Source organism: Erythrolamprus reginae, chromosome 1 (assembly GCF_031021105.1).
Source record: "Erythrolamprus reginae isolate rEryReg1 chromosome 1, rEryReg1.hap1, whole genome shotgun sequence".
Taxonomy (NCBI): Eukaryota; Metazoa; Chordata; class Lepidosauria; order Squamata; family Dipsadidae; genus Erythrolamprus; species Erythrolamprus reginae.
This window is the reverse complement of record NC_091950.1, coordinates 394,356,698-394,499,519: the sequence shown is the minus strand read 5'-3', so window position 1 is coordinate 394,499,519 and position 142,822 is coordinate 394,356,698. Positions and strand designations below refer to the sequence as shown.

The 142,822-nt window shown below is 42.5% G+C and overlaps 6 protein-coding genes across 10 annotated transcripts; 3 read left to right on the top strand and 3 right to left on the bottom strand.

The window, feature by feature from the left end:
• Nucleotides 1-1,660: 1,660 nt before the first annotated feature.
• On the bottom strand, nt 1,661-14,159 carry LOC139157822 (E3 ubiquitin-protein ligase RNF19A-like). The gene is given in 9 exon segments (XM_070734994.1): nt 1,661-2,026; nt 2,383-2,560; nt 4,400-4,537; nt 4,720-4,744; nt 4,746-4,835; nt 5,548-5,710; nt 7,343-7,490; nt 9,363-9,571; nt 13,571-14,159. Coding segments are annotated over 9 exon segments (1,566 nt in total). The 5' UTR covers nt 14,023-14,159; the 3' UTR covers nt 1,661-1,863.
• A 20,532-nt stretch (nt 14,160-34,691) lies between these two features.
• Nucleotides 34,692-39,012, top strand: ZNF513 (zinc finger protein 513). 4 transcript variants are annotated; one of them, XM_070734988.1, is made up of 4 exons: nt 34,692-35,022; nt 35,430-35,579; nt 36,123-36,772; nt 37,926-39,012. In XM_070734988.1, exons 1-4 carry the CDS (start codon nt 34,772-34,774, stop codon nt 38,576-38,578), a joined length of 1,704 nt encoding a protein of 567 aa, XP_070591089.1. In that variant the 5' UTR covers nt 34,692-34,771; the 3' UTR covers nt 38,579-39,012. The 4 variants fall into 4 exon arrangements, with proteins under 4 accessions (XP_070591089.1, XP_070591090.1, XP_070591092.1 ...); XM_070734989.1 differs by having other exon boundaries at nt 34,698-35,022; nt 36,191-36,772; XM_070734991.1 differs by lacking the exon at nt 34,692-35,022 and adding an exon at nt 35,030-35,114 and having other exon boundaries at nt 36,191-36,772.
• A 677-nt stretch (nt 39,013-39,689) lies between these two features.
• On the bottom strand, nt 39,690-50,052 carry SNX17 (sorting nexin 17). The gene is made up of 15 exons (XM_070734992.1): nt 49,735-50,052; nt 47,041-47,115; nt 45,545-45,662; nt 44,358-44,422; nt 44,112-44,222; nt 43,006-43,096; nt 42,766-42,853; nt 41,812-41,881; nt 41,628-41,720; nt 41,283-41,486; nt 40,965-41,087; nt 40,546-40,623; nt 40,367-40,441; nt 40,240-40,281; nt 39,690-40,145 (listed from the first exon to the last, which is right to left on the bottom strand). The coding sequence occupies exons 1-15, from the start codon at nt 49,798-49,800 to the stop codon at nt 40,026-40,028; spliced, it is 1,419 nt and encodes a 472-aa protein (XP_070591093.1). The 5' UTR covers nt 49,801-50,052; the 3' UTR covers nt 39,690-40,025.
• A 4,860-nt stretch (nt 50,053-54,912) lies between these two features.
• Nucleotides 54,913-73,190, top strand: EIF2B4 (eukaryotic translation initiation factor 2B subunit delta). Its single transcript, XM_070734987.1, has 12 exons — nt 54,913-55,305; nt 55,434-55,569; nt 59,119-59,322; nt 59,412-59,494; nt 62,304-62,395; nt 64,180-64,294; nt 65,588-65,664; nt 65,927-66,029; nt 67,890-68,017; nt 70,394-70,571; nt 72,121-72,301; nt 72,951-73,190. The coding sequence occupies exons 1-12, from the start codon at nt 55,264-55,266 to the stop codon at nt 73,148-73,150; spliced, it is 1,539 nt and encodes a 512-aa protein (XP_070591088.1). The 5' UTR covers nt 54,913-55,263; the 3' UTR covers nt 73,151-73,190.
• A 2,642-nt stretch (nt 73,191-75,832) lies between these two features.
• Nucleotides 75,833-106,702, top strand: GTF3C2 (general transcription factor IIIC subunit 2). Of its 2 annotated transcripts, none has more exons than XM_070734986.1 (19): nt 75,833-75,958; nt 79,036-79,439; nt 81,534-81,912; nt 83,043-83,319; nt 83,522-83,616; nt 85,567-85,644; nt 86,214-86,312; nt 88,038-88,265; nt 90,361-90,469; nt 91,514-91,631; nt 93,989-94,020; nt 94,626-94,755; nt 94,853-94,997; nt 95,242-95,403; nt 96,074-96,161; nt 96,265-96,393; nt 103,792-103,938; nt 104,364-104,468; nt 105,314-106,702. In XM_070734986.1, exons 2-19 carry the CDS (start codon nt 79,094-79,096, stop codon nt 105,527-105,529), a joined length of 2,883 nt encoding a protein of 960 aa, XP_070591087.1. In that variant the 5' UTR covers nt 75,833-75,958; nt 79,036-79,093; the 3' UTR covers nt 105,530-106,702. The 2 variants fall into 2 exon arrangements, with proteins under 2 accessions (XP_070591087.1, XP_070591086.1); XM_070734985.1 differs by having other exon boundaries at nt 75,853-75,958; nt 81,531-81,912.
• A 383-nt stretch (nt 106,703-107,085) lies between these two features.
• On the bottom strand, nt 107,086-129,165 carry SLC30A3 (solute carrier family 30 member 3). Its single transcript, XM_070742072.1, has 8 exons — nt 129,068-129,165; nt 122,584-122,789; nt 121,612-121,758; nt 117,908-118,061; nt 116,019-116,223; nt 113,972-114,077; nt 110,856-110,990; nt 107,086-109,427 (listed from the first exon to the last, which is right to left on the bottom strand). Exons 1-8 carry the CDS (start codon nt 129,163-129,165, stop codon nt 109,282-109,284), a joined length of 1,197 nt encoding a protein of 398 aa, XP_070598173.1. The 3' UTR covers nt 107,086-109,281.
• Nucleotides 129,166-142,822: the final 13,657 nt, after the last annotated feature.

The window sequence follows — 142,822 nt, the reverse complement described above, 5'->3', positions numbered from 1 at the left end:
AAAAGTAGGATTCTTTTCTCTGAAAATAGGGAACCTAAATTTAGCCACGTGGTTTTTAAGACTTGAGTGCAACCCTGTAGGCCAGTGATTTTCAACCATTTTTTACATTTACGAAACCCTGGGGCACATTGAGCGGGGGTGGGGGGCGGGTGGTAAAAAAAAGTTTGGACAAAAAAAATTATCTCTTCCTCCCTTTCACTCTATTTCTCTCTCCCTCTTTCTCTCTCTTCCTTCCTCTTTTTCTCTCTCCATCCCTCTTTCTTTCTCTTCCTTCCTTCCTCTTTTTTGCTTTCTCCCTCCCTACCTCCCTCTATGTCTTTCTCTCCTTCCCTCCCTCTTTCTCTCTCTCTTGCTTTCTTTCTCGCTTGCTCTCTCTTGCTTTCTCTCTCTTGTTCTCTTTCTCTATCTCTCGCTCTTTCTCTCTTTTGCTTTCTTTCTCTCTCTTTTGCTTTCTTTCTCTCTGAGCTTCACGGCACACCTGACCATGTCTCACGGCACACTGGTTGAAAAACACTGCTGTAGGCCATGAAATATAGCACTCTTATTTTACAGTCATAAATTTCAATTTGAACTGGAAAAAAGTGGGAATCGGAAGCCTTTGAGAGACAAACCTTTGGCTTCCATTACCACCCTTATAAACTCCCCAAACGTGAAAACCAGTTGGGCACCGTTATTTTAGTGTCCCGCAAATGAGCCAAAATTGTTGATGTCACTGTAATACCTCTTCCAGCAGGTAGCGATGTGGTTCACCAGCCCACTGCAAGCTGTTTGTCCTTTTTTCCAAGGTGCTTTTTTTTTTGTAATGGCCTTTTCCCCCCATTTTGTTGCATCTATTGTTCCTACACCGCAGATTTGTCTGAGACTAACCCATAGTTGATTTCAAACCTTTTTTGCCTCATTCCTATGGAATACAGGATCATAATACTACCAGACATGAAGTTTCCTCCTTCGGTTTCAATATTGAGGTGAAAATTTAAGTAATCTTTAACTATTTGCTACTTTAAGTGCAACTGTTCATTAGATTTCTGAGGAATTCCTTAAGTGGTCACTCAGATAAAACTAGCATGTTTCAAGGTTTCAGGAATTTCATAGGAGCTTATTCTATAATAATGGCTTTAATAGCAAGTCTCGTGTGGGATTTGTTTTATAAACCAATCTACAAAGTAGTCCAGAATCTCTCATACATTCTAACTTGCCTGCATGTGCACCCCTTTTTCTCCAAACCATACACCCTTTCTTTGATTCTCTGAAACTGGCATTAGGCTTTCATCTGAAGATTTTCCAGTTTCCCCAAATCTTGAGAAGATTAACATATGTAGCTATCTTATCACAACTGAAACTCTGCCCTATTTAGATCAGTGCTTTCACCTCCACAAGTATTCCGCTCAAAATGGTTACTTAAAATCGTTTAATCAGAGGTAGGAAATCTACGATTCAAGAGATCTAATCCATAGGGCCAATTATGAGTGATGCCTGCAGTTGTAATTCAACATCTGGAGAGGCTTCCCAAGCCTCCTTTAATGTGAATTTGGCCTCGCAGTTGTTCTCTCAGTGCTTGTTCAGCAGTTTAGCCCCATCTGACAAGACTTCTTCCCACCAGCTAAGTAGATAACGCATGGAGGTCCATCCCTACGTATTAAAAAGGGAGGATCCATTAGACTCCTCTGACAGCTGCTATTTATTATCTTGAAGCACCAAAGGTCTTAATCAAGTGGAAGGCAGAACGGGGGCTAAAAGATGCCAAGTGTTTGGGTAACCGAAGTGAGCAGTGATGAATCTTGCTTAGGCGGTAGACAGACTTGGCTTTCAAGCTAGGAGAGCTTGGATCTTAAGTCCGCGGTTGCTTCTGTGTGTTAAGTTGCTTTACTCTGTCATCACTCCTGCCAAGCTGCAGCCATCACTTGTATAGGCGAGCGAATCTGCTGAAAAGCTGTGGCCTGATGCAGCACTGCAGAGGCTGTGCTCACCCGCAGCCTGTGGCTGAGTTTCAATCTCCACTTCCACTTCCACCATATTCAGGCCACCCCTGCAGGGGAGAAGAACAGCGCTACATGTAAACCGGGTGGAATATGGGTAGAGAGTTATAATTCACAATATTGCACTATAAGGCAAACTGGGAAGGAGAAGAGTGTGTGTTTCTTCCCGCTGTGCTACTGTATTGTTTCTTAACTGAAAACAGAACGAGGAGGTCTACCATGACTGACAAACTGGTGGTGGCAGTGACATGGAACCACTCCCAAACTAGACTTGCAACAACCCAATAAAGCAGTGCTTGTTCAATAGGTCTTTCCTTCCCTGCTGTTCCGTTCCATCCAGGGATTACTTATAGGGAGTAACTTTGCTTGGGGTGCTCTCCAACCCTTCCAAGTCCACCAGACTGACCTGTGAGAAGTTTCTTGACCTTCGCCCAGCATGCTGCCTGCCAAGGCTACAGTGCTGGCAGATTCGCTTTTCCGATCTTTTTGGCATGGCTCTTCATGTTGGCTGTTACGTGGACGGGGGATGGAAGCCGCAGCCCCCTTCTCAGGCACCATAGGCAGCACGGCCAGCAGTTCGTTCACTGGTATGAAGAAAGAAAGGGTCAACATGGCAGCGTCCCCTTTCTTGGCATCAAGAAGTATCTTCACATATCTAGGTAGCTTCTGCAAGGCTTCCTTAATGGAAATATTGATCTCACGAAACCTAGTAGAATAAAACTGTCTGCAAGTGTAGAGATTGAGCAACATTTTCAAATGGTACTAAAAAAAGGGGGGGGGGATTTATTGTCAAACAGATCTTTAAAAGCTCATAAATTCCAAATATTAAATGTCAGTTTTAGAAAGCTGCTCTCTTGTGGTATGTCCCATCTTGTTATTTACTCATGCTTTTTAGCAACTGGAGACAAATACGAGTATGAGATGCCCGTATCTGTAGCTTATTATGCAAAGGGAGAAATGAAAAAGTTAGGGAAATTCCTGAGACATTCCTTGATTATTTAAAATAATTAAAAAGAGAATCACTTCTGAGTTTTCGGGGGCAATTTGAAAAAAAAGGCATTTTAATAACACTTGCTGGGTAACCAAATGGATCAGAGCTGTCAAGACTGGAAAACAGGCCAGAGATGGAATTCAATGGGAATTATAACATGACATTTCTGAAAATAGTACTGAATACTACCAGCTATATAAAAAACATAGGTAAATAACATACAAGAATTAAGAGCTGGGTGGCTTTCATTCGTTGAGAACTAAATTTTATAGGAACAGATCATCTGAAGCCCAGATAGGAAGATGAAACATAACTCATCAAACTGACATGACCATGTTCTTCGTTCCATAAACAAAACCAAGCGAGATATTCCATTTACCGGAATTGCTGCAAAACTAGGATATGGTTCCAACGTAATACTATTGGAACCTGTATGTAATCGCAAGGTTCGGAAACAATCGACTGCTGTATCTGCCATTGCAGGCTCTCTTCAAAGCGAGACATCAACTTTCTAATGGCAAAATTAGTGTACGTTTATTTATTTATTTACTCGATTTTTATGCCACCCTTCTCCTTAGACTCAGGGCAGCTTACAACATGTTAGCAATAGCACTTTGTTTTTAACAGAGCCAGCATATTGCCCCCACAATCCAGGTCCTCATTTTACCCACCACGGAAGGATGGAAGGCTGAGTCAACCTTGAGCTGGTGACGAGATTTGAACCACTGACCTATAGATCTACAGTCAACTTCAGTGGCCTGCAGTACAGCATTCTACCTGCTGCGCTACCCCGGCTCATTATTTGGAAGTTATTTTATGGAAGGAGGCTTAAAGGGCAAAGCAAGAATATATTAAATGGGAGCCGCTTGTGACGCGCCCCTCCCCTGGACTAAAGTACTTTGCCTTTCTGGCTTTGGCACAAGTCAAAATAACTTTTTAAAATTAATATTTTTATTGATTTTTATGATATAAAATACACACGACGCAAAAAAGCACACAGTAAATTGTGCTCCTGCCACCCAACAACATACATTCAATCCCTCCACCAAATGAGGGTGTACTAATTTATAATTTTTTACAACCAAGAACATCAACGTGTTTGCAAAGCGTAGAGTGATTCCAATTTGTTCTTTATGGCTTGGTCTCGAGTTCTACTAGCCATAAAACCTGTGACCCTGTCCCATCTTCCCATCAGTATTTCCACTTTATTTTCATCGATTGTATTCATTTTAATTTCCATAATTTCAAACTGAATGTGTTCCACCACCTACCGATATCAATTTTGTAACGTCCACTTGGTTGCATCCTTCCAACCTAAAACTATTACTGCTTGGGTGCTTTCTATACCTGCTTCTTTAATTTCTTTAAACTCGCCCATATTCCTCCTCGTTATGAGTAATGCCATTTCCACAACTCACAATAACTCACGTACGTTTGGCGAGGTTCTCCAGTTCCACTGTGCTGAGCTCCCCAGCTTTCTTTCGGGAGTTTCCACACCCCCAGCGATTCCGGCACAGGGAGAGTACCACGACTCCATACACGTAGGTGAGCATCAGGGGCACGCCCACCCCTGCAGGCAAAGAGCCTGTTATAAGAACCACCCTCTGTTCAAGGGACCATTCATGCAGCCATGCAATTCACGAAGGGCAGAAGATTTTCCCTCTCGTTAGGAAAGCCAAAAAAAACCCCCCAAAACCCTTGTGGATCCACACACACCCCTCCCATCTCGGTGGTCCTCCTGGTGACTCTTACCAACAGTGACAGCTGTGATGACGGGGGGACACAAAGAGAGAGAGAAGGATGCTGCTGGCGACAGAAAGACACTGCTGGCAGCCTGACAGTTTGCTCTTGCGCCCATGGCTCAAAACCTGGAGGAAAAGGGAAGAAAGAATAAGAGATCCCCCAGGAAAAAAAACTAGTTTCCAATTTGGCCCTAGATGCATTTGCCATGAGCCTATAACAGTGATGGCGAACCTATGGCATAGGTGCCACAGGTGGCACGCGGAGCCATATCTGCTGGCATGCAAGCTAGTGTCCTAGCTCAGCTCCAACATGCATGTGTGTGCTGGTCAGCTGATTTTTGGCTCACACAGAGGCTCTGGGAGGGCGTTTTTTGGCTTCTAGAGAGCCTTGAGGTGGGGTGGAGGAAGGTGTTTTTTCACACACACACCAGCTCCAGGGAAGCCTTTGGAGCCTGGGAAGGGCAAAAACACAAGCCTACTGGGCCCACCAGAAGTTGGGAAACAGGCCATTTCTGGTCTCCAGGGGACGGGGGAAGCTGTTTTTTGACCTCTCCAGACATTGAATAATGGGTGTGGGGCACTCGCGCATGCGCGATAGCGTGGGGCCATGATCTTTTGGCACCCAAGGAAAAAGAGGTTCACCATCACTGGCCTACAAGGACATCCTGTGTACATTTTAAGGGGGCCTCTTTGATTAGGAAATGACACGGCCTCCATGCAAGCCTCCTTACTTTAAATTGTTTTAATCATTGGATTTGTACTGTTTTGTTGTTGTGAGCCGCTCCGAGTCTACGGAGAGGGGCAGCATACAAATCTAATGAATAATAAAAATAATTACCTTCTTCCCTGCATAAATGGGTATGCCCAGGGTGATGACCGGCACTGCAATGCCAGCAACAATTGAGATCACCATTGGGGCACCCAACACCATGCCCAGCTGCCATAGGAGTTTCCGGGTTCGAGACCAGGGCTTCTTCCCCCAAAAGGTACAGCCGGAAGGACTGAGGAGAAAGCAGGAATCGGTTAGGAAAATGGGGACGTGCAAAATTATAAACTTCAGATATTCTTTAACTTTTCCCCTTAGTTAACACAGGGCTTGCTACCATGCATTTGCAGCGTTAAAAATCAGGAAGTTGGATTGGGCAGTTTCAGAAAACCAAAGTCCCTTTCCCAGAATTAAAGTCTCACTCTGAAATCCATTATTGTTGCTCCCTAGCCTCTACTGGACTTGATGTAGCCCAATCTCTTTGCATTCAAAATGTACAAGATGTGGATCTTGCTCATTTAGAGAGACGTATAAAGCTATCATTTCAAAGGTTCAAGGCTTTCTGAAGTTCTTAGTTCATAAAATACTCCTAACCTGCTGCCAATAGTTTCTTTTTAATTTATTTGTTCTCAGAATTCTATTAAAGTTGTTATCCATTTGACTGTTTTTGATGTACTCAACTTGGTTGCAAATGTCTATGTCACTATGCGACTTTCTATGGTAGAATAGTGATAGGTAAGTTTAATGTATGGCATATTTATGAACATTATATTAATTTTATTAAAATTGTAAGATGGAAGATTAAAAATTAAGCTATTTAGAAGAAATAAAAGAGAACTAAGGCAAAAGTGCAGGAGATAATAGATATAAAGAAATTACTTCCAATTTTCTTTTACAGCAATTAGAGATAAATTAACCTCTTACTCTATGGATATAATATTTTTATTTTTAAAATGGTATGTCTGTATAAATAAGTGGTGTCCTGGATTCTGAGTCAATCATAAAACATTCTTTACCTTCAATGGCTCATCTTATCCAAGCCTATGTATCTTTACAATTTAATTTATTGAGGCTTACTCCCCCATAAGTAGATAAAAGATTGCAACCTCATCATCTAATCCAAAGGTCTTCAAATTTGGCAACTTTGGCAACTTATGAACTTCAACTCCCAGAATTCTCCAGCCAGCTATAGCCACAAGTCTTAAAGCCAACTATGTCCAGAAGTCTTAAAGTTGCCAAGTTTAATTAATCTTGATTAAACCACTAATCTAATCCATACTATTCAAAGCAGAGTTACAAGGATGGTGAGTGGCCTGGGAACCACGTCCTATGAGGAACGGTTAAAGGATCTAGGGATGTTTAGTCTGCAAAGGAGAAGACTGAGAGGATACTTGATAGCTGTCTACAAATATCTGAAGGGCTGACACAGAGCAAAGGGGTCAGCATTGTTCTCATTAGCACACGGAAGGACTAGAAACAATGGAATGAAATTGCAAGGGAGTAGATTTAGATGAGATATCAGAAAATACTTTCTGACGGTAAGGATGATAAACCAGTGGAGCAATTTGCCACAGGAGGTGGTGACCTCGCCTTCACTGGAGGTCTTCAAACAGAGACTGGACAGTCATCTTTCTGGGATGGTTTGATGAATCCTGCATTGAGCAGGGGGTTGGACCCGGTGACCCTGGAGGTCCCTTCCAACTCCATCATTCTATGATTCTATGAAAGTGCTTCTTTGAGCTCTCATAGTTCATTTCCATCTCCACCAAGCCTCTGATCTGCAGCACCATTCCCTGAAAATCCCGATGGATAGAATTGAAGCCTGGAGTGGCCAGGCCCCCTCCTTTTCCCTCTTGGCTTGCAGCACCTGAGGAAATGCACATCTGTTATTTCTTGCATGCAGAGCCAGCAGAACAGGCAGCCACAGACAGTGCAGTTCATTCGGTTACAGCTCCCATCGTTGATCTTCATGATGAAGGCACCGCAGCGGGGACAGACCTTGATGGTGTCGGGCTCTGCGGGAAGCAGAAAGAAGAAGACGGGGCTTAAATGAATGCAGTTGGTTAGGCCCCAACGGACGTACAGTGGTACCTCTACTTAAGAACACGTCTACTTAAGGAGGATTTACTTTTTTGGTTTGTCTAGGGCAGTGTTTCCCAACCTTGGCAACTTGAAGATATCTGGACTTCAACTCCCAGAATTCCCCAGCCAGCAATTGCTGGCTGGGGAATTCTGGGAGTTGAAGTCCAGATCTCTTCAAGTTGCCAAGGTTGGGAAACACTGGTCGAGGGGAGCATGAAACTCAAATTCCAGAATGACCTGAATGAATATTTTTTATTAAGCTGGTTTGATTCAATCCATCATGGAAGTGAATCCAGCTGCTTGATTTGGAAGAAATGGCACGTGTAGCTAGCTTCATACAAACCAGAAGTTAACTAAAAAAACTCTGATACATTGAAAGTGTACAGTATTTGTGTTTGAGAAATGCCTTGAATGTTCTGTTACTTACCGGGGGGGGGGGGGGGGGGGTTCAGTTACTGAGCATAGCCCAGCTTTCTCCTTGTTGCACTTTCCTGTAGGACGGTGAACACTCAAATAAATCTCTTGATTGTTTATGTATCTTAGGAGATCATTTCTATAAATCAGTGTTTCCCAACCTTGGCAACTTGAAGCTATTTGGACTTCAACTCCCAGAATTCCCCAGCCAGCGAATGCTGGCTGGGGAATTCTGGGAGTTGAAGTCCAGATAGCTTCAAGTCGCCAAGGCTGGGAAACACTGCTATAAACGTAACAAGAATTTGCCCCCAGAAGAACAGATGATCTCAGCGCTGCCAGATATCAAGGTGCTGATAACTTGTACCAAGTCAAGACCTGGAAAGGACTATTTATTATTTAGATTTGTATGCAGTGGTGCCTCTACCTACAAACGCCTCTACTTATGAACTTTTCTAGATAAGAACCGGGTGTTCAAGATTTTTTTGCCTCTTCTCAAGAACCATTTTCTACTTAAGAACCCGAGCCTGGAAAAAATTCCCAGGAAATTTGAGAGCGGCACGAAGGCTCGGCCAGTTTCCTGCCATTCCCCCTGGATTTCTTTCTCTGGCACAGTGTATGGGAGGCGTGTACCCCTCCTCGCTGCCTAAGAGTCCCTCTTTTTTTTTTACGCCTTAAAGCTTTGGATTTTTTTTATTCCCCCACTTCACCTTCTTCCTTCTGCAGTGACTGTCCTCCTCCTCTTCTTCCTCTTCCTCCTCCCACCCAAATTCCGAGCTGTTATTTCTTTCCTAATGGGTTTACAGTGTTCCCTCGATTTTCGCGGGTTCAAACTTGCGGAAAGTCTATACCATGGTTTTTCAACAATATTAATTTAAAAATACTTTGCAGTTTTTTCCCCTATACCACAGTTTTTCCCGCCCGATGATGTCATATGCCATCGCCAAATTTTCATCCGCCTTTAATAAATATTTTTTTTAATAAACTTTAATAAATAAACATGGTGAGTAATAATCTAAATGGTTGTTAAGGGAATGAGAAATTGTAATTTAGGGGTTTAAAGTGTTAAGGGAAGGCTTGTGATACTGTTCATAGCCAAAAATAGTGTATTTACTTCCGCATCTCTACTTCGCAGAAATTCGACTTTCGCGGATGGGTTCGGAACGCATCTCCCGCGAAAATTGAGGGAACACTGTATGCATTATTTGCTTTTACATTGATTCCTATGGGAAAAATTGCTTCTTCTTACAAACTTTTCTACTTAAGAACCTGGTCATGGAACGAATTAAGTTCTTAAGTGGAGGTACCACTGTACTTAGGGGCTGAGACAGGAGGGTCCTGAGAAGAATCCCAGTGGTGAGAGGAGGCCCAGAGGTACCATTCCCTCAACTCACTGTGAGCTGCCTCCTCTTTCCAGATCAATTGCGTGGAGAGCTCCACAGCTCCCAAGGGGCTCTGCTGCTTCCACTCCCGCCAGGCCTGCTCACAGGAGGAATTGGGGTGCCAGGGCTGCCGGCAATGGTAGCAAAATTCTGTCTTGCATTCCTGACGACCACAAACGAGCCGGGGGCATTCTGCACAGCCATATGCGATTACAGCATAACTGGAAGAAATTTAAAGGAGAAAAAAAAGCAGGAACATCAACTCAAGAACTCAATCGCGGTCACAGAATTCCTTCTTCTAATTCAAGCTTTGTTTTTATTTCTATTTACATCTGATTTTACATTCAGTAGCTGTAGGCAACATACCGCATGTTCCTCCTTCAATTTTCCCCATAACCACCATCTTTGTGAGCTAGGTTGGGCTGAAAAAGGAAACTGGTCCAAATTTCCAAGGCTAAAGTTGAACTAGAATCAGGGTTTCCTTTAGTGCCAGTTCAATACCTTAACCATTACACCATACTGATTCTTTAAGCTTTTGACATTTGACCTTTTGTTATTGATATTATTTTATTATTTATTTTATTTTATTTTTTTCCAAGCAATTCTTGCGAGTTTAAGGATTAAAACTAAAACAGTACAAATCTAAACAAATAGAAAATGGCAGCTGAAAATAAAAATCTCAAGAGTAATAGCGAACCTGCTGAGTTTTGCTAACTTCCTGACCTCTAGTGCCAGGGCAAAGAGCCAGGTTTTAAATACTTTCCAAAAGGCTAGCAGGTGGGGGCCAATTAGATCTTTTGGTAAAGGTGTCCCATGGTTGAAGAGGGGTTATTTCCTGGGTCTCACAAGGTGGCGTTTTAAAATTCAGAAGTCCTGTAACATGTTCCTCCTGCCAGATTTTAAGCTAGTCCTGACAATAATAATTGGGACCAGAATTTCTGTTGCTAATTGAGAGACATAAAACATGTCATGTGACTACACCACTTAGGAACAGTTCGGGCAATCCTTGTTGCCTTTGGTAAGCAATGACCCTGAAGGATATTAAGGGAGGACCTCACATACCTGACTTTGCTAGTGGGAAATTGGCAGGGAATGTCTCGAATCATAAAGTTATTGTGGGACGTTACGACCGTTAATTACGGATTGGTCACCAAATGCTTGAATTTTGTGATTGCACTGCTATCCCTCTACTGCTGTATCAGCCCTCCCAGGTACCAGATGAGCTAATTCTATTTTATTATACAGTATATTGCTACATTAACAGAATCTTTTAAGTGTAAAGGTACAAATATCCCAGCATCATTTTTAGCCATTGGATCAACTAGGATATGTCCTTCCTAAATGTCATCCTTCCTTCCTCTCACTGTTAAAACCACTCTGTCTTGTCTGTTTCCTAGGCACTCCTGCCACATACGGTACCATTGCAAGCTAAGTATGAGTACCAGATTGGTGATGAGAACCAGTTGGTCAGCACCATTGTAAGTTCAAACAGATGCTGAGTGACTGGTAGATATGCAAGGATCACCTATAGAGTAGTAACAAAAACTGGGAAAAATGGTCCTTCAATTATCTTGGCCACTACTACAAAATGCTTTGTAAGTAGAACCAGCATTTTGAATTGCGCCTTGAAGTTTATTAGGAGCTAGCGCAATTCACTTTCCCATTCAATCCACTTCCTAAACTTCTTTTAGAATTAAAGTGTTTTATAACGGCAACCACAGTCCTAAGACCATGTCTGTATAACATTTCTATTCTCCATAGCACCACATCTATCAGTTGAGAGACAGATGAATGTTACATTGCTGGGAATCCCCAGACAGAAATTATCTGCAATGTGAGCATGTTCTGTAAATATTTTCTGTGACTTCGATGGGATTTCCCTTTGTAGTGGTTCACTCAGCTTCAGCATTCCCAATTTTTGATCAAGCTTTTGTATCCTATCACCTTAAGGGAAGGGGCTGACAAAGCAGATCCATCAAGACAGCCTTACGACTTGTTCTCCCCAATACCTAAATAAGCAAAGTTGCAAAGATATTTTTTTAATCTTTAAAACACTGCAGAGGGGCAACAGAACAGTTCCGTTAAATGCCTAACCAGCTACCTGCATCAAATCAAATGCCATCAGTGCCTAACAGTGCAGTATGTTCACTTGCAACTGTGTCTTTATAAAGAATGAACACAACCTGGTAAGATGTGAAGGAGAACAGTGAAGCCAGGAGAATGGCAGGAAGAACAAAAAATATTATTATTATTATTATTATTATTATTATTTTATTATTATTATTTTATTTATTATTTTATTTTTATTTTTATTATTATTATTATTATTATTATTATTATTATTATTATTATTATTATTTAGATTTGTATGCCGCCCCTCTCCATAGACTCTCATGGGTACTGTCATTTATTTGTATTCCTCAAATTCAAGTTCCCATTAAAGTGTTCACTTAAATCTACCGTGTGAATGAAATCACTTTATTTAAAACTGGACCCCCAAACCAATTTATTAAAATGTCTTCCAAGGCAAGAAGTCAAGTCACCGCGCTCTACCGCCAATGTTTTGAGACCGTCTGCAGGTCAAGTGATGCCCTCTCTCAATGAGCTCTAGATCTCTGCATCAGTCCCACCACCATCCAGGATGACAAACAGATCCAGATCTGTCTGCAGCTGGAAATGGAGAGTTGGTGCAGAAACTGAACAAATTAACTAATTGAGAAAAGGGATGCTGTGGAGATCAATGATGGTTGCAAAAACTCAACCATGAGGCTGTATATTAACTCCACTGTGTCTTTTCTCCAGCAAACCATTTACTCTTTCCTGCAGGCTCAATTTCAGTTGAATGCAAAACCTCTTTTCCCTCTCTGGCTGTATGTACTCAACGTATTTTAAAAGCACCATGGGTGGATTTACCAGGGAGTTGCCGGTATAAAGTTGACAATAGCCAGAAGCAAATACCGTTAAGCCAACACACCAGGAACCTGGGCCTTCACACAACCCAGTAACTTTGATCAATTTAAAAGGTGGTTAAGTAGTTTGGGTTTTATGTTGGTTTTTGGCAACTTAGCCTGATGTAACGATGCCAGTTCATGCTTTATACCCCAGGATGATCGGGCATGCTTTTTGAACGCAGCCTCTGAAAAGTACTTAAAAAGAGAGCATCACAGTCCCTTAACCCAGTTCGGTATAAAGCATTTCTCTAGTTACAGGCAGTGATGGGCTGCCAAACTTTTTACTGCCACATGCAGGCATGGCTTATTTTGTGGATGTGGCTTGATGGTCATGTGACCGGGTAGGAGTGGCTTGACAATCAAGTGACCAGATGGGAGTGGCTTGACAATCATGTGACCAAGAGGTGGATTAAAGGTCATGTGACTGTTTGGGAGCGGGCCTACCAGCGAGTGGGCTGCTTCCCGGATGGGGTGGGGGGGCGGATGAAGTGGGGTAGCACCCAATTGTACTAAAAGAGGTTGAAAGAAAATGCACAAGCCACGCCCACAGTGTAGTAGTAAAACGTTTGGTAGCCCTTCACTGGCTACCAACTAAGATAAGTTTTCAAATAGATGCTTGGACTCTTTTTCAGTTGATTAAGTCACATTATTCAAAGAGCCACAAAAAGGACAAATGATAGGCGGCATTATTCGTTGAGCACAGTAACATTTTAAGGGTTTTGCACTGAACCCACAAGGTCCAGCATGATAACGGATTAGGCAAGTAGCTCAATTTTAATTGCTATAAAAGTTGCGTTCTAGATAATGATTAAAATTGATAACATACTATTTAATTATTTCAAAAGTAATTAAGGATCCTACTAAAGTAGTAGAGAAGGAAGAGTCTTCGGAAAGGGGCGGCATACAAATCTAATAAATAATAATAATAATAATAATAATAATAATAATAATAATAATAATAATAATAGGACAATAAAAATATTAAGTATCCAATAATGCATAAACTTATTACAGTACCTCCACTGTGCCCACAACCCCGCCATGCGGTCAACAGCCCATTACTGGTTACAAGGGGTCCTTCAACTTGGCAACATTTAAGACTTGTGGACTTCAACTCCCAGAATTCTCCAGCCATCTCTGCTGGCTGGAGAATTCTGGGAGTTGAAGTCCACAAGTCTTAAAAGTTGCCAAGTTGGAAGACCTCTGTTAGCAGATCAGATTTGTGCCCCTGCTCAATGTTTCCCCTCCTGCCCAGCCTGTACACCCCACCTGCAATCCGGGGCCGGGCACCAGCGAGTGCTCGGGTCGGCAACCAAGAGGCGCCTGAGTAGATACTCTTCGTATTTGTCGCGCAGGCCAGGCTCGGGCAGCAGCTGGTGGATCTCGGCCGGTTGCAAGAGAGCCGGGCAGTGCGGGCAGGCCAGCTGGACGCGGCTCTCGCTGATCTCGATGCGCAAATACTGCTGCAGGCAAGCAAGGCAGGAGAGGTGGGCGCAGGAGGAAAGCGCCGGGAAGGCCGCCGCGGGCTGGGTCAGGAGGCAGAGCGGGCACTCCACCAGGGCCTCCCGGTCCTCCTCCTCCTCTGGAAGTCTCAAGGCCACTCGGGTCTCCTCGGCTCGGTCCAACGGGGGCCCCTCCGGTTCAGACATCCTCCGGGGTTTCCGTCCACCGAAGAGGCGCAGGAGGCCGAGAGAGGCAGGGCCCACCCTGGGTCGCTTCATCTGGGCCCGGGGACGCTCCGAGACGAGCGCGGGCCGAGAGGCGCTCAGCCCATCGCGCGGCTCAACCCGCAGCAAGGCCGGAGGAGAAGGCCTCCTCCTCCATCCCCGGGTGCACAGAGTCTCCGATCCGGCCGCGGACGCTTCTTAGCTGCGCTCAGCCATCGGGCTGCCCGCTTCGTGATCCACGACGCCGCCAAATCCCCAAAAGGGAGCGCCGCTTTGGCAGCCGCGCGGGAACGAAGTGGGGGGCTTGGAGGCCTCGGCAGGGCTATTCCGGAGCCGAATATCCCCGAGGATAACTAAGCTAAGCCACTCGGCTAGTTTGTCCTTGGAACGGCCCGGCGGAAAGGCGGGGTCTGCGGCCTGATTCGCTCGCGCCCCCGCGGGTGTCGCCACCTCTGGACTCTCGCTTTGGCGCAACTCGCCCCCCCCTCCGCTCGGCAGCCTGGGAAGTGTAGTCCTCCTAGGATGAGGGAGCGAAACAAAGGGAGAGTCTTCCGATTCCCGCTCGTTTTTGAAACTTATTTTTTTCTCTTTGGGCCCTTTTGGGCGAAAAATGAATCGTCAGACGGGGAAGAAAGCAGAACCAGCACAGATAGATAGAAGACAGACAGACAAACAAATTATACATATACAGTACTGTATACACATGCACGTACACATTTATCTATCTATCTATCTATCTATCTATCTATCTATCTATTGTTGTAATCATAGGTTTTTAGACATCTATCTATCTATCTATCTATCCATCCACCCATCCTTTCATCTATCTATCTTCCAGCAGACGGAGTTGGTAAATCTACAGTAATTGAATTTAAACATGCCTTAGATAAACATATATCCATCCTAAATAGAGGAAATAGTATAAGGGCAGACTAGATGGACCATGAGGTGTTTTTCTGCTGTCAATCTTCTATGTTTTTATTATCTATCCACTTTGTATGCTGCCCAAGTCCCTAAGGACTCTGGACGGCTCACAGCCAAAAAATTTTTTTTATTATTTTATTTTATTTATCTTGTCAAGTATGCATTGGTACTATACAAAAATATACTGCTCAAAAAAATAAAGGGAAGACTCAAAGAACACATCCTAGATCTGAATGAATGAAATATTCTCATTGAATACTTTGTTCTGTGCAAAGTTGAATGTGCACAACAGTCTACAGAGAGGGGCGGCATACAAATCTAATAAATAAATAAATAAATAAATGTGAAATTGATTGTCAATCAGTGTTGCTTCCCAAGTGGACAGTTTGATTTCACAGAAATTTGATTTATGGTACTTGGAGTTATATTTTATTTTTTTGAGCAGTGCATAACAATGTTTATATACATGATACTAATAAGAGAGAAACATTAGGACAGGGGACGATAGGCACAGTGGTGCACGCCCCGTGGATATATAAAACATACAAATAAAGATAAAAATCTCTAAAAGCAATTTAAAACAATTTAAAACCAACAGTTAAAAACCATGTGTTCCATTTATGGCCTGATCACAATGGTACACCAAATCAACAGCCCCAGGCTTGCCAGAAAAGCCAGGTTTTTATGGCTTTCCAGAAGGCCATTAGCGTGGGGGTAATCCGGATTTTAGGAGGTAGCTGGTTCCAGAGAGTCAGAGCCACCACAGAGAAGGCTCTTCCTAGTGGACCTGCCAGCTGACACTGTTTAGCTGACGGTACCAGAGAAGACCAACTCTGTGGGCCCTTATCGGTCGCTGGGAGTTATGTGGTAGAAGGTGGTGTCAAAGATAGTCTGGCCCAAAGGCATGTAGGGCTTTAAAGGTAATGACCAACATCAAAGTTGCACAGAGACTCAAGATTCAGAAGGCCCTTGGTGGACTTGAACTGTGGGCCCTATTCCAATTAAATGCAACCCCTGGGGTGAGAAAAGTAACGTGCTACACCCACTGTTCCCTCTAAGACAGAGGTTCTCAACCTGGGGGTCGGGACCTCTTTAGGGGTCAAATGACCATTTCTCAGGGGCCGCCTAAGACCATGAGAAAAGACAAATTTCCCATGGTGTTAGGAACTAAAACTTCTATTCTGGCACCTTGGAACATATTTTTATAATCCGACCAATCAGGCGTTTACAATACGGATGTCTCTCTGACCTTCCTGCCAGTCAGCTTAAAGCTCTGTTGAGAAAATTGGCACCAGACTTATGGTTGGGGGTCACCACAACATGAGCAACTGTATTAACGCGGCATTAGAAAGTTTGAGAACTACTGCTTTAAGCTGTGCGGCCACGCAGCATTTTCCAATTGCCACACAGTCATGATGAGGAACATGCCTCCCTGCCTCCCTGCCCAGCAAGGAAGGCCAGGAACAGGAGGGGCGCCAAGGACTGCTGCTGCCCCACAAGCGCCCCCAGAGAGAGGACAGAAAGATGCCGGTGCTCCCAGCCCCAGAGTGCTCGAATTTCGGATTAGGGAGAGGACAGAAGGAGCAAAAGGCCCAATCGGAATTCTCCTTTCTTCTACGTCAGCAGTCTCCGGGCAGAGTCTCCCTTGATTAACCGGATGGAGGAGAGTTCATCGCAAAGAGGGGGGAGGGGAAATACAGTATACGGGGGTGTTTCATTCCAGCTCCGGAGGGGAATGTGGACTTCCTTTTGTCTTTTTATTTCCTTCATTCAGTACATACAGCTGCTTTTCTCAAATGATTCATATCTGGTGCCCGTGGAAAGAGACTGAAGAGAAAGGGGAAAGAAAAACCGGTTCCACAATGGTGGAAAAGCTTGAGATCTCTGGATAGTCCAGAAATTTTACCTCACAACGAGGCTCCTTCAATGGGAAAATGGGGTCTCATCTCTGGCTGGAGAAACAGCAGAATTGCAAAACTAAGAAAGGGAGATTGTGGGAAAGGAAGATAAACCTGAACTATGAGGAGAAAAAAATAATAATTTAGGGACCAAGGGGGAAATTTGCCTCACAAGGCACCACTGGGAAGCTGAAGCAAAGCTGGCTAGAGAATTATGTGAGTTGAAGTCCACAAGTCTTAAAGTTGCCAAGTTTGGGGACCCTCTGCTTTACCGCAAAAGTTTATTCTTGAACTTCAACATGAATTTGATCAAGCGAACATATCTCATTTTTTAAAAGAGTAGTATGCAAGTTACACCAAGCACCTAGTGCATGAATAAGCAAAACCATGGAAAGAATACTTGAAACCTTAACCCAGATCTCTTCAAACATGGCAACTTTAAAACTCATGGACTTCAACTCCCAGAATTCTCCAGCCAGCAAAGCTGTTTGAAGAATTCTGGGAGCTGAAGTCCACAAGTCTTAAAAGTTGCCAAGTTTGGGGACCTCTGACTTAAGCAAAGCATACATTTTTATCATGTTTGCATTCTTATGATTGAACAGTAAGAAGTGGAATACTGTACTAACCCCTAGTGACTTGATAGTTCTTAAGGTGTGGTTAATATTAAACGTATGTAGAAATAAACTTTTGCATCTCCTTCTACAGTAAAAATTCTTAATTTGTGGTGGACATAATTTTACAACATTTTATACAGTCTATTTAATGGGCCCTAGGGAAAGGAAAGTATAACATTCTTCATTTTTCTCTGTGATCTTTGGAATGTTCCCATGCAGAATGTACAAGCCTATTAATTCTCTATGAAACTGATAATTCATTAACATACATCAGCTGAAATCACATTCCCTCTCTGTGCTAGCTCCTAATGGGTACCTCCATCATTTGTCAGATCCTAAAACAGTTGTACGGAGATCATTACATTTACATGAATTGTGAAACTAATATTCTGAATTTTTCCCACATACTTCAAATGAAGTTATTGTACCGATTGACTATAATAGTATTTGTTCAATCCAGAAGCAGGCCATTCCTGGACATTATTATAGGTGATACTGATATATAATACTTTTAATTAAGCAGGTACACTGAATAAATATATCTTTGTGTTTCAAATAACACTGATTTCATTGTTGCCTTGGGTGAAAAAAAGCAGGTGCTCAGGTATGAAAATGTGCCACACAGACACTATACTTTTCTGCACATACTCAAAAAAAATTAGAGGGAACATTGCCTACACCTTGACAAGAAAAACCAATCGCACAGGTATTGAATAAGTGGTATCTGGCTCAACAGGAGCATTTGCGAGAGGGATCAGAGATTTTTCAGTTATGAAATAAAAAATATTGTGCTACTTTTTACACACTGAGAGCATATCCGCCAAAGACAAATTCCTTGTGTGTCCAATCACGCTTGGCCAATAAATAATTCTATTCTATTCTGCATGATTATAGCTAATATAATCTCCCATAACATGTTGAAATTATTGTTTCTCAATCTTGGCAATTTTAACATATGTGGACTTCAGCTCTGGCTGTTGAGGTCCTCATATCTTAAAAGTTGCCAGGGTGAGTTGAGAAAGGCTGTGCTAAAATCTCAGACAGGATGAACAAACCATTGTTGTCTTCATAAATCATCCATTGTTCAAACAAACCAAACAGATTGTGGTTTAAAAGAATAACAAAATTCCCACTGTGTGCTAAAATTATAGTTAAGTTCTTACTACTTGCTAAACATATTGTTTTCTATGGGCAAGAAATATTGCTTTGGAGGTGTTGTGGTTGGCTCTGGCCCAGCTCCTGCCCCAGGGAATGTGGAGGTGGATGCAGGGGAAACTTCAACATGTCAAAAGGCCTGTGTTATTGCCTACAGAGGCAGTTCAGAGTTTAGTTTCCTCGGACGAAGAAGAAGGTGGGAGTGACTTGGAACAGGGGGGCTTGGCACACAGCCCAGGCAGTCAATCTCCATTATCTTCCATTGATTCGGATGAAGACGTCTTGGACCCATGCAAGCGCAGATTTATGCGTAGAAGAGACCAAGTAAGGACATATTACTGGAGATAAGAGAGGCCACCTGTGTTTGGGTGGGCTCCAGTAATTAGGGCTGCTGCTATAAATAGCAGCGTGTGGGTTTGGCCGTTGTGGAAGAGTATCTGATCACAGTTCTTCAGAAATCGTGCCTTGACTTTGTTTGTTGATTTTTCACGTCTTTGAAACCAACGCAGAGCAAAGTGTGGGGGTATTTTACTTCGTGGAAGAAGAAGGGGTGTGAAGTTTCTTCACAGCTGCTAGCTAAGTACTTAAAGACTGATTAAGGGAAATTGTACAGACCACCCGGTTGTTTTGGGATGAGTGCTCTTTGCAATACAAAAAGAGTGCTCAGTTTATTTTGAATTTTGTGATAAAGAACTTTGTTTTGAATTTTCAAACGTGTGTGTGTCTGAAATTTGTATCCTTGAATTTTCGGGAGGCTCCTACCAGAGAGCCTGGCAGAACAGGAGGATATACAGCAGGCAACATGCTATATATCCTCCTTCAGAAGTTTTAATCTTTAAGACCTATGAGTTCTCTTAGTGTGGTACATGGCATATGTCTATATATATGTAGTCTAGCATAGTACTATAATAATAATAATAATAATAATAATAATTATTATTATTATTATTATTATTTATTAGATTTGTATGCCGCCCCTTTCCAAGGACTCGAGGCGGCTCACAACAACAATAACAATACAGTAGAAATCTAATTTTTAGAAAAGACTAAGTTAAAAAACCCACTATCATTAAAAACAATCAATGCTACACAATCACACCACACTCAGGTCCTGTTAGTCAGAAGGGTGGGCATTAATCCCCCCATGCCTGGTGATATAAATGGGTCTTCAACATCTTGCGGAAGGCGAGGAGGGTGGGGGCAATTCGAATCTCCAGGAGGAGTTAATTCTAGAGGGCTGGGGCTGCCAAAGAGAAGGCTCTTCCCTAGGTCTCGCCAGATGACATTGTTTAATCAATGGGACCGGGAGAAGGCCAACTCTGTGGGGCGTAATCGGCCGCTGGGATTCATGCAGCAGAAGGTAGACCCATAGGTATTCTGGTCCGATGCCATATAGGGCTTTATAGGTCATTACTAACACTTTGAATTGTGTCCGGAAACTAATTGGCAACCAGTGCAGGCCGCGGAGTGTTGACGAAACGTGGGCATATCTAGGAAGGCCCATGATTGCTCGCGTGGCCCCATTTTGCACGATCTGAAGTTTCCGAAGACTCTTCAGAGGTAGCCCCATGTAGAGAGCGTTGCAGTAGTCGAACCTCAAAGTGATGAGGGCATGAGCAACTGGCGCACTAGGCAAACCTGGGCAAATGCCCTCCTCGCCACAGCCAAGAGATGATGTTCTAATGTTAGCTGTGGATCGAGGAGGACGCCCATGTTGTGGACCCTCTCTGAGGGGGTCAATAATTCCCCCCCCCCAGGGTAATGGACAGACAGATGAAACTGTCCTTGGGAGGAAAAACCCACAGCCACTCCGTCTTGTCAGGTACTTATCAGGCATTAAGTTGCCTCTCCCTTGAATAGACCAAATATTGGATTCGAATTTTCAGTAACTATCTTCAGAATGCAAATATATTGACTGCATTGTCATCATCATTATGATTACAGAACCCATACATTGTTAATAATAGAATTTAACTAGCTAACCAGGGGTGGGCTGCTGCCCAGATTGGGGAGAACGCAGTGGGGTAGTGAAAATGGAGCTCCACCCTAGAGCACCCAATTTGCACTTAAAGATGTTGAAAGAAAATGCAGGGCATCCTGCATAAGCCAAGCCCACAGTGTGGTAGTAAAAATTTTGGTAGCCCTTCACTGTAACTAACTACAGCTTGCCTAGTTTGCACAACATGCTTAAATGGGCTTTGGCAATTTAGGGTTTAGTATATTATAGAAACATAGCCATTATTTAAATATGTTGTGGATCATTTAAAAAAAAAGGGGTTTATTATTATTATTTATTGGATTTGTATGCCGCCCCTCTCCGTAGACTCTCTGTATTTACTTGGGATTAGCAAATTACTATAACACTTAAACAACTGTTTTTGTTAAAGCAGGCTTAGCATTTAATGTGTTGAACAAACACAACTGTTGAAGGGATTTGCTACTCTCAAGACAGACTAGTATTGTGTCTCTTTATTTCAATTTAACTGTAGACAAACACAAAGCAATTTAAGAAGTAATAAACCCAACAGAAATGTGAAGACTCTTCCTGTATCATGCATGCAAATATAATGACTGGACAAATATTATAAGTGCTGATTACATTGAGATCTGGATTCTCAGAGAGGTCAAGGGAATTGATCCTGAAACACTAAAATATCAAAAACCCTGGAGGAGAATTTAAGGCATAAAAATCAATCAAACAAACAGACAAACAAACAAACAAATTCATCATAGCAGCATCTCTTCCTGGAGGGAGAATTCCTCTTAAATGAGAAGAAAGACATTCAAAAGAAGGAAAAAACATTCCTCCAAATGTGGTCTCTTCCATGGATACTAGGCACATTTTTGCTTCCAATAGGTCTAGATTTCCAGGACTCTGGATAATGCTATCATTGTTGAAAACTGTTGGTTTTCTGACAAATATTAAAACAACATGGTAAATTAATTGTTTAATACTCCTAACAGGCTGAGGAATTCTGGGAGTTGAAGTCCACCCATTTTAAAATTACTGAGGTGGAGAAATACTGGTCTAGTACAAAGGTTAAAGATACTCCCTTTTAGCAGATAGTCATGGAATGAAGTCAATGGTCATAGTGCATATTAATACCTTTGCAGAGGAAAATATAGACATGAAATTCTGGAATTTAAGTTGCCAGTTAATATGCTGAAAGCCAGAAGCTTGAAAATTTATCTTTATTTGTGCAAACCCAAGAGACTTCCATGTGTGTTAATGAGCCTAGTGCATGAATAAATGTGTTACTCCAGTGCGAAAGATGTTCAATATTATCAACATTGATTATAAATAAGCTACAACCTGCTTTTCTATTCCTAATATGCCAGGTTCATTGATAAGCCATTTAGAGGAATCTTACAGGAAGATATGTGGAAAGGCCCTGTGTGAAGATCTAGACTTGGGTGTTAGACTTCAGCCTTGTGTTTAAAATTATTGTACAGCAATAAAATTATGCAGCAATTCCCAGCCTTTTGCTACATCATAATAAAAACCTTTGGAGAATATCAGCTAGGATTGGCATTTACATACAGTTTAGCCTATGTCAGGGGTAGGCAAAGTTGGCTCTTCTATGACTTGTGGACTTCAACTCCCAGCATTCCTGAGCTAGCATGATTGGCTCAGGAATGCTGGGAGTTGAAGTCCACAAGTCATAGAAGAGCCAACTTTGCCTATTCCTGGCCTATGTCATTCCTTCTGTATAGAGCACTAGTGAGACCACATTTGGAATACTGTGTTCAGTTCTGGAGACCTCACCTACAAAAAGATATTGATAAAATTGAACAAGTCCAAAGACGGGCTACAAAAATGGTGGAAGGTCTTAAGCATAAAACTTATCAGGAAAGACTTAATGAATTCAATCTGTATAGTCTGGAGGACAGAAGGGAAAGGGGGGACATGATAGAAACATTTAAATATGTTAAAGAGTTAAATAAGGTTCAGGAGGGATGTGTTTTTAATAGGAAAGTGGACACAAGAACAAGGGGGCACAATCTGAGGTTAGTTAGGCGAAAGATCAGAAGCAACATGAGAAAATATTATTTTACTGAAAAAGTAATAGATGCTTAGAACAAACGTGATTGGTAAATCTACAATAACTAAATTTATACATGCCTGGGATAAACATATATCCATCCTAAGATAAAATACAGGAAATAATTTAAGAGCAGACTAAATGGACCATACGGGTCTTTTTCTGCCGTCAGACTTCTATGTTTCTATGTTTCATCTGGCATCCTGAAAATTTATTCAATGTAAACAATACATAAATATTATGTATTTTTTAAATATGTATTTATGTACTTTTAAAATATAATAAATTTCAGGATGCCAGATGTAAGAATGACATAGAGATAGATAGATAGATAGATAGATAGATAGATAGATAGATAGAGATATAAGATAGAAAGATAGATAGAGATATAAGATAGATAGATAGATAGATAGATAGATAGATAGATAGATAGATAGATAGATAGATAGAGTACAACAGTGGGCGATGAGCCGGAACGCTAAATTATGCTCGCTGACGCGGCTTGTAAATGCTTGTGGGGCCAGCGCGATTTTGCTTCTGCACCTGTGCAGGTAGCAAAATCATATATGGAGCCGCAGGTGCGCCCGTGTTTCAGCAAGGTTTTTTTGCTTCCGTGCATGCCAAAACATGGGCACACTTGTGGCTCCGGGCGCTATTTTGCTACCTGCACAGGTGCAGAAGCAAAATTGCGCTGGCCCCGTAAGCATTTACGAGCCGCGGCAGCGAGCGCAATTTAGCGTTCCGGCTTGTAGACCACCGATGGATGGATGGATGGATGGATAGATAGATAGATAGATAGATAGATAGATAGATAGATAGATAGATGATAGATAGATAGATAGATAATGATAGATAGATAGATGATAGATAGATAGATAGATAGATAGATAGATAGATAGATAGATAGATAGATAGATAGATGATTTAGAGATTGCTACATCTTTTCCCTTGAGAGTTTACAATAATTTAGTTGAGAAGAAATCTATAATTTTGTGGGAATTTGTAGACTCCTGAATTCCTGTTGGGGCCTGCCAAGCAGCTGGTGCAGCAAGAACCTTTGGAAAGCTGTGGTGCCCCTTGGCAGGGCTGAAAAAGGAGTATCCCCTCCTGTGCCTGAATGCCAGAGCACACGGGGCTGCCGAAATGCAGTAAGGTTTACTTTGGTGGAGGTCTACTTGAGAGTAGAGCTATAGGCTAATTGGCCATGCCTTGAGTCTTAACCCCCGCTGAGGCTAATTGCTGGAAACAATGCCATTTCTGAATATTGCATTTTGACTCCTGCATCCTAGTTCCAGAAGTCTTGCATCAGGAATCTTGAAATTTGCCTGAATAGTTCCTGAATATTTAACCCTCTGTGTTTTCCACTCTGTATTGTGATTTAAATCTGAACTTCCATGGTTCCCAAGAAACTTTGAGAAAGCCTCTCTGTTCATAGTCTGCTCAGTGAATCTAATTTGTTTGCTTTATTTGGCTTGGATATTCTCAAGGACTAATTTCTAGCAATTTTGCCAACTCTTGAAGATTCAGTAAGATAACCGGACTTCCTTGTTACTCCTTGTCTTAGTTCTCTTTGAACTATTTGTACATTAAAGTGTTCTTTTGTGTTTTGAGCTCCTACGGGGTCTATTAGGAGTCTCCACATTTAATTTCTAAAAACAAACCATCATTGTAAGTTTGTGTGTGTTGCATAATACCTCCGGGACCGTTTTCTGCTGCACGAATCCTAGCGACGAGCTAGGTCCCACAGAGTTGGCCTTCTCCGGGTCCCGTCGACTAAACAATGTCGTTTGGCGGGACCCAGGGGAAGAGCCTTCTCTGTGGCAGCCCCGACCCTCTGGAACCAACTCCCCCCGGATATCAGAGTTGCCCCCACCCTCCTTGCCTTTCGTAAGCTCCTTAAAACCCACCTCTGTCATCAGGCATGGGGGAATTGAGATACAGTATTCCCTTCCGCCTAGGCTTATAAAATTTATGCATGGTATGTCTGTATGCATGATTGGTTTCTTAAATTGGGGTTTTTACATTACTTTTAATATTAGATTTGTTCATATTGTCTTTTTACTGTTGTTAGCCGCCCCGAGTCTACGGAGAGAGACGGCATACAAATCTAATTAATAAATAAATAATAAATAAATAAATTAATAAATCATTATTTTGGGCTCCAGCACTGGGCCACAACAGTTCCAGAAACGTCCATTGGGAATTTAAAATATGAAAACTTATGGCGTTAAAGCCTGTCACCTCTAATAGGCAAAAACAGATCTCACATTTCATTACAGTCCCTGTCTGTATCCAGAGAAAGCTTATTAAAATCAGCAGCTACAGCTGCCTTTTCTCAATTATTGCTACAACTGTTTCTGTTTTGTTTTGATTTGATTTTGCTCTTCTCTCCTGGGCATCTGGCAGCTGTGAATGTCTGACATTTAGACTTTTTATGTTTTCCTGTTATTACCCCTTAGAAATGTTTCATTATCTTTTATACACTGGTAAGAGTTGCTGGAAGTCAGGTGACATATAAATCACCACCACCACCACTACACCATCATCTTCTATCTAGACATTAGTGGTTATTTAGCTTGCTTTTTCCACTAAAGGTTTGTGTAGGAGAAATTCAGTGGAAACACAAGCAGGAAAATATTGGGGGTGTTTCAATTCAAGGCAAGGACAAAACCTGTGGGAGTCACAGTACTTAATTATCTTCACTAAAGGACATTGTAGGACATCAATCGTGTTAGTTTGTCATGGCCACACAAAAAAAAAATCAGCAATAACCTGTTGACACCCTTCCTAATGTAATTAAAAGCTCTAAGCATTGTTAATTAATAAGCATAATGGAGAATTTTATGGGAATAATCGTCAGAACAGATGCAGGCTGACTGTATTATGATCTATTTATTCTTTTGAGGTAGCTCAGACAAGAAGAACAGCAATGCATACTAGTTATCTCTTTATTGTAAGGTTTCCTTAAAAGAAATCTTGCACATCTGAAAGTATTCTTTCCCTTCTTCCCTTGTACTCTTTGGAAAATTAGGGATGGTTCCTTCTGAAACACTTCTCACACCCCTTCTACTTCTGTGGACTAAAATAGCTTTTGCATGATTAATGTCTGCAGTTCTTCTTCCTGTTTCCAGAGGTCATTCCCACATACCATTACAGCAGGGGTCCCCAAACTTTTTACACAGGGGGCCAGTTCACTGTCCCTCGGACTGTTGGAGGGCCGGATTATTTAAAAAACCTATTAACAAATCCCTATGCACACTGCACATACCTTATTTTAAAGTAAAAAACAAAATGGGAACGTACTATTTACAGGGGAAGGGAGAAGTCTGAAATTCATATATGTTTATGTTTTGTTTTTAATTTTCTTTTGTTAACATCTGATTGGCTATACAAGGTTTTCTTGGCTTATAGAAAAATGTATAAAGAAAGAAGGAAGCACTTTGGCATAACGGTTAATAAGTTAGAAATATAATTGGTGTTGTACTTTTTTGAGGAGGGAATTTAATTAAAAGAAAATGAATGTAACTGGATGACAAAATTAGAAAAAAAACTTTTGCAACTTTTTTGATGATTGATATTAGTTACTAACAAAATACCGCATTTTATTCATGGAAAATTAGATGTGCTCCTGTCACTCACCCGTGGGCCGGATAAATGGCCTCAGCGGGCCGCATGTGGCCCGCGGGCCATAGTTTGGGGATCGTTGCCATTACAGGATCAAAAAGGCCATGCAACAATTTTGTATCAATCGCAGAGGGCAGGGAGCAATAAGAAGAGCAGGAAATATCCAGTCGGGAACAAACATCCCAAATTGGGTTGATAGGATAGGTATGTATGTTTGGTTTGATTGGATTGTTGTGGGCTTATAATAGGGTTTTATTGTTTTTATTATTTTAATGTGTTTAGTATTAATATTGACTTCTTCTGTTATCATATTATATTGTGTTTTTATACTGTTGTAAGCCTCCTTGAGTCCCATGGGATTGGGCGGCATAGAAGTCAAATTAATAATAATCCCCTGAGAAAATTATTATTATTATTATTATTATTATTATTATTATTATTATTATTATTATTATTTTAGATGGCGGCTCACAATAGCAATAAAAACAATATAACAGTGGAACAAATCTAATATTAAAAACATTAAAAAATTGTAATCAAGGAACAGTCATATATTCTCTTGATGTCAGCCCTCCAAGAAAACTCAAACTTGAAAAAGGAAGACATGGGGCTACCCTTTGAAGAGTGTTCGGAAACTTCAACTTGTCCAAAATGCAGCCACGCGAGCAGTTTTGGGCCTTCCAAGAAATGCCCACATCTCACCATCACTCCGCGGACTGCATTGGCTACCGATCAGTTTCCGGGCACAATTCAAAGTGTTGGTTATGACCTAGAAAGCCCTACTTGGCACAGGACCAGACTATCTCCGAGACCGCCTTCTGCCGCACGAATCCCAGCCACCGGTGAGGTCCCACAGAGTTGGCCTCCTTAGGGTCCCGTCGACCAAACAATGTCGGCTGGCAGAACCTAGAGGAAGAGCCTTCTCTGTGGGAGTCCCGGTCCTCTGAAATCAACTCCCCCCCCAGAGATTCGCAGTGCCCCCACCTTCCTTGCCTTCCGAAAGAGCTTAAAAACTCATCTTTGCTGCTAGGCTTGGGACTTTTAGATCTCCCCCCTGACCACTGAATGCCTTAAGTATGATTGGTGAATGTTTGGTTGATAAGTTTTTCTTTTAATTGTTTTTAAATTGTAGTATTAATTGGATTTACATTATTGTTTTGTTTTTATATATGCTGTGAGCCGCCCCAAGTCCACGGAAAGGGGCGGCATAAAAATCTAACAAATAAACAAATAAACAAATAAACAAATAAACAAATAAACAAATAAACAAATAAACAAATAAACAAATAAACAAATAAACAAATAAACAAATAAACAAATAAACAAATAAACAAATAAACAAATAAACAAATAAACAAATAAACAAATAAACAAATAAACAAATAAACAAATAAACAAATAAACAAATAAACAAATAAACAAATAAACAAATAAACAAATAAACAAATAAACAAATAAACAAATAAACAAATAAACAAATAAACAAATAAACAAATAAACAAATAAACAAATAAACAAATAAACAAATAAACAAATAAACAAATAAACAAATAAACAAATAAACAAATAAACAAATAAACAAATAAACAAATAAACAAATAAACAAATAAACAAATAAACAAATAAACAAATAAACAAATAAACAAATAAACAAATAAACAAATAAATGCAAGCTAACACAGTACTGTTATTATCATAAGGTCATACAGGTAGTCCTTCACCTATGTCCAGGGTTGAAATGCTCCCGGGTTGCTCGTGCTTGTCAGTCGTTGGAGAGCCAGTCGCGAAGGGAGTATAAGGCTCTGCCCGGATACAGCCATTTTATCCTCTGCGCATGCACGAAGCTTCTGTGCATGTGCAGAGGGTAAAAGAACCCAACTGGAGGTGTGTGGGCAGAACTTCGCGCTCCCTTTATGATCAGCTATCTGACGACTGACAATCACAAGCAAACCAGGAGCATTTCACTCCTGCCTATAACCAACAATTCTGTGGTTAAGCAAGGCAATTGTTAAATGAATTTTGACCTATTTTACTATCATTCTTGCAACATTTTTAAAGTGAATCACTGGTTGTTAACACGCTGATGAAGTGAATCTGGTTTTCCTATTGACTTTGCTTGTCAGAAGGTCGCAAAAGGTGATCACATGACCCCAGAAGACTGTAACAGTCATAAACACGAGTCACTTGACAAGCATCTGAATTTTGATCACGTGGTACTGGGGAGGTTGCAATGGTCATAGGTGTGCAAAATGGTCATAAGCCACTTTTTTCAGTGCCGTCGTAACTTCAAATGGTCATCCAATAAACTGTTGTAAGTTGAGGACTACCTGTAATAAAAGCAACTTGAAAGTATTCCTCCCCACATCATGAGATGGTCATGTCTGAGATGCTTTCTCAAATTACATTTCTGGCCTGGCCTCAGATTTATTTTCTCTGACCATGTCTTGGTTATAAGTCTTCTTCTAGTTCCACAGTTATTTCATTTGCCCATTACATAAGATTATTTATCTTATGGAATGGGCAGGTGAAAGTATTTAGGATGGGAATTGAAGGATGGAAGTATTTATAAATGGGTATTTTCAAATTGATAATTACTTTTAATTCTGAGCCTCATGATAAAAATTTACAGAGGAATAAATTACTCACATAAGTTTTAACTGTAAACAACATACTTTGAGAAAATAACCATTAAATTTTTTTTAAAAGCTGTCTTTGCAGGATCTGAGTAGTTGAAAATCTGCCCTGGCTTTATGCATTGGGGATAATACTCATTAATATGACATCAAATAATGTTGACTCTTAACAGATAGACCTTCTCCACTTGGCCTTCAATGTCTTCCTACGATTTACTCCTTACTGCTACAATTGCATCCATCCAGTTTGCTATAAGTCGTTATCTTCTCTTTCCTTCTGCCTTTTGCACCATAATGGATTTTTTAAGGGAGCCAGGTCTTCACATATTATTATTATTATTATTATTATTATTATTATTATTATTATTAATTAGATTGTATGCTGCCCTTTTCTGAAGACTCGCGGCTCACAACATGCTAGTGACTGCATACTGGTATTAATATACATAATTGATTAATTAAGAGTCCTTTCTACAGGCTGTTGAATAACACTTATGTTCTAAGATATAAATGCTTTTTGTTTGCACTGCAATAAAATGATTTCAGTATAAAATAGTATGTATAACAACATTCATGAGTTTTGTAGCAGAAACTAATTGTACTGTTTTTAATTAAGAGACTTTGCAATATCATTCTTCATAGTATTTACACAATGGAGCAAAGCTTTGTTTAGGCCAATTCTCCTGGATCTATGACAATTGCAGAGGTTTTCTTCCCCTATATTGCTTTTGGTGCTCTACCTTGAAAGGATATGTGCCCATATGCTCATAGATTGGGGCTTCCCAAATTGTAGTACAGTACCTTTCTTTAGAAGTGCACTGTATTATTTTATGTCTAAAGGTAAATGCCCCACAATAGAACAGCATGTGCCTTTTTAATTGCTTTACAATTGTGCCTTTTTAATTGCTACGCATTTCAAATTAGTGAAGGAGAACTGAAATTAATTCTTGCCAAAACAAAAGATTGGAAGCCTGGACTCAGCAGGAAAAAAGCATTTGTATTTTTTGCAAACCCTTTCATAAAATCTCCATTTATTCTGTCAGATCTAAAATAACCTGTGGGAGTCTATAATTGTTCAGCTTTTCCATAGTTGCCTGGCAATAATCTGTCAACACTGTTGCTTGGAGATATCCAATCCACGTAGTTTTTAAAATAAATGAACTATAAATCATATGATGTAGTATAATAATTTGCAATGTAGTAATTGATAGCCTGCAATTCTTGCATACAAGAACTATTCAATCTTATATAGCTTATGTTAGCCATTATACATGGGTGTTGTTTAATGTTTGTATGGCAGGTAATTATTTTCATAATCCCTCTGGGTAAGGGTATGTAATTGCCATGACTTGGCAATAGGTAAATATATTTATTTATTTATATTTACAGCAGCACGAAGCTTACAACTTCAGCCTGATGATGGTGAACGTGATTTCACCAAAATGTCGTATAGACATTCAAAATATTACACGGGGCAAAACCCGAACTCAGAACAATCTATATACAGTATATATATATTTGTTTTCGTAGATGTATGTAGATTGTTCTGAGTTCGGGTTTTGCCCCGTGTAATATTTTGAATGTCTATGCGACTATATTTACAGCAGCACGAAGCTTACAACTTCAGCCTGATGAATGTCTATGCGACTATATTTACAGCAGCACGAAGCTTACAACTTCAGCCTGATGATGGTGAATGTGATTTCACCGAAACGTCGCATAGACACTCAAAACATTACACGGGGCAAAACCCGAACTCAGAACAATCTACATACATATACCCGTGAAAATCTACGAAAACAAACAAATATATATATATATATACTCATTTTAATGCTTTATTTATCACTTTCCCCACCCCCAACAATTCTATCAGCACCTATGCATGAGAAAAATGATACACTTCTAACAGTCATCAATATACAGGTGAAACTCAAAAAATTAGAATATCCTGCAAAAGTTCATTTATTTCAGTACTGCAACTTAAAAGGTGAAACGTAATATATGAGAGAAATTCATTGCATTCAAGGCAAGATAGTTCAAGCTGCGATTTGTCATAAATGGAATGATTATGATGTAAAGCTCATGAAAATCCCAAATCCACCATCTCAAAAAATTAGAATATTACATGCGATCAATAAAACAAGGATTGTACATAGAACAATATCGGACCTCTGAAAAGTATAAGCATGCATACTGTATGTACAGTGTTCCCTTGATTTTCACGGGTTCAAACTTTGCGGAAAGTCTATACCACATTTTTTCAAAAATATTAATTAAAAAATACTTTGCGTGTTTTTTCCCTATACCACAATTTTTCCCACCCGATGACGTCATATGTCATCGCCAAACTTTGTCTGCCTTTAATAAATATATTTTTTAATAAACTGTAATAAATAAACATGGTGAATGGTTACTAAGGGAATGGAAAATTGCAATTTAGGGGTTTAAACTGTTAAGGGAAGGCTTGTGATACTGTTCATAGCCAAAAATAGTGTATTTACTTCCGCATCTCTACTTCGCGGAAATTCAACTTTCACGGGCGGTCTTGGAACACATCCCCCCACGAAAAGCAAGGGAACACTGTATTCAGAACTTGGTTTGGGTCCCTTTTGCAGCGATTACTGTCTCAATGCGGCATGGCATGGAAGCTATCTGCTTGTGGCACTGCTGAGGTGTTATGGAAGACCAGGATGCTTCAATAGAGGACTTCAGCTCTTCTGCATTGCTCAGTCTCATGCTTTCAACTTTCTTTTTGCAATGCCCCATAGATTCTCTATGTGGTCCAGGTCAGTCAAGTGTGCTGGCCAATCAAGCACAGTAATCCCAGTAATTGAACCAGGTTTTGGTACTTTTGACAGTGTGGGCAGCTGCCAAGTCCTGCTGGAAAATGAAGTCAGCATCCCCATAAAGCTCATCTGCATAAGGAAGCATGAAGTGCTCCAAAATCTCCTGGTGGACTTAATGAAGCACAGTGGACCAATACCAGCAAATGACATGGCTCCCCAAATCAACAGACTGTGGAAATCTCACACTGGACTTCAAGCATCTCGCAGTGTGTGCTTCTCCATTCTCCCTCCATACTCTGGATTCTTGATTTCCAATTAGATGCAGATGTTTCCATAGTCTGGGTTGATTTGGGGAGCCATGATGGGTGTACGATTTGTATGCTGCCCCGAGTCTACAGAGAGGGGCAGCATACAAATCAAATCAATCAATCAATCAATCAATCAATCAATCAATCAATCAATAAAAGACAAGGTTTATATATCTATCTCATTGCAGAGTCTATCAAGAGTCTCAATCATCCAGGTCATGGTTGTCTCAAAGATGCTTTCCAAAAAGCAATTGCACTTTCTTGATTTTTTTTCCTCTTGAAAACATTTTGTGTCTCATTCAAGAAACTTCAGAACTGAATAATGAGAAGTGAAACTATTTAATAAAAACAGCAACAAGAAAATTCAGTTGCCTTTTGGAAAGCACCTTTGAGGTAGTTGCTGAGAGATAACGTTAACTTTATGGTGCATAATCAATTGTATATTCCTTAAATTGCAAAGAACTGGAAAGTGACTAATGTACCGTTATATTTTAAAATCAGTCTGGAGAGGAAAAGTCTTATTTTATAAAAACTCATTAGCTTGACATCTCATCTGGATAAACATCCGTTTCATAAAAACTAAATACACACACACACCTATGTTTGGTCTGCCTGCCTTCCTATGTCTGTCTGTCTGTCTGTCTGTCTGTCTATCTATCCATCTAATTAACACAGTAGCTTCTATTAAATTAACATGAACCTAGATTGTTGGGGGCAATATGCTGATTCTTTAAACTGCTTAAAGAGGGCTGTAAAGCACCGTGAAGCGATATATAAGTCTAAGTGCTATGGCTATTGCTATCTGAAAGTAGAATCTTCAAGCAGAACGTTACTTGTCCTAAACAGAAGGGCTGTTATGTTCTATGTGCTCTATAAAGCACTATGTTCTGTGAATATGTGGTTAAGAATAGATAAACATGCATAGGCATATGTATGAAGCATAACTCTACTAAATTTTCCACTGTCTTATATAGGACATTCTCAGCTCTGCTTTTGGGAAGATGATTGCAACTTAATACAATTGAACTTAATTGCTATTCTTTCTCTGTGTAGCTCATAGCTAGATGGGAATTTTGAAGATATTTTATCCTTAGCACTTTTTCTCTAGCTTTTTTGTTGATAGAGTATGGATAGGAATGTCAAGAGATATTGGAATACTGGATATTTTAAAGAAGAGATTTGTTTCCAGATGGGAACTGCTTCTGAATTTCATGCTTGATTTGGAAAGGAATGTAATTTTGACTGTTTTATAGATTAGATTGATAGATTTTTATAGGAATGACTTGTCCATATTATTGTAGAAAAACGAAAAGCTGTGATTTGATGCCGATGTTTTATTTTACTGCAACAGAATCAGAAAGTCAATACTTCTTTTTATTTTCCTTTCCTCACTTCTCTTCCCTCTTTCCTTCCCTCTTCATTGTTTTATTTAATTTTGTATTTTTAAATTTATAATAATAACCTAATAAAAATGTTTGAAAAAAGAAGAAATGTTTTCCTTCTTCAGCAGGAGATTGGACTAGAAAACCCCCAAGGTTCCTTTCAACTGTTATTTTGTTATTCTGAATAGAAAAACTAAAAAAACACACACACAGATGACCATGAGAGCACAAGAAAGAGATTGAAAACTAATTCTGTGCTGCCATTTATTATTGATCATCCAGATTTTCGCAGTCCAGTTCTCAGTCTTAATATCGGGGCTTTTCTAAAGGCAAAAATTGCAATGTGCAATAAACTCCATGAATTTCAAAGGGATGAGGTTCAAGAGAAGGGGAATGGCTAGCCCTTTTGTCCTCGTTTTTGTTTTTAGATTTTTACTCCACTTTTTAAATACAGTACATGCAATTCAAGGCAGCACATATACCAATACTCCTCTTCCTCTTTTCCCAATACTCTGCCTGACGCTGAAAGACAGTGACTGGCTCAAAGTCACCCAGCTGGTTTTTCATGCCCTAATGCAGGACTAGAACTCACCATATCCTGGTTTCTAGACCAGCCATGACACCAAACTGGTTTTCCATAATTGGCTCCACCTTGGCCAAAAAGTAGCAGTGGCAAGAGTGTTGCAAAACAAAGCTATTTGCTCTTTCACAGCTTACTGTTTATGTTCAACATAAATATAAATATAATGCTTGCTTTACATTTTGAAAAGTTGCCAGTGCCAGCTCAAGCAACTAAGGTTTCATTCAAACAATTAGGGTATTTTTGTTTAATTTAGAGGCATTCCTCAGGCTACATTAAAAATACAGTTCCATATCTTCCTTTTAAAAAGCAGTAGCTTCGCAAAACAATACTTTTCTGGAAAAATGTTAATTATATTCATTTTTTTTAAAAAAAATTAAACAATTTGGCAGGCTCCTCCTTTACAGATTTGCTGAAATTCTTGTTCAAAAGGTGGGGGGTTAGTAGGAAGATACCACTATTTTATTGATTTGATTTATTTATTGATTGATTGATTGGCTTTGTCCATTACACAATAAGGGTTTTTTGGGGTATACACATAGTAAAATACATAATGAACGTTATAGAGGATATACATAGTAAAACATATCTAACAAACAATAGAAGATATAGGAATAAATATATCAATGAAAGAATAGAAGATCTAGGAATAGAAGAAAGGTGTAGATAAATTTTAAAACAAACGCCCAACGAAGCTGCAGTTCTTTGTAGAACCAATTCCTCACATCTCGGAAGATAAGGTTCATACAAGGATGGATCTAATTAGAGCTAATGGGGGGGAAGGGTCGGCCTTCTCGCGGGCCTTTATCGCCCTTTGTAGCTGGGGGCGGGGGGAAAGACTCCACATCCCGTCATGCAACACGGGGAGGGGACCGGAGCCGGAAGCGTTGGCTATTCTGCCGTCCGCCCCGCGGATGGGCGGGAGCGCCGGAGGAGCGGCGGCTGTCGGGGCGTCGCGAAGGAAGAAGCGGCTTCCCCGGGGGCGAGCCAGGCCGAGCGGCCAGGAAACGGGGGAAGGTATCCAGGGCTGGATCCGCTCCCGACCCCCCGTGCTGCGGGGCAAGATGCCCCGCCGGAAGCAGCGCCACCCGCAGCCCGTCAAAGGTCAGCGCCGGGTTGCCGGGCTCACCCCGGGGACGCTTGTGCCGCATCTCCGTCCGCCTGGGTCGTGTCCGGGCAGCGGGGGGGCTTCGGCTGTACGTCTCTCCCCGTTCCGAGGCTCCGGCCTGGCGGGGAGGGAGGGTTTGTCTCCGGCCGACGGGCTCCCCGAGCGCTGGGCTAAACTGACCGCCGTGCTGGGCGAGGGGAGGAGTCCCGCCCGCCTCCTTCGAGACTTTCCTGCTCCGACGGGTTGAATTAGGGGGATTGCTTTGCCCTCCCCTTCGGAAGAAAGGCGGGGCGCCGCCGTTGGGTGGGGGTGTCGGGGCGGCGCCGGAGCCTTAACCGGGGGCGGGGGGGAAGAAGGACCCCCCGTTTCTCATTCGACCGCCTCCCGCTCTTGTCTGTTGCAGTGGACGTTCCCGGGGCTCCGGCCGAGCCGTCGAGAGAGGCAAGCCCGGCGCCGCAAGCCAGCTTCCTCTTAAAGCAGGAGCTGTCCCTGTCCCTGGAGGACGAAGAGGACAGCAGCGCTCCGATTCTGGCCTTCGAAAAGGACTCCGAAGGTGGGTTCTGGTCCTGGCTTGGGAAAATCAGAACAAGGGGTAGAAGGCGGGTTCGGGAGGGACGGGGACAGAGGAGAGTTGGGGTTAGGGGAAAAAAAGGGGCCCCTTCGAGTTGCCAGGAATTGGATCTTCTTAGTCAGCCGGTTGATAGTATGCAAAGCCTCTCCACCAAGTTCTTTTCACTTTGCAGGACTTTGGGGGGCAAGGGTAGGCCAAATGGGCTCTTCTATGACATGCGGACTTCAACTCCCAGAATGCCTGAGCTGGCATGATCGGCTCAGGAATTCTGGGAGTTGAAGTCCTCCAGTCAGAGAAGAGCCAACTTTGCCTAAGCCTGGTTCGGGGTGTCATCTTTTCTGAGTGGGGAAGTTGGATGTTGTTTTAGTAGCAGGCAGAGAGAAGCATCTCCCCCAGGAGAGGGACCTGTTAGCTGGTCAGAAAGGCTTGTAAAGGATGGCGAGGATTTGAGTTAGGAGGTAAAAAAAAAAAGGGTCCTGGAGTTTAGCCTCCCCTACACATGGTAACCCCCTATTGTACCAGCAGGCGAGGGAGAGGACAAAGTGAGGATTCCCACAGCTGCCCACCTGATGTCCCCTCCTTGTGTGCTGCAGACTCCCTCGGGGGGACACCTGGACTGCCAGCTTACACGCTGAGTGACGAGGATCTCCCGTCTCTGTGCCAGGCCCGGGACGAAGATGGAGAGAATGAAGGGCCGGGCCGGGCTTGCCAGCATTGTGGCCTGCCTAGTCCCAGTTCTACTCCCTGCTGCCCCTCTGAGGTAGGGGACGAGGAAGGCTCCCTTAAGGGGCGTGTAGTCTTTTCCTGCCAACTGTGCCCCTTTGCCTCACACTACTCCAGCCACCTCAAGCGGCACATGAAGACTCACAATGGCGAGAAACCTTACCGCTGTCCGCATTGCCCGTACGCCTCGGCTCAGCTGGTTAACCTGACACGCCACTTACGAACCCACACTGGTGAGAAGCCCTACCACTGCCCCACCTGCCCCTTCGCTTGCAGCAGCCTTGGCAACCTCAAGAGACACCAGCGGGTCCATGGCCAGGAACGTCCAGTGCGCTGTAGCTCCTGCAGCTGCCACTATGTCCAGGGGAATTCCCTCCAGCACCACAGCGCGGGGATCCAGGGGGAGTCGGAGGCAGAAATGGAGGGACCGCCCATTGCAGATCAGGAGACAGGTACATGGTTGGAAACGGCAAGGTAGAATTCACGGCCTTGCAAAGGGAGGGAATATACATCACTTGCAAGTGGGGGAGGGTGGGAAGAGGGAGAAACTTTACCAATCTTGATACACTGATAGTTCTCAGCAGTTTTTGGAGTCTAGCAACTTTGAGGATTTGTAGCCTGATAAGAGAATCTTTTGTATCTGCCATATTGGCACGCATTGATTAGCCTAAACCGGAGCGTGGAATTTGTGAGCCTTACTTTCTAGGGCAGTGATGGCAAAACTTTTTTTCTCAGGTGCCGAAAAGAGCATGCGCGCACGCTATCACGCATGCACAAGTGCCCACACTCATAATTCAATGGCTGGGGTTGGTGAAAACAGCTTTCCCCCCGCCCTCTGGACACCCTCTGAAGGCCGGAAATGGCTTGTTTCCCAACTTCTGGTGGGCCCAGTATGCCCGGGTTTCACCCTCCCCAGGCTCCAAGGTTTCCCTGGAGCCGAAGGAGGGTAAAAACGTCCTTCCCCATCCCCCTGGAGGCTCTCTGGAAGCAAAAAATGCCCTCCCAGAGCCTCTGTGTGAGCCAAAAATCAGCTGGCTGGTGCACACATGTGCATTGGAGCTGAGCTAGGGCAACAGCTCGCGTGCCAGCAGATATGGCTCCGCATGCCACCTGTGGCAGCCGTGCCATAGGTTCACCTTCATTCATTTTTGAGATTTTTATGCCGTCCCTCTCCGAGGACTCAGGGCGGCTCACAACATGTAATAAAACAATACATAACATTTTGGGTCCAATTAATTAAATATATCACTGGTCCAGGGATTTGGTTGCGGAGCGGGGCGGCATACAAATCTAAATAATAATAATAATAATAATAATAATTTCAATTGTAACAGCAGTAATTCTACATTGGGCTTGTAGTGCATCAAGAGTGAAGGGCAGAGAATTATGCAAATTGGTCTGTGCTCTATATCAGTGTTTCCCAACCTTGGCAACTTGAAGATATTTTGACTTCAACTCCCAGAATTCCCCAGCCAGCGAATGCCATCTTCAACTTGCCAAGGTTGGGAAACACTGCTCTATATGAGAGTGAAGTAAGTAAGTTACGTACAGTTCCAGTAATGTCCATTTAGAGCATTTCTGCTTATTGCTGTTTTTCTTCCACAGAGCCACCACCGTTGCTGCCTAGCTCCCCATTCCTGCAGGCGGAAGACTCTAATACGGTTCTTCCCGAGCTGCTCTTCCCGTTCACGTGCAGGGCATGTGGACTGGTGCTACAAGCCGACGAAGGCTTGGGGGAGCCGGTGTGCGGGCGTTGCAGCCTGGCAGTGCTGGGGGCCGAACCAGCCTCGCCCAAAGGCTTCTCCTGCCAGCTGTGCCCTTTCATCACCACCTACCCGAACCACCTGGCCCGCCACATGAAGACCCACAGCGGAGAGAAGCCCTTTGCCTGCGCCCTCTGCCCATACGCCTCGGCCCATCTGGACAACCTCAAGCGGCACCAGCGGGTGCACACCGGCGAGAAGCCCTACAAGTGCCCCCTATGCCCATATGCCTGCGGCAACCTTGCCAACCTCAAGCGCCACGGACGCATCCATTCGGGGGACAAGCCTTTCCGCTGCCGCCTCTGCCCCTATTCGTGCAACCAGAGCATGAACCTCAAGCGTCACATGCTGCGGCACACAGGGGAAAAACCCTTCCAGTGCCGCATCTGCCCCTACACGACCGGCCACTGGGACAATTACAAGCGTCACCAGAAGGTGCACGGGCAGGGCCTGGCGGAGGAAGGAGGGCCTGGCCCCGACAGCAGCCTGACCTAACGATGCTGAAAGACTCTCCTTGAGCTTCCGACTCTCATTATAGTTGCCTGCTGTCAAGCCTGTGTAAAAGATTTGACTGGGATGTGCAGGAGGAGGAGTTGTATGTACTTGCAGGAGCAGCGGTACCACCTTTGCTTTTGAAGAAAGTATTAATTCCTTGGCTGAAAAGCACCTGGAAGGGGTGGGGGGTGTCCTTGACCCTAATCCAGTGCTTCTGTCCATAGGAAGAAAAAAGGCATCTGCTCTGTAGACCATTCTCCGAAAGTGTTGCTCTGTGGGACAGCTGAAACCCGCAGAGAGGAACTCCTTTGTCCTCTTTTTGTCTTTTTTTTGTGCCTCCCCTCCTCTCTAGTCCTTTAATTGTGGTTGCTGCTTGAATCTGTGTAATTTATATGGTGTATTAATGCATTAAACTGTTTTCTTATCTGGCTTTATTTTGGCTGGCAAGAGCAGCTGGAGACTAACTCGCAAACCTGATCACAGTGCAGTTGTGCTACCGCTGAACTGGCCCTGTGTGAGCATGTTTAGGGCAGGCATATACAGTGGTACCTCTACCTACGAACGCCTCTACTTCCGAACTTTTCTAAATAAGAACCGGGTGTTCAAGATTTTTTTGCCTCTTCTAAAGAGCCATTTTCCACTTACAAACCCGAGCCTCCAAAACTAACCGGAAAAGGCAGGGAGAAGCCTCCGTGGGGCCTCTCTAGGAATCTCCTGGGAGGAAACAGGGCCAGAAAAGGCGGGGAGAAGCCTCCGTGGGGCCTCTCTAGGAATCTCCTGGGAGGAAACAGGGCCTCCATCCTCCCTGTGGTTTCCCCAATCGCACGCATTATTTGATTTTCCATTGATTCCTATGGGGAAAATGGCTTCTTCTTACAAACTTTTCTACTTAAGAACCTGGTCACGGAACGAATTAAGTTCGTAAGTAGAGGTACCACTCTTCTGTGTGCCTCCTTTTCGTTATCTTATTTTCAGCAGGAGAGGAAAACAGATAATACGGCTTCAATAATGTGGCCTCCACTGTGTCCATAACCGTCACCTTATCGTTTTCGCTTGAGTAAAAGCAGCTCTAGTGCCAAGATGCAGTAGAGTGAAGAAGGGCTCACAGGACTTATTTCCAATCATGATTTATTTAATCATTGTCACAAACATTTGTTAATGTTCAAATGTAAACAGCAGGTAGATAAACAAGAGTACAAGTCTAGCGGTTATAGTTAAAGAGTCTACTGTGAGCATCAGAGTTGTGTCTGCTCTCTGTGCAAATGTCCACTCTACCCTAGTTTGGCATGTTATGAAGCTGAAGCTTACTGGTCAGCTCTGCAAACTGCCTCTGCAGACAGAGTCTCTGGCAAAGGACACACAGCCAGCTGGTGGCTGAGGCACATCAAGATCGACCCGCAAGCAGGTCATACATTCCACAAAGATCTTTTTTGGCAAAGCAGGGCATTTAAAGGTCCTCGTCGCCAATGCCCTCAAAGGCATAGTTTCCATGGAAATCATTCGCCCCGATGTCATTCGAAGAGCTGGAATGGCTGATGGCCCGTAAGCTGACGGAGCCCAATTTGCTCTGGATAAGGGAGAGAAGAGGTACAAATCAGCAAGATCCATGCCAGGGTAGATCATACTTTTTCCCCATAAGGATCAGAGGAATAATTACTCACCGAGACTTTCGTAATAGGGTCCCTACTTCCATCAGGGGAGTCCTGGTGAAACGCACAGGTATGTTAAAGGAGAAAAAAACCCAATTGAAGGGAGAAGGAAGAAGCGGAGACGACAGGATGTACCTACCAAAAGAGGGGGTGATTTCACCGCTTGCTGACTGTCTGAACGCTGTAAGGCTCCAATGGTTCTTCTGCGGAACATCTATGAAAAGAGTATCGAGTCGCTTGGAGGCGCCCGTCCTCACATGCTGCTTTGGTATATGACCTAGCCCTCTCCACCAAAGGGATAAGAAGCCCAAGTCTCACCTTGCGTATGCTTCCTCCAGATTTCTTCACCATCAGCTCATCCACCATGGACTGCAAGCAGATGCTCAACATTATAGCCTAAGTTGATATGAGAGAGAAATGTTCTTACTTCTCTGCAGTATTATCCCAAACTGATGGAGCCTTGATTTTGTAAACTTAGGATAGGGAAAAAAACAAAAACAAATTTGATACTGGAGTTATGATTGGGAAGCAAATAAGAATAAAATTGAGCTTGTTTCCATTTGTGATATTCAAAGCGCGTTATTTGTTAAGGAGAAATAGATCAGATCAGTACAGGAATCTTCATTGAGTGGAGTAATGGATCAGACACTGCAGTTTACTAGTTTCAAAGTTCAAAACGTAAGAATTCATCCAGGATATAATTTTGTCTCTTGCACAAACACACGCATACATTCTACCTGTGGACTGGTGATGGTGACCCACTGCAGTCGGTCCTTGCTCATCAGGTACTCAAAGGCTAGTTCCAATTTCACCTCTGACTTGCCAGAACTTGTGCCTGATGTTCCATTGTGCACAGGGACCTGAAAATAGAGAAGTCTAATGATTATGAATGAAGCAGCGGGAGGGGGGATATTGAGGCTGGGAAAGCTCTTGGTTTGCCTGAAATTGTCAAAGGTTTCTTCTCCAGCCTCTTAAGAAATGTCTAGACAGAAGGGAGACCCAGAGAAGGTTCCCTCGAAGCAGAACAGGCCATCCTCAAACACGTGTTTGCTCACCGAGGAAGTCACTCGCCAACAACGCATCCGTGTCACTTTGAAACTCCCTTCCTTGATCTGGTCGTTGGGCAGCTTGACCTGGAAATTCAGTTCGCTATTGCCTGCTCCGACAATGACATGACAGCCTTTCTCGGGGAAATCCGTTATACAAGGGTCAAATTTGAGATAGCCATAATACTTGAGGGTTTGTGCCAAGCGGATGAACTAGAACAAAAGAGAACATTTCACAGGGAAAGCTTGTGGTTTTTGGAGGTATAAATTTCATTCCAGCCAGCTGGGAATGAAACAAGGTAACGTAGATCGACTCACACTGCATTAGGTAAAAGGAAAAAAATGGAAACCTACCTCTTTTTTAGAGACTTTTTCCTGTAAAGATTTAAGCTGACGGTGCTGTTCCTTATTGGCAAGGATCCAGCCCCGTTCAATATCTGCAACGGTCTGTGAGAAAACAAACAGGAGGAGAAGGAAATGCTGCTTGCTTCTTCCCACCTCCCATCTTCCTCCCTGTCACTCAACCTTCGTGCCTAACCTGTGCATATAGCAGATTTAGTCCCACCCGCTGCTCCATGACATCATCATCAAAGGCAGAATCCCAGTAGCTGGGGTGGAAGAAGAGGAAAGAGATTTATTTATTTATTTATTTATTTATTTATTAGATTTGTATGCTGCCCCTCTCCATAGACTCGGGGCGGCTAACAACGGTAGTAAACAGGATATAACAAATCTAATGTTTAAAATAATTAAAAACCCTTATTTAAAACCAAACATACACACAAACATACCATGCATAAATTGTATAGGCCTAGGGGGAAAAGGGTAGTTCAGTTCCCCCAAGCCTGACGACAGAGGTGGGTTTTAAGGAGCTTATGAAAGCCAAGGAGGGTGGGGGCAACTCTGATCTCCTGGGGGAGCTGGTTCCAGAGGGTCGGGGCCGCCGCAGAGAAGGCTCTTATTTGTATTTGTATTTATTAGATTTGTATGCCGCCCCTCTCCGAAGACTCGGGGCGGCTAACAACAATAAAAAAGACAATGTGAACAAATCTAATATTAAAAATAATGTAAAAACCCCAATTTAAAGAACCAATCATACATACAAGCATACCATGTATAAATTCTATAAGCCTAGGAGGAAGGGAAAATTTCAATTCCCCCATGCCTGACGACAGAGGTGGGTTTTAAGGAGCTTACGAAAGGCGAGGAGGGTGGGGGTAATTCTGATCTTCGGGGGAGGGGGGAGCTGGTTCCAGAGGGCCGGGGCCACCACAGAGAAGGCTCTTCCCCTGGGTCCCGCCAGATGACATTGTTTAGTTGACAGGACCCGGAGAAGACCGACTCTGCGGGACCTAACCAGTCACTGGGATCGTGTGGCAGAGGCAAACCATTAATGGGTATTCAACTCAACTGTTATTTATTTATTTATTGGATTTATATGCCGCCCCTCTCCGAAAGCTCTGTGGCTGGGATTGATTATATTGACTCTTACCTCTTGCGTAGCAGAATCTTGTATTCAGGGTTGCGGAGGCTGGTGACTGATACATAAGGAAGCTCAAACTCCTGCAATTTCCGGATGACTGTAAAAGATGACAGTTCAGAGCCAACCATGCAGCACACCTCACACCTATCCTTAGGCACACAAACAGAAACACAAGCCCGCCCGCCTTTCCTGGCAGGCGGACTGGTTTTTCTCTGTCATTATAGCAAGTGCAGCAAGAGGTTAACTCACAGGAAAATGCTCCATCCTTGGCTTCACGCACAAGGAAGAGGTGGAAGTAGCCAATCAAATCCTCCGGCAAGTCCAACTTCAAGGCCACAGCCTACAAACAATGGAAAGATAAGCTAGATGCTGAACTCTTTCCTCTTATAACCGTAAACTTCAGGGAAAGGCTACATTAAATATAGCCACTACAGGGGGTTTCTTGGTACAGGCCGTTAGTTCTTGGAATAAAGTACAGTGGTACCTCTACTTAAGAACTTATCTAGATAAGAACCGGGTGTTCAAGATTTTTTTGCCTCTACTTAAGAACCATTTTCTACTTAACCTGAGCCAGGAAAAAATTTCCCAGGGAATTTGAGAGCGGCACGCAGGCCCAGCCAGTTTCCTGCCATTCCCCCTTTAATCCCGTCCATCTGGGCTGCCAGAGGAGCCTTTTGGTGATGCTTAACGAGGCTTTGGCCGTCCAGAGCGAACGAAGCATTTTCCTTTCTTTAGGTGCTTGGACAAGGAATAAACCTCTGTCAGCGCCCAGAGAAAAGAAACGCTCTCTTCCCTCTGGGCAGCTGAGGAGTCACCACAGCGAAGGAAAGGCGCCGGCTACAAAGCGAGCGAGCAAGAGGAGAGGGAAGCCCTTCAGCATGGGGAGGAAGAGGAAGCAGGTAGCAGCAACAGCAGCAGCCAGTGTAAGGGAGGTAGCCTCGTGCCGGGTATATTGGAGGCCTGTGCTCCTCCTCGCCGCCTCAGAGTCCCTCCCTTTTTTTTAAACCGTAAAGTTTTGGATTTTTTTTTATACCCCTCCCCTCACCTTCTTCCTTCGGCAGCGACTGTCCTCCTCCTCCTCCCACCCAAATTCCAAGCTTTTATTTCTTTCCTAATGGGTTTGCATGCATTATTTGCTTTTACATTGATTCCTATGGGAAAAATTGCTTCTACTTAAGAACGTTTCTACTTAAGAACCTGGTCACGGAACGAATTAAGTTCGTAAGTAGAGGTACCAGTGTAATCTGTCAGACTGAGTCTTGCTGTAAGAAAAGGAGAGACAGTACTATGGGCATATAATCTCTCCCCCATTCCTTTCTCAACACGAGCCATTCTTATTTCTAGGAAAGCCTTACCTCCAGAACATCTTCGGTTTGGTCTGAGGTAAGAATTGTGACTTTCACCTTCTGCCCATTGGATAAGAGCACATCTAGCTGTACCTCTTCGGTTGGGATCTGCTGGGTTTCCTGGAAATACACAGGGCTCCAATCATTTTCTCCATCTGGCATACAGAGTCCGCGGAGAGGGGCGGCATAGAAGTTCCATTAATAAAATAAATAAAATAAATATACTTTGCACTCTGCGTCTACCCATCTCCTTACCTGCTGGGCTTTTCGCAGAAAGCTATTGAAGATCTCACTGCCTCCCAGCAAGGGGTCCTGCCGTACTATGGATTAATAACAGAAATAATATCAGCTTTTAAAAAAATACTTATGGTTTTAATATTTTACTGTAAATAGATTTCATCCTTTGGTTGGTGTTGTGGTTAGCTCTGGCCCAGCTCCTGCCCCAAGGACTGTGGATGTGGGGGAGACATCCACATGCTGCAGGCCTGTTTTGCCCCCGGTGGAATCTGCTGATGAAGGCTCCTCTGACCAAGAAGACATGAGTGACAGGGAGGAGGAGAGTGTGGCAGACAGCTCAGAAGGAGATCAATTATCTAGCTCCTCTTTGGATTCAGAACAAGAGTTAACGATACAGCCACGCATGCATAGAGCGATGCATAGGCAACAACAACTGAGACATTATTATCAAAGAAAATGAGGCCACCTGTGGTTGGGTGGAGATGTGGTAATTAGTGAGGCTGCTATAAAGAGCAGCCTGTGGGTTTGACCATTGTGGAGGATTATCTGAGTTTGTGTTTCGTGCCTGCTTTGCTGACTTTGACCTTTTGTGTGCTGATTTCCCCCCTCCCCCCCCCCGCTTTGAAACTAAACCAGAGCAAAGTGTGTTTCACTTTGTGAAAGAAGGACTGTGATTTGCCTCACAGCTGCAAGCTAAGTATCGCAGAACTGATAAGGGACTTGTACAAATTACCAGTTTGTTTGGAGACGAGTGCTCTTTGCTATACCAAAAGAGGGCTTAGTTTAAGTGAATTTTCATTATAAAGAACATTGTTTTGAATTTTCAAACGTGTGTGTGTGTCTGAAATTTGTACCTGTGAATTTTTGGGAGGAGTCTATCAGAGTGCCCGACAGAACGGTTATGAGCAAAGGTGGCTATATAAATATTTTAAATAAATAAATAAACAGAAGGTACCATCAGCTTTTTTGCTTTCAGTCAAAGCTCACTCCCTGTGCATAGAGCAGTGTTTCCCAACCTTGGCATCTTGAAGAGATCTGGACTTCAACTCCCAGAATTCCCCAGCCAGCATTCGCTGGCTGGGGAATTCTGGGAGTTGAAGTCCAGATCTCTTCAAGTTGCCAAGGTTGGGAAACACTGGCATAGAGAACACCTGCTTATAAATGCATGCATACTATTTTTCCTTGATTTGCCCAACAAAACCGACCTGCTTGCATATATTTTTCTAATTGTTCTCGCCGCTGCTCCACTTCCCCTGGGGTGAGGGTGAAAATCTTTTTGGGAGGAAAGGCTGGTACCACATTAGTTCCATATTCCTTCCTTAGCTGCAGAAAGAAAAGCAGAGTTCATATCCAGGCAGCAAAATCCCATTTTGCTACTACCAGAATTGTGGTAATGAGATATATACACCCTTTGTTTTTATTCCTAGTGTATTTCTGCAAGTATAGTTTTGCCGTATTTCAAATCAACATGTGACTGTACCATTGGCTATAATAGGAATCGACCGACTGGACTATCACTCAAGTCTGATGTTGTGGGTTGAGAGAGAATACAGTGGTGAAATCCAATTTTTGAATTACTGGTTCTGTGGACATTTATTTATTTATTTATTTATTATTTAGATTTGTATGCCACCCCTCTCCGCAGGCTCGGGGCGGCTCACAACAAAGTGAAACAATTTACAACAAATCTAAATTACAGTTTAAAAATATTTTAAAAACCCCATTTTCTAAACAAACATACAGACAGACATACCATTCATAAATTGTACATCCCCGGGGGAGATGTCTCAGTTCCCCCATGCCTGACAATAAAGGTGGGTCTTAAGGAGCTTACGAAAGGCAAGGAGAGTAGGGGCAGTTCTAATCTCCGGGGGGAGTTGGTTCCAGAGGGTCGGGGCCGCCACAGAGAAGGCTCTTTCCCTGGGGCCCGCCAACCGACATTGTTTAGTTGACGGGACCCGGAGAAGGCCCACTCTGTGGGACCTAATCGGTCGCTGGGATTTGTGCGGCAGCAGACGGTCTCGGAGATATTCTGGTCCAGTGCCATGAAGGGCTTTAAAGGACATGGCTTGGTGGCATGGCAGGGGAAGGATACTGTAAAATCTCCACTCCTACCCCACTCCAGGGGAAGGGTAGTGCAAAATCCCCATTCCCTCCCCACTCCTGGGAGAAGAGTATTGCAATATCTCCATTCTCACCCCATTCTGGGGTCAGCCAGAAGTGGTATTTGCCATTTCTCTGAACTACTAAAAATTTCCGCTATAAGTTCTCCGATCTACTCAAAATTTCCATTACCGGTTCTCCAGGTCCTGTCAAAATCTGCTGGATTTCATCCGATTGGCAGGCTTCCTAGTTTAGTATAGCTTTACTTCCTGTTTTTCTGTTGATATTGTTTTTTTATTCTGACACTAGGCCTATAATGGAGGTTTGACTGAGAACCTGCTGGATTTTACCCCTGGAGAGAATGACCCAAGGTCACCCCACCCAACTAACTTTCATGCCTAAAATGGGACTATAACTAACAATATCGTGGTTTATAGCCTGGTCCTTGACCACTTGTCCAAACTGCATTTCTTGGTTACATACATTAACTGAATTAATAAAACACTACTCTAGTAGAAAGGCTTTTAGGGAAATATTGCTAGCTTTCCACAAAGGAGCAATTCTGGCAATTTCTTACATATATGCCTCCATACCTCACCTGTTCATGCAAACCAAGCAGTTGGCTGTATCGCACCTGGCAGTGCAGAACACCATTGACATGAATGCTGTAGGCCTGTTGGGGATGGAAGGAAAAGGCGTTATTACATAATCTGTTTATGAGAAAGCCCTTAAGCGATCCCATTCTCAGTGTTATAATAGGGAAACGGACTATCTGGTGCGAATTGTATAGCACTAATTCCATAAACGCATGAAAATTCAAAGAAGGAACAAGGAACTAAGAATTCATTAATCCCTTTCTGGTCCTTAAGAATCAATTATAAGGCATGAACACAATTCATTATTTCTACAATGGGAGGTGACTGCCTAAAATACAAAAAGGTTGCAGGTACTGAAACAAAGCTCTCTTAGGTTATACACCACTCACTGCAAAAAATCTGGATGAAGCAGAAGTTATAAATCCTAGGATCATCTAGGCCTGTAATAAATAGATGCCTTTAAATAACATTTAAACTAAATTTCGTAACCATGATTCGATGACACAGCCCTATAAGTGTACTATAAACTGCAAGCCTAAGTTCAAGAGATGGGTAAGATAAGGTAATGTATGAGCCCATTTATTGAGCTCCATAGCTTTGCGCTTTATTCAAAGTAGCCTTTCTGTATTGAACAGAAACAAAATTTAGTTTAATTTAATTGACTTTTAAGCCACCCAACTCCTTGAGGACAAATTGCACCTACAATGAAGGGATATCTGGGTTTGTTCCCGGACTTAGTACCCAAGAGTAGTTATAGAATCCATAATTCCTGGTTACGCAATAAATCTTTCCCGTGCCAAAAGACTGTCAGCACAAAGTATCTTCTTAAAAAACAAGATTTAGAATTATTTCTCGGACACACCCAAAGCCTTTTTTTTTAACAGAAGCAAAAGAGGAATTGTTTCAAAACACCCAAAGTCTTTTTAACCAGAAACACCCCCCACCCACCCAAAAAAATAATAATTCGAAAGAAAGTGCTCTTCAATGCCAAAATGCCTCTACTGTAGTTCTCCCTCATTTTTCACCCGGGTATGGCCTCTGCATTCCCTGTAAGTTTCAGAGATTTCTGGCGACGTTTCGACGAGGTCCCACTCGTCATCTTCAGGCTGGTGCTTTCGGCTTTGTGCTAGGGTGAACTCACCCTATGTATGGTTGAATTGGTTGAATGTGTATGACTGTATAAGGGATTTTTAATACTTTTTTAGTAATTTGTATCATTATTTTGTAATAATTTAGATTTCTTTACATACTGTATTGTTGTATTTATAATGTTGAACTCACCCTAACACAAAGCCAAAAGCACCAGCCTGAAGATGAGGGGTGAGATTTCGAAACATTGCCAGGAATCTCTAAAAACATACACGAGAAGAAACCCGAATATACCAAGATCTTCATGCCTGTACCCGTGAAAATCTACGAACATATATATTCCCGTGAAAGACAGACAGACAGACAGAGAGAGATATAAGAACATCCATGCTGAATTGGGGCAAAGCCCATCGAGTCCAGTATTCTGTATCACACAGTGACCCACCAACTGTCCATGGGGACCTTGAGCAGAAAGAGAAGGTAAAACCCTCCCTTTCCCTTGACCCCCACAAATGGTACTCAAGGGAATCCTGCCTGTCTCAACCAACATAAAGGCAGCACATGGACATCCGTTTCAATAACCACTGATACACTTGGCATCCATGAATCTGTCTAATCCTGCCTTGAAGCTATCCAGGTTGACAGCTGTCACAACCTCTTCTGCAAGTGAATTCCATAAACCAATGAGCCTCTGGGTGAAGAAATATTTCCCTTCATTTGTCCTCGCTTTCTTACCTATGAGCTTTAGGGAGTGCCCCCTCATCCTAGTATTGTGGGATAGAGAATTTTTTTTTCTCTATCCACCTTTTCTATCCCATGCATGATTTTATGCACGTCGAACAAGTCACCCCTTAAATGCTGTCTTTCAAGGTTGAAGAGACCAAGGCGTTGCAACCTGGTTTCATAAGGGAGGTGCTCCATTTCCTTGATCATACTGGTTGCCCTTTTTTGCACCTTTTCCAGTTCCATTATATCCTTCTTGAGATGCGGCGACCAGATATATAGATATAGATATACATATACATATATGATTTCATATACTGTACTGTATATATATGTATACTTGTCTCCCTTAATTTTAAAAATTCAGCAAAAACATGTCATTCATATATATTCTTTCCAACTCAAATTCAAATCATATAAATATTTTCAATATATATGTGTGTGTGTGTGTGTGTGATTTGAATTTGAGTTGGAAAGAGAAGAGACAAGAGATCTGGGTCCTAGCTACCTCACAGCTGGCAGCTACAACTTCTTGGGGGGCCATCCCAACTCCTGCTACATCTGGATTTCAAGACTCATCACAGAGGGAGACCGAGCAGAGGTTTTTTGCAGAAGGGAAACGAAACCACTCACTCCAACCGGGCGCTCTTCCCACCCACCCACCCCCGTCCGCCCACTCCGGCTTCTCCCGAAGAGCCCCGAAGGCGGCGCCTGCACAGTCCCTGCAGAGCAGAAGCCCCAAAAGCACCAGAGCAAGTGGCCCCCGGTGTAAAAAAAAAAATCGCACTCCGATGCCCTTTGCAGATGTTAATCCCAAGGGGGGGGGAGAGAGGGAGGGAGCCCGGGGAAGTCTGCGCCCCGCCTCCAAGGGGCTTGACACTCGCCACGTAGGCCGCAGCGTTGCCGCCATCCCCCGCGCGGGTCTCGGTCTCGGGAATAGAGAAGTGCATGGCCGCTTCCAGCTCCGTCTGCGGCCGCTGCTGTCGTCGCCGCCGCTACCTTCGGCTCGGGCCGGAACTGGATTCCGACGTCGCCGCCATCTTGCAGGCGGAGAGAGAGAGAGAAGAGAGGGAGGCACCACTGTGGGCGGAACGGAAGGAGGCGGAACGGAGAAAACTCGTGTCTCTCTCGCCCACCCTTTTTTTTGGCCACCGGTCATCCCCCCCGACCCTTTCCGTGGATGGTCTGAGCCGGGAAAGACCAAGTGCTTGGCCAGAGAGGGAATATTTGAAAGCGAAAATGGCTCAGTCTTTGCTCTGGCTCGCTTTTACCCACCCTCCCAAAAAAATTTGAAATAAGGGAGCTGAGCCGCCCCGCTTATGCCACCCCCTCCCCGAAGGCAGATCGTGGCATGTAGAAGCTAAGCGATAGAGGACAATATTGGTCGACTAAGAAGCCTCTGAGCCTGCTTTACCCTGCAACCGGACAGCTGCCCCTTTCTATCTCTCTTTCCCCCCTCTCTATCTATCTATCTATCTATCTATCTATCTATCTATCTATCTATCTATCTATCTATCTATCTATCCATCCATCCATCCATCCATCCATCCATCCATCCATCCATCCATCTATCTTATCTATCTACTGTATACATACATACAGATATATATATATACTGTATACAATAACTATATGTGTGTATCAGTGTGTGTATCTATCTATATCTATATCTATCTATCTATCTATCTATCTATCTATCTATCTATCTATCTATACAGCATGTATGTATCTATATTTACTTCTATTTATATGTATCTATATCTATCTATCTATCTATCTATCTATCTATATTTTACTTAATTTATTTGTTTATTTCTTTATTTGAACAAGTACATGTATAAGATTGTACTGTAGTTTGTATAAGCATAACGTAAGTAGTAAGTAATGATAAAAGAAGAAAATAGGACAGGGATGGGAGGCACAATGGTGCACTTATGCACACACCCTTTGCAAACCTCTTAGAAAAGGGGAGAGGTTGACTGTTGACAATCTGAGGTTAAAGATTTTGGGGATTGGGAAAGAAACCACACAGTCAGCTAGTGCATTCCAGACACTGATCACTCTATTGTTGAAGTCGTATTTTCTGCAATCTAGATTGGAGCAGTTTACCTTAAGTTTGAATCTATTATGTGCTTGTGTGTTGTTGCGGTTGAAGGTGAAGTAGTCACTAACAGGAAGGACATTTTGGTATATGATTTTATGAACTGTTAGATCAGATAGAATAGAATAGAATAGAATTCTTTATTGGCCAAGTGTGATTGGACACACAAGAAATTTGTCTTGGTGCATATGCTCTCAATGTACATAAAAGAAAATATAGATTTGTCAAGAATCATGTGGTACAACACTTAATGATTGTCATAGGGGTCAAATCAGCAATGAAGATCAGAGCCAGCTTAGTTGTAAATTGTTTAATCCCAGTATTTCAAGTCTGGTGGAGTAAGGTATTTTGTTGCAAGAGGAGGAGTGAAGGAATCTTCTTGTAAAATATTTCTGGACTCTCTCTATTTATGTCTGATACGCAATGCGGGTTCCATACAGATGAACTGTATTCTAGAATTGGTCCTACAAATGTTTTGTAAGCTCTGGTTAGCAGTTCAATGTTTTCTCTCCCTCACCTAGATGCAGTGACACCATCCTTCTAGCATGGGGGGGTTAGCAGCGGAAAGAACAAAGCCTCTCTTTAGGGACGGACGGACTGAAGAGAGCGACTGGCTGCAAAAGCTCTGGCCAAACAATGGTCTTCTGGCTTTATTTGCAGCCCGCATCTGGTTTCTCTATTTTTTGTGATGCCTGTATGTGAGGGTAGCCATTACTGCTTTGCGAGCCACAGTAAGCAAGATTGCAGTGGCCGATAGATCCTGCAATGCACTACCGGACTCTGGTTTCTTCCCCAAACCTCCAAAACTTTAACCTTAAGACTGTATTCAGTCGACCTCATCCCATTCCTAAGAGATCTGTAAGGGGCATGCAATAAGCGCACCATTGTGCCTATCATCCCTGGCTTGCTGTCCTAGTGTCCAAATTTACCTGTACCTACTTTGCTATTGTTTATGTTTATACCAATACCTGCTATCTTGTACATGTTTTTGACAAATAAATAAAAATAAAATAAAATCAGCTCACTCCTGAAAGCCCAGGGGGATCAGTTCAAGTAGATGGTACCGCACACCGAAGACTCTTCATGGCATCAGTACAGAGCTCCTTCAGCAAATACCGATTTGTTTGCTTTATGAACTCATGTAATATGTCATCTACCAACACAGTGTCTTCTCTTGTATTTCAATTTGCACTTCAGAAGGTGCAAGCTTTTCAGCCCTGTTGACTCACACTGCTTTTAATTTATAAAAATGGCATTTGAAGACCAGCAATCTTGTAGCACATTAAGAATACAAATAAAACTCATGGATTACAGTTAAGGGGCATGCGTAAGTGCACCCAGCATGCCTACCGTCCCTGTCCTAATGTTTCCCTCTTACTAGTACCCATATACTATAGTACCCTCTGGAACCAATTCTCCCCAGAGATCAGAATTGCCCCCACCCTCCTCGCCTTTCGTAAGCTCCTTAAAACCCACCTCTGTTGTCAGGCATGGGGGAATTGAGATATTCCTTTCTCCCTAGGCCTATACAATTTATGCATGGTATGTTTGTGTGTATGTTTGGTTTTTAAATAAGTGTCTTTTAATTATTTTAAATATTAGATTTGCTATATGTTATTCATTATTGTTGTTAGCCGCCCCGAGTCTACGGAGAGGGGCGGCATACAAATCTAATAAATAAATAAATAAATAAATAAATAAAATAAATATAATGTATATAATTTCCTCAACACTGTCAGACTTTTTACTAAATCTGCACTACTGTTCTACTAGTTTTTCTCAACATTCCTATTATCCTTTTCCTCCCACTTAGAACTGTATGGCTGTAACTTGTTGCTTGTATCCTAAGATTTTTATTAATATTGATTGTTTCCTCATTGCTTATTTGACCCCTATGACAATCATTAAGTTGTACCACATGATTCTTGACAAATGTATCTTTTTCTTTTATGTCCGCTGAGAGCATATGCACCAAGACAAATTCCTTGTGTGTCCAATCACACTTGGCCAATAAAAATTCTATTCTATTCTATAAGCAGCGTTATATCTATGTATATTACCAATACATATTTGAATGAATGAATGAATAAATGAATATTTTTTTACTTACTTAGTTATTTGTTTATTCAAATTTATTTAATTCGACTTCTATGCCGCCCAATCCTGAAGGACTCAGAGTGGCTTACAACAATATAAAATTACAAATACAATAAAAAGAAGTCAAATATATAGTCTAAAATCATAAAACCCTATTTATTTATTTATTTATTATTTATTACTTAGATTTGTATGCCGCCCCTCTCCGAAGACTCGGGGCGGCTAAATTAAATTAAAACCTATAGTTAAACTATACAATCAGCATACATAGAAACATAGAAGAAACATAGAAGGTTGATGGCAGAAAAAGACCTCATGGTCCATCTAGTCTGCCCTTATACTACAATATACAGTATACAGTGATCCCTCGATTAGTGCGGGGGTTACGTTCCAAGACCTCCCGCACTAATCGATTTTCCGCGGTATAGTGGTGCGGAAGTAAAAACACCATCTGCGCATGCGCGCCCTTTTTCCATGGCCGCGCATGCGCAGATGGTGGAGCCGGGGAGCGACGAAAGTGCGGAGGCTGGCAATGGTTGTTTTTAATGTCTGCCACCCACCCAGCGCCTCCGGCCTCCTCGCCGCTACCCCCCGTCCGCCCGATTCGCCCCTCACCGGCTTTCTTGGGCCATCTTCCAACAAGTCTTAAAACAGTTCCAACAGTTCCAAAGCTTTTTTTTGCGATTGCAAAGCTGATTGGCCGAGATTTCGGCCAATCAGCAATGGCCGACGTCAGTTTGGTGATGACGTATGACGTCATCGGGCGGGGAAAACCGTGGTGTAGGGAAAAAAACGCGGACTATTTTTAAATGTATTATTTTTTGAAAAACCGTGGTATAGCGTTTCACACTAATCGAGACCGCACTAATCGAGGGATCACTGTACATGCATACCATTCCTACAATTTGACCATGATAGATGTCAATTCATGGCCCCCAGGCCTGCCAGCAAAGCCAGGTCTTTGTGGCCTTACGGAAGGCCAGTAGGGTGGGAGCAGTATGGACGGAGTGGGGGTGGGGAGTTGATTCCATAGATTTCCTAGATAGACAGACAGACAGACAGACAGACAGACAGGAATTTTACCAAAATTGAAATCAAGACCTTTTTTCCTTAATTGAGTCATGCCATAATTGTTTGTTAGTTTTGTTATTCTTTTGATATCACTGTTTTACAATTAACAATTGTTTGTTAGTTTTGTTATTCTTTTGATATCAGTTTTTACACCTTTAAAGCTGGTTTTTTTTTCTTCTTGTTATATGTTTTTGCTGTCATTTTAAAATGAATAATGATAGGAAAAAACGTTTTGTTTGATATTAAGAAATATAACTATTTTAGGAAAGCGTGAAAATATAAATATGGTAATCCCCAAGTTTGAATATTATATTGTAAATTTATAAAACAAAATAAGGAAGGAGAGAGCAAATGTCTCTCCAATTGTTACTTTATTTTAGTTTTGTAATTCTAAAATTCTTTTTGTTTTTCTTGTTATGTATTTCCTTTTCTTTTTTTCCTCTTTCTTTGAATGTGTTTATATCTGTTTTTGATTTTACTTTTTGTATTGTACATTTAAAAATAAAATATTTTTAAAAATTAAAAAAAAAAGAAATGGTACGTTGAATGTGTGTGTGGGAAAGTTAAAAATGGAGTGGGGGGGGGGGAGAGTTCGCTTAGGCGAACAACGGCCGCTGTGGTGTATTACAGTGTTTCCCAACTTTAGCAACTTGAAGATATCTGGACTTCAACTCCCAGAATTCCCCAGCCAGCGTTCGCTGGTTGGGGAATTCTGGGAGTTGAAGTCCAAATGTCTTCAAGTTGCTAAGGTTGGGAAACACTGGTGTATTAGAGCCGGAGCATTTGTGTGTGTGGGTGTGTGTGGGTGTGAAGCGAGACAAAGACGCCTGCAATTACCCTCCGCATCGCAGCAGCAGAAGTTGCCTGCCCAAAGCCTCCGTGTTCGCTGCCACCCGCGCCACGCTCCCGAGTTGTTGTTTCCCCCCCTACTACAGCCCGCTGCTGGACAAAGGAGACGGAGCAGCTCTTCGCTCCAACTTCTCCCCGCCGTCCCCCGTGAGACCGCAGCTGAGCTGTGCCCGGCGTGCCCGGGGACAGCGGAGGGAAGGCCCGATGTTTCCCTGCCGATCCCGGTCTCGGCAGCAGGGGGCGCTGTCGTTGTCGCTCCCGGCTGAGGGGTCAGGGCGGAGCCACAAGAGCGGCTATGGCGGAGCCGGGGAGTCGCGAGGCCCCGGAGCTCAGCCCGGTACTTGTGGGGCGCGCGTGGTGGGATCATCGGAGGAGCATCTGCCTGAGGGCGGGTTACGGGAAGATGGCAGCTCCTTCTCTCTCTCTTTCCCCCTATGTCACGCTCCCTCCTTCTCTTCCGTGCAGGAGGACAAGTTGCAGCTCCGGAAAGAGAAGAAGCAGCAGAAGAAGAAGCGCCGGGAAGCCGAGAAGGACACCAAGCCGCCCCCCGATGGGCCCGCCCGCCCCGCTCCCACGCCTGCTGGGCAGCTGCCTCCACCAGGTGACAGAGGGGCCGAGGAGGAGGTTTGGGAGGTCAACCCCCTTCCCCCACCCCCGTATCACCGGAATGGCCTCTGCTTCCCTCGTCATCTTATTTTATTTTTGATTTAATTATTTTATTTGGTCAAGTAGCTTCCGTCCCCTGTCCTAATGTTTCTCTTTTACTAGTACAGTATCATGTATAAAAATATTATTATATCTTTCTTTTTTCTTTTTAAAATATCTTTATTAATTATTTACATTAAGAAAAAAGAGAAACAACACGACATTTACAGAAGAAAAAAGAAATTACATAAGATTACATAATTACATACATTATACACTCAAGACAAAATAAAGCATTATGCTTTATACATGAGTTGTTTTTGGTATCAGAACTTAGTAGTTGCACCTGCTAAATTGCAAGATAATTGGTTTTTGCAGCTTATTCATTTATAACAATTTTTCCCCTACAGTGGAACCCCGACATAAGAGCTGCTCTACTTAAGAGCAACTCGAGATAAGAGCTGGGAGGGGAGAGATATTTTTGTTCTACTTACAAGCCCAAATTCGAGATACAAGCGCCAAGGAGCTGTCTCCTGAAGCCAAATGCTAACTTCCGCGTTCGGCTTCAGGAGACAGCTGCGAAGCGGCGCACGTGTTTTAAAAGGTTGCAGCCGGCCTGGGGGGCTGGGGGGGGGGTGCTTGCAGCTTTCTTTCTTGCTCTTTTTCTTTCTCTCTTTTACCTTCCCTTCCTCTATTTCTTCTTTTCTTTCTCCTTCCCACCTTCTTCCCTCCCTCCCTCCCTTCACTCATTCCTCTCTTACTCTCCCCTTTCATAAGTTTCCTTGCTTCCTTCCTCTGTTCCTGTCCCTTCCCTCTTTCCTTCCTTCCTTCCCACCCTCCGTCCATTCATTCACCCATTCCTCTCTTGATCGCTTAAAGCCGGTCCCTGGTGCAAAAAGGGTTGGGGACCTCTGTCCTACAGGATTGGGTGGCAGAGAAGTTGAACATATGTAAATTTAAAAGTTTAAGAAAGTTTACAAGTTAAGTGAAAGAAACTTCATTATTCATTTATATGTACATGTACATTTCTTCATTAAAAACATGTCTTTCTGCATAATTTAGACTAACTTTGTGAGCTTTTTGAGGGCTGGAACCAATTAAAATTATTTACATTAATTCCTATGGGGAAAAGTCGTTCGAGATAAGAGCTGCTCGACTTAAGAGCCCAGGTCCGGAACGAATTAAACTCGTATCTCGAGGTACCACTGTATTTATTAATACACGTAAATCTCGTTTGTTTATTAGTATCCATTTCTATGTGATTACTTTCATTTCCTCTATATTTTTCCATGGTATAATGATGCCTTGAAACAACAATATTTACTTTATTTGTTTGTTTTGTCAAGTACGTATTAGTGGTATAGAAAGATATAATAAAAATATTATTATATCTTTCTATACCACCAATACGTACTTGACAAAACAAACAAATAAAGTACATATTGGTAATATTGTATACATAAATGCAATAGAATTATTTATAGAAACATAGAAGATTGATGGCAGAAAAAGACCTCGTGGTCCATCTAGTCTGCCCTTATACTATTTCCTGTATTTTATCTTAGGATGGGTATATGTTTATCCTAGGCATGTTTAAATTCTGTTACTGTGGATTTACCAACCATGTCTGCTGGAAGTTTGTTCCAAGCATCTATTACTCTTTCAGTAAAATAATATTGTCTCACGTTGCTTTGATCTTTCCCCCAACTAACCTCAGATTGTGCCCCCTTGTTCTTGTGTTCACTTTCCTATTAAAAACACTTCCCTCCTGAACCTTATTTAACCTTTTAACGTATTTAAATGTTTCTATCATATCCCCCCCCCCTTTCCTTCTGTCCTCCAGACTATACATTTATTGGCCAAATGTGATTGGACACACAAGGAATTTGTCCTTGGTGCAGATGCTCTCAGTGTATATAAAATAAAAAGATACATTTGTCAAGAATTATGGGGTACAACACTTCATGATTGTCACAGGGGTCAAATAAGCAACGCTGTTTATATAAGATGGGTACTAATAAGAGGGAAACATTAGGACAGGGGAGGGTAGGCACGCTGGAGCACTTATACACGCCCCTTACTGACCTCTTAGGAATCAGGTGAGGTCAACCGTGGAGAGTCTTAAGGGTAATGTTTTTTGGAGGGGGGTTAATTACACTGCTCCAAAAAAAAATTAAGGGAACACTCCAATAATACATACTAGATCTGAATGAATGAAATATTCTCATTGAATACTTTGTTCTGTACAAAATTGAATGTGCTGACAACTAAATGAAATTGATTGTCAATCAGTGTTGCTTCCTACATGGACAGTTTGATTTCATAAAAGTTTGATTTACTTGGAGTTATATTCTGTTGTTTAGGTCAGTGTTTCCCAACCTTGGCAACTTGAAGATATTTGGACTTCAACTCCCAGAATTTTGGGAGTTGAAGTCCAGATATCTTCAAGTTGCCAAGGTTGGGAAACACTGGTTTAGGTGTTCCCTTTATTTTTTTGAGCAGTATATTTTATTTTATTTATTTATTCGATTTCTAGACCTGAGACTCAGGGCAGCTTACAACATAGTAATACACAATAACAATAGAAATTGTAACATACTAAAACATGACCTATACCCTATAAAACTTTAAAACAATTAAATTAGTCCATCAATCCATTCATCCCGTACGAAACCTAATTACATTACCATTTAACCAATCAATAACCTGGTTATACCTATGGGATTGTCTCTTGCCTCATGTATCCCATTGACTGGTTGGGCCCATAGGCTTGGCGTTCTCCAGATCCTGTCAGCCAGACAATGCCGGCTGGCGGGCCCTAGCCCTAGGGGAAGGGCCTTCTCTGTGGTTGCCCCTGCCCTCTAGAATCAAGTCCCCCTGGAGATCCGTACTATTCCCACTCTCCTGGCCTTCTGGAAGAGTTTAAAAACATATTTATGCCGGCAGGCATGGGGCTGTTAAACTTGGCTATGTTGTGCCAGCCTCTATTATTGTCTGACTGTTGGAGATATGACACAGTTGTATGAGGTGGGCTGTCTGAGATATGTTTTAAGTTAAGGGGTTTTTATACTGTTGTTTTATTTAATTTCGATTTCTTCCATTGTTATGTATCAATATGTTGTAAGCCGCCCTGGGTCAAAGGAGAAGGTCGGCCTAGAAATCAATCAATCAATCAATCAATCAATCAAACAAACAAACAAACAAACAATAGCGACTGGAGAAATATGGTCAAGCTCAACAGCCCCATGCCTGCCGGCAAAGATGTGTTTTTACGTTCTTCCGGAAGGCCAGGAGAGTGGGTGCAGTATGAATCTCCAGGGGGGGGGGAGGAGTTGGTTCCAGAGTGCCGGGGCTACCACAGAGAAGGCTCTTCCCCCAACGCCCGCCATCCAGCATTTTGCTTGGCTGACGGGACCTGGAGAAGGCCGACTCTGTGGGCCCTAACCGGTCACTGGGGTACATGAGGCAAGTTTGGTGACGAAATGTCTTCTTGTTTGGGTTTTAGGGCCAGAACCTACCACGCCTGATCCTCCTGACAAAGCCTGTGCTGGCGAACGGGCAGGCCCAGGCAAAAGCAAGGCTGAACTGCGAGCGGAGCGCCGGGCCAAGCAGGAGGCCGATCGGGCGTTGAAGCAAACTCGGAAGGCTGATCCGAGTCAAACAGCCGTGCCTCCCAAGCCACGGGTGGGACCCACAGAAGCCCAGCAAGGTAAGCCTCTGCTGTCCCGAAGGATGAGTTGCTTGGTGACCTGGTTAGAAAGCTTCATCTTCTGAGCTTCCCCCCCCTTCTCTCCGCAGCGGTCAAGAGGCTCCCGGAACATGTGCAGGTGGATGATCCAGCTGCCCAAAAAAAGTTAGCCAAAAAGTTGGAACGTCAGCAGGTAGGACTCCAGTCCCCATGAGGAATAGTGGCTGGAAGAGGTGGAGGTAAATAAGCTATACAAGTAGGTCCTGACTTATGACCAGGTCCTGACTTATGTAAGGTGTCTTTTCTCAAAAGACACCTTACAAAATAATACTATAGAGGGATATAGCATTGCTTCCAGCTGTACGGATTCAGCTCCAGTGATCTTAGAAGCCGATGTCTTAGAAGAACTTGAACGATTAAAGATAAATAAGGCAATGGGTCCAGATGGCATCCACCCCAGAGTTCTTAAAGAACTCAGATCTGTCATTGCTACCCCCCTGACTGATTTGTTTAACCAATCCTTGTTAACAGGAGAAGTTCCTGAGGATTGGAGAATGACCAGTGTTGTGCCTATCCACAAGAAGGGCAGTAGAGAAGAAGCTGGTAACTACAGGCCAGTTAGCTTGACATCAGTTGTAGTTAAAATGATGGAGACTCTACTCAAAAAGAGGATAAATCAGCACCTAAAAAACAATAACTTATTAGACCCAAATCAGCATGGCTTTACTGAAGGCAAATCATGTCAGACTAATCTCATTGATTTCTTTGACTATGTCACAAAGGTGTTGGATGAAGGTGGTGCCGTGGATATTGCCTACCTGGACTTCAGCAAAGCCTTTGATACGGTTCCACATAAAGAGCTGATAGATAAATTAGTGAAGATTGGACTTAATCCCTGGATAGTTCAATGGATTTGCAGCTGGCTGAAGCGTAGACATCAGAGAGTTATTGTTAATGGCGAGTATTCTGAGCAGAGTCAGGTTACAAGCGGTGTGCCACAAGGATCTGTTCTGGGTCCTATTCTTTTTAATATATTTGTGAGTGACATAGGGGAAGGTTTGGTAGGGAAGGTTTGCCTATTTGCCGATGACTCTAAAGTGTGCAATAGGGTTGATATTCCTGGAGGCGTCTGTAATATGGTAAATGATTTAGCTTTACTAGATAAATGGTCTAAGCAATGGAAACTGCAGTTTAATGTTTCCAAATGTAAAATAATGCACTTGGGGAAAAGGAATCCTCAATCTGAGTATTGTATTGGCAGTTCAGTGTTGGCAAATACTTCAAAAGAAAAGGATTTAGGGGTAGTGATTTCTGACAGTCTCAAAATGGGTGAACAGTGCAGTCAGGCGGTAGGGAAAGCAAGTAGGATGCTTGGCTGCATAGCTAGAGGTATAACAAGCAGGAAGAGGGAGATTATGATCCCACTATATAGAATGCTGGTGAGACCACATTTGGAATACTGTGTTCAGATCTGGAGACCTCACCTACAAAAAGATATTGACAAAATTGAACGGGTCCAAAGACGGGCTACAAGAATGGTGGAAGGTCTTAAGCATAAAACGTATCAGGAAAGACTTAATGAACTCAATCTGTATAGTCTGGAGGACAGAAGGAAAAGGGGGGACATGATCGAAACATTTAAATATATTAAAGGGTCAAATAAGGTCCAGGAGGGAAGTGTTTTTAATAGGAAAGTGAACACAAGAACAAGGGGACACAATCTGAAGTTAGTTGGGGGAAAGATCAAAAGCAACATGAGAAAATATTATTTTACTGAAAGAGTAGTAGATCCTTGGAACAAACTTCCAGCAGATGTGGTAGATAAATCCACAGTAACTGAATTTAAACATGCCTGGGATAAACATAGATCCATCCTAAGATAAAATACAGAAAATAGTATAAGGGCAGACTAGATGGACCATGAGGTCTTTTTCTGCCGTCAGACTTCTATGTTTCTATGTTTCTATGACCATTCAAAGGTACTATCAGTAATCCACACTGGGTCAATGATGGAAACACTGTATTTGTAACCAGCATTCATGTGGCAGAGGTGGTTTGTTCAGACAATAATACAAGTCAACGTATAGTAAAGGTATTATTTACAAGATATCTTCAAACAAAGCAGGTACATATAGTATCACATATATTATCTCTTTAGTATAGTATTACACATATTATCTTATTCGCACACAGCAGACATTTATTTATTTATTAGGTTTGTATGCCGCCCCTCTCCATAGATTCAGAGCGGCTCACAACAGGAATATAAAATACAAATCCCATGATTAAAATAAAACAGTTCAAAACCCTTGATTAAAAACACTCATACAACCCAAACAAACCATACATACAACAAAGCGGCCGAGAGGAATCAATTTCCCCATGCCTGGCAACAAAAGTGGGTTTTTAGGAGTTTGCGAAAGGCAAGGAGGGTGGAAGCAGTCCTAATCTCTGGGGGGAGTTGATTCCAGAGGGTCAGGGCCGCCACAGAGAAGGCTCTTCCCCTGGGTCCCGCCAGACGGCATTGTTTTGTCGATGGGGACCCGGAGAAGGCCAACTCTGTGGGACCTAACTGGTCCCTGGGATTCGTGCGGCAGAAGGCAGTCCCGAAGGTATTCTGGTCCGATGCCCTGAAGGGCTTTATAGGTCATAAGCAACACTTATATCACTTAAATTGCAGCCTAGCTCATAATTGCTACCTTGCTCTTAAAGTAATACCACTATTTTCCCCTGACATACAATGCTGGTTTATTTTCATATACCCAACAAATACAGTACATGGTACTGATAGGTACTTACTGCCAGTTTTTGAAGTTACAATGTCCACGTCCTTCTGAAGTCATGTGATCACATTTTGGGAGCTTGGCGGCCAGCTTTTACAACCATTTTGTAGCGTCATAGTCACATGACTCCGACATGCACCATTTTTGCTGGTTTCTGACATTTATCTCTCGTTTCCTTCAAATTTCCATGCTTAACTAACTTATTTCCTGTGTCTGCAGGTCCCTATGAGGCCAGACCATGGTGCCAAAGTTAGTCTCTTCTCCCACTTGCATCAATATAGTCGCAAAGAGTTGCTGACACAACAGATGAGGTGAGTGTCTGGGAACCAAGAGAAAAGCACTGAACCCAAAGGAGCTTCCTCATGGCACTTTGAAATGTTCCTAAATGATGTTGGGAGGACATTTTCTCGACCATTCCTAGAGAAAAGAAGGAGGAATAGAGGTCATAAAACCAAGAGCCATATTCTGTGCTCAGTGAAATTGTCCTGGTTAGGTGGGAGTGCTGCTCCTACTGCCCTGCCTTGGGAGGTTTCCATGCTTAGATTCCATTCTAGTACAAAGTTTTAAGGCAAAGTGCTTTGGTTAAAGTTTATCTTCCTCCTTTCTTCCTCCGAAAGTGCTCTTCAGCTATTTCCGGATCTATATTCATCATTCTTTATAGTTGTAGACAACTCCCCTTTCATTTATAATATGGTGGTATCTCTACTTACGAATTTAATTCGTTCCGTGACCAGGTTCTTAAGTAGAAAAGTTTGTAAGAAGAAGCTATTTTTCCCATAGGAATCAATGTAAAAGCAAACAATGCGTGCCATTGGGGAAACCTCAGGGAGGGTGGAGGCCCTGTTTCCTGCCAGTAAATTCCTAGAGAGGCCCCACAGAGGATTCTCCCTGCCTTTTCCGGTTACAGTTTTGGAGGCTCGGGTGTCAGGCCGCCTGTCAGGCCGAAGTCTTCATGTGGAGTTCGAGAGTTCAGCCTGACATCGGGTTTGTAAGTGGAAAATGGTTCTTGAGCAGAGGCAAAAAAATCTTGAACACCCTGTTCTTATCTATAAAAGTTTGTAAGTAGAGGCTGTTGTACTGATCAGTTGGAGGATGATGAAGATATTGAGGATTCGGATTCAGATAGTGTTTAGGAATTGGTGGGGGACCCGGGGTTACAGGTAGTAGAACAGGTGGGAGGCCAGCCACAGGATGGGGCTATGAGTTCAGGATCTAGCGAGGGAGAATCAGACGCTCGCTGGGTTAACCCTAAATTCAGAAGGGCCCAAAAACACAGAGAACAGAGGTCTGGAAGAAGATATTAAGGAGAGGAATTGGTTAAATACTGTAGTGATGTATTTGGCACGTCGGGGTCAGTGGAGAAGACGGGTGGAGTTTCAAAGTTGTCGAAGGGAAAATGGATGTGTTTTTTGCCTTGCTAAAGTAAGCAAAAGTATTCTGTATTGTTAACAGTCAGTTCTGTTGTTTTTCAAAGTCATGCTGTTAGGAAAATAAATCTTGTTAAGTGGAGCAGGAGAAGGAATGTGAGAAATGAAGCTAAGAGAGATAAGGACCGATTGCCTGTATGGAATGTGTTTGAATTACAGGAGAGCAGAGAAATAAATGGAGTTTCTTTATTCATGAAATGATGCATTTAATAAGAGTTATTTGTAATTGCTAAATTTCTACCAGAAACCAGAACAGAGGTGTTCGTAGGTAGAGGTAGCACTATATTTCAAAAGAATGGGAGAAAAAGAGAGCAATAGCATTTAGACTTATATACTGCTTCATGGTGCTTTTGCAGCCCTCTCTAAGCGATTTACAGAATCAGCATATTGCACCCAACAATCTGGGTCCTCATTTTACCCACTTTGGAAGGATGGAAGGCTGTGTCAACCTTGAACAAGAGAAATATTTTCTTTCTTGAAATTAACTTGTATTTGGGCTTTGGTAGGATGGACAGTGTGCAAGTAGTGTCAGTTTTATTGGGGAGCGTTGAGATGATATGTAATAACACCCCCGAGTCTACAGAGAGGGGGGCATACAAATCTAAATAATAATAATAATAATAATTAACAACAACAACAACAACAACACAGAATCTTTTCACCTACAGCATCCCGGTCTCCACCATCCACCCTGCAGTGGTGCGTCTTGGCCTCCAGTACTCTCAGGGCATCATCAATGGCTCCAATGCTCGGTGTATTGCACTCTTAAAAGTTTTCAAACAGGTACTGCTCAAGAACGGAGTTAGAAGACCAGTCTGGATTCCTTCCCATTAAAGAAACCGGTACTAAAACAGCAAATAGCTATTATAAACTTGTATGAAGCATCTTTCCCTTCCTTAATTTATTTATTTATTGGATTTGTATGCCGCCCCTCTCTGTAGACTCGGGGCGGCTAACAACATTAATAAAAACAGCATATAACAATCCACTATTAAAACAGTTAAAAACCCTTATTATAAAACCAAACATACATACAGACATACCATGCATAAAATTGTAAAGGCCTAGGGGGAAAGAGTATCTCAGTTCCCCCATGCCTGGTGGCAGAGGTGGGTTTTAAGAAGCTTACGAAAGGCAAGGAGGGTGGGGTCAATACTAATCTCTGGGGGGAGTTGGTTCCAGAGGGCCGGGGCCACCACAGAGAAGGCTCTTCTCCTGGGTCCAACCAGGCGACATTGTTTAGTTGACGGGACCCGGAGAAGACCCACTCTGTGGGACCTAACTGGTCGCTGGGATTCGTGCAGCAGAAGGCGGTCCCTTAGATAATCTGGTCCGGTGCCATGAAGGGCTTTATAGGTCATAACCAACACTTTACCTAATGTGGACTGTGAGATAGTCTCTCTTGAGTCAAGATCTACTCCTCTTGACTGTATGGTCACATGATGGCACTGAGACACACGTATGTTGTCTTCCTGACAACAGTATCAAAAGTAGTGTGTCAACCACCTTCTATGATTTTATTTTTTTTACATTTATTTCATTTCCGCTACTGCCCATCTCAGCAAATGACTTTGGGTGGCTCACAATGAAAAATTTACATTTGCTCGTCGCTCGCACAAGTGAGGATGTGCACGCTACCTGTCACAACCGCAGTAGCCCAGCTCCAATCAGCGTAAGGCCTGGAGTTGGGATGCCTGGATTAAAATTTCCTGAGTCGGTGAATACATTCTCAGAAGAAATGAATATACCATCCATTCTGCAGGTAGCATATACATAGACTTAGCTACTTTAAAATAAATTCTTGGAGAAGGAAGAGATTAATGGCTATATGCAGCTTCTCAGGTCTTCGGGCTGACAACCTGTTTTGCTAGAGAGCACAAATAATACTGTAAAGGATAGCACTTGTCTCAATTGTTTTTAGACAGGCTCCTACAGTAGCCTTTGATTGGCTTAACGTGGGAAACAAGTTGCCAGGCTTGGGTAAACTCACTTGACTTGATCCTGCTGTAGGATTCCTCTCCATGTTAGGTTTCTAGCTTTGCAAGTTTGCAGCTTCTCTTCTATCCTGTCCTTCAGGTGATTAGAGACTATACCACGCCAGCGAATGAGGAACTTTCACGGGACCTTGTAAACAAGCTGAAACCTTACATCAGGTGATTGGGAATAAGGGATTCCGCCAGTGAAGGGCTACCAAACTTTTTACTACCACACTGTGGGCTGCGGCTTATGCAGGACACCCTGCATTTTCTTTCAACATTTTTCAGTGCAAATTGGGTGCTCTGGGGTGGAGCTCCATTTTCACTACTGTGTTCCCCACCCCCTCCGGGCAGTAGCCCACCCCTGGATTCCGCCCTTTGGACATCTGGAGGTGGAAAAGAGCTTTGATGCTGAGCTGAGTGTGCCTTTCCTCTGCAGCTTCCTGACCCAGTGCAGGCCCCTCTCTGCCAGCATGGGCAATGCTATCAAATTCCTTAAAAAGGAGATCTCCTCACTGCCAGGGACTATACGAGAAGAGAAGGTGAGTTCAAACGTACAAACTCGGATGCTGGTTGGAATTCCTGAATGTAGCATGCAACCCATGGTGTGGAAGGGTGGTGGCTTTTTTTTCTTCCACTTTCCACTTTGCTCTCTTTCCTGAGAATGTCATTATAGAAACATAGAAACATAGAAGATTGACGGCAGAAAAAGACCTCATGATCCATCTAGTCTGCCCTTATACTATTTTTTGTATTTTATCTTAGGATGGATCTATGTTTATCCCAGGCATGTTTAAATTCAGTTACTGTGGATTTACCAACCACGTCTGCTGGAAGTTTGTTCCAAGCATCTACTACTCTTTCAGTAAAATGATATTTTCTCACGTTGCTTTTGATCTTTCCCCCAACTAACCTCAGATTGTGTCCCCTTGTTCTTGTGTTCACTTTCCTATTGAAAACACTTCCCTCCTGAACCTTATTTAACCCTTAAATATATTTAAATGTTTCAACCATGTCCCCCCTTTTCCTTCTGTCCTCCAGACTATACAGATTGAGTTCATTAAGTCTTTCCTGATACGTTTTATGCTTAAGACCTTCCACCATTCTTGTAGCCCATCTTTGGACCCGTTCAATTTTGTCAATATCTTATTAGATTACATTATAAGTTCAGAAAAAACAAGAAGATCCCGCCAGAAAATAATACCATAGAAAACATTCATAGATGTGCAGAAATAGATAGGATGACTATGGAGATTAAGGGAACTAGTAATTCAGAGTATTGTGAGATTTGGAATAATTGGTACAATTGGATTGGTAACAAAGGTAAAGATAGGAATAAAATGTGAAAGGATGTACTAAAAGGAATATACAAACATTTAATGTAACCTGTGTATCTATAAAGAGGTGATATAAGAAATGTAACAAACATAGGAAATCGGGCATAGATCTGTATTAAATTATTGAAATGTTGTTTTTAAAACTTGGAAAAATTAATAAACATTATTTTTAAAAAAATAAGTTCAGGTTGGAATAGATCGCTAGCCCTTCATCTTGTCTGTCTGTCTGTCTGTCTGTCTGTCTGTCTGTCTGTCTGTCTGTCTGTCTGTCTATCTATCTATGACAGTCTTGGCATATTCAGATTTCTTCCCTTGTAGGATTCAGAGATTTCTGCCGACGTTTCGACCTCGTTGAAACGTCGCCAGAAATCTCTGAATCTTACATGGGAAGAAACCCAAATATGTCAAGACCATCATACCTGTACCCATGAAAATCTACGAAAGCAACTATCTATCTATCTATCTATCTATCTATCTATCTATCTATCTATCTATCTATCTATCTATCATCTATCTATCTATCTATCTATCTATCTATCTATCTATCTATCTATCTATCTATCTATCTAATATATATGCCGTCCACTCCAATGAGACTCAGGGTGGCTAACAGTAATTACTAAAAGCAATAAAAGAACACAACAATGATAAAACAGCAATATTATTAAAATACATAAAAACCTAAAAACCATACATACACACAGTCATTCTTAATTCCAGGTCTGCCGAAAAAGCCAGGTCTTAACATTTTGGTCTTTTCAGTTATTGCCCAAAATTTATTATTCAGGCTTTTTTTTTTTTTTCATTTTTCAAAGAAATGCTCAATAGCCCATAGCTTTTTTCTTATTTTCCAAGGGATAAGCAGGGGATCCAGCTTAGATACTGTGGGAGAGTAGATTCGTTTATCTACTGACAATTTCAAAATAATAAAATAACAAAAAATAACATGCCCATATTAAACAAGTTACGGGGAGTTTATTCATTATATCAACTACAAGGAAGGGATCCAGCTGAGCATGCAGGGAGGGGATTGACCACATGTGACCAACTGTCTCTTGGGAATAGGCCAAGGAGCAACTTCAGGAGACAATTGACAAATATGAGCGGGAGAAGATTTTTCTGGCAGCTGAAGCCATTTCCAAATTTGCCTTCGAAAAGATCAACGATGGTGACGTCATCCTTGTCTATGGATGGTATTATTTATTTATTTATTGATTGATTGATTGATTGATTGGATTTGTATGGAGTTGTGCTTGGGGCGGGGAAAGAAAAACCAAATTGTTCTTCTCTGGATGATGCTTTTCAGAATCTAAGCTGCTGTCCTGGATGTGAAATGCTGGTGGGAATGAAGAGAGAAAGGGATCTGGCAGGCTTGCAAGATAAAACAATAGTGCTGTCGTGCAAACAAAAAATGAGTGATTGTAGCCAGGGTGGCAATGCCAGAAGATGATAGGTTGCCTCTTGGGAAGCTTTGTGTGGAATTCATAACTTTACCTAGATCTTATGCTGTGCTCGCAGAAATCAGGGCAGTTCAGAAAACTTTATCTGTAAAGCATAAAATGACTTTGGTGGAGATAAGCAGGAATTGTTACCTGGGCAAAAGAAATCAAGGCATTTTTAAAGTCCAGAATGAGATAACATTCAGAAGTGTTAACGCCACGGTGGTGCAGTGGTTAGAGGGCAGTACTGCAAGCTACTTCTGCTGATCGCCGGCTGCCAGCAGTTTCGCAGATCGAATCTCAGTAGGCTCAAGGTTGACTTGTTTGTTTACTTATTTAGATTTCTATCCCACCCTTCTCAACCAACGCAGGGCACCGTACAACGTAATAAATACAATACAAAGTGTATAAGAAATCTAATATTAAAAAACTAAAAGATCTAAAAAAACCATTTATCCTAAGCACAATCATCTACATTCTTACAGCTGGGTCTAGCCACTCATAACATTGCTCTCAGCCTTCCAGCCTTCCAAGGTCGGTAAAATGAGGGCCCAGATTTTGGGAGGCAATACAGTGGTACCTCATGATACGAACCCCTCGTCTTACGAACAACCCGAGATACGAACCCGGGGTTCAGAAATTTTTTGCCTCTTACCAACTTTTTCCTTCTTACGAACCCGCCGCCGCCGAGAAGCCCCGCCGCCCGGCTGTTGCTTTTTAAAACAGCCGGGGGGCTTCTCAGCGTCCTCCTGAACCCGAACGCCAAACCCGAACTTCCGGGTTTGGCGTTCGGGAGGCTGCCGAGAAGCCCCCCAGCTGTTTCAAAAGACGACAGCCGGGCGGCGGGGCTTCTCAGCGGCCTCCCGAACGCCGAACCCGGAAGTTCGGCAAAAGTTTTGGTTCGGGAGGCCGCTGAGAAGCCCCGCCGCCCAGCTGTCACCTTTTAAAACAGCCGGGGGGCTTCCCAGCGTCCTCCTGAACCCGAACGCCAAACCTGAACTTCCTGGTTCAGCGTTCGGGAGGCCGCCGAGAAGCGCCCCGGCTGTTTCAAAAGGTGACAGCCGGGCGTCGTCGTTTTTTGGTGTTTTTTTTTTTTCGTTGCATGGATTAATTGATCTTACATTGTTTCCTATGGGAAACAATGTTTCGTCTTACAAACCTTTCATCTTATGAACCTCCCCCGGGAACCAATTAGGTTTGTAAGACGAGGTATTACTGTATGCTGATTCTCTAAACCGCTTAGAGAGGGCTGTAAAGCACTGTGAAGCGGTATATAAAAATCTAAATGCTATGTTATGCTAGTGGTTCAGGTAGACATCTGCCTAACTCACAGAACTATAAAAGCAGGGAGTGTGGGAGGTGCAGCACAATCAGATTTGGAAAATTGTGTTGTTATAGCTATTCTAAACAAAAGCAGTTTTATCTTTCCTGATTTGATCTACCTAGAGGTGCTAATATCACCTTATATAGTGGTACCTCTACTTACGAACTTAATTTGTTTCGTGACCAGGTTCTTAAGTAGAAATATATGTAATAAGAAGCAATTTTTCCCATAGGAATCAATGTAAAAGCAAATAATGTGTGTGATTGGGAAAACCGCAGAGAGGGTGGAGGCCCTGTTTCCTCCCAGGGGATTCCTAGAGAGGCCTCATGGAGGCTTCTCCCTGCCTTTTCCGGCCCTGTTTTCTCCCAGGGGATTCCTAGAGAGGCCCCACGGAGGCTTCTCCCCGCCTTTTCCAGCCCTGTTTCCTCCCAGGAGATTCCTAGAGGCACCACAGAGGCTTCTCCCCTCCTTTCTGGCCCTGTTTCCTCCCAGGAGATTCCTAGAGAGGCCCCACGGAGGCTACTCCCTGCCTTTTCCGGTTACAGTTTCGGAGGCTCGGGTTTGTAAGTGGAAAATGGTTCTTGAGAAGAGGCAAAAAAAATCTTGAACACCCGGTTCTTTATCTAGAAAAGTTCGTAAGTAGAGTCGTTTGTAGGTAGAGGTATCACTATATTTGAATTAACGTAAAGATATGAGAGACAGATTTCCCAGCAAAGGCATCCTGGGTTTCCAAAAGTTGACCATGTAAAATGTTGTCTGGGTTAAGTTCCTCATCTGTTTAATGTCTGCTCATGTTTGCTTGGTAGCTCGTCCCTGGTCAGCCGAATACTCTGTGTGGCTCACAAAGATCAGCGTGCCTTCCGAGTGGTGGTAGTGGACAGCCAGCCACGATTAGAAGGCCGGGAGACACTGAGCCGCCTGGTGAAACAGGGAGTCCGCTGCAGCTACGTGCTGATCAATGCCATCTCCTATGTGTTACCTGAGGTAGGAGCTTTGAAATGTGATGTGGGCAGAGCACTGTTGGTAGAAGAATTGAAAGGGCAATTCTGTGGGGCAGGGACAGAATCTGGGGGCTGAAGAGAGATTGTATCAGACTAGCTGGTTCCGATTATTATTTATTAAATTTATATGCTGCCCCATTCATCATCCTTTCCTCCAGTTTCCATGTTACTAACATGTGTCTTAACTAAGCTAGGGATTCCCTGGGAGTCCTTAATCATTTATTTATTTATTTATTATTTGGATTTGTATGCCGCCCCTCTCCGAAAACTCGGGGCGGCTCACAACAAGTGAAAAGACAATCCAATACATAATCCAATTAATTAAAATATTATAAATTTAAGAAAAACCCCTATACTAACATACACACACACAAGCATACCATATATAAATTCAACGTGCCCAGGGGAAGATGTTTAGTTTCCCCATGCCTGACGGCAAAGGTGGGTTTTGAGGAGTTTACGGAAGGCAGGAAGAGTAGGGGCAGTTCTGATCTCCGGGGGGAGTTGGTTCCAGAGAGTCGGTGCCGCCACAGAGAAGGCTCTCCCCCTGGGGCCCGCCAACCGACATTGTTTAGTTGACGGGACCCGGAGGAGGCCCACTCTGTGGGACCTAATCGGTCGCTGGGATTCGTGCGACAGAAGGCGGTCTCGGAGATATTGGCTTTGAAAGGGGATAGCCAGGGTGTGCAGCAAACCTGGAAAATAGGGAAATCAAGGAATTATCAGGGAAATCAGCGGTTCAGGAAATATCAGGGAATTTTCAGGGAATTCCTGAAAAAAACGGAATAGAGTGTTCCCTCGATTTTCGCGGGTTCGAACTTCGCGAAAAGTCTATACCACGGTTTTTCAAAAATATTAATTAAAAAATACTTAGTGGGTTTTTTCCCCTATACCACGGTTTTTCCCACCTGATGACCTCATATGTCATCGCCAAACTTTCGTCTGCCTTTAATAAATATTTTTTTAATAAACTTTAATAAATAAACATGGTGAATAATAATCTAAATGGTTGCTAGGGGAATGGGAAATTGCAATTTAGGGGTTTAAAGTGTTAAGGGAAGGCTTGTGATACTGTTCATAGCCAAAAATAGTGTATTTACTTCCGCATCTCTACTTTGCGGAAATTTGACTTTCGCGGGCGGTCTCGGAACGCATCCCCTGTGAAAATCGAGGAAACACTGTAAATCGGGAAAAAACCAAACTGTATCAAAATGTTTAAAAGTCAGCGAAAAATCATGTTAAAAAAATGGATCACACTGCCTGGCAGAGTCAAGCAAAAATGAGCATAACTGGCAACAACTTGCTTCCTCAGCTACCGATATTTCTCCATGGTTTAGCCGTTTGGTATGACGTCATCTACGACCGCACCTTAACTAGATCGCAAGTTACAGGGAAATGTCAGGGAAATATAAGGGAATTTCAAAATGCTTTCCCCCGGACACCGTGATAGTGTCAAGAATTATGTGGATCTTTTTAATAAATAAAGGCTACAGATGGTTATAAAATAAGTGAATGGTTTTCTCTCTCTGCAGGTTTCTAAAGTGCTGTTAGGAGCTCATGCACTATTAGCCAATGGGTCAGTGATGTCACGTATGGGCACCTCACAAATTGCACTGCTTTCCAAGGCCTATAATGTGCCTGTACTGGTCTGCTGTGAGACCTACAAGTTCTGCGATCGAGTTCAGACTGATTCCTTTGTCTCCAATGAACTAGGTATGTCTGGCGTCAAGCCTCGGGTATCTTTTTGGATGACTGACTTTATTGCACAATGTTGCAAATGCCAAAAATAAAAGATTTGCCATTTTTAATTTTAAAATATTGAGTTCTCTGGAGAAGGTAGATTTGACTATTTTGTTGAAAACGTTAGCCATTTTTACAGTATATAGATTCCTGGAGGTAGTTGGTAGTCTTTTGTTGATTTCAAACTTTGGACTAATATAAGTAAAAGAACCAAAAATTGCCCCTTTAATGGGAAAAACCTGCCTAGAAAAACTACTTTTGTTTCATGCCATTTTCATTCTTCAAGACCATTGAGAATTGAAGCATCTGCTTATCTCATATCAACTTTATGAGCTAGATTGGCTTAGGGGAGTGAATAGCCCATGATTAGTAATTGAGCTTTAAAATATATAGAGGAAACTTGACGGGTATTAGAATGCTAAAATTGCATCCACTGCTCCTCAATGCAAGAAGTTACATAAGCACAAACACTGTAAGTAAAGTAAGCATCAGAATATACAGAAGGAAAGTACAGGAAACAATAGCTTCCAGACTTGTCCAAAATAAGGGAGAAATCTTGAGCCATGCTGCTTTGAGAAAGAACCAATGCTTTTCTAACTGGTCCCTATTCCTATATTTGCAGATGATCCAGATGACCTGATTGGGTCAAAAGGAAAGAGCCGTCCATTATCCAACTGGCAGGAAAGCAAATTGTTGCGCCTTCTTAATTTAGTCTATGATGTGACCCCTTTAGAATTGGTGGATGTGGTCATAACAGAGTTGGGGATGATCCCTTGTACTTCTGTTCCGGTTGTTCTGCGTGTGAAGAATGTAGAGCAGTAATGTTGGAAGAGTGAATAAACCTGTGTGTCTCTGTCCCATGCCTCTGCTTATATATGTCATTGTATGAACTACTTGAGTGAAACAGGACTTCCAACTGGAAGAATCAACTGAATCCTTGTCCAGGACAAGTAATTTATGTTTATCTGTTTATTTATTTGGGGCACCTTTGTTATCAGTCTCTTGCTGTTAGAAATGGAGTCATATTATAGAATTTATCAATGCCTTTCTGTTTATTCCAACACTTAGTTTAGAGCTAGAGGTCCTATCTAGAATTTATTAAAACAGATGAGACTCGAAAAATTAGAATATTGTGCCAAAGTTCATTTATTTCAGTAATGCAACTTAAAAGGTGAAACATAATATATGAGAGAGACTCATTACATGCAAGACAACATAGTTCAAGCCGTAATTTGTCATAATTGTGATGATTATGGGGTACAACTCATGAAAACCCTAAATCCACCATCTCAGAAAATTAGAATATTACATGTGATCTGTAAAAGGATTGTACATAGAACAATATCGGACCTCTGAAAGTATAACCATGCATATGTACTCAGTACTTCATTTGGGCCCCTTTTGCAGCAATTACTGCCTAAATGCAGCGTGGCATGGAAGCTATCAGCCTGTGGTACTGCTGAAGTGTTATGGAAGACCAGGATGCTTCAATAGCGGCCTTCAGGTCTTCTGCATTGTTCGGTTTCATGCCTCTCATCTTTCTCTTGGGAATGCCCCATAGATTCTCTATGCAGTTCAGGTCAGTCGAGTGTGCTGGCCAATCAAGCACAGTTATCCCATGGTAATTGAACCTGGTTTTGTTGCTTTTGGTAGTGTGGGCAGGTGCCAAGTCCTGCTGGAAAAGTGAAGTCAGCATCCCCATGAAGCTCATCTCCTGGTAGAGGCTGCGTTCACCCTGGACTTAATGAAGCGCAGTGGACCAACACCAGCAGATGACATGGCTCCCCAAATCAACACAGACTGTGGAAACTTTTACATCTCATCGGGAAATCAAGAACCCAGATTATGGAGGAAGAACAGAGAGGCACACACAAGATGCTTGAAGTCTAGTGTGATGTTTCCACAGTCTCTGTTGATTTTAATTTCCTCTTCATTGTTTTGCAAATTCCGTGTTTCATCCTGCAGTTGGTGAAATATCCTATTTCCCTATTTTTTTAATTCATAAGATAATTTTAAAAGTCTCTCAGCTGTGGCCAGGGGGACCTTTGCCCGAGTTCAACTACTAGTACAGTATACTAGTTGAGGCCCTATTTGGACCAGAAGGCTTTGCGCACAATCGCTCAGGCCCTCATTATCTCCCATCTAGGTTATTGACAACAGGTTCACTGTAAAAAATATGACTTTAGCAACCGAGTTGTCGAAGCGTGGAACTCATTACCGGACTCTGTGGTGTCAACCCCCAACATTTTTCCCTTAGACTATCTATGGTTGACCTCACCAGGTTCCTAATAGGTCAGTATGGGGCAAGCATAAGTGCACTAGGATGCCTCCCATCCCCTGTTCAAATGCCCCTCCTATATCTATATATCTTTTCTTCCATTCATATATCTTTTCCCCTATTCTTTATTATGTATTCTATTGTCATCTGTTCTTCTATCCTTTCCCCGATATTTACTACTAAATGTTTTTATTCTATTTAACTTTCAATTTGTATAGGACAAAATAAATAAATAAATAAAATGATTCTTAACAAATGCATTTTTTATGTACACTGAGAGCGTACGCACCAAAGACAAATTCCTTGTGCGTCTAATCACACTTGGCCAATAAAGAATTCTATTCTATTCTAAACTTAGACCTTTTGTGTACATAAAGGAGAAGCAGGCGGTCTCTGAAGAAACACTCGAAACAGAATACCCTACGAAAATAGACTAACAATCCTCGGTCTAGAAAGCTTAGAACTACGGCGCCTAAAACACGATTTAAGTATTGCCCACAATATTACCGTATATGCTGCAATGTCCTACCGGTCAATGACTACTTCAGCTTCAACCGCAACAACACAAGAGCACGCAACAGATTCAAACTTAATATTAACCTCTCCAAACTTGACTGTAAAAAATATGACTTTAACAATCGAGTTGTCGAAGCGTGGAACTCATTACCGGACTCCATAGTGTCAACCCCTAACCCCCAACATTTCTCCCTTAAACTATCCACGATTGACCTCTCCAGGTTTCTAAGAGGCCAGTAAGGGGTGTACATAAGTGCACTAGTGTGCCTTTCGTCCCCTGTCCAATTGTCTTTCCTTTATCTCATATATCATATATATTTTCTTCCTTTCATATATTTTCTCTATTTTTACATATTATCTTTATATATATTACTTCATGTCTGTTCTCTTCCATATGTATTGTATATTGGACAAATGAATAAATAAAATAAATAAATAAAATCCTGATGCTTGGAAAAACCAAAGCCAACAGGAGAAGAAGCAGAGAGCAAAATAAAGCCGCATCCGCCTACAGCCAATCCGGCGAAATGGCCCCCATCACTAAGAGGATTCCGCAATACTGTATCCCACTAATGACTACTCTACTGTAACCTCTTCTGGGCCCTAGCGCCGTCCTGTTCTCCGACAGCGGCATTTCCCAGAGTACCTCGCGGCGCAAAATTTAGAGTTTCAGGTAGGGGGGCGGAGACTGAATGTTTTCGTCATCAGCTGAGGGGGGGGGGAAAGACCCAGTACCGGAAGTGACGCCAGAACTTCGGGTCATCGCTATTATCTTTGTGCCGTCCGCCATCTTTGCTGCTCCGGCCAGACACCGGTTTCCATGCGGGGAGAACAAGGTGAGGCTGAGCCCGCCTGCATCTTTGGCAGGCCACCTTTGAGGAGCCTTTCGCTCGTCACTGCGGGGAGGGGTGGCTGCCCACGACGCGGTCCTTGGCTGTCACTGCCGTCAGGGCGTCAAACCGCCCTCAGGGCGTGAAAGAAGGGAACAAAGACAGTCCAAAAAGACACCCCTGAAGCGCCCCCCCCCGCTCCCCTCCTTATGCGAAAATTCAATTTCCGCCTCAGGAGGGGGGGAAAAAAAGAATATCCTCCGGGCGCCAGCGCCTTTTAGGTGGAGGAAAGATCTGGGTCGAGTCCCGGCTGTGCAATGGACGTTTCTCCGCCCTTTGACGATTTAAATTGAAATTTCAGTGCTTTTTTATCTCCCTCTGCTGCAAGCAGAGGACAGCTCGCCCTCTTGTTTTTATTCACTTTTAAAGCCTCATAGCTTAGGATCACGATCGAAATGGCGTTAGAAACCATCATTGAAAGCATTGCAAAAGCCAGAAAACCACGGGGACTTAAGCAAATTGCCCAGAGATTTTGAAACTGGCAAATTCAGCCATTGACAGTACTGTTGAAACTTGGCAAATAAAAAATCTAAGGTAGATTTTTCCAATCAAATGAAATCATTTTTTAAAAAAAACATACCTGCCTCTTTTAATGGCAAAACTGGATTTTTAGCCAGCAGTATTCATTTTATTTATTTATTTATTTATTTATGTCAATCAAGTATAGGATACTAGTCTATATAAACATAACATAAAAGACAATAGGACAGGGACGGTAGGCACTAGGATAACCTCAAATTATTGACAAAAGCTCTGCAAGTTTAACAAGAGCTGGAAGGGACCTTGTAGATCATCTAGTCCAGCCCCCTGCTCAAGCAGGAGACTCTTAGTCCTGCCTCTACCTAGGATCAAACTCATAACCTCCTGATTGGGAGGCAAGAGCTCTACCTCTAGGCCAGTTGTTTTGTTTGCTACATTTGTGTCTTACTACAGTCAAGTATGACCTTGAATGTTTACATGATATACAAAATAGCTAAAACATACACAGTGTCTATTTTTAAAATTTATAAAATAAACCCTGATCGATCAATAGCATACACCGTCATGTTGATTCACATATTGGCATCACTGGGTAATTTCCTAAGAAGTTTAGCCTAAAGAGCTGATCCTGCTATAGACAAGCAGCTCTTCCCAGCTTCACTCCTCCTTGTTTCCTAGAAGTAGACACCTAGCTGCTGCCCTCAGGATGGCCAATCAGGTCAATTGCAGTTGGCCTTTATGCAGTTCATAATTGAATTATAAACATAATTATATATTTCAAATTATATTTGAATTTTATTATTGCTAGATATTGCCCTGGAGTATGCAAAGATTCTGATAAAATAATATAATGAATAACATTACAGTACACTTATTTCAGCTCACTTTTTTACCCATGTTATTCAAGTGGTTAACAATGCATTGATCAAAAGTACTGAAATTACTAGCAGTAATTGAAAAAACTGCTCAAAAATCTTAGCTGTTTACCTAAAAACAGAAACTGATAGCAAGTGCATCCAACAGAGATGCATTCCATAGCTTTAGAGTCATTCAAGAGAAGACCAAATAAATCTGATAAAGAGCCCCTGAAAACATGGATATCTTTAAGATACTTTTGCTGTACTTAATAATAATGATAGATTCACAATTTCATGCTGTACAAAGCAACATTTGAACTTTGCTTTAAAAGCATTAGCAAGTAGCGCAGTCTTCCACTACTTCATTATGGACATAATATGATACCATATTGTATTTGATAATAGTGTACATCACATTTATTTATTTATTTATTTATTTTATTTATTATTTGGATTTGTATGCCGCCCCTCTCCGAAGACTCTTCCAGCACCCTGGTTTTCATTGATTTGGAAGACCTGATTTAAATAATCAACTCCAGCCCCTTGTTTAGCACAAGAGTCCAAATTAAAGCACTCATGATAAAGGTTAGCCAGCTGATGCTTTAACAGGTTCAACTAAACAAAGCTCACTTTTAGTCATTAGTTCCACTGTCAACCTATTATTCCTATTATTAGGAACTCTTCCTCTACCCCCCCACGCCCCCCAAATGATGAGAAACTGTCTTCTTATAACTTAACTCTTTTATTTTGTGTCCTGCTTTCTGGGATAATATAAAAGAAATAATTATCACCATCTATGCCAAATTTGTAGAAAGGTGGTACTGTATTATATTCCCTGTCTTGTTTTTCATGGTTAAAGTATCTATGCTACTTCCTCAAGCTCTCCTCCCTAGTTTTCTTTTTGCCCTTTTCTGAAACCATTTGAGTTAGTCTAAATGTTTTTTAAAGTATAATACCCACAAATAAATTGCAGTTTTGTTAATGGAGAGTATTGTGAAACTATTAGATATTGAATTTGGAAAATATATTTCTGTTGATCCAGACAGAAGTTATGTTTACTTTTGCCTCCTTGCTACATTGTGGATTCGTTGGTAGTTTTTGGTCATCTACAATTAAAAGTACTTTTCATAGGTATGCTGATTGTTCTATACTTATTTTCTGTTAATTGGTGAAAAATATTGCATTTATCCAATTTATTCTATTTTCAGTCAGTTTCTCTAAACTATCAACGTCCCCTGTCCAATTGTCTCTCCTTATCTCATTTATCTTTTCTTCCTTTCAAATATGTATACAGTACTTTTATATCTTTTCTTCTATTCTTTTCTTTATTTATATTACTACATAGCTATTCTCCAATGTGTATTATGTAGTGGACTAAATAAATAAATAAATAAATAATTTAATCCATCCATCTTCTATTATTGTTTAATTTTAACTATGAAGGCTGTACAGCAGGCTGAATGTGGAAGAGAAAAAAATGATTTAGGTTTTGCAGATATGACACCAACTAAGTGTTGCTTGTTCTTGAATTCATGCAGTAAATCTTTTTGGTGACAGCTTCATCTTTGTCCAATTTCTTACAGGAAAAAATGTAACAGATAAATTTTCTGTGTATTTTAAAATTAATAATTGAGTATTATAACAATTTCCCTTGTCTTTTTTTTTGCTTTTCTCCTGTTTTTGCAGGCCAAGCGAGGTGCAAGATGAAAAGAGTGGCATCTGTCTGATAAGCTGTGGTGTCTTCATGGAACCTTGTCTCACACCAAGCTGTGACATGGGGATAGTAAGGGAAGCCATTGACCAACAGGATGGAAGTATCAATCGGAGTCTGTGCACAGCATCTTCCTTCAGAAAACCTCACTGGGATATTCAGAATAATACAGTAGAGGAAGGATTGGCTTCAGCAGATATAGGTTTAAGCAACACAGAACCAGCAGTTGTACCTGGCGTGGAAACCTGTCTTCAAGAAGAGTGGCCAGAGCAGCAAAGCTCTTGCGACAAGAAGAGACATTTAGAAGACGTGGAAGAAGAACTGCTTCCTAAGCAGCTAAGGGCACAAAAAGGAGAGATAGGTCACGTGGAAATGCCTGGTATGTTATCAGATGCATTTTTGACTGCATTGTCTTGGCAAGTGTAATGTGACATTATTTTAGAGAAATGCAAAATAAAACAACTTATTTTTCCCCTTTCTGTTTTTTTTTTCTGCAAAGAAACCTCTTCTTTGTATTGGGAACCTCATTAGATATAAAGTAAGGGTTGACAGGGAATGGAGAAGCTATCGCACCAGCCGATGACACTGAGGACATTACAGCCTTGATTTCCATTTCACTGAATGGAAATGAACGTGCCACATTTCATTCTTCAATGGTGTACATACCTCAGAGCCAGGGGAAATCTAAAGAGAAAATCTAGTCTGCAAAGAATCAAGAAAGCTTGGATACCTTCAGTTTCTTCAAAAGCGTTTTTTGGCCCATTAGAGCGAAAGAAAGGGTCTGTGGTCTATAATGCCCTAGTTCAGGGATGGCGAACCTATGGCATGGGTGCCAGGATCCATATCTAGCTCCAATGTGCATGTGTGTGCCGGACAGCTGATTTTTGGCTCTCACAGAAGCTCTAGGAGGGCATCTCCGCAGTCTGCATTGGTTGCTGATCTGTTTCCGGTCACAATTCAAAGTGTTGGTTATGACCTATAAAGCCCTTCATGGCACCGGACCAGATTACCTCAGGGACAGCCTTCTGCTGCACGAATCCCAGCGATCAGTTAGGTCCCACAGAGTGGGTCTTCTCCGGATCCCGTCAACCAAACAATGCCGCTTGGCGGGTCCCAGGGGAAGAGCCCTCTCTGTGGCGGCCCCGACCCTCTGGAACCAACTCCCCCCAGAGATTAGAATTGCCCCCACCCTCCTTGCCTTTCGTAAACTGCTTAAAACCCACCTCTGCTGCCAGGCATGGGGGAATTGAGATACACTTTCCCCCTAGGCCTTTACAATTTTATGCATGGTATGTTTGTATGTATGATTGGTTTTTTATAATAATGGGTTTTTAACTTTTTAGTATTAGATTATTGTTATATGCTGTTTTATTACTGTTCTTAGCCGCCCCGAGTCTGCGGAGAGGGGCGGCATACAAATCCAATAAATACATATAAATAAATAAATAATTTTTTGGCTTCCAGGGACACTCAAAAGGGATGGGGGAGGGCGTTTTTCAGGAAGCCTTTGGAGCCTGGGGAGGGCGAAACAAGCCTAATGAGCCCACCAGAAGTTGGGAAACAGGCCGTTTCCGGCCTCCAGAGGGCTTCCAGGGGATGGGGGAAGCTGTTTTCACCCTTCCCACACCCATTGAATTCGTGCAAGAGCGATAGTGCTTGTGCAAGCTCTTTTGGCACTCGAGGAAAAAAAGATTCACCATCACAGCCCTAGTTAGACCACACCAAGAGTACTGCATTCAGTTTTGGTCACCACACTACAAAAGAGACATTGATACTCTAGAGAAAGTGCAGAAGAGAGCAACCAGAATGATAAAGGGACTAGAAACTAAAACATACGGGGAAAGGTTGCAGGAACTGGGCATGGATAATCTAGCAAAGAGGAGGTCCAGGGGGGACATGATAGCAGTCCTCAAATATTTCAGAGGCTGCTACAGGGAGGAGAGGGGTCACATTATTTTCCAAAGCATCAGAGAGCCAGACAAGGAGCAACGGTTGGAAGCTGTTGAAGGAGAGATTCAACCTGGAAGTAAAGAGTAACTTTCTGACTGAGAGTAATCAACCAATGGAACGGCTTGCCCACAGAGGTGGGGAACGCTCCAACACTAGTGACCTTCAAGAAAAGATTGGACTAGCGTGATATAGGGTCTCATGCCCCAGCAGGGGATTGGACTAGATGACCTGCAAGGTCCCTCCCAACTCTAATAATAAATAAAATAAATAAACTGAGTTCACCAGATTCCTAAACTGATTTGAAGATTGTCTGCAGGGTCAAAAAATTTTAATTATGGAATATAGCCAAGGAGTGTGTCAGAGTACAGAGTAATCTGGAAGCAGTTGCAGGATTTTGCAGTGGGTCTTCCTGCATAAGAAATAGAGGATGATAACAATTAAGTTGTGTTTCAAGCTGGCCCATTGTATCTTCAGCATAGGCGGACATCTAAAGACAATACTTTTTCTCTTTCTTTCCAAGCAGATGAACCATGTTCTTCCCCAGTTCCAGTTTCCCCAGTTCCCACTCTTTCGAAAGAGGCTCCATCAGCTATTCCAGCCATAAAGAAGCATTCCCGTGGGCGGAAACCCCGAAAGAAAGCCACTGTCCGCAAATATTCCATTCCCAAGGGACCAAGCGAGGGCCCCGGGCCATCTGAGAATGGCTCCTCTCTTCCTGTTAAAATGCCAAACAAGCGAGGACGCAAGTCCAAAGAAGAGCTCCTGTTATTGAGGCTAGCTGAAGGATTGGACAGTCAGTCACCCGAGTCCCTTTGCCAGCAGAAGTCTCTGTCTAGTAACAAAGAACTCGATTCTCTTGACACCATGCCTGGGGGACGACCGAAGCGCCGTGCAGCTAAAGCGTAAGTGAGAGAAGGAACCTATCACTGGATTCTGCTGGGTAAAGCATACGTGTTATACAGTTATTTTAGGGTGGAAATAACTAGTTTTCTTTTTTTAAAAACACCCTACTGGAACCTAGTAGTAGTTATAACAAATTACAAATTAATTCCTTATGAACTTAATTCATTCTGTAACCAGGTTCTTAAGTAGAAAAGTTTGTAAGAAGAAGCAATTTTTCCCATAGGAATCAATGTAAAAGCAAATAATGTGTGCGATTGGGGAAACCACAGGGAGGGTGGAGGCCCTGTTTCCTCCCAAGAGATTCCTAGAGAGGCCTCACCAAGGCTTTTCCCCGCCTTTTCCGGCCCTGTTTCCTCCCAGGAGATTCCTAGAGAGGCCCCATGGAGGCTTCTCCCTGCCTTTTCCAGGCCTGTTTCCTGCCAGGAGATTCCTAGAGAGGCCTCACCGAGGCTTCTCCCCGCCTTTTCCGGCCCTGTTTCCTCCCAGGAGATTCCTAGAGAGTCCCATGGTGGCTTCTCCCCGCCTTTTCTGGCCCTATTTCCTCCCAGGAGATTCCTAGAGAGGCCCATGGTGGCTTCTCCCCGCCTTTTCCGGCCCTGTTTCCTCCCAGGAGATTCCTAGAGAGGCCCCACAGAGGCTTTTCCCTGCCTGTTCCGGTTACAATTTCGGAGGCTTGGGTTTGTAAGTGGAAATGTTCTTGAAAAGAGGCAAAAAAATCTTGAACACCCGGTTCTTCTCTAGAAAAGTTCATAAGTTGAGGCATTTGTAGGTAGAGGTACCACTAATTATAATTAACATGATAAATGTTAATCAGATGATTATTGTATAAAACAGAGACCAATGAGCATTGTAAAAACCCCACTACCCCATTTGATAGTCATTGTCAGATTGACAACTGTGTATGAAGACTTTTTCCTCTTTTGATACTTGCAAGACATGCAGAATAAGTGAATTTGTTATTATACCAAGGAGTTTGATGCCTGTGATTCTGACCTACCCATCACTATTCTTTTGGAGATTTGGAAATGAAGATTATATCTGTTCCTGTCTTTAAGGCATTAGAATAGATCTGATTTCTAACCCCAGCTCAGTTCATGAACTTACATTCTCCTCCTTTCCTCTCTCCAAGAGCCCTTCTGTATCTACAGGAACTGGCTGAAGAATTGACAACTGCATACCAGGCTCCTCCTTGCAATGAACCACCAAAGGATGCCCCTAGAACTGAGGAGCCCAGCAAGAAACGAGGAGGCCGCAAGCCAAAAGAACAGAAGTTGGAAAATGAAGATGTGGACTTTGTCCCCTCAGAAGAAAGCTTTCTGCAGGAGGAGGAGGAAGAAGAGCATTATGACCTAGTGATGAATGAGGCTATGAAGTTTGAGAGGGAACCCAGCTCATGCAAACCAGTGGTAACCCAAACGAGATGGCTTCATTGTAATTCCGGGGGGAGGAGGGAGGATTGAATCCTTCACCTGGTAGTATGTTGGAGGGAATACCACCTGAAGAAAAAAACCTGGGTTTTTTGGAATCAGTTGGCTGAGATTCTTGTGGCCAGAATTTAAGAGGGTAGGCTTTGGAGCCTCTGTTTTTGAGTTCCTTTTTCCCCCATAGAAGCCCAAAGCTCCGCGCCGAGAATTTGGTTCCAATGGCTTGCACAATTCCATGACGGGCCCCATGTGGAAGTGTATCTCCATCACCCACCGCTTGTGAGTATTAGACTTTCCTCAATGATTGGGAGAATTTAGGAACAGAAATGTTGTTGGAGGGAGGAAAGGCAGGTTTCTGCCGCATTGTTTTGTTTCCTGAAAGTTCAATGCTTCAACTAGTTCTGGCTGGCTGAAGTACACGCGATCGCTTTTGAGTACCTACTGCCACTGTTTTGAAGAATGGGCTCTCCAACACTCTTCATATCTTGTAATTTAAGTCTCAACGTGTGGGTTGGACAGTGATAATGAGGCCTGTGGATGTTCAATCCTGGCTGGCTTGTTAGAAGCAGAACAGCAGTAGCCTTTAGCCTTATATGCCACTTCACAGTACTCTCATAGCCCCCTCTAAGCAGTTTACAGGGTTAACATTTTGCCCCCAACAATCTGAATTCTCATTACCACGTTAGAACCGCAATCATGAAAAAATATTTTGATAAGTAAATGAAGAGATGCTACTTCTTTGAGGAAATAAAAATGTTGAGTCAAGTTTGACCGTGAGTGGTAGTGGTTTAAAAATCTCTTTGAGGGTGAATTTAGCTTATGATACAAATTGAACCTAGGATCTAAAGTGTACCTTTTATTTAAATGGATATGAAGATAATGAAGGACCATGAAGAGAGTCCAAGGGAAAAAAACCAATCTGATTCCTTTTAAGATCCAGTCTAGATCAGTCACTAGGAGCAAAATTAAATTCCTTTAAATTTTGAAAACAAGTTTCAAAGCTCTCAGAAAATGGAATATGACAATTCAGTTCCTGATTTGCAGAAGTCAAGACTTTTATGACAAAGTGTATGTACGCAAGACGAAGAAATACTAGTTTTGGCTATGTTGGCTTTGTTTGGGAAAGCTTGAAATATTTGGAAAGGACTGGGTTCTGTGAGAACTGTGCTTCTTCAGGGAATGATGCAACTTCTTGGCACTTTCTTAGATAGTTGGGCAAAGATTAGACAATGCCAAATGAATGTTGTAGAGTTGCATTCACATAACTATTGCAAAATAAGTTGGAACGGGGAAATCTAGGAGAGTGATTGCAAATCTTTTTTGTTTTGTTGTAGCAAAAGTTATGTGTGTGCGTCCTAGCGGGCTCGCATGTCCTCTTTCCCCCTAGGCCTTTACAATTCTATGCATGGTATGTATGTATGTATGTCTGGTTTTTATATTAATGGGTTTTTAATCGTTTTTAGTATTAGATTACTATTGTACACTGTTTTATTGTTGCTGTTAGCCGCCCCAAGTCTCCGGAGAGGGGCGGCATACAAATCCAATAAATAAATAAAATAAATAATAAATGTTCCCACAGCCATTCCTTCCCCACCATGCATGCTCATCCCCCCGCCCTACCCTCTATGCATGCACACAACACCCCCCCTCTTGCGCATGGACCTCACTGAAACCTGGGACGGTGAGAAAACAGGCAAATCGGAAGTTTGGAAAAATGGACTTCCGATTTGCCCGTTGGGCCCTTTTTCGCACTCCGCGGCTTCAGGAAAGCTTCCCTGAAACCTCCAGAGGGCAAAACGGCCTTCCCAAGGGCCAAAAATCAGCTGGTGCACTCTGGCGTTGACATAGGGCAACACTTCATGTGCCCTCCGATGTGACTGCGTGCTACCTGTGGCACACGTGCCATAGGTTCGCCATCACTGCTCTAGGAAATGACAATTGCCAAATCCTTTCTCTACTAAAGCTTAGCAAAAAACCAGAGTTCCTTCCCCTTTTAATCCAAGGTTTATATCTTGTTTGATTGATGGGAGAAATTCAGAAGGAAGTCTAAGCACTAAGTTGTTTGTTGCAATATCTTCCAAAGTATTACTATTTTGGAGCATTCAGATTGATGTAAGTTTGAAAGACTCAGTGAATCCAGTATGGCTGTTGTACTGTTCTATTGTTACAGTGACTCCTGTTATATAAATTGTATCTCTTTGATGCAGTTGTACTTCCTTTGCCCCTTAGACGTGAGCAGCACCATTCCCACTGGGAGTTTCCAGAGTGGATTCCTTCTGCCCAGAAGTGGATTTTTCTCTCAGACAGGTGAATGGCCTTCTGGCAAAAGAATAAAATGTGACATACCTAGAAACAGAAAGATAATTAAAGGGCACATGTGCCTATGAATGATAGAAACTGCTTTAAGTTGACTCAATCCTAGTGATTTCATTCATATATCCATTTGGACTCTTAGGCACAATACAGAAACATTTTGTAATTTTCCTCTGGAATGTTTGGACTGACTTTCCTGTCATCTACACGTCCATTCTTATCTGTAGTTCTGGTAATTCCTTAAGCTTTTAAGAGAGAGGCCATTGGTGGTCATTTTCTCTACATCGGGGTGTCAAACTGATGGCCTGTGGGCCGGATTTGTCATGCGCAGGCCATGACTACCTCAACTCTGCAAAGGGGGAAAACGTTGCGAAAAGTCATATATCAAATGCCACATAGCGCATAAGACAAGAATATTGCCACTAGAAATATTCTGTGTATCCCCCTGCACAGAACAAACCTTTGCACCCTAGTCTGTTTTCAGGCATTTAAATGCTAATGATTTCTTGTAACATAGTGAACATCAGATGAACTTCCGTTCTGTTCTTTTCCATCTTCCAAAGTGAAGCAGATCAATTCCTTCCTGGTGAGACGAAGTCCCCACTCTTCTCTATCAAGAGAGAAGGTTTGCAAGAAAGCAGTGTCTTCTACCGCATTAACAGGTGTGTACTTGTACAACTAGTTTGGTCCATGAGGGAACGCTCACGGGAAATATTACATTTAGGATATCTCTGGGGAAATAACTGATAGGGGGCAATTAAAGGGGAAGAACTTTGAAGCTCTGTGAAATGGATAGGGTACCTGAGAACCTCTGAGATTTCCCATGCTTGCTTTACATCAATAACAATGATGGATGATCTCTGGCGGGCCCGGGACAGGGGTTTATCCTCTGTCCTGGTGCTCCTTGACCTCTCAGCGGCTTTCGATACCATCGACCATGGTATCCTTCTGCACCGGCTGGAGGGGTTGGGGGTGGGAGGCACTGTTCTTCAGTGGTTCTCCTCCTACCTCTCCGGTCGGTCGCAGTCGGTGTTAGTGGGGGGTCAGAGGTCGACTCCGAGGTCTCTCCCTTGTGGGGTGCCTCAGGGGTTGGTCCTCTCCCCCCTGCTATTTAATATCTACATGAAACCGCTGGGTGAGATCATCCAAGGGCATGGGGTGAGGTATCATCAGTACGCTGATGATACCCAGCTTTACATCTCCACCCCATGTCCAGTCAACGAAGCAGTGGAAGTGATGTGCCGGTGTCTGGAGGCTGTTGGGGCCTGGATGGGTGTCAACAGACTCAAACTCAACCCGGATAAGACGGAGTGGCTATGGGTTTTGCCCCCCAAGGACAATTCCATCTGTCCGTCCATTACCCTGGGGGGGGGAGTTATTGACCCCCTCGGAGAGGGTCCGCAACTTGGGCGTCCTCCTCGATCCACAGCTCACATTAGAGAACCATCTTTCAGCTGTGGCGAGGGGGGCGTTTGCCCAGGTTCGCCTGGTGCACCAGTTGCGGCCCTATCTGGACCGGGACTCATTGCTCACAGTCACTCATGCCCTCATCACCTCGAGGTTCGACTACTGTAATGCTCTCTACATGGGGCTACCTTTGAAAAGTGTTTGGAAACTTCAGATCGTGCAGAATGCAGCTGCGAGAGCAGTCATGGGCTTACCTAGGTATGCCCATATTTCACCATCACTCCGCAGTCTGCATTGGCTGCCGATCAATTTCCGGTCACAATTCAAAGTTGGTTATGACCTTTAAAGCCCTTCATGGCACTGGACCAGAATATCTCCGAGACCGCCTTCTGCCGCACGAATCCCAGTGACCGATTAGGTCCCACAGAGTGGGCCTTCTCCTGGTCCCGTCAACTAAACAATGTCGGTTGGCGGGCCCCAGGGGAAGAGCCTTCTCTGTGGCGGCCCCGACCCTCTGGAACCAACTCCCCCCGGAGATTAGAACTGCCCCTACTCTCCCTGCCTTCCGTAAACTCCTTAAAACCCACCTCTGCCGTCAGGCATGGGGGAACTGAAACACCTCCCCCGGGCATGTTCAATTTATACATGGTATGTTTGTGTGTGTGTTTGTTAGTAAATGGGGTTCTTTTTAAATCTTAAATATTTTAAATTATTTGGATTTGTTATGATTGCTGTATCTTGTTGTGAGCCGCCCCGAGTCTGCGGAGAGGGGCGGCATACAAATCTAAATAATTAATAAATAAATAAATAAATAAATAAGTCTTTGTTCCATCCTCACTGAAGAATGCTACCATCTCTATATGATCTGAGCCTTAGTGATATATTTTTTTTCTTTCAAAACTATCCAATACATTTTATGTTAGACACTTCATGCAAGGTTACCTATTATGCATTGTTTCTTTTCTTTTGTTATCTGGTAGGTTTAATGCCTTAAAACCTCACAATGACCGCTTAGACATGACTTTCTTTGTTGGGGGTCCTGTCTGGGCTTTGGAGTGGTGCCCAACCCCTGAAGGATCTCTGGCATCCCAGTATGTGGCTATCTACTGCAATCCCAGCATGAATGTTCAGCATTCATTGTCACAAATCCATACAGGACCAGCTCTGCTTCAGCTCTGGGAGCTTGGACGCATCCAGGAAGACAAAGGGTGAGTTGTAAGCAAACTTTGTGTCTGTTGTAAAAACATCATTTTATTTCATTCCTATGGAGATCTTGTCTCCTGCATTGTAGCTGAGGATTAAGCACTGCAGTAGGAATTGTGGCTGAATTACCGTATATACTCGAGTATAAGCCGACCCGAGTATAAGCCGAGGCACCAATTTTTGCCACAAAAACTGGGAAAACGTATTGACCCGAGTATAAGCCGAGGTTAGAAAATGCAGTGGCTACTGGTAACTTATAAAAATGGAAAACAATAAAATTACATTAATTGAGACATGTTTTAGAATATTTATTTTAAAGAAAACCAGTAAACTAGCTCTGTAAATTTAAAAGAGGGTAAACAAATTAACAATATTAACAATAAATTAAAAAGTAAAAAAAGTAGCTCGATCAGCAACAAAGCTAAAACCTAAGAGTTAAAATCCTTCAAAACTGGATTCCTTCTCATCATTAATTGGATTTACATTATTGTTCTGTTTTTATATATGCTGTGAGCCACCCTGAGTCCTTGGAGAGTGATGGCATACAAATCCAATTAAATAAACAAACAAACAAACAAACAAATAAATAAGTGTATCCAAAGAAGAGCTTCAGTATTAGCTGCTGTGAGGTTATCAGCATAGAAAACCAAATAGATAGATAGATAGATAGATAGATAGATAGATAGATAGATAGATAGATAGATATAGAAAGATAGATAGATAGAAAGAAAGAAAAATAGGTAGATAGAAAAATAGATAGATAGAAAGATAGAAAAATAGATAGATAGATAGATAGATAGAAATAGATACAGATAGATAGACAGACAGACAGACAGACAGACAGATATAGATAGAAAGATAGACAGACAGACAGATAGAAAAATAGATAGATAGATAGATAGATAGATAGAAAAATAGATAGATAGAAAAATAGACAGATAGAAAAAGAATTCCTGTCTAGCTCTGCCTCATAACACATTATTAGATCCTATCCAAGCAAGGACAGCAACTACCACAAAATACCATTTTTTAAACAGTTTAAATCCTTTCAAAGGAGGGGGAGGAGAATCTGACAGCAGGGGGCCTTTTTAATCCAACTAAGGGCAATGCAGAGAGAGCAAGGAATAGTTACTGTAAACCTGTTGACAAATACACACAGGGAGTAAAAAAAAAAAGCCTCTGGGTTTCAGCAAGAGGTAGCTGGCTTTTTTCACGGTGGGGGGAGAGGGGGCATACACACACACACACACACACACACGACCTCACCGGCTTCCCATTGCTTTTTTCCCCTCTCAGTTGGAGCAAATGGCTGCCTCCTTTGCTTGAGCCAGGGAGAGGAACTAAGGTGTGCAAGAGGGGACAAAAGCTGGTGCCTCCTCGCTCTGGCTCAAGCAATGGCGCCCTCGTGTGGTGACTTTGTCAATGACCCGAGTATAAGCCGAGATTGTATTTTTCAGCCCATTTTTTGGGCTGAAAAACTCGGCTTATACTCAAGTATATACGGTAACTCAGATTCCAACATCACTAGCAATTAAATTTGAGCAAATCATTAGGGAGTTTCCCGAACTAGGGCTTTATGGGCAGAGAACAGCTGCATTAGATGCATTGTTTCCTATAGAGCCCTGGTTCCCAATGTGGGGCCCACGCCCACAGGGGGGCAATTTGATTTTTAATTGAGGCAATTGGAGCCTTGTTTAAACCAAGTTAATGGCCTTTTAGGCTTCCTCTGCATGTGTAGAGTTCACTTTTTAAATAGTAAGAATTATATGTCATGGGGGAGGGGCATCAGGATTTTAGAGATGCTTGGGTAAGGCATGGCCAAAAAAAGGTCGGGAACCACTGCTATAGAGTCTCTGTCTCTCAGATATGTTACATTTGCTTTATAAGATAGTACAAGAAATAGCAAGATACATATAATAAACCAGGAGCAGCCAAAATGCAGAAGAATCTCCTCTTAATTATCCTTTCCGCCTAATCTTCAAAGTCCTTGGTATCTTCTCCACTGGGGAATATGCAAAAGAATTGTGCATTTACTATGACATGGGGGAATGGCATGACCCAAAGGCTTTGAATTTTTTTTCCCCTGTATTTTTTTCCCAGGTCTGTGACCAAGCCAGGACTTGCATATGCAATTGCCACTGATCATGGTTGTATTTGGGACATGAAATTTTGTCCCAGTGGAGCTTGGGAACCCATCACTCAGCGCAAGGTGAGAATTGGGGCCAAGAGATTGTCTGGGCCAAAAGTTGGCATGGACTTTAGATACTCAATGTATATGCAGGTTTAGGATATATTTTTATTATTAAGCATTCTCTTTCTGTCAAAGTTATAACCAAATTTGCAGATGACATGAAACGGGTGAGATACAATAGACATTAACAGGTAATTTCACAGAAAACAAAAGCAAAGTTCCAAAAGATCTTGATAAATTAAATAAGCTGAAAATTACACTGAAATTTAACAGAGTCTGTTTCCTTGCCCAAGAAGTTGAAGGAATGTCACTCAGAAGAAGAGTATGACATGTTCTCTATTGTCTAAGCCTGAGGATATAGGTAGCCTTATGTTGTTGTTGTTGTTGTTATTATTATTATTATTATTTATTAGATTTGTATGCCTCCCCTCTCCGTAGACTCGGGGCGGCTTACAGCAATGATAAAAACAATATATAATGACAAATCTAATAATTAGAATCTAAAATAACAATAATACATTTAAAAGTCTAAAAAACAAGAAACCCCAATATATGAAAACATACATACAGTCATATCATACACAAAAAACTACATAGGCAGGGGGGAGATGTTTCAGTTCCCCCACGCTTGACGACAGAGGTGGGTTTTAAGCAGTTTACGAAAGGCAAGGAGGGTGGGGGCAGTTCTAATATCTAGAGGGAACTGATTCCAGAGGGTCGGAGCTGCCACAGAGAAGGCTCTTCCCCTGGGTCCTGCCAAACAACATTGTTTAGTTGACGGGACCCGGAGGAGACCAACTCTGTGGGACCTAACCAGTCTCTGGGATTCATGTTGTGTGAAGGAAGCTTTTTGTTGAATGTTACATAAAACATCCTAACCTATTACTGAGGGAATCATTGAAATCCTCTTTGCTAGGTGTGCTTCAGTCTGTCACAGGTGCTTCAGAGTGGAAGCTCGCACTTAAATTAAGTTCTTTCATATTTGTGGCTGCTAGAAATGGAACCTTCCCAAATGGGATGTGAAGTATAATTACCTTTCACTTTGATTTATGTCCCATGCAGCTCCCTCACATGAATCGGCTGGGACTACTGGCTGTAGCCTTTTCTAATGGCAAAGTGTTGCTGTACAGCCTTCCCCACGCGGAAGACTTGAATGCCTACCGAAGAACACAGGTAACAGGTAGGAATAGCTGTATAAAATGGGAAGAAGACAGGCAGGTACCTGCATTGTTGGATGTTGCCTGTTCAGGATGCCTCACCCAAACAGGAAAGGAGGGGTACTCTTAGAAAGACCAGGTGTTCTACTGAAGTTAAATGATGGGAAGAAGAGTTAGCATTAATTATTATGAGAGGCTTTGTCCTACCATAAATTATGAGAGAGATGGTTCTCTGTGGTGCCTTAGGAAATAGCCATGTGCTACCCGTAAAGTCTTGTTTTCATATTACCACCACTCTGCCTAGAAAAACTCATTCATATTTTAGGCCAGGGAAATATACAGAGCTAAAGCCATTTAAGGAAAGCTAAATGCTTTTCTTTAAATGATCACGAGGAGATTTGCAGCATCTTTATCTGACGTGCAACACTATTTGTTTTATTTTATTTATTTATTAGATTTGTATGCCGCCCCTCTCGGAAGACTCCAAAGACTCTGATAATAATAAATATATCTTTCCCATTTCACATTGTCTCAACACACTAAGTCAAAGTTGTGGGTTTCGAATAATTGTTCTTTCTACATACCAGACCTTTTTGTTGAAAGAATCTTTAGAGCCCTGTTGAAAAAAACATCCTAATTTAGCTTTTGTTGTCCCTCATTTTTGTTCTCGTATGCATGCACGCAGTACAGGGAGTTATATGGGCAACAAAAGATACTCCATGTCCGGATGCATGCATTTTGGGGCCTGGTGCAGGGTGTGCAAGCTGTGTGTTTAGTCAACCATATAAATTAATGGTGCTTGTAATTATATCTGTCTGCAAGAATGATTGATGATCATGAGGACTGGGTGTGCAGCACTGATCTTTTCAAAGATGATAGTGGGAAATTAATCCCAAGAGTCGGGTTTGGACTCTACCCCTTTTCTTCCATTCCTTGGTATCAGATTATTTTGAAAGAAACACACAGTCATTGCATTGAACTAAGCTTCTGGGGTTTTTTTCATTTCTCCCTGTGATTAGTAAAAATATTCTAAAGATGAACAACTGACTGACATACCCATTTATTACTTAGTTGTCATACATCATTACTAATTTATTTGTTTACTATTCTTCATTAACAGACAAAACTGATTTTACAGAATTAAAGTAGAGATTCAGAACAGTGGTTATTTTTTTAAAAATCTATACAATTCTGTATGAACACCTCCAGATGTGGCAAAACATGTTGAAATAAACCTTATCTTTTAGTTGAACTCTGGAAGATGCTTGTCTTATAGTGAGGGCACCAAAACACAAAGCTCTTGCTTGGGTACAGCCCTCTCAGATGCTGCCTATCAACATGCCGTGGGCATCCCCCCCCCTCCTCAAAATCTGCATGACTACATCAGAAGAGTATTTTATCAAAATTCTAGGCCCAAGAGTCTTGTAAGCCTTTGAAGTAGGCTTGAAGTCAAATAGATAATAGAAGCAGTTATCAGATAATAAGTGTAATATGATTCTTTGTGTTCCATTCAGTAACAAAATAGTGGCATTCTGCACCATGGCTCACCAAAACATTTTAGTAGCAGCCTCATTACTTTTGTTCTGTTCTAAGCAAATTATCCTCACTGAAAAATATCTTCAGTTAGTGTACAGCCAGGCCTTCAGTAACAAAACTAGTATATCTTCAAATTAAAAAACAAGAAAATTATAAATATTCTTAATAAATATCAAAGCTGTATCAGTAAATACCCAACAGACACAAAAAGTCAGGGCCTTGCACACTCCACCTTCAGTCAAAACATACCATCCTTATATGCTAGGCAAAACTTAAAGTTCTTGACAGTTTTTCCAGGAATGAATGATTATTTAGAACCAGGGGTTTTTTGTGGAAACTGCCTTACAAACAGCTATTCTATTGGATTAGCTTAATTGAGACATCTTCTTAATTTACATTGATGTCTTGATAGGTTTTTATTTAGGGAAATATTATACTTTTAACTTTGCAAGTGAGAATTTGGGGGAAATAATGGTTCTACAGTCCTGTGTAAGTTTTCTGTAAGTTGAGTTGTGAGTAGCACTATCAGCGATCCCAACTTGGTCAATTGGGAAAGAAACACTCTGGACCAGTGGTTTATTTATTTATTTATTTATTTATTGTTAGAGTTGAAAGGGACCATGAAGGCCATCGAGTTCAACCCCCTGCCCAAGCAGGAACCCTATAGTACACCAGTTACAGCATAGCAAAGCCAAATCTGGATTTTTGCACCCAAAGCATCTGGTTCACTTTTCCTTTCTCTCCCACCATTCCCCCTGGATATTTCCCCATGTCCAATTACGTTTAAAGAGAAAATGCAGATTGAGGTACAGGCATTTCTGCTACTGTTTGTCCTCTCTTCTAGGTGGATCTTCCTCTCGGCATGTCATCTGCAAGGTATCTTCTATTATTTCCTCTAGGAAAAAAATATTTGTATAATAGGGTATATATTGAGTTCCAAGATGGATCCTTTAGATTCCCACTTGTCAAGGCAATTCTGAAGGCTTCCCAGATCTGAATCCTTTCTCATTAGATAATTGTATAAAAACTTTTTTAAAAAAAGATGCTCTGAAAATAGCTCATTGTCAGGCCAGCCTTTGAATTCATATATTAATAATTTTCTTACAAGAAAAGTTTAAGTAAGTAGCAATAGAGGAAGCAGCGAATCCAGAGAACTGGACAAACACAATTTTCCCACTGTGCCAATTATATGTCTCATTTTCATTCCCCCATCCCATCCAATAAATTAATGTCAAATATTGCTATAGCCCACTTTCTGCTCTTTGATAACTAGCAACTTTATTTATTCTGATTGATAGTGGTTCTGTAAGGTCTCATAAACCAAATAGGCTTCCCCCCCCCCCCCATTACTTGTATCATTGAAAATCAGATATGTGAAATTAGTTATGGAACCTTATGCATTTATAATAAGTAATTTACCATGGCTTGGGCTCTTCCGTTATTGTCTTTTCTTAAAATTAGCCTTATCTTGTTCTCTACAGGTCCAGTATGTGGCCACTTTGCAGGTAGGCTCCATTCAGGCTGGGAATTCCTCCGAATGTGGGCAGTGTTTCAGCTTGGCCTGGATGCCAACCAAGCCTCATGAGCATTTGGCTGCAGGTTTCTATGATGGTAAGGGGGGTGGGGAATCCTTGGAATGGAATGAACCTAGAGAGGTTGGGGAAGAATTATGTTGGTTTACAAATCTAGCATAATCCCATCTCCTCAGGTACAGTGGCTATCTGGAATCTGCTCACTAAGTCTCTGTTACAAAGAGTGCGCCAGCCTGATGGCTCCCTCAAACTCTATCCGTTCCGTTGCTTCCTGGCCCATGACCATGCTGTGAGCAACATCCAGTGGTGCAAAGCGAACAGGTGGGAAGGATGTGAAATATCACTGACTGATAAGAACTAGTCTCCCAGTGTCTGGCTCCTTTCTGACCATCCTGGGCATGGTTTTTTCCCCCCACTTCTCCCTTCCCCGCAAAATGTATGGATGCAGATTGGACCATTGTACATGCTGTTTGTCGTTGGGTCACAGTCTTGGGCCAAGGCATCTGGGACTTATGGGTCAGATATGTTCTGCCAGTGAGCTCTGGCTTGCCTGTTTTATTCCTAGCAATTTCATGGTGACTACAGGCAATGATCGCAAAATCAAATTTTGGGACTTGCGCCGACTGCACGAACCTATCAACAGTATCAAGCGTTACTTGAGCACAGAGATTGCCTGGCTGCTACCCTACAGTGGGATCACAGTTGCACAAGATAGCTGCTATGCCTCGTGAGTGTGTGTATACCCTGTTATTCTTGAAAAATCCTCCAACTCAACATTCACTACTCTAATGTCACATTCTAGCTTGTAACACTTTGATATTTTTATATATGCACAACTTGATTTGGGCTCATAACTTGGAGACTATGAGAGCTCTGGGACATTTGCTAAAAATGCAGAATATATTTACCTATCACAGTAGTAATTCACCTGATCCTTTAAACTATTTAGGGACACATCTTAAATATCAAGGTTTAAGTGGAATTATGCATCATGCATTCATTAATTGTGGCAGGAACCAGGAGTTAGATGAGACTCTGATGGGTTTTCAGATAGCTATGGAGAGGGGCGGCATATAATAATAATAATAATAATAATAATAATAATAATAATAATAATAATAATAATTTTCTTACAAGAAAAGTTTAAGTAAGTAGCAATAGAGGAAGCAGCGAATCTAGAGAACTGGACAAACACAATTTTCCCACTGTGCCAATTATATTTCTTATTCAGGAATCTTATATTCCAGATCAAATGGTACTATTGTTTCCTAATATGCTGCATTACTTTCTATGCCAATATTGATGCTGTTCTTTATTGCAAGTGTCAGGGTTTGTGTTACATTAACTTGGAACTATATTGAGGTGTCATGCATTTTTCTTACATTTCTATATTGCAGGTACGGACTAGGTGGGATCCACTATTTGGATGCTGGCTATCGTGATTTTCGAGCCTATTTTGTGCTCCCTCGCAAAGGCACCGTTTGGGTAAGTTATGCATCCCCAAATAAAGGAGAAAGGGATAATGTGTGACCTATCTCAAGGTCATTGAGGGATGGAAATGAGGCTCATTATTCTCTCCCTTTTGCAGAGTATCTCTGGATCTGATTGGCTGAACACAGTGGCTGCTGGTGATATCGCAGGGGAATTGGTGGCTGCAGTGATGCCTGATCTCTCAGTCAGCCCACAAAGTGTCAAGCGGCCATCGGACCGTCGATTTGTAGGTTTTGCTGCCACTGAATAATGGAAAGGCTGTAGCAGGGCCACAAGCTTCATCTCCAACCAAATAGGGTAGAAAACAAGAATGCATCCCTCTGTCAACTCTCTAGACTGGGGGTAGGCAGTTGGCTCTTCTATGACTTGTGGACTTCAACTCCCATAATTCCTAAGCCAATCATGCTAGCTCAGGAATTCTGGGAGTTGAAGTCCACATGTCATAGAAGAGCCAAGTTTACCTACCCCTGGTCTAGACAGATCTGAGTTGGATCTAAGTGGAGGAAAGGGAAGCTTCTCCACTGCTTCTGGAAGGAGAGTCCAGGATGGGTTAACCCTCAATCCTATTGGTAGAGACTGAGTTATAAATTAATAAATTAACATGTTAATTAGGCACCGCCCCTTGCCTGCCCCCAAGGGCTCAGTTTCAAAAACTCAGTCTTTGGAGAGACACATGAGTTTATTGTGGAGAAAGTTTTTTAGAAATAAATTGATTAAATAATGTTAAAATTCTTTCTTTGACTAACCTGTTTTATTTTGTCTTTCTTGTTTTTCAGGAAACACCATGACAGGACGGGGTCTTTGCCCTCCGTGGGCAACACCCCCATCATTTCCCCCGGGAAACCTCTTCCCTCAGCGGGTATAGTTTTATCAAGGGGGTTTTCAGCCATGGGTCACTGGCCTCCGCGGCCAGACCCGGCTGCAGCCGAAGGTGAGGGGGTCCGTCCCCCTCACTGGGAGGCTGAAGGGGAGTCGCCCAGAGAGATCCTCCTCCCCACGAGTGAAATAAGCGGCGAGGAAGCCGGGCGGCTCAGCGAGATGACAGCCGACGGCCATATGTTCGGCGGCAAGAAAAAAAGCCGCCGCCGAAGCCGCCGCCGCCGAAACCGCCGCCGCCAAGCGTATTGCCGGCTAGATTGAATCTCGCGCGCGCGCGCACTCGGGACAGGCTCCCGTAGGATCGGCGGCGAGTTTAAACAAACCCCCGTTCATAAGGGGGAGAGAGAGAAAAAACGCGGCGGCAGGCCTCACTGTGGCTCGGGGACCTCAGGTTCTTCCTGACAGCCAGTTCGCCTTGTAAAGGCAGGGGCGATGTGTATTACCGCCCTATTTACTTGCGGCCGCCATTTTGAGCCTGGCACCTAACGGCTGCGCCCGTTTTAGGCGGGAAAACCTCCCCCCCCTACGTCCTTTGGGGCCTACAAGGACTGACAGCGGCGCGTAATATCGCCTGAGGGGGTGGAGCGATGAGCAAGGTCTCGTCAGCAGTAGGCAGCCATTTTTTGCTACACATTTCGTGGAAGAGCTTCGTGTTTATCATAGACACCAGCATTTGGCTGCCTCTTTTATTCATTGATCGGTTTCGTGAGTACCATGGATCAATTACCAGTTGGTGGGGAGCAAGCAGTCACCTCAGCCCCCCTCCCCAAGGCTAAGGACAAGGGGAAATCTAAGCCCAAGTCTTCTCAGGGCCCATCCACTTCAGCATTCAGGGAGGCTGAAAAACGTATCCTGGCGTTGGAGCAACGTTTGGAGTCAGCTCTACACGCTCCTTCCCTAGCCTCTGGAAGGTCTCCAAGCCCTGCACCATTACCAGGGCACTTGACTCCCAATTCTGTGGCTCCAGAGGGTTTCCTACCGGGAAGGGATTGGTCCCCAGATCGCCAGGCCATCCAGCAGGCTCATCATCCCCTGAGTGGGCCAAGTTCTGCAACTTTATCCAGGCCTCTGTGGGGTTTTTCACCCCAAGCCAAGGCAGGGCCTTCAGCTACATTCACCCCTACTGCTGCTGGGCTCAGATCTCAGCCTAGTGCTTGGCAGGACTTGTCACCAGCTGTCCAAGAATTGGTTAATAATGCCTATTCACAAGGCATAGCAACAGGGGTGCAGCAATGTCATCAACAGCCAGATCAATCTCAAAAACGGAATTTGTGGTCTGCACCGCCCCTTTCAGGTATGGGGTTATCAGAGGAACCATCCTGGCAGGAGGGTAGTGAAAAGGACTACGACTTCTCTGACGATGAGACTTTACCTGAGCAACCAACTGTTCCAGGCCTCTTTAAGCCCGCCTTGTTTCGCACACTGTTACACAAGGCCAAACAAGCGGTGGACCTGCCGGGGATCGCAAAGCCCGCAGAGACACCCAGATCAACTACATTGCTCAAAGAACCTCAGCCTGAAACAGACCACATTCCGGCATCAGATATTTTTATTCAAAACGCAAAAAGGCCATGGCAACATCCAGCGGCTGCTCAAGGCCCTTCAATGCTGGAACGCAAGCTGTATGCATTTGATGAAGAGGTGGAGACTCTTCTTCAGTTTCCCCCAATTGATCATCCAGTGGTAACTCTGGTGTCAAATGCCATGGTTCCAGCGGAATCGGGGGACAATTTGAAGCCGGAGGACAGGAAGGCAGAGATCCTCATAAGGAAGTCACATTCCATGTCCGGCTGGGCATTTCGGGCAGCGGCCGCTGCTTCTTTTTTCAATCGAGCGTCCATCGTTTGGATTGAGGAAATGATGTCCCGCCTTGGACCGGAGGATGGCAGGATGCGGCAGGACTTAAGTAAGCTGTTGGCCGCAGCGGAGTTCTCGGCGGATGCCACTCTCCACTCTGCCAAATTTTCAGCAAGGGGGATGTCCACCAACTTGTCCTCAAGACGTTTATTGTGGCTTAGGAGCTGGCCAGCTGACACTAAGTCGAAGTGGCGCCTGGCTTCTTCTCCCTTCCGCGGAGCTGATCTGTTTGGAGAAGTTCTCGATAAGGTCCTTGTCGAGGATAAGGACAAACGGAAGGTCCTGCCCAGGTCCAACAGACGGCAGGACAGGAGGTCTACGCCTTACAACAGGAGGCAGTCCTTTCGCTGGGACAATTCTTCCGGAACAGGTCAGACCCAGAGGCCATATTCTCAGGGACGTTTCACCCCAGCCTCTTCCTTTCGGAATGACCGGGCCGGCTTCCAGGATAGGACCAGAGGCTATCAACAGGCTCGACGCCCTTTTAGAGGTACAAGCCAGAGAGGCTTTAAGCGCCCCAAATGACTTCGCCAGCAATCAACCGCTAGGGGGGAAGCTGCGCCTCTACAGTGCCTACTGGCGTGCCACTTCCTCGGACAGGTGGGCAATAGCTACGGTGTCTGGAGGCCTAAGGTTGGAGTTCCTTCAGCCCCCACCCAACCGTTTCCTCCAGTGTCCGACACCAAGGAATACAACCAAAAAGAGGGAACTGTTTCAAGAAATACAACATCTGTTGCATATTCACGCTATAGAGCCGGTTCCACAGCACGCCAGGGGGACCGGTTTCTATTCCATGATCTTCACAGTTCCAAAGTCGTCGGGAGGTTGCCGTTTGATCCTGAATTTGAAGCAGTTAAATCTGTACATTCTGTACAGAAAATTCAGGATGCATTCGTTGCAAACCATCCTAGCGGCAGTCCGCCCCCAGGACCTTTTAACATCACTGGACCTGAAGGAGGCGTACCTGCATGTGCCAATTTACCCACCTCACCGAAGGTTTCTGCGTTTCTGCGTCGAAGGCGTCCATTATCAGTACAAGGCCATGCCATTCGGCCTCTCATCGGCGCCAAGAACCTTCACCAAACTGTTGGATGTCATCACGGCGAGCCTACGTGCACAATCGGTGCGCCTGATGGCCTATTTGGACGATATTGTGATCCTGTCCAAATCTCAGGCCCAGGCCCAGCAGGATCTCGCCCTAACGATGAGGACCTTGACGGAGCACGGCTTTACCATCAATGTGCCCAAGAGCCAGTTGATTCCATCTACCACGCTCCTACATCTGGGCTCCATCATCGACACGACCTCATGTACAGTGTACCTTTCCCGAGACAGGCGGAAGAACATCATTTCGCTCATTTCCTCCCTTCAGAGGGACAGGAAGTCGTCCATGGCCTTCTTGTCCAAGGTTCTAGGCACTCTGGTCTCCTGCATAGGGATCATCCCATGGGCCAGACACCACATCCGAAGCCTTCAATGGTTTCTACTACCGGCACAGAAGGTCAGGACAAGTCATTCCAATGTGCGAGTCCGCCTGCCAAGGGATGTCAAAGATTCCCTGGCATGGTGGGCCTCCCCAGCCTTGTACCGAGGGCTGTCGTTTCGCACTCACGACTTACTCACACTGACGACGGATGCCAGCTTATCGGGTTGGGGAGCGCATATCGGTCAACAATGCGCACAAGGACTATGGTCCACGGAGGACCTCAACCCGGTGAACATCAATCTTTTAGAACTAAGGGCAGTCTTTCTGGCACTCCAACACTTCACCCTTCTAGTACAGAACAAGCATGTATTAGTCTTGACGGACAATGTCGCGACCAAAGCCTACCTCAACCATCAGGGGGGTACCAGGTCACGACGCCTCATGCAGGAGGCTTCAGCCCTCTTCACCTGGGCCGAGAGGAATCTGCAATCGTTATCAGCAGAGCATATCGCAGGAGTGGACAACACTCAGGCCGATTGGCTGAGCAGAACCACGCTCGACCCAACGGAATGGAAGCTGGACTCGCAACTGTTCCAGATGATCACGGAGCGCTTCGGCATGCCTCTGGTGGACATGTTCGCAACGCACAACAATGCGCAACTCCCCAGATACTATACCCGCTACCCCTCGCACAATGCGGAGGGGGTCGATGCCTTAGTCTCCAGTTGGCCACAGGGTCTCCTCTATGCCTACCCGCCGACAAAGATTCTGCAAAGGGTCGTCAACAAGATTTTGCAGGAGAAGGCAGAAGTGATTCTGGTGGCCCCGTACTGGCCGCGCAGACCGTGGTTTTCGGACCTAGTGTCCCTCTCAGTCTCCCCGCCATGGAGGATTCCGGACACAAGAATATCCCTCAGCCAAGGATCAGTTCAACATCCGGAACCCCAGTGGTTCCAGTTGACCGTCTGGAGATTGAGCGGGGCAGATTGAGAGAACATAACTTGCCTGATGACATTATTTCAACAATGCAGGCAGCTAGGAGGCCATCTACCTCAAGAATATACCAGGCTACCTGGTCGGCCTTCTGTAAATTCTGTCAGGAGAACAGCATGGACTTGGAGTCAGCTTCAGTGTTACAGGTATTGGGGTTCCTCCAGGCAGGTTTGAAGCGGGGTTTAGCTCCGAATACCCTCAGGAGGCAGGTCGCAGCTCTGTCAACTGTTATTAGAACGGGAGAGTTTAGGTCCTTATCTTTCCATCCTTGGATAAAGGACTTTCTTAAAGGTGCTGCGAATGCTAATCCCCCAACAATTCATCGCTTCCCATCATGGGACCTTTCGTTAGTGCTAAAGGCATTGACCGGTCCACCATTTGAACCATTAAGGTCCATAGCACTTAGGCTCCATACTATTAAAACGGCCTTCTTGGTCGCGATTACATCGGCTAGAAGGGTTTCGGACATATCAGCCCTCTCCATACGTCCAGATCTTTGTATATTTTACCCTGACAGACTGGTTTTAAGGCTAGATCCAACATTTATACCTAAAATCAATTCCCTGTTTCACAGGAAACAAGAGATAGTGTTACCTGACTTTTGTACGCATGGGAACCATCCGTTAGAACTCCGGTGGCACAAACTGGATGTCAGGAGAGCGGTCAAGATATATATTAGAAGGACAGAGTCATTTAGACGGTCTGAAAGGTTGTTCATCTCTTTCTCACAGACTAAATCGGGGCTTGGGGTTTCTCCCAGGTCAATCAGTCGTTGGATCCGAGAGTGTATTGCTGAGGCTTACGGGACTACCCCTCACACTCTCCCTCAAGGGATTACTGCTCATTCCACTCGCAGCGCGGCCACATCAGCAGCCTGGAGGACGCAGGCTTCGGCTGAGGACATATGCCGGGCAGCAACGTGGACTGCTCCTTCTACATTTATCCGGCATTATAAACTGGACATGTACGCCTCAGCTGAGGCTTCGTTGGGAGAAGGGTTTTGCAGAGGGTTTGTTCTTCTACTGTTGATCCCTGAATCTGCACTCTCCCACCCTTGGACTAGAACTGGGGTATATCCCATCCTGGACTCTCCTTCCAGAAGCAGTGGAGAAGAACCGTTGTACCTACCTGAACGGTCTTCTCGATGCTCTGGAAGGAGAGTCCAGACCCGCCCAAGTAATCGTTTGATTCAAGGGATTGGGTTTACGGTTTTTAGCTGGTTGTGTTTGTTAAGGGTTCAATAAAATTGTGTTGAATTATAATGACTTCGTTTTTTGAAACTGAGCCCTTGGGGGCAGGCAAGGGGCGGTGCCTAATTAACATGTTAATTTATTAATTTATAACTCAGTCTCTACCAATAGGATTGAGGGTTAACCCATCCTGGACTCTCCTTCCAGAGCATCGAGAAGACCGTTCAGGTAGGTACAACGGTTCTTATTGATGCATTAACTGTAGTAAGTTGTGCAAAGTGAGGGATGTCTTCCAGGAGAAGCACACTGTCTGAGTGGAAGGATATTCTCTTATTAATTTTGAAAAGGAGAAATAGAAACAGAAATGTCTTGGTTGGTATTAATAGTGTGGATATTTAGTTTCCTGAGAAAATTAAGGGCACTTAATTTGGAGATGTGAAGAAGTTCAGTTCTGTGCTCCAAATCACAATTAGGTTTGTATGGCCTTTGGGACTTGTGAAAACAAATGAATGCATATGAATGAGCCGAAAAGACCCCAACCCTTTCCTGGATTTAATGACAATGAGAACTTCATTGTTGGTCATGACCTTTAAAGCCCTACATGGCATTGGACCAGAGTACATCCGGAACCACCTGCTACCGCACGAATCCCAGCGGCCGATAAGGTCCCACAGAGTTGGCCTTCTCCGGGTCCCGTCAACTAAACAATGTCGTCTGGCGGGCCCCAGGGGAAGAGCCTTCTCTGTGGCGGCCCCAGCCCTCTGGAATCAACTCCCCCAAGAGATTAGAACTGCTCCCACCCTCCTTGTCTTCCGTAAACTACTTAAGACCCACCTATACCGTCAGGCATGGGGGATTTGAGACATCTTTCCCCCAGGCTTATTATAATTTATGTTTGGTATGTATATGCTGTTTGGTTTTTAATTATGATAGGGTTTTTAGTTTTTTTTAATATTAGATTTGTGCCAGCATAATATTGTTTTTTATCGTTGTTGTGAGCCGCCCCGAGTGTTCGGATAGGGGCGGCATACAAATCTAATAAACTATTATTATTATTATTATTATTATTATTATTATTATTATTATTCAGTCACAGTAGCAAAGAGGTTTATGGTCTCTGGAAGTTTGGGTCAGATCAGTTCCTTCAGCTGCTCAATATCTAGGTTTAGGCTTTGTATCGCTGCTTCTTAATCGTCATTGCACTTGTTCTGTGTCAAACCATTGATTGGAATGCAACATTTCTTGTCTCTGAGGCCCTTGTCTTCTCTTGTGTCTTCAGCTCATCTGCAAAGCAGTTTTACAGCCAAATGACCCACTTAACAAGATTGCGACTGAGGCAACAGCTTGTGAGAAGCCACAGACAGTGAGAAAAACATGCAATGAATCGGTGGCCCAGAATTTCATTCTCTTCCAGGATGCTGATTTGGTGAGGGCTTGGAAATACCAGAATTTTGGTTCAAGGGCAATAGCAGTTACCACATGGGAACGGAGGGATCCATTTCAGCTTCATAAATATTCCAGGCAAGACCCTTTATCTGTCAGACCAGAGATAACTATTGATGGCATTGAATATATTGACTATTCAAAGGCAGCAGAAACTCTGGTTATCATTATTCTACTCCTCCCTGTAGTACCATCAAGACTCGGGGGTTCCCAGTTCCAATTTCTATGTAGCATTGTTTCTATCAGGCCTACCCATTCTGGGGTGTGTTTCAGAGTGATAAGGCTCCTTCCCAAGCCAATAAATCACTAGTTGACAACTGTAATCAAAAAGCCTTAATGGATGAAGTGCTTCATTTCCTCGATCTACCCAGGCCGGCTTTTAATTCTTATTTTCCCTGTCTTTTGTAGACATCTTTCAAGAGCCTCTTTAGGCAGAAGCCCCTGAAACGCATGCCAAACGAAGTAAAAGAAGGAGCTGTCTTGGGCCAGATGCAGCTAGAGACTATACATAAGGTAAACCTAAAAGGGAAAAATGCAAAAAATTATTTGCATTTTTTATATTGCACTAAACCAGGGGTCCTCAAACTAAATGGCCCCTGGGACGGATAGGTGCAATGAATGTGTGTTACTGCAGAGAGTCTCCCTCTTTGGAGTCTTTTCGTTGGGTCAGAAGGGGACAGACTTGGGGTCTGCTTCAACCTCCTGGTGCGGCGAAGGCTGGATGGAAACACCACTGGTGGTGAAGTGGGACTGTATCATGGCCTGGAATATTATTTTACTGAAAGAGTAGTAGACGCTTGGAACAAACTTCCAGCAGACGTGGTTGGTAAATCCACAGTGATTGAATTTAAACATGCCTGGGATAAACATATATCCATCCTAAGATAAAATACAGGAAATAGTATAAGGGCAGATTAGAAGGACGGTGAGGCCTTTTTCTGCCGTCAATCTTCTATGTTTCTCTGTGTTTTTTGTTGGAGCTAAGCAGCCACTATGAGAAAGAGCTGGCAAAATAGCTGGCTCAGTTCAAATTGGATATGACCAAAAAGGAGGCTCAGCAGAAGTACCTCACTGAGGACTATGAGCATAGGCTTTCCAAGCAGAGGGAAGACCTGCGGGAGGGTAAGGCCAGGTACCAGCGCCTGGAGGCTCAGCAGGCTGAGATGTCAGCCAATTTTCTCACGTTGCTTCTGATCTTGCTGTAAAACTCGATAGGAAAGAAAAACAAATGCTACTTCACAGTGTCTCTTCCTTTGTGTCGAACTGAAGCTTCATAGATTTGTGAGGGAGATAATAGCAATTGGATGGGGATGGGGACGTTACTGCCAACTTCACCCTCCTGTTTCTTCTCTTGGCAGGTGCGCTTCAGCCCAAACCTTGACAGCCATAGCTGGGTAGCGTCTGGTGGTCAGTCTGGCCTTGTGCGACTTCACTGCGTTCGGGCCTTGGTTTTACCTCGCAGCCGCAGGCTTCTCCTTGACTGTCAGGCCCGGTTCAATTCCATGTTTGATTCAGAGAGACAGACTGCGAGCCCCACAGCCATCTCGTCCGAGGTACACAGTGCTGTCAGCTGAATATCACCCGGGACGGCTCGATTTGGGGCATCAGCGTACGTGGCTGACCAATGGAAGGCCTTTTGTAAGAATCCTGGAATTATCGGAAGATACAGAACACAACCCAACGTGAAATAACACAGGATGTTGGCCCTATTGAAACAGATAAGCTGAGGAGACTGACAAAGGCAGGGGTTTGGCCAGATGAGTGGAATATACTGGAGCTTCTAGCAGCACCGGAAGTCAGCTCCTGTCGTGGGAGAAAGGGCATTGACCAGGAATAGTCCATCCTGCTGTACCTTCGCCTTGTGATGATACTTCTCTCTTTGAGCTCTCTCCCGAGATTCTCCTGCATGGCACAAAGTTCAGAAGGAAGGTGGGATTTGATCTCCCTCTAGCTAGTCTGGTGGAATAGTATCCCGTATTCGTCCTGCACAGATCTGGAGATTCTCCTGAAATCTAGATCTGCTCTGATTAAGGCATCAACAAGACTTTCTTGCCCCCATTGCTCATCCTGCTTCTCCCAGTCTTGTTGGTGACAATAATTTTGCTCACATTGAGCCATTTTGTTGTCTTAACCACTATTAAAATGTGTTTCGATTTGTAAAAGCGCTTTCTTTCTTTGGAAAGGGCTTCACATGCCCCCTTCCTCCCTGTGGTGACAAATAAGGAAATCAGCCTAAGGAGTCCTTGGTGCTCTCTGAGCTTGGTTGCTTGCTTGCAGATGTTTCATTACCTAACGCGGTAACATCGTCGGTGCGATTTCATAAGCCTCTGCACATCTCTGTCTTCAAAATAAGTTAAGAGTAGTGCATTTTAATTACTCCCTTAGGAATCTGTTTTAGTTTTAAAGAGTACCCTTGCACTCTTTAAATTTGTACCATTTCCTTTACTGTCGTAAATTGCATGTTTGTAGTATATTGTTTCTAAGGAGATCTTGGACAAGACTCAATCCATGTCCTAATCTGTCTTCCGTGACAAATGCTACTCACATTCCTTCATCAGCTGTCAACACCAAGGACTTCTTTCAAACAACAAAGTAAGTATTCATAGGTTGTATAGAGACACTCCAACTATGCTGCAACTTTTAATGGTCTCCCATAATTTTCACTTTTGTGGAAAACTGAGTAAAAAGACTATATGAACTCTTGAGTATTTAATAAAATTGATCTCTTCTCCCCTACCACCACTAAATTCTGGAAAATCTCATCTTTGCCAACTCACGTGATATGGATCTTTATTTATTTATTTATTGGATTTGTATGCCGCCCCTCTCCCACACTGCTTTACCATCTTGCCTGTTATAGGTCTAGTGTCAAACAAGCTATTAACTCTGGCTAGCATAAAGAGATGAGTCAGCAATAGAATACATCCATGCAAGTTGTTTTAAGATCTCTGAGCCAAAATTAGAGCTCTTTAGGGTTTGTTTGGTCATCCCGTTTCCTTCAACCCCTTGCTTGCACTCTAGAACAATTTGTTTTATATCTCTACAACTGACTTGCTTTTTCCATGCTCCAGTAAACCAGCCTGGGGTGGTTGAGCAGGTTATTTTATTGGAATCGCAGATATTTTCAGCATTGAATTAAAATAGTTAAAATACCATCTGGACACACTATAAAAAACACTATACTATACAGTAAAAAAATATACACTACACAGGACACACACAGCACAAAATAATAGCCTCAAATTGTGAATGCAAAAATGACTTTGGCTGAGCATTGGTGATAGTGTGGAAACAAGTTCAGATAGCAGTAGCAGAAACCTTTTTCTATTGCTGACTAAGATTTTGGGGTCCTTTACGTGGCCTCTGGAACAGTGGCTGTAAGGAACAGCTTCTTTAACTACCGGTATCAGAAACAGTTCATTTCTGATACCAATTGCTAGTGAGCAATCAAAAGGATACTTTTAGACTCCACTATTAGGTTGGCAATAGGATATTGACATCTCTTCAATAATAATGTATCCTGCAATTTGTTTTAACTTTGAACTATGGGAGGGAGGGTTGGTGTCTTCGGCAAGATTTTTGGAGGCTCAAGAGCAGCTCTATTGGTAGCTGCCTGGAGAACACATGGGTACCTTGAGCTACTTAGCAGAAAAAACAAATTGCCATGGAGAGTAAAGTAAACATTCTCAACTAATCACCAACTTACTCTGTCGTGCTAGATGGAGCTTGGGGTAGGTGATTTCACTGAACGATCTTTTCTCTACCCTTGCTGTTGATATCTGCCTGCCTGTTGAACAACAGCTGCAATTACCTTAATATTTTTTTATTTGCCCCACAATATTCTCTGAATTTTAAAAATGGATATTAACTATAGCCTTCCAAATCAAATGGTTTTTTAGGCATCCTTTCATTTGGTAATATAGCAATAGCATTTACTTATATGCCGCTTAACAGTGCTTTACAGCCTTCTCTAAGCGGTTTACAGAGAGTAAGCCTATTGCCCTCAACAATCTGGGTCCTCATTTTACCAACCTTGGAAGGATGGAAGGCTGAGTCAACCCTGAGCCTACTGAGATTTGATCTGCCAAACTGCTGGCAGCCAGTGATCAGCAGAAGTAGCTTGCAGTACTGCACTCTAACCACTGCACCACTGAGGCTCTTAACTGCACCACCGAGGCAATTATATATACAACATTATTCACCAGTCTGCACTTAATTCCTATTTTTCATGTTCAGATCAACAGAACAACAATCCAATAGAACAATTTTGACAATCTACACTTTTACACCTCCAAGTGAGGCTTGGGTCACCATAATCTGTAAGCGAAAACAGCATCCTGGCTGTCATAGTGTGTAGTTTCTATACGTGCATACGTTTTGAGGTCGGGTCTGGTCATTATTTAGATGAGAAATTTTCAGGGAATACCAAAGTAGAGAACATGGGGGAAAAAACATCCTAAAAGAAGACAAAGAGGTATTTCTATACTCTGGCTTTAAAAAATGACACAGATGGCTCCATGGAGTCACCAGTTGAGATTGACTCACATGAGAACAGACTTTTTAAAGCTTGGTTTAGATGGCAAAACTATGCAAATATCAACTTTTCTCCAGGAAAAGGAATAAAGATAACTTTGGGTGGGGTGCGGTGGTGAGATCATCGGTACAGAAATCATTTTTGATTTTTTAACAATGAATTTTGAACAAAATTAATTTTGTTGCTCATTTGTTTCTGCGGGCAAAATTGAGCTTGCTCTACTTTTGTGGGATTAGTCACAATAGAAGGTAGAGATGGAATATTGTTGCTCCACCCATGCTTTCATCGTTCACATTCCTTTAAAAAAGTTTTGGTTACTCCTGCAACATGCAAACAGACAGATGGTCACAATAAAAGCCCCGAACAAGCACCAAGCTACCCAGATTGAGAAAAAGAACTGCTTTTCATCTCCGAGGAAAGATGTTAAAAGGCCTACCCACCCGATCCCCACTTCTGTTGAATTTGTACATCAATGCTATTAGCAAACGAAAATGGGAAACAATTGTGGTCCCCCCATATGACTGGAATGTACAGTACTATGAAGAGGCAAGACCGAGCTTGGAACGATGCTCAACCCCCAGCAACTCTTCCGTGGAGACTTCCCTCGGGCAGACAATTATCCCTGGTGCTCTGCCGTTTCCTGCATATGCTGGTTAAACATGCACTGAGAGGAGGCTTTTGCTGGGAATGGCAAAAGAGGCTGGTCCCTGCTTCTGGCCCTGGGTTTCCAGGCCCCTCCTGGGACTGGCAGTTGAAGAGGAGAGAAAAGTAGACAGAGGTAGCACTTTCCCCTTAGTCCTGTGGGTCCTGGCACTGGTCGCAGGTGGCCATGTCATCCAGGTAAGGCTCCACTTGAATGGTGCATGAGAAGAAGCCAAACTTGCTTTGTAGCAGGGCTGTGGCTTCTTGTAGCACAACCTCCATGTCGGCATCGGATTCTGAAAGCAAAGGTCAAAGCAGGGTCAGTTGTAAGCTGGCTCAGACTCATGCAGGGGAAATAAAAGCTACCATTTGTAGTTCCCAGGCCAGAATAGCAGAAATCCTATTTTGCACCCAGAGTTCAATCCTCTGCATCTCCAAGTAAGACTAAAAGACAATTTCCTGAAAAAGCCTAAGGACACTTAGGATAAGATACAGCAAAGGGCTCCATTTTATAAGGCCAGAAACCCTGTGAGTGTGTTTGTGTGAAAGTTAAAGATGAAATGGCCTTACACATCTGCAAACAAGATTTAAGATAGTTTCAAAACTTGAACATCTTACGTATCCAAATGCAGTGGTACCTCTACTTACAAACTTAATTCATTCCATGACCAGGTTCTTAAGTAGAAAAGTTTGTAAGAAGGAGCAATTTTTCCCATAGGAATCAATGTAAAAGCAAATAATGTGTGCGATTGGGGAAACCACAGGGAGGGTGGAGGGCCTGTTTCCTCCCAGGACATTCCTAGAGAGGCCCCACGTAGGCTTCTCCCCACTTTTCCCGACCATGTTTCCTCCCACGAGATTCCTAGAGAGGCTCCACAGAGGCTTCTCCCCACTTTTCCTGGCCCTGTTTCTTCCCAGGAGATTCCTAGAGAGGCCCCACGGAGGCTTTTCCTTGCCTTTTCCGGTTAATTTTCAGAGGCTCAGTTTTGTAAGTGGAAAATGGTTCTTGAGAAGAAGCAAAACACCCGGTTCTTATCTAGAAAAGTTTGTAAGTAGAGGCTTTCTTAGGCAGAAGTATCACTGTACAGTATTTGGTTTTCCTGGAGATAATAACAACAATAGCAATAACACTATTGCAACCAGCAATACACCCACACTAGGAGAAAATAAAATCTTAAAGGCTCTGTCCAGTCTATTCTTGGTCATGCCATTAAAAAAATAATAGAAACAAGAGAAGATTGACAGCAGAAAAAGACCTCATGGTCCATCTGTCTGCCCTTATACTATTTCCTGTATTTTATCTTAGGATGGATAGATGTTTATCCCAGGCATGTTTAAATTCTGTTACTGTGGATTTACCAACCATGTCTGCTGGAAGTTTGTTCCAAGCATCTATTACCCTTTCAGTAAAATAATATTTTCTCACGTTGCTTTGATCTTTCCCCCAACTAACCTCAGATTGTGCCCCCTTGTTCTTGTGTTCACTTTCCTATTAAAAACACTTCCCTCCTGAACCTGATTTATCCCTTTAACGTATTTAAATGTTTCCATCATGTCCCCACTTTCCTCTGGGTTTCTTCAACTCTGTCTTTCCAGGGTCTGGTAATGTGATTCTGCCACAATCTCTATTTTTAAGTTTGCTCCTTACAAACCAAGTCTGAAACACTGTAGACTTCCTGCATGGTCTATGGCTGTTCAGAATGGAGGGAGGGGGAAGTACTCACCAACAGCTACATGTACAGCCACAACATGATGGCTGAGAGTTAAAGCCCAAAGGTGCAGATTATGGACCTGCTTCACACCTTTGACAGACAGCAGGGTTTCCTTAACAGCTTGGAACTCCACACCTCGCGGTGCCCCTGAAGGACCGAAAGAAATGGCACACATTTAGTTGAGTCCAATCCCCATTTGGAAGCCTCTAGTCCCTGCTTGAATTGTGCAAAGTGAACTGCCTCTTAGGTAATCCAAGCCTACTATAAAGCAGTCATTTTATGCACAGATCCTGGGAGGAAGCCACAAGATGCAGAAGAGAGGTATCTTCTATGCAATTTCCCCCTAAACTAGGAAAGCACTGTCACATCAACAGTGCAGCTCAGCATGGAGACATTATTCCAAAACCAGTCTTGGGAAGAAAACAGTTCCATTTATTTTTGTATTGACATTTGAGAGGACTAGTATACCGGACCGGTACATCATTTTATTTTTTGCTTTGATCAGAAAAATCACTTTCCAGTTCTGCCTGCCCCCACCTCCAATGGCACACATAACCACTATCTTTATACACAAGTTGCACAGAGCCTTGATTTAGTTAATGTTTGTTGAGTAAGTCCAACAAATATTCGGTTGGCTTCATGTAACAAATACTTCAATTGATGATCAATGTGTCAATGATTAAAACTGAAGAAATGATTAATGAGTGTGTGAACGATGCTATCTGGTCTGCCTGGCCTCTAGCTACCCAAGAGCAAAGTAATAAATCAAACACACAAACTTGTAACAATAAAACAAAAAGGTTTCCTTTATATACAGAAGGCTGTATGCCTTCGTGAATGCAAAAGCAATGCTGAATTATTAGTCCAGAAGGTCATTGTTACTCAAGTTCACACAATACTTTCAGGCTTGTGCAAGAGCAATGCTGAATTATTAGTCCAGAAGGTCAGAGTTCTCACCCAAGTACTGTCAGGCTTGAGTGTCAGAAAGTTCACAGGAATCCAAAAACCAAAACAAAACCACAATGCATCAAGGTCTTTCTCCAAAGCTCAAACAATAATCTCCCACACAGATCACTCCAACCCCCCCTTTTTATCAAGGTTGCAGCAGCGTCATTAAGTCTTATCAGCTGTGTCCTATCATTTGTTTCTACGCTTGCGCAGCTGCTCTTGCCTTCCCAACATTCTCCGTACCCGAGCATTCAGAATAGGGTTACTCATTAATTTTTCCCCTTCTGATTCCAAGGAACCTCTGGCTGGAGAGCTGGCTGAATCCATTCCCCTCTCTGTCTCTGCTGTCCTTTCCTGCTCCCTGTCACTCCCTGTCTCTGCTTCGAGTTCACTGTCTGACTCATGGTGCAGCCAGACTGGTCTTCTGTAAGGCTCCCACTGTTCTTCGTCAAAATCAACAGCCACAGGAGATGACCTGAAGCCAACCACAACACTATCTAAAACATACACTTGATTCTGTGTGGTTCTTTTATTAAGGTAGTTACCTTAAACTCTGAGTGTCCAGCATTACTGAATTGTGGAAATTAGAAATCTTTGTTATAAATTCTAGTTTTCTTGAACTATTGATGGCTGCATAGGTTTGGACAGCATAAGAAGCCACAGGTATGCTATTGCCCATATTTTAAAAATTGTAGCTCATGCACATTTTAACAGAAATCCCATAAACCGCTTGCATATTCTAACTCTGATAATCATAAGCCTATCTTGGGAAAGCATTCCAATAGGGCATCACCATCCGTGATGGTCTTTTTATCTTAATACATTGTTCCTGAAACAGAGGGACATTGATGCTGTTACTACTCTAAAAGCCATTATACAATTCTTGGTTTGTTACTGCAGTTTGAAAAAAGCCATGGCTAATAGTGTTTTCTTGAATTCCAAGCCATATGTGAGCCTCTCTTACCCTGATATGGGGTCTTGACCATTTCCAGAAAATTGCATAATGCTTTCAGAATTTTTAGCTGTAATCATGCCACCTGCAATCCAGATGGGCTCAGTTATGGGTGTACCACTAGAAAACCTGAAAAACCAGAGAAAACCTATATACTGTATATGTGGTTGCTAAGAGTCGACACTAACTTGATCGCACCTAACCAATCAATCAAATCAATGCCATCTAAGTGCAAACATGAGTGGCAAATGTAAACAAGATTTGAGCCAAATCAGGACAAATGTAAGATAAGAGGAGCCCTTGAAAAACTTCAAGGTTTGCAGATGGATAAAGGATGTTTTTATTTAAATGGACAGTCTCAACTGTCAGTACCTATCTTGCCATTCCCATCCCAGCAGCCATGACAATTAATAAAGCTTCTTGCATGAAAAACAAAATGTTTTGTTCTTCTTCCTCAAAGTCCAGTTGCTTTTAAAAAAAGCACCTTTGAAACAGCTATGACCTGGATGAATGAGAATCTCCAGAGATATTTAAAGAGATAAACCAACTAAAGAACAGTGCAGCAAGGACTGTATAGCCTTTGGTACCACAAAATGTCAAATGCCAGGTGGAAACATTTTTTTAAAAACTAGGAAGCAGGAATAGACTGCCAGTTTTATTTTTTTGCAGCCTATAATATCTTGCAGTAGATATGACTGATTGCTAAAGTGTGGCATTTCAATTGGACTGTGTGCAGAACAGGTGCAATGTTTTGTTATAGATCCCATTGGAAATTATCCCACTTACTGAATTATCCCACACCATCATTAACACAATTTCTTAATCTTATTACTTTGATCAGCGCAAACTTTGCCTTGATCATTTTCTTATTTCAAAAATCTTAATAGTTTATTTCTAAACATTTGCACTTGGCAAGATATCTAACGGCCAACTTATGAACAGACCCTCTGATGGTTTCTCATTTCTTCACCTTTTGATATACATAATTAAAGAGATTTCTGTCATTCTTTTCTTCCCCAATGTACTTGTGTACAATGTACAATTCCTTTGCTCTTGCCATCATTGCCCATAGCTTTAAATGCATTTATACCATCCACTTACACTGTTAATTATACATAAACCATTGTTAATTAATAACTTCCTATAATAAAATTGATTATCTGCAAGACTCATTCTAGAATTATTTCAACAATGTCCATTCCCCTTGCAGCTGTGAAAGACAACTTACCTTCCATCAGTACTCGAAAGACATCACGAAGGATGGTTAAAGTGGAGCCCAGCACAAAAATTGAGAAGAGGAAAGTACTCACTGGGTCAGCAATCTTACATTGAGGCTGCAAAAAAGGAGAGAGAATGGCAGATAGTATGAAGTATCCTGGTACTTATCTCCCAATTCTCACACCCTGAGTTGGCTTTGTAAAGGAAAATTTTATTGATTTGTTTGTTTGTTTGTTTAGATCTGTATAAGACAAGTAGTCACACAATCCTCCCCTTTTTATAGCCATGATTCTCAACAGAATGTTTATATATTTTGGTCTTTGTTAACATTGTAATATCTGAGCTATAAAAATTTGTATGACCATTAAATAGCTGCCATTCTGATAGAGTGGTAACCCAGATAGAGTACAATGGGCCTAAACTTAGCACAGACAATCCCCAATACCGGGTTTTCTATGCTACATTTAAATTTTGTTTTATAGTTATTTTAATTTTTTTTTAAATATTGTGTTGTCTTTAAAAACACATGCATCATTAAATTCATTGGTAAGTTTGTTTTCTGTTAGATTTATTTTGTGCAATTTGATATACTGTTACTGGCCGCCAGCCAATCCTGGATGCACATTTTGTACCTTAAAATTCCAAAAGTGTCCTCTACACACACAGAGAGAAAATATAGCTGAAGTAGACCCAGAGACAGGGTTAGGTGAGAACGGTACCTTTATTCAGCTCAGAATAGGTAAGTGACTTTCAGCTAGTACCGTCTGCTTTGCCTGGGAGAAACCGCTCCTTTTATACATTTGCGGTTCCCGCCAAAGCAAGAGCAGCCGCGTCTGAGCCAATCAGGAGCGACTTCCTGATTCTAGCTCAGACAACGCTTTAACAAGGAACAAACTATTTACAGAGATACAAGGTAGCCATTACAGGATACAACAATAGCCATTATCTGTCAATGAGTATAATTCTAGAAGATTCTGGGTCTACCTTCTCCCAAACAGTCTGGATAGGAACTTGGTATCTCTTCCACTGAAATATTTGCATCATACAGTACCCTTCCTGTTAATGACAACTTCACTTCAACTACAGCAATACACCAGCCCCTAATAGATTCAAACTAAATGTAAATTGCTTTAAACTCAGCTGTGGAATCACTACCCGACTCTGTGGTTTCTTCCCCAAACCCCCAAATCTTCAACCTTAGATTGTCTACAGTTGATCTCTCCCCATTAAGGAGCATGAATAAGCACACCATTGTACCTACCCTCCTCTTTCATTCTTACTTTTTGCTTATGTTATGTTTATACAAACTACTATCCTATACACGTTTGACAAAATAAAATAAAATAAAATAAAATAAAATAAAATAAAATAAAATAAAATAAAATAAAATAAAATAAAATAAAATAAAATAAAATAATAAAATAAAATAAAATAAAATAAAAATAAAATAAAATAAAATAAAATAATAAAATAAAATAAAATAAAATAAAATAAAATAAAATAAATAAATAAAATAAATAAAATAAATAAAATAAAATAAAATAAATAAAATAAATAAAATAAATAAAATAAATAAAATAAATAAAATAAATAAAATAAATAAAATAAATAAAATAAATAAAATAAATAAAATAAATAAAATAAATAAAATAAATAAAATAAAAAATATATAAACAAACAAACAAACAAACAAACTTTTTAAATGGTGTAAGTTTTGGAAGAAAAATCTGTCTTGTTCTAACGATCAGACATCTGCATCTCTGTTTCCCCAAGCTTGATCTCCCAATCAAAACCACCATTCAGGCAAAGATATCTGGCCCAACCATAGTTTCTTTTGCAATGTGTAAGGAAGAGCTATTTCTTCTATCGGTTGTTTATTCACAGTATTTATCTCCTTGGTGATGACTTTAGTTGTTCTGGGATTCCACGTCTACTTTTCTCAGGCTGGGGGAAAGTAGAAGTAATGGAGGGAAATGCTCATACTGGAGGTCTTCATTTAGAGAGCAAAAGAAACGGTGTATTGTATTCAATAAGTATCATATCCTGATCCTTCATACCTTGAAGTAGATGACAGTGGCAGCCACAAAGACCCCAGTGCTTTGAAGTAGGTCCCCCACCACATGTATGAAAGCTGCTCGGACACTGGTGTTGTCATGGGTTGGAATGGAGGGGCCCTGAGGGCTGTCCTCGATCTGTTCGTAGCCTCTTGTGCTGAATCCATGACTGTGTGCAGAGCCCGACTGATGCAGAAGGTAGGCCATGCTGTGGAGAATTTCAAGAGTGGTGACCATAGTTCCCTCTAAGTTGAGCAGTGAGCAATCGCTCACTTAAAAATCATCATCAACTCAGAGTTTTCCAAACCTGCCCAGAAGCCGAGAGGGAAATTTTATTATTATTTCTGTGCCGCCCAGTCCCGAAGGGACTGCCGCTCAGACACTATACTTTTCCGCCCACCCCAAAAAAAAATTAGAGGGAACACTGGTGGTGACTGAGGTCATTTATGTCTCTGTTTCTCACCAAAAAATTCTAAAAATCCCATCCATCATAGCAAACCCTCTTCTACCCATGGTTCCTATTCCTTCACCGATTGGTACAGACAACTGGACTAGCATATATCATATTCATAGTGATGAAATTGTTTAATCACAAAATAATCATAGTCAAAATATAGCATCTATAGTATAGATGTCAGATTCTTAGAGGTATTTCCTAATCCAGTGATGGTGAACCTGTGGCACAGGTGCCACAGGTGGTACGCAGAGCTATATATGCTGGCACATGAGCTATTACCCTAGCTAAGCTCCACCATGCATGTGTGTGCCGGCCAGATGATTTTTGACTCACACAGAGACTCTGGGAGGACATTTTCGGCTTCCATAGAGCCTCCAGAGAGATGGGGCAGGGCATTTTTACCCTGCCCTTGGTTCCAGGGAAGCCTCTGGAGCCTGAGGAGGGCAAAACACGAACCTACTGGGCCCACTGGAAGTTGGGAAACAGGCTGTTTCTAGCCTCCAGAGGGCCTCCATGAGGTGGGGGAAGCTGTTTTCACCCTCAGCATGCATTGAATTATGAGTGTGGGCACTCATGCAGGCATGATAGTGTGTACACATGCTCTTTCAGCACCCAAGGGAAAAAAGGTTCACCATCACTGTCCTAATCAGTGCTTTTAGGGAAACCAAGCAAAAGAGGAAATCTTTCAAATATGTGCGTATTTTATTTTGATATGTAGTTGTTCATCTAATATTTTGGAATTGCTCTGCAGGAAGCCAGACAGGCTAGGTAGAATCTTGTCCGATAGGATCAGCAATGGTTTCCACACAATTTCCAGCATCTTGAAAATTAAAAAGCAACAGCTTTTGGAAAAATTATTTTGTAAAGATGACCAGTGAAAGATTACTAGCAAAATCAGATCAAAAGATCACCTGTCCTGGAGGTTTCTTTCTAATCAAACCAGCCAAATAATTCTGGAAATATCAACAAACCCTCTCAAATACAGTGGCATCTTAAAGAGAAGTAGATCCCATTTCTTATGGCCACAAACAGGACTTGCCTGCTTATAATAAGAAATTAAAACTGGAATTAAGACCGATTGTTGCAAGTATGGTTTTATAATACGTGTGATTTTAGTGATATTTTAAATTGGTTTTTTAGTTTTATTTATATTGTATTTATACTTGTTAGCCACTCAGAGTCCGTTTGGAGTGAGCGGCATATAAATGCAATAAAGTCAATTCCCATACCATTATTTGTTTTTCTTTTGGAAACTAAATGCAATAAATAAATAATAGACCCCTTCAATATGCAATCGGTGGAAGCATGTAGCTGACAGCTTGCAAGAGAAGTTAACTTGCTTAATCAGTCCCACATAGACACTCTACCTGATAATTAAAGTTACCTCCTCAGGGAGTTAATATTCAACTATTTCCCCCATCCTAGTCATCCTTACATGATGTTCACTCCCACTGCACAGGCTGAAGTGCCCAGCATCACAGAAGCTTCAATCTCATAGTCGTTGTTCATTATGCGGGCTGCAGCTAAGTAGACCAGCACTCCTGTAACGATCCAGATAGAGAAGACAGAAGCCAAGGCACCCAGGGTTTCTGTGAGAAAAAAGAAAGCTGCTGGTCAGGTTCCCTGACTGACTTCACAATTCTCTTCCTGATCTTTCTGCAAGAGTGTAGAGCAACCGATGGTAATGATCATGTGAGCAGATGAATGGACCAGATTACCTCCGGAACCGCCTGCTACCGCACGAATCCCAGCGACCGATAAGGTCCCACAGTGTGGCCTTCTCCGGGTCCCGTCGATTAAACAATGTCGTTTGGTGGGCCCCAGGGGAAGAGCCTTCTCTGTGGCGGCCCCAGCCCTCTGGAACCAACTCCCCCTGGAGATTAGAACTGCCCCCACCCTCCCTGTCTTTCGTAAACTACTCAAGACTGATTTATACTGCCAGGCATGGGTGAGTTGAGATAGCTCTTCCCCCTAGGCCATTACAAATTATGCATGGTATGTTTGTGCGTATGTTTGGTTTTATAATAGGGGTTTTTAGTTGTTTTTATTATTGGATTGTACATGTTGTGTTTATTATTGTTGTTAGCCGCCCCGAGTCTGCAGAGAGGGGCGGCATACGAATCCAATAAATAATAATAATAATAATAATAATAATAATAATAATAATAATAATAATAATAATAATTATTATTATTATTATTATTATTATTATTATTATTATTATTATTATTATTATTTATTCAGAAGCTCTGATGGTGAATCTCTTGCCTTCCTCCCCTTCCTCATTGAAGATTATATGCCTATCCGTTGCTAGAGGTTCTTTGGGCTTCCCATTACCATCAGAATACCCAGAGTAAAGTTAAAGGAAGGGAAGAAAAAGCAAACTATAGAGAAGTCTTAGACAATGGATAAGTACATCTCACAGATACCAGATCAAATGTTCAAAATAGGCAGTCCTGAAAATGGATGCTGAAGAATATTCTTCATTTAGTTTTGCACCTGAGTCTCTGCATCAAAAGAGATTCCACAAGTCCCCTGCCAATCCAAAGAAAAGTTTTGATTTCATCAAAGATCTAAAAAAAGGTAAACGGGTATATAAATCATTTATCCTCCATCATTCTGCTTCCTCTGCATGAGGCATTCAAATATGCACTTAAAAGGTAAGCCCAAATCTTAGGCTAGGGGAGAGGACCTCAAACTTTAAAAAAATTATAAGTATTTCTATATACAAATTCGGCAAATTTCAGTCCTATATTGTCTGTAGGGACCTTAATCACAGGACATGTAACTCTCTACCTTTTCTTTTTCTAAGCATTTTGCCCTCACACTAGTTTGCAATGGTTCAAAAGAGAGAAGAAATTCATCCCTTTTAGTCTTTCACACAAGTATGTGTTTCTTTTAAAGATCTCACAGTATCTTTAAATGCTGTTTTTTATTTTAATTAGTACAATTATTTTGTCCGGGAAAAAACCCCAGAGAAAATCAGAGGGGACAATAGTGGGAAAAAATCCAGAGACTACCACAGATGCTTATATTGAGACACTGTATTTACATGTTATTTTTTTAAGAAGGGGTCAACAATCCCTGATCCCATCCACGGGAGAGCAGTACTCACCAAGAGTAGGTATCAAAAGGATTCTATTATTATTCAAGAATGTAAAACAAATACATGTAAATGCCGCAGTATCTCTACTTATGAACTTAATTCATTCTGTGACCAGGTTCTTAAGTAGAAAGGTTTCTAAGAAGAAGCAATTTTTCCCATGGGAATCAATGTAAAAGCAAATAATGTGTGCAATTGGGGAAACCACAGGGAGGGTGGAGGCCCTGTTTCCTCACAGGAGAATCCTAGAGAGGCCCCATGGAGGCTTCTCCCTGCCTTTTCAGGCCCTGTTTCCTTCCAGGAGGTTCCTAGAGAGACCTCACAGAGGCTTCTCCCTACCTTTTCCGGCCCTGTTTCCTCCCAGAAGATTCCTAGAGAGGCCCCATGGAGGCTTCTCCCTGCCTTTTCCGGCCCTTTTTTCTCCCAGGAGATTCCTAGAGAGGTCCCATGGATGCTTCTCCCTGCCTTTTTCGGTTACAGTTTCGGAGGCTCGGGTGTGTAAGTGAAAAATGGTTCTTGAGAAGAGCCAGTTCTTATCTAGAAATGTTTGTAAGTAGAGGCATTTGTAGATAGAGATACCACTGTATATGCTACATGATTAATTCAATGAATGAGATGGAAATACCTTAGCACAGGTTATAATGAGAAGGAAGGAAAACATCAAACATTCTGTCCCAAACCAATACTAATTTAAAAAAGACTAATCAGAATAAAATCTTATACCACAAAACCAGAAGGATTATCCTTCAGCAGTCATTTTGTCAATGGAAAACAGGCACGAGTTGGTGTGAAAAGCCCTAAGACAGGGATGGCGAACCTATGGCACAGCTGCCAGAGGTGACACGCGGTGCCATATCTGATGGCACGCGAGGCGCTGCCCTATGTCAGCTCCAATGCTCTCGTCAGCTGATTTTTCAGCCTTCCTTTCAGCTGTTTTTGCCCTCCCCAGGCTTTAGGAAAACCTCCTGAATCTTGACGCTGGTGAAAAACAGCCCAACGGGCCTACCGAAAGTCTGGAGGCTTCAGTGAGACCCCTACACATCCACAGGATGGGGAGTGCAGGGGGATTGTGCACATGCACTGGGGCAGTAATGGTCAGCCAAAATTTTCACTACCACACTGTGGGTATGGCTTGTTTTGTGGGTGTGGCTTAATGGTCATGTGAATGGGTGGGAGTGGCTTGCTGGCCATGTGACCAGGTGGGAATGGCTTGAACGATCATCAGGCTGGGTAGCTAGGCAAATGGGTGCTGCTAGAAGCATAAATGCTGCCAGCGTCGCTTCCATCCACATCTTCTGCTTGCACCTCAGGTGGGACATGGCCGTGTGAGGCTGGAGAGAAGCCAGGCAGGAGAGAGGGAAGCTCGTCCGAGGCCAGGAAGGAGGAAAGAGGAAAAAAGCAAGGAGCGCAGATGCAGCAGCAGCGGGGGGGGAAAGGAGAGCTGAGACCAGTAATCGAGGAAGTGACAGCCACCGATCATCTACATTTGCACCGGTGGAACTGCGTTCCACCCCATCTTGCCCACTGCCCACCCCTGGTGTGGGCACTCACACAGGTGCTATTGCACATACACACACTCTTTTGGCACCCAAGCCAAAAAAGGTTCACCACCATTGCCCTAAAATGTAGCACAAATGAAACCAGGGACAAATGTCCTGTTGTCTAAGAACTTTTTCATGAACAAATCTTTTAGAGTTTTCTAGAAATGTACATTCCATTCAGACTTTTTTTGTAAAAGGCCCATTTGATGATTCTAATGTCCTCTCTAAATCTCTTCGGGCAAAATTGTAACCTTCTCAGGACATGTGCTGAAAGCCACGTGTAGCTGCTTATTAATGCAACCATCTCTCTATGTCTCTGATTAAACCTAAACAAATTATTTGTCAATTTGTGGAAAAGAACTCTATCTTCCAGTGTAAAAAACTCATGCTTCAGCTTTCTGCTAATGTCAGAGAAGGGTTCTAACCTGTTTGAACGATGTGAGATGAGAGATACTATAGGAATGTTTTCATTGGTCAGCTATTGAAAGAACTTACCTGAGCGGTGCCAACCGAAGCTCATGGTTTTGGTGGCTGGGCGAGTAGAGACCCAGAGTGAAAAGAGGCTGACACCCATGCTGCCCATATCTGTCAACAGGTGGGCAGCATCTGTCATGATGGCCAGGCTATGTGCTAAGTATCCACCTGGAAAGCAAACAGACAGACATCTTAAATACATAGATGAAGACAGATCAATTAAAACCTAGCAGAAGTAGGTGCACAACTAGCTAAACTGGTTGATGGTAAGATAATCATGTTTTATGGTATATCGCGTCATGTGTTGTATAGACAGAAGCCTTTTAGTTGATTTATGAATCCAGAAAAGGAGTTAATTCAACAACCAGATTGTGTTTAGATCAGTGTTTCTCAATTATTTTCTGTTAAGCCCCCCCCCAAGGCAGAAGTAAAAATTTCGCACCCCCCAACTTTCCACCTGGACGATTGTTTGCAACATTCATCATGTTTTCACTGGAAAAAACAGCTTATCGGTGTGATTGGAGTATAAATTAAGTGACACCTTAAATTATTTGGTTTCATTCTGTCCACTGTCAACATTTTTAGACACAGTCAACATACCAGTCTTTCCTTGTCTCCCACCATAGTCAAAGTGAAGCCAAGCGCTACATACACTTCATCATATTTCCTCATCTTAGCTTTCAGGAGACTTGCGTTCGTCTCGTTATCTCCATTTCTCTCCTCCTTTCTTTTCATCGCTGATAAATATTTTTCCATGGTGTCTCTTAAGGGTTTGTGATATGCACTTCATATCTCCTACTCTGTGCTGTGTGCTATTGTTCGGTGCAAAAAAACCCCTAATCGCTGGGGTCACGTGCCCCCCCCCCCGGCATCGCTCAGTGCCCTCCCAAGGGGGCCTACTTTATTATTTGAGAAACACTGATTTAGATGAATGCAGATGATTAATGTATTAATAAATAGGTCAGATCTATTGCAACTTTTGACAAAACTGACCTATAACTTCTCCAACCATGAAGAGGAAGCAGACCAGACAGGCAATGCTGAGTTTCCGCTGAGCCTGAAGTTTCTGTTGACTTTGAATGGTGGAGCATGGCACATGGTGACAATGGGGCTCCATCTTGAGAGCCACCATGGATATATTTGCATGGCCATTTTCTGAGGGCAGGTTGGGAAAGGCATCTTGAGCACCTGAAAACAAACTGGAAAAAAATATTGGGCCATCAGAAGAATCCTCCGTCTGAGTCAGATGCCAGGAGTACCAATAAAGGAGAATATTTGTATCTGAGGGTTGACATGAAACATCTGGAACAAGCAAGCTCAAAGCTCGGATACAGAGGTTCACATCAATCCCCCCCCCCCCACTCCTATGATTCAGTGGTGTTAATCCAATATCCAGAAGAATAACAAACTAGCAAGGAAAATATGATAAAGATTTGAGCAGAAATCATGAAGGTACAGTCCAGTGGATTCTGGTGAGAGCAGAAACGATATATGTTCACATTTTCGGGGTGTTTTTTTTTTGAGAAATAGCTGTGTCAATTAAATCCAAGAACAAACCACAAACAAATGAGCAATATATAGATTAATCCGTTGATAGAATTAACTTATTTTATTAGATTGCATAATACATAAAATAGTAAACCAGCTAAAAGGGTGGGTTTGAATAACATAGAATCCCCTTTCCTCCCTCCCTATACAACAAGTTTATAAGTTATAATGTTCTACAAACTGTAATGGATCTTGAATTGCCCTAGTTAAGGTACCAAGCAAATTGAACAAATTAGGAAGGAGATGGATACATACCAGATTTTTTTTTTACTAAGAATGACCGTCCTGATCATACATCTTTGGCAGTGGAGTGACTAAGGAGTCTATCAACAACAATTTTTAGTGCAGTTTCACACTCATTGTGACAGTTAAAACAGAACCATCATGGTAATGATTGCAATTTGCTAATCAGTTAAACCAATTTGGTGACTTCACACAATATATTGAAATTTAAATTAACATATGTTATTTGATTATCGGATTACTATTGGACTATTTTATAATGTGTTTTTATTTTCTATACATAATGAATCTTTGGAAATTTGGGATTTTGAATTATTAATATCTATCTGAAAATATAGTTGATGATGATAATTAATATTGCTGTTGCTAATGAATAAAATTTTATTTAAGAATTAAAATCTAATACAACTATTTAAAAGTAATTAATTATACAATTACCAGTAAGTGATAATTTTTGGGAAATTACAATTATCTTATAGATTGGTACAAATTGGATTTGTTGAAATAAAATTAAAATGATATACTTGTAACATTAGAGGGGATGACCGTAGTATAATGAATGATGAATGAAAGAAGTTAATGTGTTTGAGTTTTGGAATTTGAATGATATCCCCTTTCAGCTGTATTGTAAAGGATATTCGATATAAGATATAAGATATTCAATATGAATTGATATTTTACTTTTGAAAATAAGTCAACGTGAATATTTTTAGGGGCATTTAGTTACGAGAAAATGAATGACGAGTAAAGAAGTAAGGAAATGAATGAATCACAATGGTTTAGACTTATTAAGCAAGATAGAATAACTAACAGAGGAAGTATTATTGTTGTTGTTGTTATTATTATTATTATTATTATTATTATTATTATTTACATTTATATGCTGCCCCTCTCTGAAGACTCATAAGCAATACTGTTAAAATTAAATTGGAAAATGAAATAATTGATGTGATCCGAGTGACAGAATTAGATAAAGGAGGTAACATGAGATTAATGACATATACTGAGAGTAATGGATATGAAATTAAATATACCACTAAATATAGTAGATGATATATGTTTATTGAGTTGTATTGAAGTTTGTGATAGTTTTATCTATGTTTTTAGTGGGGAGAAAAATGATAACAAAATATTTTTAGTAATTAGAATTATTCACTCAGGGAAGGACTTAGAGAGGGTAATAGGAAGAAGGAAAGAAGGAGATAAAGGAGAGTAGGAGGGGAGGTAGAGAAGGAAGAAGGAAGGAGGAGAAGATGGTAGTAGAAAAGGGGAGAGAAGGTATAAGAAAATAGGTGTTAGAGGTGGAATACTCACATGAGATGGAAAGAGGGGAGTGGTGAGAGTGAAGATTGAGATAGATTGAATAATAAAATTAAAATTGGAATGTAACTTAGGTTATTCTATTATTGTTTTTAAATGATATTATATGCATATTGAGGATATATGTGATATTATGTATGCTTTGATGTAGAGAAAAATAAAAAAAATAAATTAACAAAGTGGATTAGGTTTGATTACTATACTGATCTGCAACAACAAATAAATACTATTAATCTCAAATATGAGTCTATATCTTAGATTTTTACCTAACTGGTTTCTAAGCAAGGCAAATTTGGCCTTGGTTTTGTGTTGCTTGCAAGGAACAAGGAGGGAGGGAGGGTTCTTGACTTCCTGCCCTATTTGTGAGTCTTATATATATTAGCCTGTCCACTGCAGGAGGCAGAATGCTGGATAACATGGAATGATTTTGGTCTGATCGCTGCAGAAACAACGATATAACACAAGTGTAACTCAGCTCTGATGTTCACCACCCTATATTTATTTGGAACTTGGCAGTGTCTTTCATAAGCACTCAGCCACAGAAGACAGATGCTAATAATACATTTCAGACACCCAGATGGATAACTAATAGCAAGGGATGGCTCAGTAAGTACTGAGCATCTTCTACCAATTTTGAGCCAACTCAGTTCTGTGCCCCAACAGGAGCTGAAAAATCCCCAGTACATCTCATGAAGTTTTGCCATGACACCTGCACTTCTTGCATTCCTCTGTCTACTCTAACCAATCACGACAACCTAAATAAGGAACTGCAACTCTCAAGCTCCTTTACTCAGGGGTAACACCTGAGGGATTTAGAAACATAGGAATATAGAAGATTGACGGCAGAAAAAGATCTCATGGATCATCTAGTCCGCCCTTATACTATTTCCTGTATTTTATCTTAGGATGGATATATGTTTATCCCAGGCATGTTTAAATTCAGTTACTGTGGATTTACCAATCACGTCTGCTGGAAGTTTGTTCCAAGCATCTATGATTCTTTCAGAGAAATAATATTTTCTCATGTTGCTTCTGATCTTTCCCCCAACTAACCTCAGATTGTGCCCCCTTGTTCTTGTGTTCACTTTCCTATTAAAAACACTTCCCTCCTGAACCTTATTTAGTCCTTTAACATATTTAAATGTTTCGATCATGTCCCCACTTCTGTCCTCCAGACTATACAGATGGAGTTCATGAAGTCTTTCCTGATAAGTTTTATGCTTAGGACCTTCCACCATTTTTGTAGCTCGTCTTTTTACCCTTTCAATTTTATCAATAGCTATGCAGCCAAGCATTCTACTTATATTGTGGTGCTTCCTTTTTTGTGGCTCCCTGTAGTCATTGTTGTTGAAAACCAACCATTCAACTTGCCCCTAATTTATTTATTTTTATTTATTCATTTGTCCAATACACAAGTACATAGGAAGAAAATAGACATGTGATAATATAAAAAGGGTGAAAGTGGGCTTAGAGGAGAGGATATATGGCAGGAAGAGAATATATAAGATAGGTGAAAGAAAGGAAAGACAATTGGACAGGGGACGAAAGGCACACCAGTGCACTTATGTACACCCCTTACTGGCTTCTTAGGAATCTGGAGAGGTCAATCGTGGAGAGGCTAAGGGAGAAGTGTTGGGGGTTAGGGGTTGACACAATTGAGTCCGGTAATGAGTTCCACGCTTCGATAACTCGATTGTTGAAATCACATTTTTTACAGTCAAGTTTGGCGCGGTTCGTATTGAGTTTGAATTTGTTGCGTGCTCTTGTGTTGTTGCGGTTGAAGCTGAAGTAGTCATTGACTGGTAGGACATTGCAGCATATGATCTTGTGGGCAATACTCAAATCGTGTTTTAGGCGCCGTGGTTCTAGGCTTTCTAGACCCAGGATTGTAAGTCTAGTTTCGTAGGATATTCTGTTTCGAGTGGAGGAGTGAAGGGCTCTTCTGATGAAATATCTTTGGACATTTTCAAGGGTGTTGACAGGAAGCCACAAAAATAATATTAGCTATTCAAGGATTTAGAAATCCATGAAGTTTTCCTCAGAGCACCCTGAAAATGTCCCTGTGTGAGATGCGGCCTACACAATTTGCCTCCTCAGCCTGAGCCTACAGTCAATTTTTCTGCCTCCAAACCAGATTCTCTGAGGAGATGGAAGAGACGGTCCTGTTCTTTCAATTGACCCGAATGACCTTCAGAGCTTCTTTCTCTGACTAGGCCCAGGTAACCTGAAGAAAGGATGAAAGTTGTTGTTGGGTTCAAACGCCTGCCTCCCCTCCTGAAATGCAAGCAGGCAAAGAAGGCAGAAGGGAAATGGTGACAGTCCCAAAGAGCAGACTTTACCAGCCCACTGCTCAGCTGCGCCTGGCATCCAACAGAAACAGGGAGGCAGATGGGTAGAAAGCAAAGCAGCCACCCGGCCTGCCAAAGGAGCAACTAGAACAGCAAAAGAAGGGATAACAACTAAGGGATAACTCACTAACCTCCCTCCCCCAAAGTTATCCCTGGAAGGTCTTCTTCTATTCCCAAGGTAGTTAAACCAAAGGTCTGTGTTTACAGTAGCCGAAGCAGATTGAATTAAAAGAGAATGGTTGCATTTGTGCAATCTACAGAGCTTGGTTACTTTAAACTTGAAGTTAATGCTGCTTTTTTTGGTTTTGTTTTATGCAGTCTTGGAATAGAATAAAATAGAATTTTATTGGGCAAGTGCGATTGGACACACAAGGAATTTGTCTTGGTGCATAGGCTCTCAGTGTACATAAAAGAATAAGATAGGTTCGTTAAGAATCATAAGGTACAACACTTAAATGATCTATCTACCTACCTACCTATCTACCTATCTATCATCTCTCTATCATCTATCTATCTGTTTGTCTGTCTGTCTGTATGTATGTCTGTCTATATATCTATCTGTCTGTCTATCATCTTTCTTTCTTTCTTTCTTTCTTTCATTCTACCTACCTAACCTAACCTAACCTAACCTAACCTAACCATCTATCTATCTAACCATCTATCTATCTATCTATCTATCTATCTATCTATCTATCTATCTATCTATCTATCTATCTATCTATCTATCTATCTACCTATCTACCTACCTATCTACCTACCTACCTTATCTATCTATCTATCTATCTATCTATCTATCTATCTATCTATCTATCTATCTATCTATCTATCTATCTATCTATCTATCTATCTATCTATCTGATTCTGCAGGGCATGAAGCCTAGGTAGGTTAGTATGGATGATAGACTGTTACCCAAGCAGCAGATCCCCCCTCTCCACGTCTCTGAAATATTCCAGTGGAATGGCAAAGGCCAATACATTTGCTTCCAGCTGCATCACAGAACGTGGCACACAAGGGATCAAAGAAAAGCCTGGCAGGACAGGAAAGGGACACTGCAAGGCTGCAGGACCAAAACATCGGGGGGGGGGGGGGGGAGAGAGAAGCAGCCTTCCATCTCCAAAGCCCTCCTCCCTTCCTTGATCTCTTCCACTTTTCACCGCTTGGACCAGTCCTTCTCCCACCTGTAATGAAAGCCTGCATCCCACAAGTAGGAAGCCATCGAAGGAGACGGGGCGGGGGAGGGATTGAAGAGCGGGAATAAAAAAAACACGTCCGAGCTGCGGAAGGCTGCAGGGATCTCCGGAGGAGGAGAAAAAAAAGAGCAAGCGATATTTTTTGGGGGGGTTGTTAGCTGCCATTGGAAAAGAAGAAGCAGCTCCGGGGCGTGCAAAGTTGCCTTTAGCCGTCGAGGAAAAGCGGAGGGGGGCCAACCGCACCACCATAGAGGATGGAAGAGACGAGGGGGGGGGATGGAACGGGGGGGACAGGAGGAAGGCAGGTTTGCATCACCGGCCACTTGCTAGAAATCACGACCCTTCAAAGCCTCGGTGGCGCAGTGGTTAGAGTGTAGTCCTGCCGGCTACTTCTGCCGCTCACCGGCCGCCAGCAGTTCGGCAGATCGAATCTCGGTAGGCTCAAGGTTGACTCATCCTCCCATCCTTTGTCCAAGGTGGGTAAAATTGAGGACCCAGATTATTGGGGGCAATATTTATTTATTTCATTGATTAATCGGATTTCCATGCCGCCCTTCTCTTGGGGACTCAGGGCGGCTCACAGCAGCCGCAATATGCTGGTTCTCTGTCAAACCGCTTAGAGAGGGCTGCAAAGCCCTGCCAAGCGGTATATAAGTCTAAAGGCTATTGCTAATGCTAAGTCCGGGCTTGCCTAAAGCTCAAGGGGTTCCCCCCTTTTCTCTTGGCTCCGATGGGCCCCTACGGGGTCCAAGGCTCTCTGGCAGAGGTAGATGGGGGGGGGGAGGCAGATAGCAGGCAGGAGAAGTGCATGGGAAAAGTGGCCTCACCTCTTCAGGCGAAGACTGCTGGAGCTGCGGCCGCTTTGGCTGCCCACCAGGCGGGCGGTTTCGGGGGGATCCCCGCTGGCTGAGGTCGGGGGCTCCATCCCAAAGAAGCTTGGCTGCGGCTCGTTGGTCCTTCAACCAGTCTTCCTCTCTCGCTTGGGCTTCTGCTGCCGCTGTTTTTCGCCCTCGGGAGGTCCGGGCTCCAGCAGGCACAGGTGGGTGGCAAGGAAGCCCCGCCCCACGCCTGCAAACTCCTCCCCCTGCAGGCAGGCCGGCCTCTGCTCGCCCCCCCCCCCCTCCGGACCTTTCTACAGAGCCAGAAGGAGCGATCGGAGAAGGGGAGGAAGGTTCCCGAGCCGGGAAGCGTTTGGACCATCCTCTAAGCCAGGGCTCTCCAACCTTGGCAACTTTAAGCCTGTCGGGAATTCTGGGAGTTGAAGTCCCGCCAGGCTTAAAGTTGCCAAGGTTGGGGACCCCTGTTTTAAGCCCACCCTGGAAAAGCGCTCTTCAATCTATTCAGCTGAAGAACATGCGCGACCGCGCTTGGAAAGCCTTTAAAAGTCATATGCTGAGTCCTTAGGGGGATGCAGCTCTCGAGATGCAAAACAACGGCGAAGCCTTTTCCTCGGCGACGGAACGGGACGATGCCGTCGATGGGAGATGATGGGGAAAGTGGCTACTGTTAAAGCGGAGAAGATAAGTGAGAAGCACCGGTTGGATAGGATTAAACCGATCCCGTCCACTTTCTCACTTTCATTGGTTTTCACTTTAATTGGTTCTCACTCTCATTGGTTCTCACTCTCATTGGTTCTCACTTTCATTGGTTCTCACTCTCATTGGTTCTCACTTTCATTGTTTTATACTTTCATTGGTTTTCACTCTCATTGGTTCTCACTTTCATTGGTTCCCACTTTCATTGGTTCTCACTTGTCTTAAAACGACCAAGGTTGAGAAACACCAAGGGTTCAGCCCTGCGAGGTAGACCAAGTCTGGAAACCATCCTGCAAAAATTGGACTAGAACTAGAGAGGAGGAGGAGTGGACTATGGTAACAGACTCATTAAAGCTTTTGGCTGCTTTCCCCCTTTCTGCCTCTTGATAATCCAGGGAATTAGGGCGAAACTCATCTCTATCACCGGGCCTTAAATCTGCTTTTGTTTCTTCTCAACGTCTCTGGGTAGTTACAATCCTCCAGAATCGCCTCTGCACCAAGCGGCTGGGGCAGGAGCCGTTCCTCTCCAGGACAGAGCTGCCCGGCTGAGCTTTTCCCCCCAACCCCGTGGACCGTTCTTGAGTTCTCTATTTCCAGGCTAGTCGATCCAGAAGCACACTCCAGCTGGGTCGGTTATGATGGGACGAGAAGCACAGGCGGTGGGCGAGCAAGGCTTCCTTTGCTCTCCAGAGGAAGGCTGAGTTTGATTGATTGATGAATTGTCTGTCTGTCTGTCTGTCTGTCTGTCTGTCTGTCTATATATCTCTCCCCACCTCTCTATCTCTAATCTCTCTCTCTTTCTCTCTCTCTCTCTCTCTAATCTCTATCTATCTATCTATCTATCATATATATATATATATATCTCATCTCTATTTCTATCTATCTATCTATCTATCTATCATCTATCTATCTATCATCTCTCCCTCCCTCTCTCTCTATCATCTCTCTCTCCCCATGTATCTATCTATCTATCTATCTATCTATCTATCTATCTATCTATCTATCTATCTATCTATCTATCTATCATCCATCCATCCATCCATCCATCCATCCATCCATCCATCCATCCATCCATCCATCCATCCATCTATCTATCTATCTATCTATCTATCTATCTAATTTCTATGCTGCCCAACTCCCCAGGGATTCAGGGCGGCTCACGACGGAAAACAGGTATAGACCAATATTAAAAAAACCCTTTCAATTGAAAATAGCTACAGTCATCCACACATCTTGGCACTGGCGGTGGTGGCAGATACAATGCTGCTCCGGGGGTCTCCCTTCCCAGCTGCGAACAAGGGGCCACGGATCACCGGGCACCCCAGAGCGGGATTTCCATCAATCGTGGAGGGACTGTCATTCCGCCCTCGGAATGCCACCAAGTCCTCCTTCCAAGGGCTGCCTTGGAGCGTCGGGCACGCCAAGCGCTGGGAGAAGAGCCGAGCCTCCGAGGGAAGCAAAAGGCTTCTCGCCGCAAACAGAGCGGCCGATCTTGCTTGGGAGTTGCGGAGCGGTGGCTCCGACATCCCCGAGATGGTTTGGGCGAGCCGCTTTCTGAAAAGATCGGACTCAGGCGAGGACCAGACGGGCGCGACGGAGGAGGCTCAGCTGATGAGAAGGCTTTGTTGGTGGAATTAATGGACCAAGACATCTTCCACTGACCGGAGCTCCTCTTTTGGGGAGGCAGCCGCCCTGGATGAAGATGAGCAGGCGGTGCCTCCTGGGTGGCTGGACGCATTCCCCCAGCAGGTTTAACCCAGCCCAGGAAAAGACTTACCAGCCTTATTGGCAGTAGATGTTGAACTTGATTGGCGAAAGCCACTTTGTTATTTTTCAATTATTTATCATCATCGTCAGTACTCAGTGTGTGGTGCGACTCTAGGGTGTGTGTAAAAATTTTATTTTTCATTATTCTTTTTACTTTTTCTCCACAATTTTCAGATATGTGTCTATGTATCTCTCTCTCTCTCGATAGATAGATAGATAGATAGATAGATAGATAGATAGATAGATAGATATGTAACATATTTTGCTGATAATGAAAAGGAAGGGAGACTACTGTACGTATATGGATTGTTGTGAGTTCGGGTTTTTCCTCCCGTGTAATATTTTGAGTGTTTTTGGGATGTTTCACCGAAATCACATTCGCCATCGTCAGGCTGCTCTGAGTATGGTTATGTATGTATGTATCATTTATGTATGTATGTATGTATGTATGTATGTATGTATGTATGTATGTATGTATGAAAATTGTGGAGAATCTATCTATCTATCTACCTATCTACCTATCTATCATCTATCTATCTATCTATCTATCTATCTATCTATCTATCTATCTATCTATCTATCTATCTATCTATGCATGTACAAAATATCATATGCACAACGATACATTTTCATCAACCATTTTAAATCAATATCCTATTTTACATCTATTTGATATTTCTGTTCATTGGTCTCGTGATTTTTCTTTTCTTTACGCTCCCCTCTCTCTTTCTTTGTGTAATGTTGTTTTAGTGGTTCAAAGCCTGGAGCAAATCCAGAGGTTGAATTGATGCAATAATCAGGAAGGTCGCATTAGGCCACCGCACCCCACGATAGATAGCACCCCGGGAAAGAAGGCTTCCTTTTTCTAGAGCGATTTTTAAAGTCAGATCGGTCCCGCGTTTCTCTACACACACATCTCTCTCTCACTCTGTCTCTCTCTCTCCCTCCCCTTTCTCTCTCTCTCTCTCTCTCATCCTTTCTCTCTCTCTCTCATTCTCTCTCCTTCCCCCTCTTTGTCTTATTCACTCCTTTCTCTCTCTCTCTCTCTGTCTCTCGCATTCATTCTCTCTCTTTCTCATTCTCTTTCTCATCTTTCTCTCATTCCGCCCTCTTTCTCTTTCTTTCTTTCTTTCTTTCTCTGTCTCTCCCTCATTCTCTCTCATTCTCTCTCACTCACTCTCTCATTCTCTCTCTCATTCTCCCCTCTTCCTCTCATTCCCCGCTTTCTCTCTCTCTCTCATTCTCTCTCCCTCCCCCCTCTCTCATTCTCCCCTTTTTCTCTCATTCCCCCTCTTTCTCTCTCACTCTCTCTCTCTTTCTCTCTCTCTCTTCCAAAGAGTACGTGAGGCCGACCCTCCTTCAAGGTTGGGACTCAAATAGGACCAGCCGGTGAAAAGTTGACCCACCTTGGCAGCCACAAACCTTGGCGTACCGCCGGGCAACGGTGCCCAAACAAGTGCCAGGAAGACTCGTGCATTTTTTTTGGAGCCCCCCCCCCCCCCGTCCAAAAGAGGCTTCCCGTTGGAGAGCGAGCGAGCCAAAGCCCGCTGGAGACCTAAGGAGGCCAGCCGCAATGGAGACAGCCCGAGCGTCTGGGGGAGCTGCCCGGCCAGGGCTGGGAGGCCTTTGCAGAGCCCGCGGCGGGGACGATCCGGGCCGCTGCGGTCACGGGCGATGGGTTTGCCGGCCGCGTCTCGGAGAAACGAGCCCATTGTCTTTGACACGCAAGCCATCGGGACTCCCTGCGAGGGCGGAGGGGGCTCTGGATTGCAACCAGCCTTTGTCCTGCTCCCTACCTGGTGAAATCCATCGCCGTCGGATAATAATTCTTTTTATGCACCAAGAAAAGAGCAAAAAGATATTTCTCGCAAAGAGGAATTGTCTGCAACCTTTTAAAGCGAGCCTTTTTTTTTAATTGCCACCGAATAACGTAGGTGTTTTAAAAAAATCTATAATACTTTTTTTGTTAAGAAATAAAACTCCGCATGCAGAAACAATTACAGTATATTCCACCCGTAAAAGATTAATTTAATCCGACTGCTTTCAAAGGGGTGACAAAAATCAGACCTTTGGTTAAATAAACTCCCAATCTTTTGAAATATTTTAGTTTAATTCCTCTTTTCCGTAAATGTTTCCACCTGTAAAAATTAATTTAATCCAGTTTCTTTCAAAGGGATAACAAAAATCAGACCTTTAGTTAAATAAACTCCAATTTTTTGAAATAATTTTAGTTTAATTCCTCTTTTCCATAAATGTTTCAAGACGCAGTTATTGTTCCTTATAAGTGAGCTTCAGGTCATCTTTCCCGCTGAGAGACCATGAGAAATTCCCATGCTTTTGCTAATAAAATATGGAACGTAATTTATATATATATTACTTTAAAATATTGTTGAAACCTATGACAAAATGCCATTTTTAATTTTTTGTCCTGACGTTTGTTAGGGAGATTAAATTAATTCGAGAACTATCAACCTGGGAATACTTTTGGCAGGGAAATGAACATCTTAGTTTTTGAATTCTTTTGGATATTTTTATATCTAATGAGGAGCAGCTTCCTGGAGAATCTGTTGTGGTTTCTATAGTTATTTTATATATTGATATTAGTACTGGTTTATATTTACCTAAAATTTAATCATTTATAAAAATATCAGTAATCTACTTGTATTTATATTTTATGCATCATTTTTATCAAATACCTATTTTTTACATTGCAAAATAAATTGATATATACTCTGGCTATATGCTATATTTGAAGCATAAGACAATATGATATTTAGTATTTTTCTCTTATCTCTGAATGTTTTCTATTGGTGACTTTGGAATTGGAATTCAGGATTTTAAAGCTCAATACTAAGCAGTAATATTTGACTGGGCTTCAATCAATGGTAAAAAGCTGTGTAAGAGAAATATAAATATAAATATTTTGAGAAGCATTGCTATTGGGATTCATGGGATCCTAGTTATAAAAACTAGTAGTAGCCCATTTAAAAATAACGAAGAAATATTTACCCCCAACGATAAAGCTAGGGAAAACAATAAATAAACCCATTCAAAATACCTGCATGTAAGGTGCCAATGTCTGGATTGCTCTTTTACGAGCACCCTTCTTAATAGGTGATCTTTTATATTTTCCTATTATTTATATCCAGAAGCTTGCTGAATACACCTGTTTTCATTATTAGGTTTGTAATCAAGGATAATATCCAAGTAGACATATTTTTGACACATCTTTGAGATTCCTGTTTTCTTATAAAAATGTGTAAATATTAAAACGAAATGTATTGTGGGTTTTTTCTTTTAAAATTATCCACTTTAAATATTCCCTTGATTGGTGTGTGCATTCATTTCAACCCTGAAATCAGGAAGGAAGAATTGAATACAATAAAAGGAACAGAGTGAATTATGTTATGAATGAAGGGCAAAACTGTCTAGTTCCAAACAATAGTCAGTATATTGTAAAGACAAAATAAGCATAAAACAAAGGAGGAGGCTATTTCATATCAAAATTCTAGTTTACACCTGTTCATGCTGGTTGCTTAATCTTATTGGAGTAAGGTTTCCAAAATGCTTTTTAATATACAAACTGTCTGAGTGTAATAATTCATTTGGGGAAAGTCAACACAAGACAGCAGAAGGTATCCAAGTGGGAACAGTTTCTAAACTTTGGACAATAATGAGAGATCTATCTAGGCCAGTGTTTTTCAACCAGTGTGCCGTGGCACACTAGTGTGCAGTGAGACACGGTCAGGTGTGCCACGAAAAAGGAAGCTCAGGTTCCAGTCTTGCAACTTTTTGCTGAGTGAGAGAGAGAGTGAGAGAGAGAGAGAAAGAAAGAGAGAGAAAGCAAGAGAGAGAAAGAAAAGAGAGAAAGAGAGAGAAAGCAAGTGTCAGAGAGAAAGAAAGCAAGAGAGAGAGAGAGAGAGATAAATGAGCAAAAAGGGGAGGAAAAAAAGAGAAATGAGAAAATGATTGAGACAGACAGAGAATGAGAGGAAAGAGAGAGAAACAAAAGAGAAAGAGAAGTGACTCTTGATTTAAAGCATATGATAAAAAGCACCCAAAGAATAAGAGAGGAAAACCCCCCAGCCCTCACCTGTTTTTGGACACACACACACACACACAAGGGTGGGGAGGAGACAGGAATGGGAAAAGAGAGGGAAGGGTCTTAGGGTGTCATTTTGTGTCATTTTTGTTGATGGTGTGCCCCAGGATTTTAAAATGTAAAAAATGTGCCACGGCTCAAAAAAGGTTGAAAATCACTGATCTAGGCAATGCAAATCAGTCAATTCTCAATTTTACAGAAAAATCTATTGACAATTTAGATTAAAGTTATTGTCCCTTCTGCAGGGATAAAACCTGCCAGATACCAGATAGATAACTCATGGAATTCTATATATTTAAAATCAACTTTAACAATTGTGTATTTAAAATAACAAATGCTGGGGTGGGTGAGCACTTTCTAAGTAAACAACTGACAAATGACAAAAATATAGATCCAGAGATAGGAAACAAAAGCCCAACCATAGTGTTTGCAAGAAGAATCAAAACTTGAATAAATAAAGATGTGTAGCACTAGGAGTGACATGATAATAGTGTTCCAATATCCAAGGGACTGTCACAGAAAAGAGAGGGGTCAACGTATTCTCCAGAGTACCAGAAGGCAAGACAAGAAGCAATGGATGGAAACTAATTGAGGAGAACCAACCTACAAGGGGGAATTTCCTGATAGTTGGAATAATTAATTAGAACGATTTGCCTCCATAATTTGTTGGTGCTCCAACACTGGAGTTTGGACAACTATTTATCTGAAAATATATAGGGTTTCCTGCTTGAATAGGCTTTAGACTAGAAGACCTCTACAATCCCTTCCAACTCTATTATTCTGTTATATATTAAATAAAAAACATTACAATTCACTTACTGGTTTTGCTGTGTCCTGTCTGCTATGACTTAAAGAGATTTTACTACAAATTTCTGAGGGACCCATCCTTGTGATATTGCCTCCTTCTCATTCTTAGTCAGCTGCAGAGTCAGTCAAGAGTTGCATTTAGTTTTTCCACTTTGGAACAGTGTTGGGCTCCTATGGGTACAGTCAGGTACGCAGAACCAGTAGAAAAATTTTGGTCAGGTACACAGAACTGGTAGAAAAAAATAGAATTTTTTTCTTTTTTCCCTTGTGGGCTCTGGGTATGTTTTTCCTATCACAGTAAATGAGGTTGAATGTGTATAATTTTAGAAGAGCTGTGAGTGCATGTGTATACATGCACTATATATAGTAGATAATATATATTTTTGTGTGCCTGTGTGTAATATGTATGTGCACATATGGCATATATACATAGAATTAAATAGTATATTTTGTATGACTACTGTAATGTTCTCTACATGGGGCTACCTTTGAAGAATGTTTGGATACTTCAGATCATGCAGAATGCAGCTGCAAGAGCAATCATGGGCTTTCCTAAGTATGCCCATGTTACTCCAACACTCCGCAGTCTGCACTGGTTGCTGATCAGTTTCCGGTAACAATTCAAAGTGTTGGTTATGACCTATAAAGCCCTACATGGTATCAGACCAGAATATCTCCGGGACCGCCTTCTGCCGCACGAATCCCAGCGACCAGTTAGGTCCCACAGAGTGGGTCTTCTCCGGGTCCCGTCGACTAAACAATATCATCTGGCGGGACCCAGGGGAAGAGCCTTCTCTGTGGTGGCTCCGACCCTCTGGAACCAGCTCCTCCCAGAGATTAGGATTGCCCCCACCCTCCTTGCCTTTCGGAAACTCCTTAAAACCCACCTCTGCCGTCAGGCATGGGGGAATTGAAACATCTCCCCCTTGCCCATGTAGTTTCTGTGTATGATTCGACTGTGTGCTTGTTTTTTTATATATTGAGGTTTCTTTTGGATTTTTTAACCTAAAACTGTAATTTAGATTGCTAAATATTAGATTTGCTACTATGTATTGTTTTTTACCATTGTTGTGAGCATAGTTCCCTCTAAGCTGAGCAGTGAGCAATCGCTCACTTAAAAATCATCATCAACTCAGAGTTTTCCAAACCTGCCCAGAAGCCGAGAGGGAAAGAGTGAGAGAGAAGGAGAGAGAGAGGAAGAGAGGAAGAGAGAGAAACAGACAGAAAAAAGAGAGGAAGGAAAAGAGAAAGAAAAAGAATGGGAGTAAGGAAGAGAGAAAGAAAATCAAAATCTAGTTTGAAACTAGCTCAACTATTTAAGTGGCATTTTGATATTGATAGAGTTGCCCTATTATGAGCTCACTGTTATAGACACACAGTACAGTATTTTATTTTGAAATTCTCTGAGGCAAAACAGGGTGGGTTTTTTATTTGTTTGTTTGTTTGTTTGTTTGTTTGTTTATTTCTGTGCCGCCCAGTCCCAAAGGGACAGCTGCTCAGACACTATACTTTTCCGCCCCCCCCAAAAAAATTAGAGGGAACACTGGTTGTGAGCCGCCCCGAGTCTACGGAGAGGGGCGGCATATAAATCCAATAAATCTAATCTAATCTAATCTAATGTTCAGTAATAGTAAGGGGAATTGTATCTCTTTGAGGCGAGGAAAACCCAGAAAACCCAAACTCTTGACATGAGTGACATTAAGTTGGCCACCATTAAGCCAGTTACGTGACCTTTAATCCACCCCCTGCTCACTTGACCGTCAAGCCACTCCCACCTGGTCACATGACTGGCAAGCCACACCCACAAAATAAGCCACACCCACAGCGTGGTAGTAATTTTTTTTGGTAGCCCTTCTCTGCTCTGGAACCCTGTTTTCCCTTCTCCCAACGCAAAACCATTTAGTATATTTCAGGGATGAACTTGAGGATGTTAAAGCCACGGAAAGCGATATGTTCAGCTCTTGTTTATGCATTTACAATATTTGATATTTATATGGCTGCCTATCTTACACATGTGACTCTGGATGGCATCCAATAAAATCAAACCAAAGAAAGAACAACCTTTTTAAAAATCCATAATTTAAACACCATCAATATTATTATAAAGCTAGCAGAGATCATATTAACCATTACAACAATTCACCCAAGCAATGTTTTGAGGGATTTCTGGAAGGTTACTAAGAATAACAGTTATACATTTCCACCCCATGTCCAGCCAACGAAGCGGTGGAAGTGATGTGCCAGTGCCTGGAGGATGTTGGGGCCTGGATGGGTGTCAACAAACTCAAACTCAAGCCAGACAAGACGGAGTGGCTGTGGGTCTTACCTCCCAAGGACAATTCCATCTGTCCGTCCATTACCCTAGGGGGAGAATCACTGGCCCCCTCAGAGAAGGTTCGCAACTTGGGCGTCCTCCTCGACCCACAGCTCACATTAGAGAAACATCTTTCAGCTGTGGTGAGGGGGACATTTGGCCAGGTTCGCCTTGTGCACCAGTTGCGACCCTACTTGGACTGGGAGTCACTGCTCACAGTCACTCATGCTCTCATCACCTCGAAACTCGACTATTGTAATGCTCTCTACATGGGGCTACCTTTGAAAAATGCCCATGTTACACCAACACTCCGCAGTCTGCACTGGTTGCCGATCAGTTTCCAATCACAATTCAAAGTGTTGGTTATGACCTATAAAGCCCTTCATGGCACCGGACCAGATTATCTCAGGGACCGCCTTCTGCTGCACGAATCCCAGTGACCAGTTAGGTCCCACAGAGTGGATCTACTCCGGGTCCCGTCAACTAAAGAATGTTGCTTGGCGGGACCCAAGGGAAGAGCCCTATCTGTGGCAGCCCTGGCTCTCTGGAACCAACTCCCCCCAAAGATTAGAATTGCCCCACCCTCCTTGCCTTTTGTAAGCTGCTTAAAACCCACCTCTGCCGCCAGGCATGGGGGAACTGAGACCCTCTTCCTCCTAGGCCTTTACAATTCTATGCATGGTATGTATGTATGTATGTATGTATGTTTGGTTTTTTATATTAATGGGCTTTTAATTATTTCTAACATCAGACTACTATTGTACACTGCTTTATTGTTGCTGTTAGCCGCCCCTAGTCTCCGGAGAGGGGCGGCATACAAATCCAATTAATAAATAAATAAATAGCAGTAGGCCATAATAGATGGGGAGAATGATGTTTTATAGGGTAAGTGCCATGGCAGAGAAGTTCCATCTCCTGCGTCTCATCATCAGATGTAACTCTTTAGCAGATGGGGCCTGCAACTTATCTTTCCTGCTAGACCTAATGGCAGAGGTCTTCAAACTTGGCAATTTAAGACTTGTGGATTTCACCTTCCAGCTATGCTGGCTGGAGAATTCTGGGAGATGAAGGCCACAGTAGCATTATCATTTAGCATTTAGATTTATATATCACTTCAAAGTGCTTTTACAGCCCTCTCTAAGTGGTTTACAGAACCAGCATATTGCCCACAACAATCTTCAATAGTGTCAACCCCTAACCTCCTACATTTCTCCCTCAGACTCTCCACGATTGATCTCTCCAGGTTCCTAAGAGGCCAGTAAGGGGCGTACATAAGTGCACTAGTGTGCCTTTCGTCCCCTGTCCAATTGTCTTTCCTTTATCTCACATATCATATATATTTTCTTCCTTGCATATATCTTCTCCTCTATTTTCACTTTTATCCTTATATATATTACTTCATGTCTATTTTCCTCCTATGTAATTGTGTATTGGACAAATGAATAAAATAAATAAATAAATAAATAAATAAATCTGGATCCTCATTTTACCCACCAAGGAAGGATGGAAGGCTGAGTCAACCTTGAGCCGGTGGTGAGATTTGAACTGCTGAAATACAGCTAGCAGTAGCTGAAGTAGCCTGCAGTGCTGCACTCCAACCATTGCGCCATTCCAGCTCACAAGTCTTAAAGTTGCCAAGTTTGGGGACCCCTGCCTAATAGAATGGGCAGATGTAATTGGAAAGAGACAATCCTTCAAACATAAGTAGCCAAGACCGTGGCAGAAATGCCTTCAACCTGTCTAATTGCTGAAACAATTAGTCCTAGGTCTCTTTTAGCTTTGAGTAAGAAAGCCTGGAGATCTACTTTTGTTCTCTTTGCAAGACAATAGCAAACTCACAGTATACGGCTATCATCAAGGAAATCAGTTCATTGGTGTGTGTATGTTGTGTTATATGAAAGCTGGAAAAAGTAAAGTGTGAAGAGTGTTTGAGGTATACACAGAGATGTAAAATCTGAGTAATGGGTGAGGGCTTTTTTTGTTGTTGTTTGGACCAAAATCAAAGATCCAGAAAACACAGAGAGCTTCCTATGCTTTACAATCAGGCAGGCTTTTGGGGTGAGAGAGTAGCATTCAGAACAAATGGGGTTACCTTTGAAAAGTGTTCTGAAACTTCAGATCGTGCAGAATGCAGCCGCAAGAGCCATCGTGGGGCTTTCTAGATTCGCCCATGTTTCTGCAACACTCCGCGGCCTGCACTGGCTGCCGATCGGTTTCCGGTCACAATTCAAAGTGTTGGTAATGACCTTTAAAGCCCTACAGGGCATTGTGCCAGAATACATCCAGAACCGCCTTCTACCGCACGAATCCCAGTGGCCGATAATGTCCCACAGAGTTGGCCTTCTCCGGGTCCCGTCGACCAAACAAAGTCGTTTGGTGGGCCCCAGGAGAAGAGCCTTCTCTGTGGTGGCCCTGGCCCTCTGGAATCAACTCCCCCCAGAGATTAGAATGGCCCCACCCTCCTTGTCTTTCACAAATTACTCAAGACCCACCTTTGTCGCCAGGCATGGGGGAGTTAGGATATTCCTTCCTCTACTAGGCCATTACAAGTTATGTATGGTATGTTTGTATGTACGTTTGGTTTTTATAATAAGGGTTTTTAGTTGTTTTATTAAATTGGATTGTTACATGTTGTTTTTTATCATTGTTGTTAGCCGCCCCGAGTCTGCGGAGAGGGACGGCATACAAATCCAATAAATAATAATAATAAAAATATATTAACCTTATATTTTTCTGACTGGACTATCAGTTGAATGAAGAAGAATCTGTCATTGGCATCAGTCAGCTGGGTGATTTTGGGCCTGTCCTGCTTTCTCAGCCTAACCCATCTCAGAATATTGTTGTGGATAAAATAAGAGATCATGGGAGCATTTTATTATTTATCAAATGTATACGGCCAACTATCTCCAAATATAATGCATCAAATATTTATAGTATACCTTGAATTGGCCAAAACCAATGCTCAAAGAAAATAAAATACAGTAATCTGTGAAATCCCAGGAGTCCTATCAAAAAGCAGCAGACAGTAACTAATTGCTTAAAGCTAGATAAATATTTTTTTAAAGAGTTGAACCCTCAATGTTACCCTATCATACATTGAAGGGAGTAATTAATTACTGGTTTTCCCTTTGGCAAAGTAATGCAGGATTGGAGGGTAGAGGACAGCAGTGAATCTATCAATTGCTACTGTGAAATTAAATTATGTGAGTCTGGAAACATTTCTTGGCATGGTAAAGATTCTGAGGCATAGAAATTTATCGCAATATAGTTTTCTTTTGAATGAAAGATGGAAAAAAAGCTAATCTGACTTTGAGGAAGACTCCACTGATTTGTTTCATTACCATGATCTTCCTCAGATGAAACACAATTATGAATTTATTTAAGTTCATTATACAGTGACAGCCAAAGTGAACTTTAGAGTAGCATCCCCCACCCCCTAGCATTAAATATCAATTTCCCCCCCTAGGCATTGTACATGAGAGTGACATGGGGAAGAGCCTTTTCTGTGGCGGCCCCAGCCCTCTGGAATCAACTCCCACGGAGATTAGAACTGCTCCCACCCTCCTTGCCTTCCGTAAACTACTTAAGACCCACCTATACCACCAGGTATGGGGGATTTGAGAATTCTTTCCCCCAGGCTTATTATAATTTATTTTGGTATGTATGTGCTGTTTGGTTATTAATTATGATAGGGTTTTTCATTTTTTAATATTAGATTTGTGCCCTTATAATATTGTTTTTATCGTTGTTGTGAGCTGCCTCGAGTCTTCGGATAGGGGTGGCATACAAATCTAATAAATTATTATTATTAATTATTATTATGGCCTGCTGTATTTTTTTTCCTGGTACTTTATGTAAATAATTTAATTTAATTTAATTCAATTCAATTCAATTTAATTGACCTCTATGACACCCAATTCCAATGGGACTCAGGGCATCTTACAACAATAAATAGTACATACAATAAACAAGTCAAATAATTAGTAATAAGCCCTACATGGCATAGGGCCAGATTACCTGTGGGACCGCCTTCTGCCAGCGTCTGGTTAGGTCCCAC

Bases quoted from the DNA above. Each gene is read 5' to 3' on its own strand.
- ZNF513 (XM_070734988.1), top strand. From the start codon at position 34,772: ATGCAACACGGGGAGGGGACCGGAGCCGGAAGCGTTGGCTATTCTGCC. The intron at 35,023-35,429 runs GTCAGCGCCGGG...TGTCTGTTGCAG, and splicing joins CCACCCGCAGCCCGTCAAAG to TGGACGTTCCCGGGGCTCCG. The intron at 35,580-36,122 runs GTGGGTTCTGGT...TTGTACCAGCAG, and splicing joins CTTCGAAAAGGACTCCGAAG to GCGAGGGAGAGGACAAAGTG.
- SNX17 (XM_070734992.1), bottom strand. From the start codon at position 49,800: ATGCACTTCTCTATTCCCGAGACCGAGACCCGCGCGGGGGATGGCGGC. The intron at 41,487-41,627 runs GTAGGTTTCCAT...CTTTTGTTCTAG, and splicing joins AAAAAGTCTCTAAAAAAGAG to TTCATCCGCTTGGCACAAAC. The intron at 40,442-40,545 runs GTGAGACTTGGG...CTCTTTTCATAG, and splicing joins CTGGAGGAAGCATACGCAAG to ATGTTCCGCAGAAGAACCAT.
- EIF2B4 (XM_070734987.1), top strand. From the start codon at position 55,264: ATGGCGGAGCCGGGGAGTCGCGAGGCCCCGGAGCTCAGCCCG. The intron at 64,295-65,587 runs GTACTGCTCAAG...CCTGTCCTTCAG, and splicing joins TCTTAAAAGTTTTCAAACAG to GTGATTAGAGACTATACCAC. The intron at 65,665-65,926 runs GTGATTGGGAAT...TTTCCTCTGCAG, and splicing joins AAGCTGAAACCTTACATCAG to CTTCCTGACCCAGTGCAGGC.
- GTF3C2 (XM_070734985.1), top strand. From the start codon at position 79,094: ATGGAACCTTGTCTCACACCAAGCTGTGACATGGGGATAGTAAGGGAA. The intron at 96,162-96,264 runs GTAAGTTATGCA...TCCCTTTTGCAG, and splicing joins CTCGCAAAGGCACCGTTTGG to AGTATCTCTGGATCTGATTG. The intron at 104,469-105,313 runs GTAAACCTAAAA...TTCTCTTGGCAG, and splicing joins AGCTAGAGACTATACATAAG to GTGCGCTTCAGCCCAAACCT.
- SLC30A3 (XM_070742072.1), bottom strand. From the start codon at position 129,165: ATGGAGCCCCCGACCTCAGCCAGCGGGGATCCCCCCGAAACCGCCCGC. The intron at 118,062-121,611 runs GTAAGTTCTTTC...TTTTTCTCACAG, and splicing joins CTTCGGTTGGCACCGCTCAG to AAACCCTGGGTGCCTTGGCT. The intron at 110,991-113,971 runs GTAAGTTGTCTT...TCGGTCCTTCAG, and splicing joins CTTTCGAGTACTGATGGAAG to GGGCACCGCGAGGTGTGGAG.